Genomic DNA, 144,179 nt, shown 5'->3' on the forward strand with positions numbered 1-144,179 from the left:
ATATTTGAAAGATTTCTCGCTGTCTGCGATAGTTTATGCTGAGAGCCTTTTGATCGGTCTTAGATCTCAGGAAGTTTTTGTGTTCAGTGAGGTTCCTGATCTTTAATCGCATAATAGATGAATCAAGATGTGAAGGATCACGTGTACCAGTGATTCAGCTACTTCAAAAGGATGAACACAACCAATTGGGAAAAGTGCACAGGAATCTCAAGATACCTTCTTAGACGTGCGCAAAAGTCAGCAATTTTCAATTTGCATCATTAAAAAGAAAAGAAGAAAGGACTTGAGCCAGACGCTGGTGGCTCATGCCTGTAATCCTTGCTACTCAGGAGGCTTGAGATCTGAGGACTGTCACGGTTTGAAGCCAGCCAGGGCAGAACAGTCCCCATGAGACTTTTATCTTCAATTAACCACTCAAAAAAAAAAAAGTGGTAGAGTGCTAGCCTTGAGCACAAAGAGGCTCAGGGACAGTGCTCAGGCCCCGAGTTCCAGTCCCTCAACTGATACACACACACACACACACACACACACACACACACACACACACACACAGAAGAGTTGGGAAATTTAAATTCTGCAGAGATTTGCTAAGGTGGTTATAATAAAATATTATGACATGAATGAAAATAGTTCTAAAACGTGCTCAATATTATTTTTAAAATAATTCTTCTGTCTAGATATACCACATTGTTCTTTTCCCAAAATAAATACAATAAGAGGAAAACAATGCCAAACAAAATGACAATGGTTTTCTTCAAATACTATTGGAGATTCATATTGCCTAATTATGAAGACTACCATTTTAATTTTGTATGAAAAATTAAATTGACATGTATGAATTGGTGGAATATATCCTTTGGGTATTTTACCTTTAGGCTAGATTTCACATTTCAAGGTATCTAATCTTCTTTTCCTTGTTTTTACTAAGTGTCTCATTGCTTTAATAGTCATGTCATCTTATTTCGAGTAAAGCTCTTTTTATTGTATGCAGGGGAGGGAGACTACCTCGACTCTATCTCATTCTCCCCACCCACAGTTTTACTACTTGGGTCTTTGACATAAAGAATACCATGTACTATTCTATTGTAGTTATTATTTAAAAAAAATCTTCCAGGGTTACCTAATTTCCTTGAATTTCGCAAGATCTCCTTTATTCATGTAAACTTAGTTTTAGTTTACATTGGAGCCTAATTGTGATGGACAGTTTTCCACCACTGTAACCAAAATACCTGTGACAAGCGGCTTAAAAGCGGAAAGATTTCTTCTGGCTCATTGTGTGGCAGGTTTCAGTCCATGGTCACTTGGTTCCATTGTTTCTGGGCCTCTGGTGAGGCAGAGCTGCTCTCCTCATAGTAGCCAGAAAGCAGAGAGGAGGAGCTAGGAACCCAACACACCCTCCCTTAGCTGCCTCCTCCAACTAAACGCCACCTCCTGAAAGTGCCCAATCCCAGTTCCCAATACCACTGCCCGATGGGAGCAAGCCTTCCACTCAGGAGCTTTTAGGAAACGTTGAAGATCCAATAACCAACATTGACCTCTAGCTTTTACTTACCTTCCATGCAAACTGATCTGTCATGGATATGTCCTGAACTAATTTCCTGTTACTACTCTAACAAATGACCGCAACGACATAAACTTACTGCTGTAGAGTTCTGCAGGGTCAAATTCTGCAGTAGTTCTCCACGAGCCTCCTTTGTGCTGGCTTTTGGAGCAGAAGCCTTGCCATTTCCAGCGTCTGGAAGCTTCCATGTTCTTTGGTCTATGGTGTCTTTGAAGACACCAATGACTGGACACTCCTTACATTCTGTCTTTCTGATATCTCCCTCTTGCACTGATAAGCATATTTGTGATTCTCCATCATCCGGAGTCATCTTTTCATCTCGAGAGTTTTAACCCTATCACATTTGCAAGTTCTTGTTTGCTCCAAGAGGCAACTAAGTCACAGCACCCGAGCAGTAGGATGTGGACATCATCGGGAGCTCATTCTTTTGTCTGCCTAATGTGCCAACAGGGACAAGTCACCCAAATTATAATGTTGGCTATGCCTGCAAGCCTAACTTCTCAAGGAGGCAGAAATGGAGAGGATCGTGGTTCAAGGCCAGCTGGGGCAAAATGTTACACTCCGTCTCAGTCAGTAAGTTAATCATGGCATATCACACTTGGCATCCCAGGTACAATAAAGGAAGGGATGGGGGTGGGGCGGGGAGGGAATCAGTATGTGAGCGATAGCCTTGGGCAAAATGTGAGACTGGGTCTGCAAAATAGCCAAACTTAGAAAGGTCTGGGGTTGGAGCTCAAGTAGCAGAAAAAGAAAAGAAAAGAAGAGAAAAGGAACCTGAAATAAAATGTTAGCCATCTTTTCAATTTGAGTGTTTTTTTTTAATGAGTGAATGTCTATTCTACTATATATTCATAATTAACAATCAAGATAATTAAAAATCGAACATTGTTGAGGCAAGACCAGCTTGACATAGTTATTGAGAAGAATTTTCCCTAACAATTGCAATGCATACTAGAAAGGGAGTGGAAAGTTGTTTGATTTTCATGATGTTTATTATACTTTGTCTCACATAGCATTTAGGTGACTAGTTAGAACTAATATATTTTGTAATTCAAATTGATATCTTCGCTTAAAGAATTAATATTTTCTGATTCAAGAAAGCAGCTGTCTGGCTCGTTGTAGGATTTGTGTATTCACTTGATGATTGGCAGGAAAAAATGCAAAGAACCTATCTATTGAAGGTACTCATCAGACACCGAGGAAATCAACCTAGAAATATCAGCTCTGAGACAAAGACTAGGAACACTGTTCGATTTTAAAGAAAAATATAAAATCTGAAAGCCTTTTGTAGGTAAATATTATCAACTTAAATGAAAAAGTAAACAACCTAAAAAAGGCACAAATCCTGCCTAGCATGTGTGAGGCTGGGTTCTAACCCTAATATCATAAAAGTAAATAAAGCCATAAAAATATACTGTGTATTGAATAGTGTTCCACTGCTCGCTTGCATGCGCTCTCTCGTTGTATTTAATCTATCATTTATCCATCAGTCACCTACAGAAAAATAACAGATGGAAGTAAAGTACATAGTGGTATCAGTCACGTAAGTAACTGAGTCACATAATTAGCTCATCTACTTAAGAGAATAAACTTCATTTTGAGCTGTAAAACAGGACCCAATGATGTGGTATAACTAAGAAACATACCTAAAACAAAATTCAAGAAAGACAGCAAGATAAAAGATGGCAAGAGCTTATGAAACGAATGGAAAGGTAAAAGGAAAAGAAACACTGAAATCATCAAGACTGAGCCTTTTCCTTCCATGTAGTTATTCTTTTGAGGTTGTTCACAGATGTCTTGGGCCACAGATGTCTTGGGTTTGCTTAATGTGAAGAACGCCTATGTCTGGTCCCTAGCATCAAGAAACAACAACGAGGGGCTGGGGATATGGCCTAGTGGCAAGAGTGCTTGCCTCGTATACATGAGGCCCTGGGTTCAATTCCCCAGCACCACATATACAGAAAATGGCCAGAAATGGCGCTGTGGCTCAGGTGGCAGAGTGCTAGCCTTGAGCAAGAAGAAGCCAGGGACAGTGCTCAGGCCCTGAATCCAAGCCCCAGGACTGGCCAAAAAAACCCCCAAAAACAAACAAACAAGAAACAACGACGAATCAACAAAACAATAGATGTCTTGTGGGAGAATGATTCTCTGACCTGTGGTGGACTCAGCCTCCACACTAACTTTCCGAAACCTTATTAGCAAACTCATAGGCCAATGGGGGCACACCTCCATTAAGGAATTTTCTGTGTTTGATGGCTGAAAGAAACCAATTGATCATGAGACATTCCTCCCCTGATAAGAGAGGTCCTTGGAAGATTTATTTACACAGTTACATGGGGAAGGTTTTTTTCTGTGTGTGGGAGTTTTATGGTTAAGATAGTCAACTCAGTGTAAACAAGTAGTTAGGAGATAAATGTAGCCTTGCCTTGACCAATCTAATCCTATAATGTATTGGCAGATGTAACCATGTTTAGATAAGTCTTATCTTATGATGTATATCTTTCTGTTTGAATTTTACTCGACCCTATTCCTAAAACAGTATATAAGTCTAGGCCCTCCTAAAATAAAGTGTCCAGCCCCCTCTAGAGGGGGCACCCCGACAAGTGGCACCCGAACAGGGACCCGATATTTGATCCACAGGAGATCGCAGAACTGTGCTGTGAGCTCTCAAGTAGAGATAAGATATAACGGGGTTATGGGACAAGCTAAATCTACTCCTTTTTCTAATCTTATTCATCACGTGCTAAAATGTAATGGGGCTAAGGTCTCTCATTCACAAATAGAAGAATGCATACAGGTGGTAGTGGAATGTAATCCTTGGTTCCCAGAGGAAGCCTGGGAACGAGTAAAGAATAATGTGGAAAAGGCATATCGTTGTGGTGACAAGGTTCCAGTTCCGTTTTGGTCTGTTTGGGCCCTAACGCTGCAGCTCTGAGTAGGCGGTGTCTCGTGATGCTATCATAACATCAGCTGCTGAGCTAGAGGCTGACATGGAGAAAGCCTTAAATGCCTATAATCTGCCGGAGGAGGTAAAAACTCAGATTGAGGAGGAGCTAGAAGTTAAGGTTACACCTGAGCAATCTCCTGTCAGTTCTGTTAAGGAAAAGTTATCCTCAAATAAACCTTCGGCCTCTACATATGCTCCTTCAGAGGATAACGCTAATTTGGGCAGCTCAGCAACGCAGTCGGAGCACTGCAGATGCTCTTGCGATCTGCCAGGGGCCATCAGGAAGGTGAAAGGAAAACACGAAAGACTGCTGCTGCAGGGCCCGCTTTTCCTTTTTTTTTTTTGGCCAGTCCTGGGCCTTGGACTCAGGGCCTGAGCACTGTCCCTGGCTTCTTTTTGCTCAAGGCTAGCACTCTGCCGCTTGAGCCACAGCGCCGCTTCTGGCCGTTTTCTGTATATGTGGTGCTGGGGAATCGAACCTAGGGCCTCGTGTATCCGAGGCAGGCACTCTTGCCACTAGGCTATATCCCCAGCCCCGCTTTTCCTTTTTTTATTCTGATTCCTATAGTTCTATTTTTCTCCCTCCCTATCCAGCTTCTTCTGTCATTCAACCCCCTCCAGACAGAGGTGTAGCTCAGCCCCCTCGTTGTGAAGGTATTGACCTGACTCACTTAATTTCGGGAAGTTAGTGTTGGGGCTGAGTCCACCACAGGTCAGAGAATCATTCTTTCACAATGTCTTATTTTCCAAACTGGCCAGTAAACATAAACAACTTTTCTATATGTGTGAGACTACATTATTATTTTTATGTGCCAATGGACACCATACGTAGAACAGCTCTCTAGACAGTGATTTTGATTTGTCAGGCATTGTGCTAAAGGGATGTATTTACATTTAGTTATTGAAATTTATAAACCTCATTTAGTACTTGTCTCCACTCCATGGTCACCTGAGTGCTATCATTCCCAGTTTGCTAAAAGGGAAAAGAGGAGTCACAGACTCTCTCTGTCCTCTCTCTGCAGTGCTGAACTTCAAACCCAAGTCCTCGTATATACTAAGTACAATACTGCACTACTGTATTTCTATTTCTTCTTTTGTCTTTGGAAGCACTAGTGATTGAATTCAGGCCACAGGCTTGCTATGCGGGTGTGCTACCCCTTGAACCATTCCTCCAGTTCTTTTTACTTTTATTTTTTCAGGCCCTCCTGAGGCCACAATCCTGCTACCGTATGCCTTCCTTGTAGCTGGAATTATCCATGATTCACCCTGCTCAGGGGGAATCTTTGGTTGAGGCAGGGTCTTGTGAACTTTTTCCCTTCTGTTGATCTTGAACCACAATCCTACCTCTGCCTCCTGACTGGCTAGACCTAATTGGTCATGTCCTACTATACTTAGCCTGTGTTTTGTATTTCTAATTAAGAAAATCTGATGGGCGAAAAAAGGAGTAGTTTATGTTTATTGACCATTCCAATAAAATGAACGAACTGATTCTGTTGCGAGGGAAACCAATCGGGCAGGGAATGACTAAAGCATAACATTACTTACTTGTGGACAGGACCTTGTAAAATGCATATGCCGTAGTAAACCCTGGGTGCATTCAAAGGGCTTGGAGCAAAGGGAAGTTTTTACAGACAAAAATGTACAGGATTGCACCAGATATTTTGAAGCAATAATCCTGGTGGTTATGATGAGTAAGAATGGCATCAATCTGAGGTTGAACCCACAGCTGAGGGGCAGATGACTTGCAGAAGTGTCTTTTTCTTAAGGTTTTGGCAGCTTATGTGCAGGTTTGTGATTCTGGCAGAGTCATTAGTGATTGTTACTACTAGACAACCATAGGTGAGATCCTTCATAAGCTCCTGGCGTGTGTGTGTGTGTGTGTGTGTGTGTGTGTGTGTGTGTGTGTGCTTGAACTCAGGGCCTGGTCCTGTCCCATAGCATTTTTTTTTTGCTCAGGGATGGTACTCTAACACTTGAGCCACAGCTCCACTTCCAGCTTTTTGGTGGTTAATTGGAGAGAAAAGTCTCACAGGCTTTCCTACCTGAGTTGGTTTTCAACCACAGTCCTCAGATCTCAGCCTCCTGAGTAGCTAGGATTACAGTCAAGAGTCACTGGCACTTGGCTGTGATTCTGGTTTTTTTTTTTTTTTTTTTTGCCAGTCCTGGGGCTTGGACTCAGGGCCTGAGCACTGTCCCTGGCTTCTTTTTGCTCAAGGCTAGCACTCTGCCACTTGAGCCACAGCACCGCTTCTGGCCGTTTTCTGTATATGTGGTGCTGGGGAATTGAACCCAGGGCCTCATGTATACAAGGCAAGCACTCTTGCCACTAGGCCATATCCCCAGCCCTTGTGATTCTGTTTTGATTCTGATCTTTTCCACATTTCTTTCCCTCACCACTAATAATTAATATAATTTCTCTTTGACCACAATTCGGTTGACCTTGCCCACAATCAAAACGAGCAGTTGTTGTTGGGAACGAGTCCTGGCCTAATCAAAGGTCATGAGGACAAGCATGAAGCCAAGGAAGCCAGGATTACTGCTGGTTGGAAATGAGGAAGCAGCTCTCTCATTAAAGAAACCCCAGGGACAAGGAGCTCAGGCCTCCTTGCTGTGCAGTCTGGGGAAGGGAGGCTCAGAGAGGAAAGGTGAAGCTCTGCTCTCTGGCCTCCAGGTATACGGGCAGTCTGGAAGATTCTGGTTGCACACAAAACCCAGCTGTGTGACTTGGCAAGGAGCATGGATTTCCACACCTGCGTGGAAATCAGGCTGTGTCTCCAACCTCAAAGATGGCGCTGGCCAGGCCAGCATTTCATTCTTACTGATTTGCTCTCCAACAGCAACGTTTTCCACACTCCAAGAGTTTAGAAGGAAGTTTCTCACGGTGGAGAAAGCAGAAGTCACTCAATGTGGTTTGCTGGGAGGTTGTCTAGATGTGCCTTGACCCGGGCAGGGAACTGTTTCTGGCTGCTTTTGTAAGGGCTGCTGTCTGTGGCTTCTGGGTCAGCTGACTGGAGGCAGGGCAGGTTTTTCCTTCCTCATTCTGGGTTCTCTCAGCGAAGTGTTTGGAAAGAGAATTGTGTGTGTGTGTGTGTGTGTGTGTGTGTGTGTGTGCGCACGCACCCATCCTGGGGCTTGAACTCAGGGCCTGGGCTCTATCCCAGAGCTTTTATTTTGCTCAAAGCTAGTGCTCTACCACTTGAGCCACAGCTGCCCTTCTAGCAGTTTAGAGGTTACGTGGAGCTAAGTGTACTGTTGGCAGTTATTTCTTTATTTTTTCCTCTTTTGGTTTACTCCCCATGGTCAGTGTTTTGGTTTCTGTACCTTTTGTCTTGTATATACGTTTATCTGATTTGGGGAAGGGAAGGGGAATCACAGAAACTGTTGGGGCAAAGGGTGAACCAATGCAACAGTGATACTAGACACGAGGTCGGAAATGAACTTTACAACTCAGGGGAGAAGAGAATGGAGGGAAAGCAGGAGAAAATGAGGGAGTGAGTAGCACTGTTCAAAAAGCAATGTACTCATTGCCTTACTTATGTAACTGTAGCCCCTCTGTACAGCACCTTTACAGTAAAATTAAAAAAAAAAAAGCAGACCAGCAGTCTTGTTGCTTTTCTGGTTAAAAAAAAAAGAGTCTCAAGGACTTTCCTGATTAGGTCTAGCTTTGAAATATGATCCTCAGATCTCAGCCTCCTAAGTAGCTAGGATTTACAGGCGTGAGCCAGCAGCGCCCAACTTGTTTGTGTATTAAAAAAAAATATCACCAGGTACTTTGAAGAACATATTGCATCACTGATAAAAAAGAATAAAAAAATTATTCCTAAATCGAAAAACAAACAAAAAATCCCAACCATTCATAGTATTTGTTTCTAAACAATTTTAGGCCAATTATTCGATCTTTTCATAATATTCATTAATGTAGTGGCTTTTATATAAGATAGAACTAGGGTTTAGATTGGCTTTAGAAGTTGTTGAAAGGCAAAATTAGAATACTTCAGTGTATATCTATAATACATGGATAATACACACACAATGCAGACAGATATAGATGTATTTATATATACATTTCCCTAGCAAGTTGTGGACAGGGAGATATAACAATAGAAGAATCAATGACTGGATAGTATCAGATTACTTAGTTATCTTTTGTGTGTATGTGTGTGTGTATGTGTGTGTGTGTGTGTGTGTGTGTGTGTGTGTTTGTGTGTTAAGGCAGAAAGAAATTTAATATTATCCCCACTGAAAGTGACCTCTGGGAAATCTGGCCATTGTATCTTTCTCTTGGTCTTCCAGAGGGTCAGGTAATAACTTAGTTTCAATTTGATGATGTGAAATTTTAACATGAATAAATCCACCTTGGTTTTCAGTCTGGTATGCTGGGGACAATGGAAAGGTGTGAGCCAAGAGCTATGATGTGGGCTGGGCATGTGGCTTAGTGGTGGAGTGCTTGCCTAGCATGCATGAAATCCTGGGTTCGATTCCACAGTACCACATAACCAGAAAAAAGCTGGAGGTGGTGCTTTGGTGCTGTGGTTCAATTGGTAGAGTGCTAGCCCTGGGCAGGAAGAAGCTCAGAGACAGCACCCCGGCCCTGCGTTCAAGCTCCGGGACTGGCAAAGAAAAAGAGCTATGATGTCCTATAATTTTTGTTGAACAACATAAAGTATTGTGTGATGACACAGGAAGAATGAGACACAGCAAGTGATAGAATGAGAAGAACATCTTCATTCAATGAGAAGCTAAGAAATCAAGGTCAGGCCAAGGGTGTGGCTTAGTGCTAAAGCCCTAGATCAAGCATCTATAAGGTCTTAGGACCTTCATCAAATCACTGTCCCCCTCAAAAAAAAAAAATAAAGAAACCAGTGCCATGAAATTTCTGTTGTTAGATGTAAGTGCCGGACAAAACTGGAGTTATGTCAGTTGCCAGCAGCTCATCCTAGCTACTCAGGAGGCTGAGATCTGAGGACCCTGGTTTGAAACCAGCCCAGGCAGAAAAATCCAATAGAATCTTATCTCCAACAACCAGCAAAAAGCCAGAAGTGAGCCGTGACTCAAGCCGTAGAGCTCCAGCCTTGGGTGGAAAAGCTTAGCGAGAATGAGAGGCCGAGGTCCCCAAAACGGCGTGCGCGTGCGCACACACACACACACACACACACACATACACACACAATGGGGGTTATTTCAAGTAAAGAAGGGGTTAAGACTAGGAATTAGCTACAAAGAGGTTGGAAGGGCTGAAGAGAAGGAGGGAGGAGGGTGGGCTGTGGAGGCTACATGAGTCTACACCTAGCTATGGTTCTAACGGTTGTGCTGGAACAAAAAGTAAAACTGAAATCCCAAGGGGACACAGAGGAATCCAATCATAAGCCTGGGTGTTATGTTGGGTACAAATTCAGAGGCGATGTGGTGTGGCCTGCATTCACCTGAGGTGTTGGCGTTATTCTCAGCTGTCGTGACTTGAGGTAGGACTTCCCACTTAGCACTTGGAATAAGGTAGTAAGAGATCTGCTACCCCAGAGGGACCCAGTTAAGTACAGCCTGCCAAGCCATGACTAGGACCTGGCAGAGACCAGATCCTGGGACCACCACTGTCCTGGTGGGACTGAGGAGTCTGCTGAGAACAGCAAGAAGTAAAGGAGACCCTAATGGGAACAGAGGCTCTTCTCAAAGCCCCCAAAGTTCTAAAGGGGGGCAGTGATGTCCAAGTCATACCTGGACTTAATATCAGGTCTCCTACCTGAGACCCCCCAGGAGCACAGTCTGCGAGCTTGCTGAAGCTCAGGTTCACACATCAAAGTGTTTCCGTCCTCACACAGTGATGTGAAAATGGAATGAAGCAATGCATGTAAGCTCCTAGAAGAGGAGAAGTTTACTCACAGTGACTGCTATAAATAATTGAAAAATACCATTATCAGAGTATCATGATGGGTGAGTCTCCTGTGTCACAGGCAGGGAGATTTTTATTCCTATGTATTTTTCAAAGAGGAGTGTGTGTGTGTGTGTGTGTGTGTGTGTGTGCGCGTGCCAACACCATATTTCACTGAAGGTGTGCTCTAGGTTTCTCTGCTGGAGTCTGGGTTCTTGAGGACATGAAGTTCCCAGGGCGGCCACAAGGCGGCGCAGCGATGCCTTGCCTCTGCAGTGCTGCAAGGTCTCCAGGTTTGGAAACTCAGAAGTTTCTCAGAAACTCTCTTGAGGTTCAGTAGTTTGCATGGAAATGATCAGGAGCACCTTGGTGAAGGGTCAAGGAGGCAAGAATGAACAGGTGTGTGGGCGCAGGTGCGTGATCTGGCACTCAGGAGGCAGAGGCGGGGGGATCTCCAATTGGAGGTCAGTCTGGGCTACACAGTGAAAGCCTGTCTTATAAACAAGCAAGCAAGCAAGCAAACAAACAAAAAGACGAGGGAGTAGAGTCACAGCAGAAGTGAAGTCAGCCACTTCCAATGGCTGCCATTCTTGTCAAGGAGAGTGACTTCAGGATGGAGGGCTTCACTACAGCGTAAAAACAAGAATCCATGTAACACAGGTCTTCCCTCCCACCCTCCCTCCCTCCCTCCCTCCCTCCCTCCCTAGGGAGCTGATCCTCCCACCCTCAGCCTCCTGGTGTCTCAGGATGACAGGCCCGCACTGGGGGGGGGGGGGGGGGCCCGGCTGTGCTTTAAGAAGGGGTCTTGCCAGGTCTTCTAGGATCCTCACAACCTGAGATTCTTGAGCAGCTAGAACGACAGGCATGAGCTACTGGCACGTGGCCAACAACAGCCATTTCCTTAACTCTGTGTGTGCCAGGCACTGAATGATACGGTCCAATGTTACCTAGGAGGAAACTGAGATACAGAGAAATCACTAATTCCCCAAGTTTGTAAAAATGAGAAGCAATGGATCCAGGATACCTTGGCCTAAAAGCCATGGAAATGCTGCCATTTTTCTGTGTGTGTGTGTGTGTGTGTGTGTGTGTGTGTGTGTGTGTGTGTGAATTCAGGGCCTAGGCACTACTGTTCCTAAGCTTTTTGACTTCAGGCTGGCACTCTACCACCTGAGCCACACATACTTCTACTTCTGGCTTTTTTTGGTGGTTAAATGGAGATGGGGGACTCATAGACTTTCCTACCTGGGCTGGCTTTGAATTTTGATCTTCAGATCTCAGCCTCCCGAGTCACTGGGATTACGGTCCCTGGCTTCACTGAAAATTTTTCATTAAAATAGCACCAAAATTGAATAACATTAAATTTTAATCCTCTTTTTTTGCGGGGGGGGGCAGTCCTGGAGCTTGAACTCAGGGCCTGAGCACTGTCCCTGAGCTTCTTTAGCTCAAGTCTACCACTCTACCACTTGAACCACAGCACCACTTCTGGCCTTTTCTGTTTATATGGTACTGAGGAATCAAACCCAGGGCTTCATGCTCACTAGGCAAGCTCTCTACCACTAAGCCACATTCCCAGCCCCTTAACTTATAATCTTACAGGAAAGGACAATATACAAATATCATAACTTCATTTAATTAAGCACAGAGACCATATCAAGAATGAAACAGTCTGGTGAAAGACATATCCAGGTTTGAGTACAGATTTTATAGTCTGCATGCATTACATGGTACATACAAGTCACAAATTCATTACAATTCAAAAATTTCATAACTTATTAGCTGTTATCAAACATGCATCAATAAATTATTCTAAGGTCTCTCCCTCCCTCCCTTCCTTCCTTCCTTCCTTCCTTCCTTCCTTCCTTCCTTCCTTCCTTCCTTCCTTCCTTTCTACCTTTCCTTTCCTTTCCTTTTATCTTTCCTTTTTAAAAGACAGAGTCTGGCTGTATACTCTACCTGCTGCAGCCTCCTGAGTGCTGGGATTACAGGTGTGCTCCATCATGCCTGGCTAAGGTTTTATTCTCAAACCAGTATTTGACAGTAAAATGCCTAAAATTGAAATACAGCTCGTTGGAGATTTTGGTGAAATACAGTTGAATCTCAAAGCAACTGTTATAAAGAGCCAACATACACAAGGCAAGTGAGACATACACAGTGAGACAAGTACAATTATGTTCAATACCAGCTTCCAAGATCGGTGCAGTCACTGTCAATTAAACCATGAGGTCTGGACATGCTTTGCCTAGTTTCCATTTTTGTTTTTGCACCAGTACTGGGGCTTGAACTCAGGCTTCTCATTCATACTTGGCTTTGTTTTTTCTCATCAGGTTGGCATTTTACTACTTGAACAACATTCCCACTTCTGGCTTTTTGGTGGTTATTTGGAGATAAGAAACTCACAGACTTTCTGCCTTGGCTGGCTTCTAACCAATGATCCTCAGATGTAGGTTTCCTGAGTAGCTTGGATTCCAGGCTGAGCCACTAGTGCTTGGCTGGATAGCTTATTCATAGAAACAGAAGAATGATTTCTCAGGACCTTTACAGGAAGAGGGCTGGAAATGGAGTTTTTGGCATAAATATCAGTGCAGAAGCATTGTATATACACTGGAGACCTAAACCATATCCCTATAACCTGGCTCCACAAGTTTATGTCAGAAACTTGATGACATCTTCCCCTTCTAAGTACCTTTCATGAAATCTGTACAGCAGATATTCCTAATTCTTTCTGATGCGGCTCGACTCAATCTAACTGCGCAAATGACTTCCACTGAGCTATACAGCCCAGCCCTGGGGCAACTCCTTGAATTTGCCCTCACTCTTACACTGAATACATTGAGAAACTTTGTAAACAAGCTTTACATCTCATTTACACATACATGTATTAATGGTTAAAAAAAAAAAGAATGGGATCTCCTTTGTGCTAAGGATTGGCACAATTTCTCCTTTTCATAAAGAAAGATAGCATAGATGGCTTACTTTGGTGAAGACATAAGTATTGTTTACATTAAACTTTCCCTTTAGAGAGAATTGCAGATTCTGAGTAGTTGTATGTAATTATAGATTCGCACGCAGTTTTAACAAATCATATAAATAAATCCTGCATACCTTATATCCAGTAACATCTTACTAAAAGCTAGTATAATTTAGTGACTAGGTTTCTCATATTCACTCAGAACATTTCCATCACCACCAAGGACTTTTGTGTTAACATTTCATAGTCCTAGCTACCTCTCTTACACTCCATTTGCCTTCTGCTAACCCCTACTCGATCTTTCATTTTTGTAATTTCTTATTTCAAAATGTGATATAAATGGAGTCACAAAGTGGGTAGACTTTTAGAGTCAGCTTTTGTTGCTCTTCTGAATTCTCTTGACTGTCATTTACTTGGTGCCTATTTTAGTCATTCATTCTTTGTTTCCTTGTGAATCGTATTCCAGGACATGCATATACCACCATTTGTTTTGCCAGCCATCAGACTGAAGGTCATTGGGTTCTTGGGCAGTTTTTGAGTAGTATTTATAATTCATGTACAAGTTTTCTTTTTTGGTAAATGTAAATTTTCATTTCTCTGAGATCAGTGCCCAGATGTGTAATTGCTGCTTAGTCTGGGAGTTGTATGTTTTGATTTTAGGGAAGCCTGTTGAGTGGTTTTCCAGTGTGGCTATTCTATTTTACATTCCCAGCACCATTCTATGACCCCTCCAGGTCCTCTGTGTCCTTGTCCATCTCTGATGATGTCATCATTGGTTTACTTTAGCAGTGTGGGGAGGTAAGTTCCCTAATGAACAACGGTGTGGGATCATTCTTCGTGTCTGTAACTTGCTGTCCATACCTTTTCTGAGATGAGATGGCTTCTTGTGTATTTTGTTTCCTTAGTTGGCATTTCAATAACTGTTCAGCCCTGGTAATCCCCTATATGAATTGAGATGGTCGCTTTTTATCAGATGTGTGGGTTGCTGTCTTTTTATCTTCCTTTTAATACGGTCCTTTGCAGAACAAGCTTTTAAAAAAAATTTATGAGGTGTACCACATTTTCTTCTTACAGAGTCTCTCTGTGCCTTTGGCATCAACTCTAAGAACACATTGCTCAGCCCTTGGTCCTAAAGATTTTCTATGCTTTTATAGTTACATTATATGCTCACACATGACCTCTTCTGCGTTAATGTTTTGGGCAAAGTATGAAGTTCAGTACAGGAATCATTTTATTTCCCTATGGATACCCAATGTCTCTGGAAAATTTATTAAAAACATTATCTTTTTATTATTTCTGTGTTGAATTCCATTTGTAGCTTTAAAAAAATCAGTAAAAGCAGAGAGAGCATGTGTCTGTTTCTAGATTCTGTTTTGTTCCATTGGTTCATGTCTATGACTTCACCAGTAACCCAAGAAGTGAAAATAAAGCATTTATCCAACTTATTTTTTCTTTGACAAGATTGTTTTAGCCATTTTAAACCCTTTAAACATTGAGATATAAGTTTTTCTTTTGCAATGCTAGTCCTAAGGCTTTGTGTATGGTAGACAAATGCTATGCTAGTGAGCCCCCTCCCCCCATCCGGGGATATAACTATTAGAATAAGTTTGTGCATATTTACTAAGCATAATGAATAATTCATGAACAGAATACTGTTCCTCATTTGCTGAAGCCTTTCATTTCTTTTGCCAGAATATTTTTTCCCAGCACATAAATCCTCTATATGCTTTGTTACACTTGTGCCACAAGTATGTAATTTTATTTGTAGTGACTCTAATTGGTATTGCGAGTTTTACTAAAAACACAATAAACATGGCTTCCTTGTGTTCTTTGTTAGTATAATGATTAAAATTTTATTTGGCCTTGCATCCTGAGACCTTGCTGAATTCCATAGTACTAGGGGTTCTTTTTATGTTAAAAAAAAAAAAAGCACATTATTTGGGGGCTGGGATATAGCTCAGTGGCAAAGTGCTTGCCTAGCAAGTGCAGTGTCCTGGGTTTGATCCCCAGTATCAAAAAGGAAAAGACAAAAAAAAAAAAGCGCAACTAAAAACAAAACAAAAAGCACATTATTTGGTATTGTCAAAGTGGGGAATCGTGTCATGTGTAAACAAGGATACTTTTGTTTCTTTCCAATTCCTATGCACTTTTCTTTTTCTTGCCTTATTACAATGGCTAGAACTTGCAGTACAGTCTTAAAACTTTTAATTAGTATAAATGCCTAGAGATTTTTGAGTCATACTTGCCTGAGCAAGGCCTATCACAATCAACCTCATGAGTTTTTTTTTTAACATTATTCTTATTATCTAACATGTTCAGATCCCATTTCTTGTGATTTTGATTAATAGCTGACAACACTCATCAATAATAAATGGAACCTGGTCTTCCACGCCCTTTGAAGCGCCGGGGACCTGAAGTGAGGTAAATGGAACCTGACCGTAAATCAACTTGGCAGAGGGACATTTTATCGGTGGGACAGGAGTAGGAGGCAGAGGTGCTTTCAAAAACATTTGTAATTTCAGGAAGCAGAAGACCCAGCTATATCATACTTGGATTACTGACCCACTGAAACATGGTAGGGGTATTTGTATATTGGTTTGGGTTATTGGAAAGAAAAGGAAAAAGGTTTGAGGTTGACCTATGGGATTCTTCTGACGTGGTTGTTCTTCCAGTTTTCCCTCTTTCTTGTAAGTTGGGGGTAGCAATCATTTTAAATTCTGAAAACATGAAATATCTTCAAAAGGTACTGTAATACTCTTATTATAAGAATTCATATTAGAAACTGCCACTGTCTGAAGCTCTTTGGTGAACTGGCTAAGGACAAATGAAAGAAGGTTGTACATTTCACTCTGTTTTGAATAATAGGCACTTAAAATATGTGCTAACAACTCAAACTATGTCTTACTTTGTTAAACAATAATATAACCATTAATAGAATCATCTATATATATTGAAGAACGTGTATTTTCTACACATGGTGATGTGTTTTTATGTAATACAACATATCTAACCCAGAAGGCTTTCTATCCCTATGGGAACATAGAAAACTTAGATATCACTATATCCTTTATAGATTGAAATGATAAAAGGCCTTAGTTGTACACGTCAGTCCACGTAGGTCTTACAGGTATGCACCAGTATGATCTAGTATCTTGCAAACCCTAGGAACTCCTGTGTATAACTTGTAGAAACATTTTCAACTCCGTAGTTAAGAATCAGATAGTAGGGCTGGGGATATGGCCTAGTGGCAGAGCGCTTGCCTCAAATACATGAAGCCCTGGGTTCAATTCCCCAGCGGCAGTGCAAGTGCTCTGGGAGGCGGGTAACTTTCCGTGTGTTCCACCCTTCACCGCCCGGCCTCCTCCAGTGATACCTGCACATTTCAGGAACCCTTGTCCTGAAACCTGAAGTTCCAAAGTGAGGTGAGGTGGTGGCTTGCTCTTTCTGAGCCTCAGTTTCCTTGCCTACAAGGGGTGACAATGCACGTGTCGCACTGACCGTGTCATGAAGGGCCTCGCCCAGGGCTGGGCGGGGCGGAGGCCCTCAGGGGCTCATGCCTCCCTCCCTCCTTTCCTCCCTCCCTCCTGCTGCGTCTCCCCTTTGCTTTCCCGCTCTTCTCTACAGATGATAGGAGGGGATGCTTCCTAGTTGGGGTGTCACAAGTAATGCATGAAAGGGCAGGGCGATCAGAAATGGGAGCATCTGGGATCTGGGAAGCTTGGTTCCAAAGCTAGCCCATTCTCTCGCTCTTTTTAAAATTTTTTTATTTTTGGTGGCAGACTAGGGCTTGAACTCAGGGCCTTGTCACTGTCCCTTAGCTTTTTTCACCCAAGGTTAGATATCAACCCCTTGAGCCACAGCTCCACTTCCAGCTTTTTGCTGGTAAATTGGAGATAAGAATCTCACGAGCTTTCCTGCCCAGGCTGGCTTCAAACCACGATCCTCTGCTCTCAGCCTCCCGAGTAGCTAGGATTACAGATTTCATATATAAAAACCCCGCGGCTCAGCGCCATTCTCTTCAGCATTCCACCGTCGCGGGCTCGCACAGACTCGGCGTGTGTACAAAATGCTGCCTGGCTCTACCACTGCCCTGTTGCAGCAGAGACAGACGCCGCACGAGGGGTCAGCGCCCGGCAGCAGCTGTGACTCCACGATGCATCTGCCACCTGGTGGCGGGGTGAGAAGCGGCCGCCGGTCCCCGTCGGTGGCCTCATGCGCATTCAGCCCCTGTCTGGCGGCCATGAGACTGCTTTTGGCACGACAGGCAACAGAAATACTGTCACGATACAAAGCGATCCCGTTGTACATCCAGCCTCTTTTTTTTTTTCTTGTAAAGAGTGGAAGAGCAACCGTGGACGCAGAGGGCCAGGTGGAGCACCAGCAAGGCCTTCCACATAGGTGAGTCTGAAAAGAATGCAAGGGACACAGAGATGGTGGATGCCAAGTGCCCTAACCCCAGGGAGCCCGTCCGGTGCTCCTTCTGCCGCAGGATGGCAGGGCAGCGGGGAGCCCTTCCAGGAACAGGCAGCCCTCCTCTCTAGCTGCAGCCCTTGGGGGGGAAAAACAAACCCACTTCCCATTTGAAGTGCAAACGCCATGGACTCTCTTCTCACACCGTCAGGCCTTTCTAGGAGTTGCTTTGAAATATTCCTCCCTTGAAATGTCGGCGACACCTCCATACCATTTCTGAAGCCAGACGTGTTCGATCCTCATCTTCATGAAGAACCATTCGTACTGACGGGGCCACTTGCGCATGCCCGGGTGCCTGCGGGGGACAGAGGGCGTCCACGGTGAGGGGCACGTGTCTGGCAGGATGGCCACGACCCCTCCGGACTCCCACGCTCCTTTGGTTTGAATCCCAGCTCAGTGGCAGGGGAGCCCCGGGGCCCTGGGGCTTGTGGATGCTGCCGTGTGGCCACGCCCACGTTGCTTTGGTCATGGACCAGAGTGGGGAGTCAACACGCAAGGGGACATAAACCACCTGCGCCCAGCAAGGGCACGGGGCGGTGCTGGCTGGAGCCCCAGTTCCACTTCTGGCTTTATGCTGCTTAATGAGTGATAAGAATCGTACAGAGTAGTTTTATGACCGGGCTGGCTTCGAACTGAGATCCTCAGATCTCAGCTGCTGCCTGAGTCGCTAGGATTAGAGGCATGATGAGCCATCAGCACCCAGCTTTTTTTTTTTTTTTTTTTTGGCCAGTCCTGGGCCTTGGAAAAAAAAATATTTGTAGCAAATATAGTATCTGTAACCATTGCAACAGTATGTCCTTAGAACCCACCGCCCCCAGGACATTATTCACCCCATTACCGCCCAAGGGCAGCTCGGGCCCGCTGCTGTCACAGGCACCAAATGGCACAGAGCTCACCTGGGCTGCTTATTGTTATTATTATTATTATTATATATCTTTGGGCAACTCAATTCGATAACCCCTTCACACCTTGAAAACATGGCGTGCTTGGCAAATTCTACTTCTGCTGGAGACACGGCGATCACCCGGCCCGTGAGGGTTAAGCGAGCGCACCGGGGGTCTTCGGGGTCCACGATGTTTTTCCTGCACGAGAAGACAGTTTTCATGTGGTGAAACAAGGAGAGGGCATCAGCCTGAAGTACTGAGCGCTCTGCCACTTTCAGCCACAGCTCCACTTCTGGGGTTTGGGTGGTTGATTGGAGATAAAAGTCTTGTGGACTTTCTGGCCTGGGATGGCTCTGAACCTTGAGCCTCAGTGCTCAGCTTCCTGAATATCTAGGATTACAGCCATGAGCCACTGGCGCTTGGTAGGATGTAGGTTTATGCTAAAAAGACAGCCTGCACTAGGAGGTGAGGTTGTAGCTCACTGGGAGAGCATATGTTTAGCATGTGCAAAGCCCTGGGTTCAGTCTTCAGCACTAAAAGAATAAATAAAAATACAGCCTAGGCCTGGGGATGTGGCTTAGCGGCAGAGTGCTTGCCTAGCATGCATGAAGCCCTGGGTTCAATTACTTAGTGCCACATACACAGAAATAGCCAGAAGTGGTGCTGTGGCTCAAGTGGTAGAGTGCTAGCCTTGAGCAAAAGAACCTCAGGTTCAGTGCCCAGGCCCTGAGTCCAAACCGCAGGACTGGCAAAACAATAAACAAAAACAGCCTACAGAATGGGAGAAGATCTTTGCCAGAAGGATTTAATTACCAGAATATACAAGGAGCTAAAAGACTAAACCTCCAAAGAATCAATAATCAATGAACAAATGCACACAGGAGCTACACAGACAGTTGTCAGAAGTAAACATGGCTAATAAGTACATGAAGAAATGTTCAAGATCCCTGACCATAAAGAAAATGATTGAATTATTTTAAGCAGTATAGTTGAAAGATTTCTGTCCTTTAGTAAATTCCTCTTAAAAATATCTACTTCAGGGCTGGGGATATGGCCTAGTGGCAAGAGTGCCTGCCTCATATACATGAGGCCCTGGGTTCGATTCCCCTGCACCACATATACAGAAAATGACCAGAAGGGGCGCTGTGGCTCAAGTGGCAGAGTGCTAGCCTTGAGCAAAAAGAAGCCAGGGACAGTGCTCAGGCCCTGAGTCCAAGGCCCAGGACTGGCAAAAAAAAAAAAAAAATCTACTTCATCTGAATGTTCAAATTTATTTAGATAAAGTCATTCACAGCCAGGCACCCGTGGTTCACATCAGTAATCCTAGTTACTCAAGAGGCTGAGATCTGGAAGATCAAGATCTGAAGCCAGGGGGCTGGGGATATAGCCTAGTGGCAAGAGTGCCTGCCTCGGATACACGAGGCCCTAGGTTCGATTCCCCAGCACCACATATACAGAAAACGGCCAGAAGCGGCGCTGTGGCTCAAGTGGCAGAGTGCTAGCCTTGAGCGGGAAGAAGCCAGGGACAGTGCTCAGGCCCTGAGTCCAAGGCCCAGGACTGGCCAAAAAAAAAAAAAAGATCTGAAGCCAGCCTAGGCAGAACACTCCCAGAGGCTCCATCTCCAAAATAACCAACAGCAAAAAGCCAGGGGGGAGGTGTGGCTTGAGTGGTAGAGTGCCAGCAAAAGAGTCAAACAAGAGCAAGAGGCACTGGGTTCCATCCCCAGTACCAGCAGTGATTTATAACATTCTTCTACGTCTATGCTCAGGTTTAATGTCTTTTCATTCCTCATTTGTTCCTGCTCTCTGTTTCTTCACCAATTTTGTGAGAAGTTTTCAAGCTATGTGAGTGATGTTCTTCTGTCTATTCTATTTTAGATTAAAAGCCATTATTGACTGTATTTATTTATTTATTTATTGCCCGTCCTGGGGGGCCTCAGAACTGTCCCTGACTTCTTTATGGTCAAGGCTAGCACTCTACCACTTGATCCACAGCACCACTTCCAGCTTTTTCTGTGTATGTGGTGCTGAGGAATCGAACCCAGGGCTTCATGCATGCTAGGCAAGCTCTCTATTACTCAGCCCTTGTATTTAGCTTTATTGTTTCCTTTCCTTTCTTTTTTTTCTAACAAAGACATAATAAATAAGTTTGTTTGTTTTTAATCACACTTTGGGAATAGGTTTTAGCAAATAAAATACATGAGGCTGTCGGGGACTGATGTCTTACACTAGTAGTCCTAGCTACTCAGGAGGATTGTGGTTCCAAGCCAGCCCCAGCAGATAAATCCAAGAGACTCTTATCTCAACCAGCAAAAACCAGAAGTAGAGGTACGGCTCAAATGGTAGAGTGCCTTGGGTGGAAAAAAGCCAAGCAAGAGCGTGGAGTTCTAGCCACATGCCTTCATACACACACACACACACACACACACACACACACACACACACACGCAGGTTTAAAAGTGTTATAATAATAAATGTAAATGTTATAATGATTATATATCATACACACACACTGGTAGGTTTAAAATGTTATAATAATTATATATCATACACACACACACACACACACGTATAGCTGGAACTCTGGGCTAGCACTCTACCACTTGAGCCACAGCTCTACTTCCAGCTTTGTAGCTTTGTGTGGTTAATTGGAGATAAGAGTCTCATGGATTTTCCTGCCTGGGCTGGCTTCAAACCATGATCCTCAGATCTCAGCCTCCTGAATAGCTGGGATTACCAGTATGAGTTACTGGTGCCCAGCTAATTTCCTACTTTTTTCCCTGATCTGATAGCTAAGTGAGCATATTTTGGATTTGGATACTTACTTTGTTAATTTTTTTAAGTGTAAGCATTTAGGACTATACATTTCTCTGTAATGACCACTCTGGCTGTGTGTATCCTTCTAGTATTGATATAATTTTGACTCGGTGTCCTGTTTTCTAATTTCAGTCATGGTTTATTATTTTCACCAGTCTACGTGGCACATGACTGGAAGCTGACCCCTTCTGCTCTGGCCTTGGCACACCTATAGAATCCTCATTGAGTTGGTTCTCCCACCTAGTCAATACAAAATGGCCAATGTGCTAGCTGGCAATCCCATGCTTGTAAGATGTTACAGAAGATTCCTCTCAGCCTGCTGGAGAAAGTGAGATGCTTCCAATGTGTTGAGATGTAACTTAAGTATGAGTTAGAGTCTTTTTTTTTTGGTTAAAGTGGGTGCTTTAACAGGTTCCTGCTTTGGCAGGTAGTCTGGTTTTGGTTGATTGCTTACACTGATAAACTCTTTCAGATTATCCAATTGTGTAAGATCGTGAACCTAGGTTCTGACCAATCAGAACAAAGGGCAGTGAGGGATAAAGCAAAGGCTCCCTGTCCATCCAGGGCAGCCGCTTCCTCGGCTTCCTGTCAGTAGCACACCTTTCTGCAGGAGTAAAATCTTGCCTTGCTGAGTTCCTTTTGAGTTGTATCCTTATTCCTATGGGACACCCCAATATCCCGAGACATTTCCAACAGCTCACAAAAACTCTTCCTGTCTATTACTTCACAGTGAAGTCTTGAGCAAGTTACATTTGTCTAGCAAAGCACATGTTTGCCTTTTAATTAAAGAACTTGTTTTCACTTGCCTGAAAGTTTTCCTTTATTACACACCCCAGTGAATCCTAGCAAGAGAGGGTAACAGTGGCCATGCCCACATATTCTGGTAAATGGCTTCATGTAGGAACACTGTGTTACTTTTGAAAGTTTTATAAGCTGTGTTGCAAAAAAAAAAAATAGTTGCTGAGTTGTGAGTTTGATGAAAGAATGACGAGATGTCATCACAACAGTATAAACATGGAAGCCTCACTGCACTTTGGAGAAAAGACACAAGTACATAGAGAAAACAAGTGATATCAGGAAATAGGAACATAGATTTGAAATCAATGGTCAAGATAGTCATGGGTTTTGCTCTTGACTGCAGGTAAGTACTTCAACCAAGTTACTCTGCAATGAAGTCAGTCAAGTCAGTCATGACAGAATAACCATGCACTTCAGTAGGGGAGGTTTTTGCTTCCCACTGCTGCTGGTTACTCACAATTGAAAGGACATTATATATTTAAAAATGCAAGCCAGGCACTGGTGGCTCATGCCTGTAATCCTAGCTACTCAGGAGACTGAGATCTGAGGACTGAGGCTCGAAGCCAGCCTGGGCCAGAAAGGCCATGAAACTCTGATCTCCAATGAACAAAACCGGAAGTGGCACTGTGACTCAAGTGGTGGAGTGTTAACCTTGAGGGAAAAAAGGTTCAGGGACAGTTCCTAGGCCCTGAGTTCAAGCCCCATGACCAACAAAAAAATTTTTAAAGCAAATACTGTACTTCCCATTTACACAGTAAGAAATCCAGCTAAACGGAGTGTCACTACCTGTGCCAGGCTAGCTAATAATCCCTTAAAGATGTCCACGATCCAATCCATGGTTAATGTGTTACCTTATATGGAAGAGGGAATTAAGACTGGCAACCACCTGAATTTGAATAGGGAGATTATCCTAAATTATCTGGCCAGACCCAATGGAATCAGAAGGTCTTTAAAAGCAGAAGAGTAAAGACAGGGGTGTGTGAGACTCCCAGGAAGACCCCTGGTGGCAGAAGCTACGCTGGAAGGCGACGCCCATCGCCCTGATTCCAGGCTGTGCTCAGCACCTGGTGATGCTCTGGTACCCATTCAGAGCCCCACGCGTTGCCTCTGCTCAGTGTCATGCTCGCCCACGTCCAGGAGCTCCTTCTAACCTTTTGCTTTTCCTACGGCTTTTCCCACATCCTTACGTGATATATGCGATCGCTTCATCTAAGAAAGTCATGGGACTCACACGTTCCATGGATCTGTTCTTGGGAGGGTTGCAGAATGCTGTTAAGTAGAGGAACGACTAGCTATACTCCTTGTATACAGAGAGGTGGATTCAATGATCTGGAGGATTATAGAAGATACAAGACAGTGATTTTCCACTCAAATTGTTTCTGAACAAGATTACCTTCCAAATATTCCTTTAGATCAGCAATCTTTTTTTTTTGCAATAATTTATTTACTATTCACATTTTTACAAGCTATCATTTTAGAAGAGCTTCCGAAGGGATGCAGTTGTTCTAACAAATACACAGCCTTCCAAAATACTTTACATCTAGGTTAGTGTATTTAAAGATTTGTTTTATTTTTGTGATAGTCAATATTAAATATTAAAATATTAATTTAATTTTGTTCAGATTCTTTGAAACAAAGAAAAAACTGATTTGTTTCATTGAGAGACAGAGATTGTATGGCAGTACATTGAACTGTCCACCCTTGTTACTGGTAAAATCATTATCATCATACAAGAGTTTTCAACTCTGAGAGATTTCTTCTCCGTGGAAGGCAAGTGGAAATCTGGGGAGAGTTTTTGGTTGTTACTGAGACCGGGTTGGGAGAGGGGTTCGTGAACCATGCAGCGGATGACCTGCTACAGTGAACTATCTCACAGGGGAGACAAGCACCCAAGGCTTTGTCTCTACCTGATCGATCCATCCATCCATCCATCCATCCATCCAGGTAATAATTCTGTCTATCCACCTATCCTGGCACCAGTGGCAAACATATATATATATACATATATATATATGTATATACATATATGTATTTTTTTTCCTAGCTTCTCAGGAGGTTGAGATCTGAAGATCAAGATTAAAAACTAGCCAGGGGACAAACGACTCCAAAAGCAATACTTGCAAAACCATTTAGTGTAAACCAACTGAACAACTCATGGGGGGAGAGGGAAAGGGGGAGGGGGAGAGGGGAATGAGGGAGGAGGTAACAAACAGTACAAGAAATGTACCCAAGCCTAACATATGAAACTGTAACCTCTCTGTACATCACTTTGACAATAAATAAGAAAAGAAATAAAACTAGCCAGGGCAAGAAAGTCTGGGAGACTCTTATCTCCAAACAAATAAAAAGACAGAAATAGAGCTGTGGATCAAGTAGTAGAGGGCTAGCCTTGAACAAAAAAAAAAAAGCGCAGAGACAAGCACCCAGGCCCCGAGTTCAAACCCCAGAACCAGGAGCAACGGCAGCAAAAGAAAAGAAATGAAGAACAGTGAAAACTGTTTCTTTTGTCATTTTTAAAAATTATTTTAAATTGTTTTTCTGGAAATGAAAGTTTCTTTACCTTGACACCACTCTATTGACATTTGGGGCTAGATATTTGTTTGATGGGGGCTGTTTTGCACATTGGAGAATAATTAGCAGCTTCCCACTCCCACGTCATAAGAGTAAAATGGTTTCTAGACGTTGTCAAATGTCCCCAGCCTCCAGTTTGAATTCCCTGCTGTAGATGCAGATCAGCTGCAGAACAAGTGGAGGGAAGCAGCGAGTTGTCTCTTGGGGTGGCTTCAGACTTAGCACCGCCCCCCCCCCAAAAAAAAACACCTTTGTGATCTGCTACTGCAAGAAAAAGGAGGGGAACAAGATGGCAATAAGGTTTGTTCTCAAGAAAACCAGATAGTATGAAAGGGAGGGAGGGAGACGATCCTGCTTGGGAAATGGAGTGAGGTTATCCAGTCCTACCGAGCACGACTGAGGTCACTTGGGAGGACTTTGCTTTTGGATGAGAGGGGAAGACACAGCCCTAGGCTTTGCCCTGGGCAAAGACGGGCTGTCTGAGCTCTGGAACTGTGCAGGTAGATGCAGGGCTTACATAAACACGACTCCCCTTTGCTTTGCTAGCCTTGCAGACAGCTATAGAAAGAACACACTAAGACTGTCTTTACCGAGGCTGGCTGCTTACACATCCTAGGTTCCAGTTAAACTACAGTATCCAGGACTGACCTTACCATTGTAGACGGGGAAGGAGAAGCCAAGAATCACACCAACATCTTCTGCTCTACCCTCTGTGGAAGTAGCTACCAAGCCCATCTAGTTTATCCTATTTCACTTGTAATAGAATTTTTTTAAAAAACTTTTTTTTTTTTTTTGCAGTATGTATGTGTAATGCCTCATCTAGTCCTCGTTTGTTTTTGTCTGGTTTTTTTTTTTAGCTTCTTGATGCCATTTTCTTGGTTTTGACTTTGGCATTCGTCATAGTCCATTGGCTGTTGATAATAACACAATACCATGGATTGGATGGATTATAAAGAAACAAGGTTATTTTTGCTTTATGGCTCCAGCCCAAGGTTGAGGGCCACATCTGGAGATGGTCTTCTCTCTAGAGACCACAGAGCAAGAGACAGGGAGTGCCCTAGACACTGGATTTTGTAACAGATGTGCTCTTCAGATAACCAGTTAATCACATGAATGAGCTCACCTATTCTGTAAAAAAGGGGGGCATCCCCAATGATCTCTTAAAGGTTCTATCTAGGCCCTACTTCCTAATATCTAATAGTAAGAATTAAAGTTTAACATCAGCTTTCCTGACCACTTTTCTTTCTCTCAAATAGTATTCATCATATCAAGCTCCCAACTCAGTTCAACCCCAGAATCCTTCCTCTGGTTTTATGTGGCCACCATATTTTAGGAGACTGTAAATGCTCAAAGAAACACAAGCACTTCATTTAGAATCCAGGTTAAATCCTACCCTATAACAGATCTCTTTAGGGCATTCGATTGAAATGATCGCTCAACTACAGTTTCACATTCTTTGTGAAATTAGGTGTAAAACCAACAAATATAAATACACCTGTGTTGATACCTTCTAGTTCATTTTAGTTCCTTTGGTCCATGAGGACGCTCTCATGCCAATTTCTGTTAGGGAGGCTCTCCTGGGGGAGAGGGCTTTGTTTGGGTACAGAATGCCCCCTCCATGGTAAAGGCTTGGTCCCCATCCTACTTCATTATGGGGTGGGGGAGGGTGGAACCTTTGAAGATGCTCAGCTTCTGGGGAATATGCACGTGGAGGGATTTAGGACCCCCGCCCTTCCTCATTCTCTGCTTTGCTTCCTGGTAGTGAGGCCAGTGGTTTTCCTCTGGGACACACAATCTCTCCATGTACTTCTTTGCCACAGGCCCAGAAACCTAGGCTCAGGGACTGGACCCTCCAGAACTGGAAGCAAAAAGTGAATCTTTTTTTTTTTCTTTGTACGTTGGTTATCTCAAATATTGTTTGTTATAGTGTCAGGAAGCTGACACAGGAAATCTACAATAGCTTCCTACCTGAACAATTGTAGGGAGGCCTTTCCCGATGACATCCATGCTCTGCCAGTGATATTGCCTATGGCGGGTGGCTTCCTTCTCGGGGGGCTTTCAAACCATCTTTTTCATGTCTGTTCCCGAATCACTGCATAAGTCATTTGTGTCATTCCTCAGACCTTCCCAGCCTCTGATTTTTGTAACTCAGAACAACACTTGTCATTTTGATGACAAATTTTGACAGCCTATTCGACGCCATTTCTATGTTTCAGTTCCATGTTTTTTTATTCATGAATTCCCGAGTTTCTCAGAAGGAAATCTGTATCATTCACAAGTCGGGGACAGACAGATTGAAAGGACAGATTGCTACATTACATTCATTGCTCATCTTGGGCTAGAGTTTTCTTTCACTCCATGTCACCTCTTATTTAGCAGACATTAGCTGGCCTTGCTCAGTAGGACAGGACAGGAAGATGGGGACACAGAGTCATTTCCAGGATGGGAGCGATTCCTTGAGGAGTCCTTACTGAGGGGCAAGTCACCACCCAAATAGGCTTTCCCCTCCTGGCAGCACTGGGGTTGAGCTCAGTACCTATTACTTGCGAGGCAGGCAGGCTCTCCACCACTTAAGCTAAACTAGGTCCTATCATGGCCCCACGAACCTTTTCACTTGCGTTAATCATTTCACTTTGATGTTCTTGGAATACATTAAAATGTACCCTGGCCAGTTGACTATTACATTGCATGTATTTGAGCCATTTTAACTTACGTATTCTAAAACATTTATATTATAAATAAATGCAATCGTGACTCCCCTGAAATACCATAGCATACATTAGTATAAATTAGCATGCTGTGATCTTCATTTGCAAGCGCGTTTAAACTGGCACATTCATTTGTGGTTGGTCGAACCACAGCTTCCCTCAAAGAGGCCCGTGTCCCAACCATTGAGTCCCATGTTACACCTTACATGACAGGTGTGTTGCCAAGTTGTTGTGAAGGGTCTTGAGAAGGGAGGAACCTTCTGGATTATTCCATAGGCCAAATGTAATTGGAAGGATTCTCATAGGGTCGACAGGAGACGAAAGGATTTAAGGGCAACAGAAACAAAAGGTTGAACCAGTGAAAGCACAGGACCCTGAGCCAAGGCATACCAGTGGCCTCTAGATCATGAAAGAAGCAAAGAAGTGAATTCTCCTTTACAGTGTCAGAGCCAAGCAGACTTGCCAAACTTTGGTATATTTGTTGTTTTGTGCCTGTGCTGGAGCTTGAACTGAGGGCCTTCCATTCTTACCCAGACTGTTTTCACATGGCTAGTGATCTACCACTTGAGCCATACTTCCAACCTAGCTTTTTGGCTAGTTAACGGAAGATAGAAGTCTCACGGACTTTTCTGACTAGGCTGACTTCCAGTCTTGACCTTCAGCCCTCAGAGTAGCCAGGATTACAGGCATAAGCCACCAGTGCCTGGCTCACATTGGTTCTATTTAAGCTTTATAAAACTCACTTGGGACTCTGGGCCTCCAGAGCTGTGTAAGAATAAAATGATGTTGCACTAAGCTAAAAGGTCTATGAAAGTTCATTATAGCAGCAACAGAAAAAGAATGTACCAATCCCCAAGGTCCATCCAATAATGCCGTATTTGAGTCAATAAATCTCCAGCCCCATGCTATGCTCAAGGCTCTGCAGGGTTGCTGGGGGCTATGAAAAGCTAGAAAGACAGACTATTGGTCCTCACCGAGTTTGTACTGCAGCAGGAAGGGCAGTCATGGGGAGCTTGCTATATAAATTCCGAATTACTTATTCGCTTGCTGTTATCGCATGGATCTGGCTACGTTCTGAGGGCCCATGAAGGCTGAACTCTGAAAACGAAGTGGGAATTAGACTATGTGGGGACAGGAAAGGCACCAAGACAGAGTGCTCCCTACACTGGTGAATGGGATCCGGACCCTTATAAAAGAGTCCTGGCAGAGGCTCTCACAGCAAGAAGTTGCCTTCTATGAGCCAGATTCTTTCTTCATCTTTATCTCGACAGTGCTTAGCGTAGTTCATAACACAGTACCTGTTCAGTGGGTATTTGGCGAAGTGAATGCTTTGGGGATAGGTTGTCTGCATATATCTGTAGGCACATGTCTAAAGCCAGTTCCTATGGAAATTGCATGCAAATAAGTGATATCCACTTGTGTTTTCATAGATTCTATAGCACCTGAACCAGCTCTTCCCAAACTGTTTCCAGTGTGTGGCTATCTGGAGAGGAGGGGGCGTGTGGGGAGTGACAAGTAGGCGGAGAGCCAGTCATCTGGGAGGGAATCGCAGCCCCACCGGAATCTGAATAGTGAGTTTCTGTGCAAGTCCTTCAGACCTGTGTGCCTCAGCTTCCTTATCTGTTAAGATGGAGCTAACAATAGTAGCTTTCTCATGAGGCTCTCATGAGGATGATGCAAGGAGTTATTTATGTCAGTTGCTTAGTTGGTACAGAAGCGTAATGTACATTATATCATAAATACATCTCTCCCTATACTGAAAAGGCATGTGGAGGCACTGTGGAGGGCACAGCTCTACTCCTGGCTGTCTGGTAATTAACTGGAAATAAAAGTCTCACAGACTTTCCTGCCTGGGCTGGCTTTAAATCTTGATTCTCAGATCTCAGCCTGCTGAATAGCTGGAATGATAGCTACGAACTGCCGGGCACTCGATCTCCATTATTCTTGACACGTGGTCTTGCTTCCTGCCTGTGCTCGTGTCTAGGCACAATCTACCTACGTGAGCTTCGTAGTTCACCGGCCAGCCCCACGGAGCTTTTATTTTTTCCTGCCTGGCTGTGAACTACAATCCCAACTATCTCAGCCTCCCATGTAGCTAGCGTTACAGACATACACTACCGGTACCCAACTTCTGGCAGCTCTTGTCAAACTCTACTGGGGAAAGCTAAGAATAGAGGAACGTTGCAGCAAAGGAGAAGCGGTAGCATGGATTGGCACAGAGGGGAAGTGATTTAGCAGACTTCTATTGCTCTAAAGGGGGAATGAACAAGAATCAGTGAAGAATTGGATTCAGCTCCTGTATCTGCTTAGGTCGAGGCTGGGGCTTTGACATCCATGTCACGTCTCAGGGGAACGCAGATTCCAGACGCAGACTCCCCTTGGCTGCCAGCAGGCAGGCTGTGGGCAGGGCACGCTTCCCGGGTGGGTGCTTGCTTGACGCTCCGCTAGACAGCGGTGAATGGATGCATTGCCTTGCAAACACCTTTCTAGGGGAACCGATCTTTGCTATCAGGTGGGGTTGGGGTTTTCATCTAATATTCCTTATTTCATTCTTATAAACCGATTACAATGGGGGAGGGCAGGGGAGGTCATTGTCCTATACAGAAAGGCTTATCCTGAATCCACAGCAGGGAGGCAAACAACCCCCACTTCCGTCTCGCTTTTCCTGCCCACAACTCAGGGGGCTGCCTGCAGGACGGAGCAGGACCCCAGAGCAGCTGTCCTGGCCCCTTCTGGTGGGAGTCCTGGTGGAGTTACTTCTGCCATGCTTCATTCTGCACCCCTCCTGGCAAGGCCCGCTTTGGCTTCCAGTTCCTGTCTTAGGCGGCCCTGGCTTGCATTCTCTGTCTGGTATCCCATCTTCAGGAACTAGATCCCTTGGCCAAACCTGGAATGGTTGGGTGCTGTCCCTCCCCCACCTCTCCCAACAACACACACCTACAGACCACGTGGTGACTGCAGCCATCAAATGAATGAACAGTTTCCTGGTAAACCGGGTTGCGTAGCAGAGCCCCGCCGCTGTCTGGTGTAGATCTACCCGGTTTGCACTCATTGAGCAGAGTCTCCTTCCACTGCCTCCAGCCTCTGCAAATGTTGGCTTCCGCGGACTTCACTTCTTTATATTCCAAATAACCAGTGACACCACGTAGCAGTCCTCTTCCTGTCCCACTTGAATTCGGACTTCATTTTACAAAGAATTTGAGCCACCCCGGGGGCTAAATTCCAGGTCTTGGCAGGCAACGGTGGAAATGCACTGAAGACCCACTTACTGTCCCCACTGTCTTGGGGACACCCACATGCTCCAACCCCTCATCTCCTAAGTGGCTCTAGTCCTGGGGCTGGGGCAGGGGAAGCCAGGCTGTCCACGGCATCATTATGTCCCTCGGCCCTGCATCATTATGTCCCTCGGCCCTGCCTCCGGGCTGTGGAAAGTCTTCTACTCGATTCCCAATTTGGGGGAGTTTGCACTTTATATGATTCTATGAGGCAGTCCTCGTAGAATAGTCCCCACCCCGACCCCGCCACCTCTCTTTCAGTCCTCAGTTTGAATTTAGGATTTTGCACTTGCTAGGCAGGTGTTTTACCTCTCAAACCATGCCCCCAGCCTATTTTGGCTATGTTACATTTTGAATAAGGTCTTGCTTTTTGCCAGGGCCAACCTGGGCCTCTGTCCTATATTTATTTCCCATGTAGCTGACATGACACACATGCACCACAGTCCTTGGATTTAAAAAGAAAATTGATTGAGAGGAACTCTTGAAAATGTTCACCTCAGTTGGCCTCGAACCATAATTCTCCCAACCTCAGCCTCACTAGTAGCCGAGATTACAGGTGTGTGCCATCATTCCTGGCTATAGTCCACTCCATGTCATCTTGAACTAATCTTTAGCCAAGTGACCAGGCTAATCATTCCAAACTCAAATGAGAGTTGTGCATTTCTCTGTTAAAAACCTTAGCGAGGAAAATTAACAGAATTCTTACTAGAGCTCTGTCTGCCCTTTTCAGAATAGACAACAGTGCCTGCCCTGTGCTAATTGACTCAATATCTTACTTACATCTAGCTTTATCAACTTAACATATATCCCAAAGGCTTGTGGTCAAAACTGTTAGAAATAGTCAGTGGTGGTCCATGCACTTTGTGTGTGTGTGTGTGTGTGTGTGTTTGCGCCATTTGTGGGGCTTGAACTCAGGGCCTAGGAACAGTTTCACAACCTTTTTTGGTTGGGCTGGCTTTGAAACTCCATCCTCAGATCTCAGCCCTCTGAGTAGCTAGGGTTACAGGCAAGAGCCACTGGCGCTCAGCTATTAAATGAATTTTTGATTTACTATTACTTTCAACTTCTAATGGGTTTATTGGGCGGCAATCCCAGTGTAAGTCAACATTATATTTCCATTTTACAGACCTTTAAAGGCAAATAACTCGTTCCCAGTCACACCCGTTGGTTACATGGAAAAATTCTAGCTTATCTGACTCTAGGAATAAAGGACGCCCGTTTACATCCCAAGTTTTCTGTTCTATCCCCCGTCCTACCACCTCTGCCCCGAATTCCCTGGGCCTGCACCTGTGGGGACAAACCCTTGCTTACCTGCAAAACTCTCCCTCCAGCTCCGGCAGCGCCAGCGAAGCCAGTGGGTTCTTCATCAGATCGGCTACCACGGGGTCCTTGGCTGTCATGTAGAAGAACGGAATCCCAGTGCTGTTGCTGAGCGGGCCGTCGCTGACGGCCAGGCAGCTCCCGAAGGGCAGTCCTTGGATCTAGAAAACACCCCAGAGGGCTCTCTCAGTGGGTTCCCACAGCGCAGCCTGGGTATGGAGGGAGGGGCAGGGCACCACAGTAGTTGTGGGGGAGACTATCTCCGAAGGAGAACGCTCAGCAGCAACACTTGGTGTGGAAATCACAAGATTATTTTGGAACTAGCAAAGACACCAATTTTACTGAACTTAATGTTAGGGAGGACAATGGCATTTATTCAACCTTTCCCACACGCATCACCTCCACTGACCTTCCACAAATTTTGGAAACTTTGGGGATAGAATTCTTTATTGTTTGTTTGTTTGTTGGACTCAGGGCCTGAGCGCTGTCCCTGGCTTTTTTCTGTTCAAGGTTAACACTCTGTCACTTGAGCCACAGCGCCACTTCTGGCCTTTTCTATATATGGGTTGCTGAGGAATCGAACCCAGGGCTTCAGGTATACAAGGCAAACGCTCTAGGCCATATTCCCAGACCGGGGACAGAATTCTTTAATGTTCTGCTTGGCCTTTCAACATCCTTTAGTCTCGTGTGTGTGTGTGTGTGTGTGTGTGTGTGTGTGAGTGCATTTTTTGCTCAAGGCTGGCACTCTACAACTTGGGCCACAGCTTCACTTCTGGCTTTTTGGGGGTATGTAATTGAAGATAAGACGCTCATGGACTTTTTTTTTTGCCCTGACTGGCTTTGAACCACAATCCTGAGGTGTTAGCCTCCTGCGAAGCTAGGATTACTAGAGGGAGCCACAGGTATCCAATCTCCTACCATTTCTTTTATTTCTTTTTTATTTTTTTAGCCAGTCCTGGGGCTTGGACTCAGGGCCTGAGCACTGTCCCTGGCTTCTTTTTGCTCAAGGCTAGCACTCTGCCACTTGGGCCACAGCGCCGCTTCTGGCCGTTTTCTGTATATGTGGTGCTGGGGATTTGAACCCATGGCCTCATGTATACGAGGCAGGCACTCTTGCCACTAGGCCATATCCCCAGCCCTCCTACCATTTCTTTTAGGACTATGCTTTCTCATTTATTTATTATATCTTAACTGTAATCAACATAATTTTCCCAAACACTACGGGTACAACTTCCCCATCTTCCGTGAGTATCCTTCTCACAAAGCGCACCCCACTGTTACTTAGCTCAGAATTCAGGGGCAGTCTTTCAAGTGTGGCATGACCTTGGTGTGTCCCATTGTGAAACCAAGGACTTCATTCTGTTAATGAGATAACCGGTCAGGGAGCCCTCCAAAAGGGTAATAATATCATTCACAGACTCACGCTTTGCATGGCTTCCGAGTTGATTGAGCCAGTGCCTGGCAAGAGTGAAATGATCTTGAATGGATGGGTACAAGACAGTTCATTGTCCGGGAAGATCTGTTTTAAACTTAGATTAGCTTTATATTTAAGCTTCCTATTTCCTTAAAGCGTGTCTTAAGAGTGTAAGACACAATAAAAAAAACACATGGTTGCTGTGAATATCCAACCGGCTTAGAACTGACACAAAGAGGTGACCACGGCCACTGCTGCCACCATTGGAGTAAAGTGGTCATTTCCACAATTTGGTTAGAAAAAAAAAAGAAAAAAGAAAAAGGACCTCCCAAACCACTAAAGTAGCCAGGCCCCGGTGGCTCAGGCCTGCAATCCTAGCTACTCAGGAGGGTGGGATCTGAGGATCATGGGTTCAAAGGCAGCCCGAGCTGCAAATTCCCTGAGGCCCTGATCTTCACTGAACCAAAAGGGAAGGGGGTGAGTTAGCAGTGGAGCTGTGGCTCAAGTGGTAGAGCACGAGCCCTGAGCACTGGGTCCCTGAGTACTGGTGTGTACACACACACACACACACACACACACACACGCACACACCTGCCAAGCTAACATTTCCTTTTCTAGATGGAGAGGAACCAGCCACTGGGCCACAGCCCGGAGCTTGAGCTAAACCCCCGGCCCCTGATGGGGGGGTGGCGAGTCCCTGTCCGTCCCGGCTGGAGGGGGGGAGCGGGCAGGAGCCGGGCTGGGCTCATCCACGGTTCCGACGGCGACCGCAGGCTCCGGGCGCCCCTCCGGTCGGCCACACGCTGGGGATCTGGGCTTCCATGGGCCCCGTCCCCGGGCAGGGCCGCCCCCCGCCCCCCCCCCGGCTCCCCCAGGTCCCGAGCGCTCGGCCCGGTTCCGCGGTTTGCCCGGCGCCTGCGGCCCAGCCGAGCCCTCGGGGGGCGGGGGAGGGGCGGGCCTGCGGGGTTCGCCCGCCGCCCTCCCGGGCGCGCCCCCTCCCGGGCGGGCCGCGGGGAGGCGCGCCCGCGCCCCGCCCCCGCAGCGCCCGCCCGCCCCCGGGCCCCCGGCGCGCCCGCCCCGCCCCGCCCCGCTCACCTTCCCCAGGGCGGACGCGGTGGCCAGGCAGCCCCCGGCGCTGGCGTGGGCCAGGGAGCGCGCGGTGGCGGCGGCGGCGGCGGCGGCGGCGCGGGCCGCGGGGCCGCCCCCCTCCCGGCGGTAGGAGAACATGCCGCGGGGCGCGGGCGGCGGCCGGGCGCGGGCGGCGGCCGCCCCGGCCCCCCCGGCTCCGGGCGCGTCCTCCTCGTGCGCCGCGGCCGGGAAGCCCCGCTGCCACAGGCTGCCCGAGTCCTCCAGCAGCGCGGGCAGCGCGTCCTCCGCCGAGGCGCTGTGCAGCTCCTCGTCCGCCTCGTCGCTCACGGCCCAGGACACCGGGCTCACCAGCACGTAGCCGGCGGCCGGGGGCGGCCGCAGCAGGAGCCCGCCGCACAGCAGCGCGCACAGCCCGGGCCCGAGCCCGAGCCCGAGCCCGGGCCGCCGCGGACGCCCGCCGCCGCGCGCCGACATCGTGCGAGTGGGGCGCCGGGGGCTGCGGGCGCCGCGAGCCCCGAGCCGGCGGCGGGCGCGCGGGCGGGCGGGCCGGGGGGGGGGGGGGGGCGGGGAGGGAGCCCCGGCAGCGCCTCCTGGCGGCCGAGCGCGGCGGGCCGGGCTCCCACCCACCCCACCGACAGAAGTAAATGGACGTTGCCCTCGTGCACCATCCACCAGAATCGCGTTATTCACGTCTGGGCCAGAGCGAGGGGAGGGCGGGAGAGGTCGGCAGCCGGGGGAGAGGAGAAAGGGCAGGGTGGGGAAAGAGGGGCTCCAGCGGGGTGAGCCCCCCCAAAGCTTCAAGGGCTTGCCCCTGGTTGGCTGGGGCCTTGGTGTGGGGGTTACAGAGGGTCTTTCAGGGTGGGGCCCCATGACTGAGTCCTGGTGGCTGTGTAAACACACACACACACACACACACGCGCACACACACACGCACACACACCCCTATCCCTCTTCAGTGATGACCTGGACCTTCCCCCCACTCTTGTCAGCAAGAAGCCTCCACCAGGTCACCAGGTCCGGTCCCTGCATCTTCCACCCCCGGCCTGGAGAGCCACAGTCCACCTCTTCTCTCCTCCAGAGGCTGGGGGCGAGGCTGGGGGGACGCCCCCGGCCTCTGCTGTGGTGCTTCTGGCTATGGAACACGGACTCACACATGTCGCGACTGGAAACCCTTTCTGTTTTTTTTTTTTCTTTCATGGACATTTGGGTCATTTCCAGTAAGGTGTGTTTCATAGATGCCAAAATCATTTCAAATCAATGACAGGTTCTTCTGCTTAGGACACCCCTGGATGTAGGTCCCTCAGGAACATTTCTACTGGAGATGTTCTACCCCCAATGAGTCCTAGTTCACATTTGTTCTGGATGAAAATATCTTGAAATAGGACTTTTTTTTTTAAAAAAACAGTGTTTTGACACATGATCACGAAGTGCTAACCGAAGCCATTGTCGCTCCATTTTCTCCCATCTCCTCGTCTTCCCTCTTCATCTTCTTAAGCGTTCACAAGCCTGCTTTCCAGATGCCTACTGTGTGTGTGTGTGTGTGACAGTACTGAGGTTTGAACTCAGGGCTTTGTGTGTTTACTCAACTTCCTTGCTGGTTGTCACTCTACTACTTGAGCTATGCCTCCAGCCTAGCTTTTTGCTAGTTATTTTGGAGACCATCTCAAGGAATTTTTTTTTTTTTTTTGCCCAGGATACCCTTGAACTGTGATCTTCTGAATCTCAGCCAGGTTTACAGGCATGAGCCACCAGTACCCGGCTTAGATACCTACTTCCTAGTCATTAGTATCAGAGCTCTCCAACTCCTTCCCCTCCCCCTCATTACCCTCCCCCTCCCCCTCCCCTTCCCTCCTCCTCCCCCTCCTCCTCCTCTTCCTCCTCCTCCTCCTCCAAACTGGGATTTGAACTCAGGGCCTAGTACTTGCTGTACCATCCTAGCCATATTTCCAGACCTTTCCCACTGTAGTTATTTTTCTGGTATAGAGTTTCATTTTTGCCTGGGGTTGTAATCCTCTTACCTCTGTTGGTGGAATTACAGACGTGCAGTACCACAGCCATCTTATTGGTTGAGATGGAATCTCATAACTTTCATACACCTCCACTCCTGCCCTGACTGGTGATTCTCCAATCTCTACCTTCTGAGTACTTGGGATTATTGAGATGACGTTTTATTTTTTTAGTACTTTCACTGTTTAGGTCTTATGCTTATGTCTTCAATCTACTTTGGATTAACTTTTGTGTATAAGATAAAGATACGATGTCGTTATTTTATATGAGATATTCAATTATTGAAACAGTTGGAGAGACCTTACCTATTGTACTGTTTCAGCATACTTGCTGAAGATTACTTGACATACATGTGGATTTATGTCCTTTCAAAAGCCAACTTAACTTTGTTGATATTTTTCTATTCACTATTTTGTTTCCACTCTAATCTTTTTATTCCTGTCTTTCTACTAATTTTGGGCTTATGTTGCTCTTCTTTTGCCAATTCCCAGAGTTGTTAACATTCTTTTTAAATGTGAATATTTGATGCTATAAATTTCCTTCTTATTACTGCTTTTGCTGCACCTATTTAGTATGCTATGTTTCCTTCTTGTTTATCTCAGTGTATTTTCTAATTTCTCTTTTGGTTTTTCACTGTCCAAGAATGTTTAATTTCCATGTTCTTTAAATTTTTCTAGTTTTCCTTCTGCTATTTATTTCTAGTTTTATCACACTGTGGTCAGAAAGGCATGTAGTATTATTTCAGCTTTCTTAATTTGTTAAATCTTGGTTTTTTTCTGACTTAACATCTGTCACATTCTAGAAAACATTCTGTGTTAGCTTGAGAAGTTTGTATAGATCACGTTTGCATAGACTCTTCTACATATGTCTGATAAGTCCACTTGATGTATAATGTTGTTCAAGCAAGTCCTCTGTTACCTTATTGATCTAAATGAATGATATAACTATTATTCCAAGTGGGGTATTGCAGACTCCTACTATTACTGTGCTGTGGTTTCCTTCTCTTTAGGTTCCTTCTACCACACAAGGTCTTGCCCGTGCTCTGCTTGTTCTCTATTACTAAGCCATACTGCTAGACCCTCTCCCTGGTTTCATCAATGTTTGTTCCTTATGGTCAGATTCTCTGATATTGAGTGTATTCTATATTCCTGGCTAATTAATCCTTTCGGCATAATATGATGTTCTTTGTCTCTAACATTTTTTAACCCCAAATCTATTTTGTCTCCTATAATATGGTCTGTTCTGGGCTACTATTTGTATAGATTATCTCTCTATGTATTTCACATATTTTTCCATATTCTTAGTCTATTTGTGTTCTTAAGTCTAAAGTGAATATTTTGTAGGCAGTCTAGTTGTATTTCCTTCCATAAATCCATACATTTACCAATGTGTCTTGTTGCTGAGTTTAAGCCATTAACATCTAAAGTAATTACTATTGGTAAATGACTGACTTTTGCTATTTTTGTGTGTATGTGTCTTACAACTTTTTGTTCCACTTTTCCTCTTCTGTTGTCCTCTTTTATGTTCCATTAATTTGTGGGGTGTATGTGTTGATATACTTTGATTTCTTTCTTATTTTCTCGTGTATCTTCAGTAGGTACTTTCTTTGAGGTTATCTTGAAGCTTATATAAAACACTTAATAGTTGTAAAAATATATTTGAAACAAGTGACAATTTGGCTTTGAATTCACAAATCCTACTCCTTTGCTCCCTCTGACCTTAAGTTATTGGTATCATAAATGACGTCCCTTTGTGTTGTATATTCATTAACCTGATTTATTGTTATGGTGATTTATTGTACCTTTGTCTTTCAACTTAGATACCGTAATTGAAGGCGATTCATGCACTGTATAAGTATCACAGTAGTCTACATTTATCTATAGGTTCATCTTCGCGAGCAAACCTTTCACACCTTCCAATGACATCCTGTAGAGTTCTGATGTCTTTTGGTTTGGCCTGAAGACCATCTGGATTTGCTTGTCAGGCGAGCATGATGGTAAAGAGCTCCTTTTATTTCAGCTTTTGTTTATCTGAGGAAATGGTCGTCCCCTTCATTTTCCAAGGACAATTTTGTCAGAGTCTTCTTTTGGCAGCTTTTCCTCTCAGTATTTTGAATATATAATCCCTCTCCCTTCTTGCTTGAAAAGCATCTGCGGAGAATCTGCTGTGGAACTCCCCCTCAGAAACCATGAGTCACTTTTTACTTAATTATTTAGCTAATTAGTTAATTTTACTCCTCTCAAAATTCTCTTTGACTTTTGGAAGTTTGATTATAATGGGTCTTGGAGCTGATTTCCTTAGGTTCCTGATAGTTGGAGGTCATTTGAATTCTTGTATCAAGACGTCATCCATTTTCGTTCCCAGCTTTGGGAAGCTTCCAGGCATTATTTCTTCAAATAAGCTTTGCGCCTCTCCTCTCTCTTCTTTCTGGGCTCTCATAGTGCATCACACATGCTGCATTTATTGAAACCCTTGACCCTTAGCATTTCTCCTGGACTTTTCTTTTTCTCAGTTGACTAGTTAATTTCAAATGATCTGTCTTCAAGCTTGATGATTCTGTCTTGTGCTCAGTCAAATCTGCTGTTGAATTGCTCTCTTGAAAATTTCAATTTAGTTATGTTTTTCAGCTTCAAATGTCTGTTTGGGTTTCTCTTTCGTATTTCTATTTCTTTGCTGAAATGGGATAAATTTTACACAACATTGTTTCTTCTATTCGGTGTACAAAAGTGTTTGACTTAGATAAAATTTCTGTTATATCAACATACTAAGGTTCTTGCTATTATAATTATTGCAAGTCATGCATCTGATAAGGGATTTATATCCCAGAATATGCAAGGATTGTTTATAATTCAATAAAAAGGAAATAAAGAACCCAGTGTTAAATAGGCAAAGAGTTTGAATAGATGTTAGTCCAAAGAAGATACACAAATGACCAATAAGCACATGAGAAAGGTATCAACATTCAGTCATTAGAGAAATGCAAGTCAAAGCCACAGTGAGAAGCTATTTTGCATTCACTGGGATGGCTACAATAAAAAAGGCAGGTGGTATAAAATGGTGCAGCCACTCTAGGAAGGTAGATAGCAGAAAGACAGAAAGAAACATAGGTCCATGCAAAACTTGCGTACCGTTGTTCCCAGTAGCCCCAAAGTGGAAACCATGTAAACATCCTAAATGACGAATGAAAAAGTAAAATGTGGTACATCCATACCATGAGTTTATTTGCCAATATAATGTTGTGTTCACTAGAAGGGAAGGAGAATGGTTGACATTTGGAGTTTCTTTTCATGGTAATAAAAATTAAAAAGTGATGGTTGCACCTAAATATCCAAAATATTATATATATGTAGGGCAGTCATGGGGCTTGAACTCAGGGCCTAGGCTCCGTACCTGAGCTCTTTTGCTCAAGGCTGAGCGACAGCATCACTTCCAGTTTTCTGGTGGTTAATTGGAGATAAGAATTTCATGGACTTTCCCTTTTGTGCTGGCTTTGAACCATGATCCTCAGTTCTCAGTCTCCTGAGTAGCGAGGATTACAAGCATGAGCCACTGGTGCCCAGCTTCTAAAAATATTTTAAGTATCCTAAAAATCACTGATTATATGTGTTAAATGTAGGAAATGTTATGAAAATAATATTATATGTTAATTGTTTTAGGCCAGATACTAGTGGCTCACACTGTAATCCTAGCTACTCGGAAGGGTGTAGTCTGGAGGATCAAGGTTTGTGGCTAGTGTGGGCAGAAAAGCTTGCTAGACAGTTTCTTCAAAATAGCTAGAAAAAAAGGCTGAAGGTATGGTTCAAGTGGTAGAGTACCAGCTGAGCAAATGCAAGTGTTATAAAAACATAAAGTTTTAAAAAGTGTACTCTGGGATAAGATTTGTGCACAATTTTTTCAGGACAACTTTCTATCTACTCTGATTTCCTCAATAGCTTCTTTTTTTGTTTTTGTTTTTGGTATTTATTTATTTATTTATTTATTGTCAAAGTGATGTACAGAGAGGTTACAGTTTCATATGTTAGGCCTTGGGTACATTTCTTGTACTGTTTGTTACCTCCTACCTCATTCCCCCCTCCCCCTCCCCCCTTCCCTCTCCCCCCCCATGAGTTGTTCAGTTGGTTTACACCAAATGGTTTTGCAAGTACTGCTTTTGTAGTCGTTTGTCTTTTTATCCTTTGTCTCTCGCTTTTGATATTCCCTTTCACTTCCAGTTCTAATGCCAGTATATACAGTTTCCAATGTATTCAGATAAGATACAGTGACAGTGCGGGCACAACCACAGGAAGGGGATACAAGAGGATCATCAACGATAGAAGCTACGGTTTCACATGGCATGTTGAAAGTGATTACAACAGTGATATAACAGTCATGTCCATAACATGGAGTTCATTTCACTTAGCATCATCTTATGTGTTCATAAGGGCATAGTTATTGGGCTTTTGTGATCCTCTGCTGTGACTAGCCTAAACCTGTGCTAATTATTCCCTATGAGGGAGACCATAGAGTCCATGTTTCTTTAGGTCTGGCTCACTTCACTTAGTATAATTTTTTCCAAGTCTTCTTCTGGGAGATAAATGAAATTTTGCCCCTGGATTTCTCCTAGTATGTGGAACTCTTTGGTTGTTCCCATTCATGGTGGGGAGGACCTGGCCTCTGATTCCCTACATGGGTGGCATATCGAGACTGCCCTCTTCACTCGAAGGTCGTCAATATGAAAGCTCAAGTTTGTGTGCACTGCCGAAAGCAGCATTCAGCGGTTCCTGGTATAGCCCTTCTGTCTTAGATTGATACCTGCATTATTTTTTGTTGTCTCCATGTCCTCATTCCTTTAAGAAGATATTGTGTGTATGTAGAACACATTTTCTTGTTCCTTTCATCCACTGTGGGGCATCTGGATTGTTTCCATACCTTGTCTATGGTGAACAGTGCAGCAATGAACATGGTTGTACAGTGGCTTTCCTATGTCCTAACTTGTAATCTTTTGATTCAATGCCCAAGAGTGGTGTCACTGAGCCACGAGGTAGTTTCATGTTTATTATTCATCCACTAGAAAAATAATGACATTGCATCATTTGCAAAGAATTGGATGGACCTGGGAAAAATTATGGTAAGTGAAATCAGGCCCAGAGAGACAAAGGACACATGTTTTCTCTCAGATGTGGAAGTTAGACCTAATTTATAAATACATAAATAAACATACACAGGGTCATAGGCACATGTGCACAAACACATCAACCTAAGTATGCTACATCCAGGTGAGAATTCAATGGTGTAACTCCCTAGAACAATGAATTCCCAATCTAACAAAAGGAAAACCAGGAAAATGGTACTTGGAGTGTGTGGCAGGAAGGTCAAAAGGAGCAGAGATGAATTGGGGTTGGGGGGGAAGAATATTCAATGCATATCCCATAAAACCAGGAAACGTGAGGGAATGGGAGGGTCTGGAAGAGATAGGGGAGCACGATGAAAAGGGTTGATGTCGATCAAGATGTGCTACACTCATAAACTGACATGTTGAATTTTAACTCCTTTGTACAACTACTAAAAGGTAATAAAAACATAATTTTACGAAGAAGACAGGTGTGTGTTTCTCTGTTTTGGCACAGTGCATTGAGTTGTTTACAGCTGATGAATTGGTTTGAATAGTTTGTCCTATATCTAGAAACAAATATTTAAAAAAAAAATCCTCGAATCACTTTAAATTCATGCCTATTGAAAGGGGCCTGGGCATGCCTAGCGGGGCCATCACACTTCCCTGATTCATCCGCCTACACCCCCAGAACTAGGACGCATTTCCTTTCTCTCACCATCTTCAGTTGTCCCTTCAAATTTACCCCTGCCAGAGGCCTTGCTCACGCCTTGTGGAGGAAGCGACATGGGGTCCTGAGCCCTGTAGCACTTCGTTATTTTCATCCTGTAACCTTCGTTATTATCACTGTGTAAGGTATTTTGCTTTCTTTTGTTGTTGTTGGCCTTTTCCTACCGGGAACATGAACTCCATAGGGCTTGGATTTGCTATTTTGCTCCTATATAATCCCTGGTATTTAGAGTCCATGGTGAGAAAAATAAACATATGACAATGATTTAATTTTGAAACACATCTACATTTTAGACCAAATATCTCCTTTTTGCAAAATTTGTCTGCTGCCAGAATGCTAGTGGGCTTGCAACTCAATTTCATGAGTGAAAATTTATGATCTCAGATGGATGTTCTATGTGGGTGTAGCTATTATTACCCTGAGGAGAAATGCCACATGGCTCCCTGTGGAAGCACCATATTGATGATAGTGATAGACTGAGGATATTGTTGTCTGTATGGGATCTCATTATGATTCCTATTTTAAGTGATTGTTTCAAAAACAGTCTTGTTGGTGTGCATGCCTGAGAAGCCAAAGTCTGTGCTTTATGCTGAGGTCAGTGGCTAGGAAGTCAGAGCTGTCGACATGCTACACCTGGTGATACTGAGTGTGGAGGTTCTTCAGGTAGCGAAGGTCTCCTTGCTGCCGATGACCTTGAGCAGGTCACTTCTACTAGACACTTTCCTCTAGCACAGAACCATGGGGAAAAAATGACCCAGAGATTGTTTTGCATGAGCTGAACTTAATAAAGTATATGGTGGTGTGGCTTGATGAATAGTCCCGCTGTCCTCTTACCTCCAGTCCACTTCCTATGCCCACACCTGTTAGTGCTTCCCATGGCAGACTGGGAGCCCACTGGAATGACTTGCTTGGGCCTGTGGCTTGCTCTTTGCTGCGGCCTGTTAGCATGAGAACTTGCCCAGTCCAGCCTGCTGGATGGGGTGTGGAAGCTACACGAAGGGCAGTTCAGGGGTGTGGAAGCTACACGAAGGGCAGTTCAGTGATTCCACTCAAGGGCATCCTGTACAAGCCAGCCTGCAGGTGACCTGTCAGTTCTGTGACTAAGAAAGCCTGGTTGAGATTTGGCAAATCCAAGCACTGGTGGACTGATGAGGGATAAGGGGCTGCTTTTTGGTCCTTGAGGATTGGTTTGTGATATTGTGATAGTAAACCAATCTACAGTACAAGCAGAAAACAATCTTTGCAATCTCTCTCTCTCTCTCTCTCTCTCTCTCTCTCTCTCTCTCTCTCTCTCTCTCTCTGCCTGTGTGGATCCAAATTCCTGCATGGAAAATGTGAAGCTGAGAAAACCCCTCACCCTTTATCCACACTATTTTTATACATAACATATACAGTAAATAATAGTAAAATCAGTGTACATGAACATACTACACTGTCTACCCCGCAGACCAAGAACTAGAACCCCATGGGAATCCTTGTTACAGAGTTAATAGAGTTGCTGATTGGGTGTTCATTTTTGTGGTGCTGAGGATCAAACCCAGCACCTTGCACGTGCTAACCATGCAATCTACCACTGAGCTAAACCCCAGCCTTCCGATGGAATTTGATCCCACTCTTTGGCTTGATTAAAACATCCTTTCCCTATGTGGCTATTTATGATATAGCCTGCTTATTCCTCATTTCAGTGACCCCAAACCCAACCCACCATGACAAAATCCTGCTGGTCAACATCAGAGTCATGTGAACGACTCACACTTTCCTTAGACAGTAAGTGGGGCAGGTCTGCAGTCTGTAGGCCACAATGGAAGCTCAGTCCCACAGGCTCCTTTCTGTATCTCACTTGAGCTCTCTCCCCTCCCCTCCCCCCCCTCCCCTCCCCTCCCCTCCCCTTCCCTTCCCTTCCCCTCCCTTCCCCTCCCTTCCCCTCCCTCCCTTCCCTCCCTTCCTTCCTTCTTCCCTCTTTCCTTTCTTCCTTTCTTTCTCTTCCCCTCTCCTCCCCTCCTTCTCTTGTGTCCCCTCCTCTCCTCTTCCTTTTTTTCCCCCCTTTGTCTTATTTTGAGACACTGTCTTTCTGTGTAGTCCTCTATGTGGCCTGGAACTCAGGACCTTCCTGCATCAGCTTCTGAGTGCTGGGATTACAGCTATGCATGCCTATGTCCCGCTTAAGTAAGACGAATAGTTCCTTAGTCATAAAGGTGGATGTATATGGTCCCTAAGTTTCTTTAATATTTCTAAGCATCTAGGGGAATTAAATTCATTTTGTAGGTGACAATAACTCATTTTATATGCGACGCTCGATGAAATTTAGTTCATTTCATATGTAATGTCAGGACAATAAATATTCTCTGTTCTTTCCATTTATAGAAGAAATTACCTTAAACATAAATTTTTAAATTTCTTTTAAAGACCATAATCAGTTACATTAAAAATGGAATTGGCGTAATGATGATCTATTTTTAGTTTCGATGTTTTTAGAGTTTTGCTTTAAAAGACAGAAATAAGAAGACGTTCAGGGCAGGACATCAGCGTTTGCTGGGGCTGTCTTTTATCATCTAAACTTCAGCTTCTCTTTAAAACCAAGTTGGTGAACACTAGGTGTTTAGTGTGCCAGCAAGTGAGCGTCACGGGGGCATGGAGCCTTTTCGTGTTTCCCACTGCGTCAGACGATCTTTCTACAAATGCTAGTGGATTGTTTCCCAATCATTGCCAAGATGGAGAAAAGTTACCTGATATTCTTCAAACATTTTCTCTGAGGACAACCATATCTTCCTCCCAATGAGCTTTCTCAAGTTCTCTTTGATTACATCCCCCAATAGAAATATCCAGAAAGACTCAGAAGAAAAGCCACAGAGGCAAAAAAAAAATTTGTTTTCCAAATTAGTTTATAGTTTGATCAAAACAAACTCTTGAACAACAACAAAAAACTCACTTCATTATATCTATTATATACACAAAATCTTTCCCATTCACACAAAAGCATGAGTATTTCATACGTTTTTAAGAATCTAAGTCTGTTTCTTTGTGTCTATTCAAACAGACCGTCTTGCGGATTGGCATTGCTTCCTGGCAAATAGGTATCGTCGGAGCTTGGAGTCACATCAGATACCTGAACCACAAATCTCTGCCCATCTCTGAGGGTGATCAGGGCTTCTTGCCCCACGGGAAGGCTGAGCTTGGCCATGGCATCAGTGGCGCTGTCTCTCAACAGTACTTGGATGAGCTGCCAGGAGAAAAGGTTTAAAAGGAAAAAAGAAAAAAAGAAACCCACACATTATATAGAATTCCCTGTGACAGCAAACGACCATTAAAAATTCACCTGCTACATCCTTTCTGCCACCCAGAGACCCAAACAGGAAGTTTGTGCATGAATCCCCGTGGGGGAGGTTCCTGATTTCTCAGAGCAAAGCTCCCCATCTAGTGAGGGTTTCACGGAAGGATTCTCAGCCCAGAGATTATGAGAGAAGAGAGGGAGGCTGGGGAGTCGTGGGATCCCTTTAAGAAAGGTAGCTGTGTGTGTGTGTGTGTGTGTGTGTGTGTGTGTGTGTGTGTGTGTGTGTGTGTCTGCAGCCATCTTGGAGAAACATATTGGACTCCTACAGACAGAGTGGGGCACAGAGACCCGTGAGCCCCTGGAAGGAGCCTGTGGACTGTCCTGTGTGCGGTGGTCTTGTGTGGATGCCATCCCCGTGACTGGCTGTCTTCCAGAGGAACACCAGTCGCTGCACTCTGTGTCAGTCCTCGGAGCTGACATGGCCCATCCCTCCACCAGCCATCCCATATGCCCTGAGATGGGACTGGCTTTGACAACAGTCGCCTAATACCAGCCGAATGAACGCTAGGCTAGATGCTAACGGGTTCCAGTTCTGATTTAGCTCAGGAGCCACGGGTCGCTTAGCCTTCGTGAGCAAGGCCTCCTCCCATCAGAGGGGCGAGATACCCGGCCATGACCCCATAGCTCGGGGGAAACAGGAAGACGTGCCGAGCGTTGCACACAATTACTGTAGTGCAGACAGAAAGGAATTTTCTGATAACATATTCTGACCAAGATGTGGATGATAATGTTGGATGCAAGATTCATTTAAAATGTGTGTTTCTCTTCCTCCAAATTCAACAGTAACAATGCATGTACAGTGGGAAGCTGTTTTCTCTTGTCTCTGGGGCGGGGGGATGATGGATGGGTGACATTGGTCAAGATGCACTGTACACATAAATTGACGTGTAGAATTGAAACCCCTCTGTGTAACTACTTGAAGATAATATGAAAAAAATTAAAACCCCCATGGTCTTCACTTTTACCCGAGGGATGGAATGTCTCTCTCTCTCTCTCTCATAGTTTCTCTGTCTCTGTCTCTTATCATCTCTCCTTCTCTTTCTCACTTTTTTTCCTACCACCTCTTTTCTCTGCCCTAACCCTAAGCACATGGCCTAAAGTAAAAGACATGTTATCATCATTTAAAGGAATATTCATTATTTAATATCATTAAAAGTTATTTTAGTCATGTGGGCACTGGTGGCTCAGACCTGTCATCCTAGCTACTCAGGAGGCTGAGATCTGAGGATCACAGTTCAAAGCCAGCCCGGTGGGAAAGTCTGAAAGACTTGTATCTCCAATAAACTACCAAAGAGCTGGAAATGGAGCAGTGGTTCAAGTGGAAGAGCGCTACAGCACCCAGGCCTTGACTTCAAGCCCCAGGACTGGCAACAACAATATATTTTTTTTTAATTAAAAATTGTTAGTCTGGGCTGGGGATATGGCCTAGTGGCAAGAGCGCTTGCCTCGTATACATGAAGCCCTGGGTTCGATTCCCCAGTACCACATATACAGAAAATGGCCAGAGGTGGCGCTGTGGCTCAAGTGGCAGAGTGCTAGCCTTGAGCAAGAAGAAGCCAGGGACAGTGCTCAGGCCCTGAGTCCAAGGCCCAGGACTGGCCAAAAAAAAAAAAAAAAAAAAAAAAAAATGTTAGTCTTAGATGCGCCTTGGTAGCTTTCTGTTTTGAGCACTGCCGGAGGGACGGATGGAAGTGACATCTGGACTTGGCTGGTATTGTAGGCACGGGGCAGTGGGGCTGGCGCGGGCGTGCAGCGTGGGGGTGATTCATGGCCCCAAAGGCAGGCGGGGCGCGGAGGGGGTGTGGTTTTGAGGCTGCTGCTGAGCACAGAGCACACAGTCACTAATGAAGGCAATGAAAATTAGACAAGCGGAACTTTTTGGTGTGAGCTCGTTTAAGTCATTATAGCTAAGTCAGCAGGCGTGAAGGAACAGACGTGGGTTTAATTAATCTCTAATGTATATTACCTTGGATGATCTGTCACTCCTCTGCTTGTATTGCTTTATTATGTGGTTCAATTAAGCATTTAATATTTCCTCTATTGTTTCCACCAATTATATATAAGGCAGCTCTCCGTGTGATGGACTTCAGAGGAGCTAAGGGACTGGTGTGGGGGGAGGGGGACAGTGGTAAGGGAAAAGGCTGAGATTGGGAGCTTCATATGGTAAGACATTTTCTGTGCATTTTACGTGTGTGTGTGTGTGGGGGGGGCTTGAACTCAAGAAGCTGTCCTTTAGCTTTTTGCTCGAAGCTGACACTCTACCACTTGAGTCACAGATCCATTTCTGAATTTTTGAAAGTTCATTGGAGATAAGAGTTTCACAGACTTTCCTCCCCGGGCTGGCTTAGAACCTCAATCCTTATATCTCAGCCTCCTGAGTAGCTAGGATTATAGGCATGAGCTGTCTGATAAGTGCCCAGCTCAATGAACTGACTTTTAACCTCTAAACAGTCCTATAGAATTAGATACCATTATTCTCGTGACTTAAACAACTTGCCCAGAGTTCTAAGCAAATAGATGGAGGAGCTGCAATTTGAACCCAGCAAGTTGCCAAACTTAAAACTAGTTTTAATTGGCTCTCAAGTCACTGGCTTTGGAATTACAGCACATAGTGGGCTATTCTCTGGAAGGAGAGAAGATGCTAGGAAAGACTTGAAAGGATATGTATGGGGTGTGAATCAATGATCTACTTATGAAGGAAACCTTGGAACAGTTTCATAATCCCACTGTGAGCCTCAGTTCTGCTAGCCATGAAATGGGGTGATGACAACCCCTTTCTCTCTCTGAGGGAAATGGTGCATGTAAGTAGACTGTCTACACCTGCTTCTACCCACCTTCTTACCATGGCTGAAGAGATCAAGATTAACTCCTGGCTGCTTTTCTGACTAAGGAGTGGACAAATATTGACAAAGATTCTCTGCTCAACCACACTTTAGTCAGGTTTTGGAACCTTCTAGACCCATCTGTTCATTTTCTTAGGAAATCTGGTGTTAGTAAAGAGCCCTGTTGAGGGAGTTCAGTAAGAACTCCTCACATTGGATGTCTAGTCAGTCACTGTAGCTAATCAGTTCCTCCCACCCTCCCGAGGAGATATCTATCTGGCCACCCTGGCTTGTCTTTCTTGAGAATCTTGTCAGGCTGGTTTAGCCAGAATGCTCCTGATTCCTGACCTTTCCTTTTGACCTCTCTTAGCTCACTTTCCTATGCACGATTCAGAGTTGAGCCTAATCCATGTCCTCCACAGCAAGAGCCTGGATGGATGGAGGGTCCCTGTGCCCGACATGATGGTCTTATATAAAGTCTGCCTTCACTTTTTTTTTCACCCTCGCTTAACTTTTTTTAGAGCACCAAGGCTTTACTACATGAGCCACAGCTCTACTTCTGGCTTCTCTCTCTGTCTCTCTCTCTCTCTCTCTCTCTCTGTGCTCTTTTCTCTTTTGTTTTTGGGAGATAAGAGTCTCATAGACTCTTCTTTCCCAGCTTGGCTTTGGACCATGGTTCTCAGCGCGCAGCCTCCTGAGTCGCTAGGAGCACAGGTGGGAGTCACCGCACTCAGCTTCCCTCATTGCGTGTTAACTGGGGTCACGGAGTGATTCTTTTTCCTTAACAACTTGTCATGCTGTAGTCCACACTCTTGCCCCAGGCAGTGAGCGAGGAAACTGTTCACTGAGAGTTGAGCACTAGGGCCAGCCATGAAAGCAAGTCCTCTCAGGTGAGCTGTCCCTGGCCAGCTCTCAAAGGGCTCTGTACCAGGCCTGAGTCTGTGGTCCAGCATGACAGGAAGAAAGGACAGTTGTTACCCCAACCCAGCCTGGCCAACAGGTCCCTTCTACAGATGAAGCTGAGCATCTTCCGTGCCCACAGCTCTGACCACTGATTCCCGGAACGTCCTATTCCCCACTGGAGGCCTGAGTCCCACTGGTACATCGGGTCCCTGACTTTCATTAGTATTTCAGCAGTTGATTTCTCATGCCTGCTTTGTACACCTGCAGAAGGAGATCTCCTTTACAAACACCCAGGGCAACAGGATGTACCTTTGGCATTTCTGTGGCAGCATTACTACCTTTCCCCCTGCCACAAGGCTTTCCACTATCCCTCCCTGGTCTGAGTCCATCTACACTTTTGTCCTGGTAGTCTAAATTCTAAAACAAACCAAAACAAAAAAAGCTCCACCTAAATGGTACAGATAGATGTTAGCGGTTAAGTTTGTCTTCGGATAGAACAGATTTGCAGAACCCAGAGCAGTTGGTGAACGTCAGGAGATATGTCTGTGTATCACTGTAGTATACACTGGGTTGACTGGCCATGCCACCTCTAGCAAAATGGCCTCAAGTAAAGAGGATTCTAGAATCCCTCATAGCTGTTGGAGCCACACGATCTTGATGGATTTCCAAAGCTTCCTGTAGTTTTCTTCTTCCCCTTCAAACAGCTCTGTGTGTGTGCGGTGCGGGTTGGGAAGGAGGGAAGGAGGGAAGGAGGGGAAGGAGGGAGGGCCTTGCTGTCTCTACCTTGTTGCCTGTGGCAGTGTCCACCAGGAAGCCCAGGACCTGGAGAGACATGCTGCTCACAGCCACGGGACTGTGGCTGGGGCTCATGTGTTTCAGGGTCACCCTCGGTGGTTCCCCATTCAGGCTCGCACACTCCTGAGTCGTTGGAGGATATAGAAGGCGGTAAAAGGATTGGTCCGGCTGGGCAAGAGACGGGTCATCTGACAGGAAGTCCTTGAGACTCCCCAGCTCCTCCTCTTCCTCCTCCTCTTCCTCCTCCTCCTCCATGCAGGACTGAATGACGTGAATCACGTATTCCAAGAACAGCAAGTGAAACAGATGCCAGGACCCTGCGTTCCAACAACAATCGGAAGTGAGTACACGCGATGCCGAGCGGAAGGCAACGTAACAGGGACTTCAACTGTGGTTTGGTTTTCCTTCCTTCCTTCCTTCCTTCCTTCCTTCCTTCCTTCCTTCCTTCCTTCCTTCCTTCCTTCCTTCCTTCCTTCCTTCTTTCCTTCCTTCCTCACTCAAAAAGCCCTGATTCCTTACTTTGGACCACAAATAAGCTAAAAAGGAGGATGAAGGCTTGCATCTCAGCCTCCATACCTTTTCTCTAATCCCCTCTCTCTACGGTCACTTTTTTGTTTTTGCACCTTGGACCTTGGACTCCTGGGAGGTCAGGACTGATCTATCTATAACATGCTTACAAGGGGGAGGACACAGCTCCTAAGGAAAGGAACGTCAAGCCTTCTCAAGCCAGGGCACCCACCATTCAGGACATGGAGATTTGTTTGTCCTGACCAGCCATGACAGGGATCAACAACTTCTCTGGAACCTTCTTAAAAGAAGGACAAAAATAATGATCCACAGGCCATGTTTTGATCCAGTCATTGTGCATCCCTTACGCTCTCCCTCCACATTCTGTGTCTGTTTAAACCTAAAGCCTATGTCCACATCACAAAGATGGCTGAAGATTAGACTAAGGCGTCCTTGCCTCTTCCTCTGGCATGGCCGGACCATGTCATCAATCTTCCTCTGCCCCGCACCACTGTCCCGCTCTTTGCTTGTGGTGTTGAGCAAGTGGCCAGACTTCACACGTGGAATCCCAGACCTAAAACTCCAGTTACACCAACAGGCAAATCACGATAAAACTAACTCCTCTGTGACTTCTACCTCCTTAGCACTGCAGTGTCATTCCTTCAGCTGACCTAAGGGGAGGGACGGGTGAGTGTCGGGGCAAGCATTGCTCTTGCAGATGCACACTCCACGGAACCCCTGGCTTTGTGAACAGCTTGTGAACAGAAACGACAGAGAGCTAAAGAGCCTGCTCCAGTGAAGGATGGGAACTTTGTAGAAACAAGAGTCTCCTTAATGTTTGCCTAAGGAACAGGAATAGATTTAGCCTACTGCAATCTGTGTGTGTGTGTGTGTGTGTGTGTGTGTGTGTCTTTCTGTCTGTCTGTCCTGGGCAAAAGAAGCTCAGGGATAGCACCCAAGCCCTGAGTCAAAGAAAGGGACCAAAGAAGAAATCAAGGTGCTAAACACAGAGGCAGTGAATAGGGTGATATTACCTTAAAAACACACAAACTGCACTGTCCTCTGGGCAGTGAATAATTGTATCCACTTGACACAAGTAATTTGCATTTTCATAAACAAGAATCATTTGTATCGTTACCTGCTTGCTCTGACAATAGTAAAATAACTCACAGACCAAAGAAAAGTAGTGCTATATCCAGAGCATGTGCTCAAACCTTTTCAACTGATATTATCACTTTCTTTTTCTTTTTGCTGGTCCTGAGGCTTGAACTCGGGGCCGGGGTGCTGTCCCTGAGCTCCTTTTGCTCAAGGCTAGTGCTCTTCCACTTGAGCCGCAGCGCCCCTCCCCAGTTTATTGGAGATAAGAGTCTCATGGACTTTCCTGCCTGGGCTGGCTTCAGACCGCGATCCTCACATCTCAGCCTCCTGAGTAGCTGAGATTACAGGCGTGAGCCACCAGTGCAGCTTCAACTGACTTTCATCTACTTCAAATAATCTTTCTGACCATTTGAAGGCTTTCATGATTTTCTCCTAGCCACTGTTTACTATTGCGTGACAGACACCTGGCCTGGAGGCCTCCTGATTAACAATGCCCAGATCATTTAACCTGTGAGAACCACAGTCTTGAGAAAGAGGTATATCACTGTGACTCCTTTGAGAGAAGGGAAAACGGGAAAGGCATAGACAGCCACAGGGCTGGCTTTTCTTCTGGGATTTCTTGTGAACTTGTCTCTATGCTCTAGACAGGCATCAGCACCAAACAGACTCAGTGTGGACTAAGTTAAAGGGGAGGACATCTTTAAAGGAAAGGCCGCATTACAAATGGGTGTCACGTGGTTACGTACAGTGTCAACCCTCAAAAGAGCTCCAACAAGTCTTGTCTTCTTCATCTTCCTCTGTCTAATAGCAGTGAGGGCCTGGCAGCCCTCTGGGGCAAGGACCACTGGTTCGGACTGGTGTTTAAACATGGGCAAGGAGACTGTCTTTCTTCTGCTAGCAGTCCAGTGCCCAGAAAGGTGCTAGGGCACCCTAGGGGGAAAGAGAACTCCCTTCTGAATACAAGGTTCATCTCAGCAAATTGTACATGCTTCCTTTCCTGCAACCCTTTCTATGCCACGCCTTTGGTAAAGACATGGCTTTCCTCCACAGAGGATGACCCATATGCTGCACAAAATTTGAAATGCCACGTGTGGTGGGATGCTTCACTCTTTCCAGCAGCGGCAAGCAATGGCGACTTTATTAATGGTCATTTTGGGGAAGTTAAATATGCGTCCTCCAAGGAATAAGTATTTTTTTTTTCTCTACCTCCGTTGTCTCTCTTGGTACTTTTCTGTAAAGGACGCCATGTTTATAATTTCATAAGGGTAGGCTTCCGGTGGGTCCAACTCCGTTGGGATGAGAAAGTACCACACAGTCCATTTGCTGGGGACCATCTCTTTGCCCTTAATACAAAAATGACTACAGTATTCTGTATCTAAGTTGCACCTTACACAAAAAAAGATTAAAAGAGGCTGGGTATGGCTGGCTTGTGCCTTTAACTACCTATTCAGGAGGCTGTGATATGAGGATTGTGGTTCAAAGCCAGCCTGGGCTGGAAAGTCTGTAAGACCCTTATCTCCACTTAATCACACCGAAAAAAAGGTAGAAGTTGAGGTGTGCTTTAAATGGCAGAGCACTAACCTTGTGCTTAAAAAGCCAAGGCACAGTGCCTAGGCCCTGAGTTCAAATCACAGTACTAATAAAAACAAACAAACCAGCAAAAAAGATTAAAAGCAATCTTCAAAGTAATAGGCCAAATACTTGTGCTACAGTAAGTTTATGTATTTTTTTTTTTATTATTTTGGGGGTGTTAGGGATGGAATTCAGGGCCTTGTCCCTTCTAGACAAGCCCCCGCCCCTGTGATATCTCCCTTCCCTGCCCTGCAGTAACAGACTTAAAAGGCAGACCATAAACCATCTTGGCATTCTTTGACTTACCAAAGCTGTCTTTGTGACAGAGGGTCATGGCTTTGCTCACGGCAGTGAGGATGAAGTTCCATCTCAGCTGGAAGCCTGCAGCCAGTTTCATAAACTCCTCTTTGCTTCTGCTTGGCTATTACATTTTTTTGTGTGTGTGAGACAAAAATACTAGGGTTTACTATCAAACCAAGAAGAATAGTGTGTTTCATATACAAGCACTTGTCACCCATAGACATTTTTAAAAGGCCGGAGGAGAGAGGCTAAGAGTAAGAATGGAGTCAGAGCCAACAGGGACCAATTTCTAGTCTTGCCATAGAGTCTCAGAGGCTGCTCTTGCCGCCTGGCGGGTTACTAAGAGCAGGGCAAATGCTTGACATTGAAAGAGAAAATCAGTTAGGAGCCAGGCCCTTAGACAGCACTTTGGCCTAGCAGTCCAAAACCAAATACAGAGAGATACGGTTTGGGAAGATCTTGCCTCTGCCCCTCTCTAGCCTCTTCTAGCTCTGATAGCTATCTCTTGATCCTGGGGAAAGGGTTTACAGGAGGGACTTGTCCTGATCAATAAAGTGTTACCTACTTAGAATAGGGGCAACTGATCAGAGCACAGTGCAGGATACAAGAACCCTTGGAGACACAGCCACCCGAAGAAGACAGGATGGATGACAGGCAGAGCAGTGACTTGGAGCTAGGTAATTCTAAATAAAGGTTTTTACCCTCATCTTCCATTGGACTTGGCTTCATTCATGATTTTCAGAGAGACACAGAGCTGAGAAGAAATCGCAGTGCTGGCTGGGGTGTTCCAGCACTGGCCAGCCTGGTCTACTGCTGAGCTGTACCCCTAAAAAGACATTGCCGGCTCTATAGAGGGCAGTGACCCCTGTGGTCTTTGCTGATGGCGGAGCCAAAAGGGCTGTGTGGGCTCTGCCCACTGAGAGAAATGGCAGAACATTCCGTATCAGCACCGCGAATTCCATTTTGCATCCATCTCCTCTGATCTGAGCCATTTTTTCTTGCAATGACCTTAGGTACCGGAAATTACAGACCTTCTGATAAACATCTCGTGGAAGAGTAGAGACTGCCCCCAGAACCACTTTCTTATCACTGATAAGGTCCTGCCTGACCAGTCCCGACACAGTGATCACCCAGCCCATGATGTGACCAAGAGTGAATAACTGTATGCTTCCCGGCTCCCAGCCCCCGTGTTCCTTCTCTATTATAATCTGGGAACCAACATCATTCCCTAGAAGAGAGGCTACTTCCCTTGCCTTTCCAGTGTGGCCGCACTGATTCGGCTCCTATCCTGCTTTCCACCATTACCTTCGCTTCTGGAGCACTTGGTCACACACGGTTTTTTGGGTGCCCTAGTCCCCTGTGACTCAGGCAATGTGCTCTGCCTCCTGAAGAGATGGTTCCAGTCCAGAACATTCGAAATACGCAGAGAGAAGCAGGGAGATGGGAAATTGCCCTACTCCCACCCCACCCCCAATCTCCATACAACTTTAAAAATGAGGTCACTTTGTAAGTGACCTCATTGTATTGAATACAATTTGCAAGAGGCTATTGATTTGGACTAAATTTCTGTATTGGACCCTAACAGACTCAAACAAAATGGAGTCACTAATGCTAATTTTTATGTAACCAAACTGAAACCAGGTTGTTTAGCTGGCACTTTTTTTTCAGAAATCAGGAGGGTGGGGGAGACAGAGGCAGACAGACAGAGAGACAAAACAAACACAGAGACACAAAGAGAGACAAAGAAAAAGAGTGAAAGACACACAGAGGCCTTAAAACAGAGACATACATGTAAAGACAGAGAGACAGACAGAGATAAAGAGACAGACTGAACAGCCCGATTCCCAGGCTGACCAGCTTATGATCAGATGATAAGGAAGCCCCCACTGCTTCAATCTTTATAAACAGTTACAGCCTGGATATGAAGTGTCCCCTCTCCCCCTAAGGCTTCTATATTGAAGGCTTGGTCCCAGCATGTGGTACTTATCTTGGAAGGTTCTGGAAACTATAGTCCTTGGGGGTTGTATCTTGTCCCATGCTATGTTCTATCCCTTTTCCTCATTTCCTGTCTTCCAGAAGGGCAGTCATCTTTGCCACCGGTCCCTGTCGCCAGGCTGCTCTGCCTCACTCTGGACTCAGAGTCAATGGAACCAAGGTCTATGGACTGAAACCTCTGAAACACGAAGTATCATAATCCAACAGAACCCTTCCTCCCTCGACTTGTTTTGTTCCAGAATAGGGCAGCTCAGCATTCAGGCTGTGGCACAATTATGATTATCTTCTTTTACCAAGATCATACTAAGAACTGACAGCAAAATGCAGAGCAGAAAGATGTGAGAAGTTGCTGTTTGATCAGAACAGAAACACATTTAAAATTGTGGACAAGGAGGGCCCTGGTGCCAAAGAGGCTTGTTTGGTTTTTGTTGGCAGTAGTCCTGGAGTTTGATTTGAGGGCCTCACATGTGCTAGGGTGGCATCCCACCACTTGAGCCTCACATCCAATTTCAGCTTTTTTTTCACCCGGAACTAGCCCTCAGATCTCAGCCTTCTGGGAAGCTAGGGTTATGGTACCTACCTCTTCCCCTAAGGGGTGTGTGTGTGTGTGTGTGTGTGTGTGTGTGTGTGTGTGTGTGTGTGTGTTTCCCAGATATTTTATTACAATAAGGAAGAGAAGCTGTCCAACACATAAAGTAACCTTGAAATGACCAATATTCCCTGTTTCTGTTTTCTTCAACTTGTCTATGAATGTTGGTTCAGCTAGGCACCAATGGTGGGGTTACAGTTTCATATGTAAGGCAGTGAGTACATTTCTTATCAAACTTGTTACCTCCTCTTTTGTTTTTCTCCCCCACCGCCGGTTCCCTCCCCACCCTCTCCCGAGTTGTACAGTTAGCTTACAGCATATTGTCTTGTAAGTATTGCTGTTGAATTGCTTTGTCTTTTACCTTTTGTCTTTCCATTTTGGTTACCTCATGTCTTTCAGGAAGTGATGAAGGGGTTGGCTGGAAATGATGGCATACTTTATAGTCTTGACATACTAAAGGGCTGCCCTAAACTCTGGAAGCATGTGAACACCTCCAGTGCTACCACTGGCACCACCAGTGCCAGACATGGGATGCTTAGGAGAAGCTGTCCCTGTTGGTGATCAATGGACTGAGGTAGGGGTTGGGTTGGGAGATGACAAGACTCCCAAAACAACAGGGAAACTTCCTGGGCAATGAGAATTCTCTGCACATATGTTTGAACATCAATCATAAATATCATTCCAAATTCTCCTAACACAATTCTATCGTGTGGCACTTGTTCATCCTCTGAGGAATTATTCTTGGATGCAAATGGTATGAGATCAGAACAGTTGTATGCAACCAATTTGGATATTTCTTTCTGCTAGCAAACCGCCAGGTGCTAAGAACTGAAGCTGTGAATCAGTGCATTTTTAACAGTCTGAGCATTTCGTTGACAATAGATTTTGTGTGTGTGTGTGTGTGTGTGTGTGTGTGTCTTTATCGGAAAAGCTATTTTTACAAAAACAAGCCCTACAAAGGCATGCACATAGAAAAGCACACCTTTGTCTAACTTGTTTTGTGAGTGAAGGCTGCCGTTATGAAGGAGACTTGGGAAACACATAAGTCATGGTTTATAACACAGGATGAGCCTGTAAGGCTGACTAGAAGCTGAATCACTATTCATGATCTCAATGTGTTTATCCTGGTTGAAGGTGTGAGTGAATATCCAAAACAAGGAACCCACATTGAAAGTTTCTCTCAGGGACGAGGTCTAAGCCTTCTGCTACTAAGTGAATGCACCGCCACACACATCACTGCTGTTGTTTCAAATAAGCATTGCCTGAGATCAGTGAAAAGGAATAAGCACCATACAGAATCTGGAATGATTACCTCTCAAGATGAAAAGGATGGAAAGAGACACTTGCAAGGATTAGAAATGGCTTTCTAAGTGATCCAAAAATTCGTATGGATTAATAAAAGATGCAGCATAGCAAAACTAATCCATAGAAGGTTGTGTTGCAGGAACTGTGTGGGAGGAATATCAATACCAAACTTCAAACTCGATTACAAAATCATAGTAATAAAAACAGCTTGGTGCTGGTACAAAAACAGGCCCGAGGACCAACAGAACAGAATAAAAGACCCAGATATGAAGCCACAAACCTATAGCCACCTAATATTTGATAAGGGAACCAAACAGGTTGAAAGAAAGACAGCCTCTTCAAGAAATGGTGCTGGAAAAACTGGCTATCCACATACAGAAAACTTAAACTAGATCCTTATATCACTCTGTACCTGAATCAATTCAAAATGGATCAAAGACCTCAAGATACCATGGAAATAGTACAGGAAGGGATAGGGCTCCTAGGCAGGCATTGAAACTTCCCAAGTAAAGATCTAGAAATCACAACAAAGCAAAGAAAGACTGGATAAATGGGACTGCATCAAACTGAAGAGTTTCTGCATGGCAAAGGACATAGCTAGCAGGATAAATAGAAAGCTCACAGAATGAGAAAAGATTTTTTTTTTTTTTGGCCAGTCCTGGGCCTTGGACTCAGGGCCTGAGCACTGTCCCTGGCTTCTTCCCGCTCAAGGCTAGCACTCTGCCATTTGAGCCACAGCGCCGCTTCTGGCCGTTTTCTGTATATGTGGTGCTGGGGAATCAAACCTAGGGCCTCGTGTATCCGAGGCAGGCACTCTTGCCACTAGGCTATATCCCCAGCCCAGAGAAGATTTTTTTAACAGCTACACAACATCAGACAAGGGATATTTAAAATATACTCAGAACTCAAAAAATTACCCCCCATAAGACCTCAAAGAAACAACAACCCAATTTATAAATGAGCTAAAGACTTAAAGAGAGACTTCTCAGAAGAAGAAGTAAGAATGATCAATACACACATGAAGAAATGCTCAACATAAGAAATGCAAATAAAAAAAACACTGAGATTCCACCTCACCCCAGTTAGAATGGCCATTATCAAGAAACCTAACAGTAACAGATGATGGCAGGGAGGTGGCCAAAAGGGAATGCTACTACACTGTTGGTGGGAATGTAAACTTGTTTAGCCACTCTAGAAAGCAGTATGGACGTTCCTCAAATGACTAAACATAGAGCTTCCCTATGAGCCAGAAATTCCACTCATGGGCATCTATCCAATAGACCACAAACAAAGCCAAACTAAAGCTACCAGCACAACCATGTTCATTGCAGCAATATCATTTTACAATAGCCAAGACAGGGTATCAAATGAAATGCCCTTCAGTGGATGAAAAGACCAAGAAAATGTGGTACATATACACAATGGAATTTTGGTCATTCATCAGAAAGAATGATATTGTACCATTTGTAAGGAAATGGAAAAATTATATTAAACAAATTAAGCTAGACCCAAAGAAACATAGGTTGCATGGTTTCTCTCACTTGTGGTAGCTAGGTAGAATGGGTCTATAAATCTATAAGTAAACACACTGAATGGTAAAAAAAAAAATACACTGGGGAAATGATAAATTAAATAGGCATTCAATAACACCAAAGGAGGATATTCTTAGACAAACACAAAGATGCGATACCTATGTGCATCTGATCATATAAAATAATATTGAAATAAACTCCAGGAAATGGGAACAAGTTTCTTTGTTGTTGTTTTTGTTTTCTTTTCCTTTTGTCTTGTTAGCTCATTTTTTTTCTGTCTTGTGGGGGGTGGTAAGGGAGACACAAAAATGGAGGTACAAAGGGTGAACAAATGCAGCAGTAGGACTCACTAGACACTATGTTGCAAATGAATTATACAACTTGTGGGTAGGGACAGGAGGGAGAAACTGGGAGAGAGAAAGGGAAGGGGTGACATCCTTCAAAAAGAAATGTGTTAATATACTTGACAAAACAAAGGAACCCACAGGAATTAGGATCATGTCTCAGGTACTTACCTACTTGGATTAATTAAAGAACTGAATTTTTTCAATTGACTTTTTGTTTTTTCATATGTATTATACCATGAATACTTTTGTTTTTAAGTAAATACAGAAGAAATGTGTGCCTTGGGTCTTGGCACTGAGTGTGTGTTCCTCCTTTTCTAAATAGACACTCCATTTCTCGTGTGCTGACTTCTGTGCACGTGTAGCTCCTGAACCGCTGTGCTCCCTCTCTCAGCTCATGTTAGTCCTACAAATCCCTCTCCTCTCAGTTCAAGACTCCTACTCACTTTGGCCTTAGGGAGAATAAAGTCATAGGAGGCCCAAGAGCCTGAGAGGTGTGTGTGTGTGTGTGTGTGTGTGTGTGTGTGTGTGTGTGTGTGTCCCTGTGTGCGCAAGCTGCCTTGCTTCCATCTAAGCTTTTGTTCGTAGTCCCGGCCTCCTTGCCACTAGGGGCGCACTGGAGCAGGCTCTCTCATGGCAGTCACAGCAACTCAAGGTTGACTGTCATGCAGATGGGGGCAGCCAGGCCAACACGCCCACATCCACAAGCAAGTCCTCTCTGAGGGTTCTGTTTGTTTGATTTGTCCCCCGCCTTGTCCTGGAGATCAGACGCAGGGTCTCACACATGTCGGGCGTGTTATTTCTACCGTTGACCTACGCAGGCCCAGCCCATCGCTGAATTTCGGAAACCCTTTGTTAGGACATGTTTGTAAACTACCCAGATGAACATTATTCTTCCAAACAACAAATGTCTCCTGCTTCTCCACTGTCCCACCAGGTTGCCCATACCCTCACCATAATATGTTGTCACACACACACACACACACACGTGTGCACGTGCACACACAGAGGTAAGACGTGGCCCTCTCCCATTCTCTGCCTTGTCAAAGAACTGAGGCCACTTTCCTGGCCTCGAACCGGCCCCAACGCACTGCTGCTAGCGGACCTGGAGGGCGTTTCTCCCATGGCCCCCGATGGGAGCGGTAGCGTGAGGGGCTCCTCAGGCCTGGCACTCGTGCTGCACCCCCAGAGGGAGCGCCAAGGCTGGCCTCGCCACCCGTGCGGTCATCTGGTTCACCGTGACGGGCACCTGAGTCAGGTCGTGGCACCTGAGGCTATTCTTCAGAACTATAATTTGGGGTGATAGATGTCTACTTATTTTTTCTTGTTAAAACAAACCCAACACACCACAGTTCTGTACCTGGAAGACAAATGTCTGGAGACTGGAAGAGACACAATTCAGGAACACACTCAGGTCTGTCGATGTGCCCAGCAGAGAAATTAAACCACTCAGGCCTATGGACACAAAACAAACAAAAGCAGATCGCGGGCGCCCTTGCAGAATTTCCGCAGAGAAAACCCTGTCCTCCGTGACGTCTGAGTTGAAAGGGCTGCTCAGGGCCCCCCCTCGTTTGGAGGAGCAGGGCTGGGCTGTCGGATGGCACGCAGCCCTCTGAGGTCGTGGAGCCTGGAGCCATTTGGTGATGCCTCTGCCACTTGTTGAAAGGGGGAGACGTGTTTCGAAACCTCAGTCCACCTTGTAATTACACGGAGCTGGTCTTCAGATGAGCTCACCGCAGAACTCAGACGTGACTTCACCTATCCTTGACATTGTTCACCAAGGGCTGGCTCGGGAATGCCACTGGAGTGACGGGGACATCAAAGCAGCAAGGGCCTCTTGCCTGAGGTTGCACACTCGAGTCAGGAGGCGCCCAAGTCATGGTGTGTGACGTCAGGTCTGGGCTCCTCTACCTGCCCGGGTAGCATGGAGCAAGGGCAGCCCAGCCTCTGGCGTCCCTGCCTTTCTAGGCGCTACTGCAAACAAAGTAGCTCAGAACAGCAGTGGGCAGCCGTGACCCTAAGCTGCGCTTCCCGCCTGGTTCGCTGGACTGTTAGCAGAGGCCTGCCCGGTAGCAGCAGTGACTGGGGCCAGTGTGCACCCTCCTGGATGGACATCTCTGGGGGACACAGGCTGCCGGCCTATGAGCAGTCTGGGGGGCCCCCTGACAATTTGGGGCATCCTAGGATTTATGGGGTAGCCAGTGCTCTGGAAAGGGGATCTTTTGGGCCTCTGTGACCCTGGAGCTCTGAAGCCTGTTGGGTTAGTGTTATCTTTTCTTTCTGAGATGGAGGGAAGAGGAGCACTGTAGGAGAGGACCTAGATTAGGGCAGGGGACATAAACAAGGCACGTAAGGTGGAAGCTAGCTGGCAGGAATCTGTACTCAAAGTATAGATTCATTTCCGTTTTATTTTCTGACCATATTGGATTTTGAACTTGGGGCCTTGAGCTCCCTCTGACTTGTCTGCTCTGTTGGCATACTACCATTTGGACCGTGGTTCCAGTTCTGCCTTTTGCTGGGGATGGAGCCTTATGGACTTTTCTGCTTGGGCTGGTTCTGAATTGTGATCTGTGATCTGTGGATTTCAGTCTTCTGACTATCCGCGATCACAGGCTTCTGTAGTTTGAGTCACTGGTACCATGGTACCATGGTCAACCCTACTGCAAGATAGAAGCAAATGGAGTTTTATGAGTGTGACTATGTGGTACTGACCCCACACGGTATGCATCTGGTAATGAAGGATTCACGTGTGCTGGAGGGCTCAAGATGGACACAGTTGACACCCCAAAGGAGCTCACAGGGACGGGGCAGGCAGCATTGCACACATGGAATCAACTGGAAAAGGTTACCCCCCTGGAGAGAGAAGCTACGAACTATCCTAGCAGGGAGTACTCAGTAGACACAAATGGAGAGACTGACAGCCAGAACTTCCTGTAACTGTCTTCAGAGAACCTAGAGCTTGGCCCATAATAAAATATGGAGGAGTCGGAACCATTCATAGCCCATAGTGAGAATCGAGGCTGCTAGCAGAGGTGACAGTGAGATCCGGCGAGGGCTGTGTGTGTGTGTGTGTGTGTGTGTGTGTGTGTGTGTGTGTCGCATTCTAAGCTGGCCACGCAGGACGGGACACTTTGAACCATGCTTGTTCAAAACAGATACAGAAATGAAATTCCTTCCTAAGGGAGATAGCCCGGAAAGAAACACGACGCAGCGCTGAACACTCAGTATGGAGCCCCTCTCTGCTTACGTACGCTCAGCAAGGGTGTTGGCCCTGATGCCCCTGACGCTTGGGGAGGGTGTGGAAACACAGCCACAGCGTTCCCGAGCATGTCCAGCGCCCCCTTCAGGTGAACGTATGGAAGAGCATGTCCAGCAACACACTCAAGTGCCAAATGGTTCTCCGTGAAGGAGAAATTCCTAGCGATGGCCGTGCTAGTCCTTCAGAATCACGCCACACTCCCATAACGCCCCCTCCCCCAGGAAGCGTACATTTCATCTCCGTGTAGCTCTCCCGGTTCTCCGTGTCATTCTGGTCCTCCACCAGGACTTTCTTAGAAATATCCAAAGCACCTTGGCTGATGACGGCGAACAGATCTGACTTCAGGATCCGGACTCTCCTGTTATTTTTCAACACCATCCTCATGGTCTAAAGATAACAAGGAAGCCAAAACCTTCATCACCCTGTGTCATTTTACTTTTATCTAGCCTCCCTCCACATCACCAAGGCTTTGTTGTTGAGGAGGAAGAAACCCAGGAGTGTGTGTACTATCTTGTGAACATTGAATCATGCATACTACTTTACATGGAATCTTCCTGTTCCCTCCTCCCCTCCCCTCCCCCTGCACCCAACATATTTGTCTATAGTCGGCACATCCTTCCATATACTTTAAAACATATTTGGATGGTGTATAACACCTAATACAATGTAAGTGCCATGTACATAGTTACACAATATTATTAGGAAAGTATCTGCACATGCTCAGTAGAGACACAACTTTGAAAGGCCTTTGTGTGTATTTCTGCTACAGGGGGCTTGAACTCAGGGCCTCATGCTCTCACTTGACTTCTTAGCTCATAGCTAGTGCTCTACCACTTCAGCCACGTCACCAACCTAACCTTTTTGTTAGTTAATTGGAGGTAAAATCTCTCAAGACTTTTCTGCCTAGGTTGGCTTCGAACCCTGCTCCTCCAAGGTCTCAGCCTCATGAGTAGCTAAGATTGCAGTCATGAGCCACCAGTGCCCATTTTATCGTAGGCCTTTGAATACTTCAAACCCAAGATGGACTGGAGATTTGGGTGCAGGGCCCTTTGAACCCATCTTTGGCCCTTCTCTACCTACTACTCCTTCGCACTAAGGCACGAGAAGGCCAGAGCTGAGGAAACTGGCAGTCCAGAGGGCCACACTCGGCGGGGAGGGCTGCTTCTCTCTTTCCTATCTTCTGTGGGTCCTTTGCTTCTGACACTGGCTGGCCCAGGTCAGCCCATGACCCCGTGGGACTCCTCTTGCATCTCTACAAGCAGGAGGCACTAGCTTCCTCTGCTGTGCACGGGGGGCCGAGGCGGTTGCAGCCTCTCCATTCAGGGAGCACCATGGGGCTCCCGGGCACCGGCGGCCAGCGTCCCCTTCCCGGCTGCCCTCTGCCCTGCGCGGTAGGAGCTGCCTCCTTCAGGCAGCGACCACGGCTCGCAGGGAGACCTGTGGCTTCCGGTCTACGCTCCAGCAAACTCCTTCCTTTCAACCCACCTTGGCCATGTTGGAAAGGTAGGTCTTTCTTCGTAGTCTTTTCACAAACACCGTGACTTCTGTTAAGAAGACCCAGGGCCATTATTCATGTCAGGTGCATGGGCTCCTCCAGGGGATAGAGGGGAGGGGAGGAGAGAAGTAGGGAAGGGAGGGGAGGGGCCCAGGGCAGAGCAGGAATCCCAGCTTCCCCTCTGCCGGCCCCTCCCACAGGGCTGACATTCCTCCAGCAACTCAAGTGCCAGGAACAGTGCAACCCCAGCACTGAGCAGGCATGGCCCTGGGAGGGGAGGCTTGGGCCGGGTAATTAGGTCATGGGGGTGGGGCCCTCCTCCCCTCTCCTCCACTGTGTGAGGGCAAAGCATAAAGGCAGCCATGGAGGCACTTGGAAGCAGCCCTCCCTAGATTCTGAGTCCGCCAGGGCCTTGATGTTGACTTTCAGTCTCTAGAACGGTGGGAGCCAAGTGTCTTGTTTATAAAGACACCTAGCATGGGGCATTTTTGTTGTCGGTCCCTAAGCTGACACAAACCGGGGCTCCAAGGAGATTAGGACCTCGCCCATCTCTTCAGAAAATGATCAAAGGAAAGGGTGACAGGAGAGCCGATGGAGAGGAGGACCATTCCTCTTGCGTGCATTCACTTATCCCTTTGGATAAATGACTCTCACATGCCGTTGGCTCCGTGAATGTTCACTGATGAGATGGCGGGAGAAGGTGGGGTTCCAAGAAAGGAGATTCTCCTGGTTTTATTAGGTACTGGTCAGGGAAGGCTTCCCGGAGGCGGTGAGAGTTGATCTCCATAGGAGTTAGTCAAGGAACCGGGAGACGGGAGTGGCAGAACAGTGCAGAGTGTAACAGAACAAGGACCTTTTGGGGGACTGCTGGTCTGTGTGTGTTGGTGTTGGGGAGCCCACCCTCCTGGGTAGTGGGGGTACCTACGGCGGTGGAGGCAGAGGTTAAGCAGAATGGATGGGCTCAGCTGGGCACGGGGCCATGATCAAATCATAGTTTTAGGACAATCACTAGGAAAGGAGGGCGTGTGGCCGAGGGGCTTGGGAGACCGGAGGCGAGAGCACCAGGCAGGAAGTGGGGGAGAGCAAGAGGAAGAGGGAGAAGGAGGGGGACTCCTGCTTCTCTCGCTGTTCCTCCACTGTGATGGAGGAAAGGGGCCCAGACTTCCCCCGGGGGTGAGGCGTGGGGGGGAAATGAGCCGGGACCCTATTCTGCATGCACGCCCCCAAGACAGGGCCTTAGGAAACAACGGCAAACCAACTGGAGCTCAGAAGCGTGGGGAGAGAGAGCGCCGGCCTGAACTAGCCGGAGGAGGGAGGGCAGAAGTTGGGGGAGGCCACAGGCCAGGGCGGGGAGAGGCGCCAGGGAGAAAGCGGCCCCCGCCCCTCTGGACCCGGAGTCACCGCAGCACGACAGGACGGCCAACACCCGACTTCCAGGCTGGTTTCGTGCTGGCGTGGAATTCTCCACCTTACCCGACGTGCTCTTGTTTCTCCTGGATGCCTACCTTTGAGTTTGCAGATCTGCAAGAGGGCTGGAAAACCTTGCAGAGCATCAAGAAGCCAGAGCTTCAGTTTCTTACTAAATAGGCGCACAGATTTCAGGTACTGAATAGAAACATCTTCCAGAAAGTCATGAAGGAGAATGTTTTCAATTCCCTGCAATGACAGCGTCCAAAACCCTGTGACTTTCTCTACTGCAGGGGGTCTCGAATTACCAGGGACTGAACTCACCGGGACCCCAGAAACAGGACAGGTCATGGCGGGGCCTCAGGGACCACCCCGCCCTCCCTGGGGGGTGGGGTTGGGTGGGGGAGGCCATTGCCTCCTTGATAGCAGGTGCTGTCAGACTGCTGTAGCCAGTACGTATGTCGGTCGGAGTATGGATATGGAGTCTTCTGGGGGTGGCACTGGGGCTGGCACTCTACCACAGGGCTGTATCTCCAGCCTCTGAACTAATTAGGGGAAACAGCAACTCCATGCTGCCCTGTATTAGGTGGATCAAACCAGACATTTCAGCACAGACCCCACCTGCATTTTCTACGGTGGGGTCAGGAAATTAGCAGCAGGGGCAGCAGCTCACACTCGGAACCCTGTGATCAGGGACATCGCAGCTCCAGGTCAGCCTGAAATCCGGTGCTTCCAAGGGACGTTCCTGTAGTGGTTCTGAGGTTTGAACTCAGGGCCTCGTGCTCTTTAGACGCAGGTGCTTTTCTGCTGAGCTACTCTTCTACCCCCTGTTTTGCACTGGTTATTTTGGGGGTAGGGTCTCACTTTTCTCCTGGGCATACACCTGGACGGTGGGTCTTCTAGTTTATGCTTGGTTGGGAGGCATGCGCCACTATGTCCAGGTATTGGTTGAGAAAGTGTCTCACAAACCTTTTAACTGGGTGGATCTCTAAATACATCCTCCTGATCTCAACTTTCCAAACATTAAGGTGAGCTATTACAGCTGAGTCAGCACACCCTGCTTGGCTTTTTCTTTGTCAGTCATGGGGCTTGAACTCAGGGCCTGGCAGCTGTCCCTGAGCTCTTTCTCTCAAGGCTAGTGCTCTACCACTTTGAGCCACAGCACCACTTCCAGTCTTTGAGTGGTTAATTGGAGATCAGAGTCTCACGAACTTTTCTGCTCAGGCTGGCTTTGAACCTCCATCCTCAGCTCTCAGCCTCCTGAGTATCTAGGATTGCAAGCAGGAGCCACGAGCCATCGGCACCGGACGCGGCCTTTTCTTTACAGGAGGAAATTCAGAAAGCAGGGCTGAGTTAGGCAGAGATGGAAGGGCTCAAGCCGTCACCTCACTGCAGGCGGGGGCTGCAGTTCTAACACAGACACGCTCACTTTCCACCCAGCATACAAGGCCGAGTCCCGGATGTCTCCCTACCTTGTACAGCTGCACATCGTAGCATCTCAAGAGCTGGCGCACATCAGGGAGTGTCATGAGCATGATTGTGTCTGGCCGCAGAGATTTCCAGAAGGATGTAAGCAAGCTCTCCACCTAATGCCAAAGAACACAGCGCCCGAGGCTTATTTTGTATTTTGTAAGACTAATTCCCGGTCTTGACTTCATTAGTCCCAAAGGTCAATGGATCAATTCCTTTTTAAAGCTGGATTTATTTTTGTTTATGCGGCACCAAGGAATCGAACTCAGGGCCTTGTGCATGCTAGGCAAGCACTCTACCAACTAAGCCAATTCCCAACCGAACAGATCAATTATTATCCTGAAGACTAATGGGATGAATGGGAAGTTTTGCTTTAGCTTTTCCAAGGTAAATATTTAAAATATCCTCCCTCCCTCCCTCCCTCCCTTCCCTTCCTTTTCTTTTTATGTCAGGCTTGAGGCTTGAACTCAGGGCCTGGATGCTGTCTCTGAGCTCTTTTTTTTTTTTCCCCAAGGCTAGTGCTCTACCACTTCGCTTTTTGGTGGTTAACTGTAGGTAAGAGTCTCATGGACTTTCCTGTCTGGGCTGGCTTTGAAAGATGATTCTCAGATCTCAGCCTCCTGAGTAGCTAGAATTATAGGCACAAACTCACTTGTGCCAACCTTCTTTCCTTCCTTCCTTCCTTCCTTCCTTCCTTCCTTCCTTCCTTCCTTCCTTCCTTCCTTCCTTCCTTCCTTCCTGCCTTTCCTCTTCCATTCTTTCTGTGTCAGTACAGGGGCTTGAACTCTGGGCCTTGGTACTGTCCCTGGCTTCTTTTTGCTCAAGGCTAGCACTCTACCACTTGAGCCACAGAGCCATGTTGGGCTTTTTCTGTGTATGTGGTGCTGAGGAATCAAACCCAGGACTTCAAGCATGCTAGGCAAGCACTCTACCACTAAGCCACATGCCCAGCCCGCTTAGTTGGCACGCTACCCCCAAGGCTGGCACACTACCACTGGAGCTGTTGTGTGATTAATTGGATGTGAGTCTCAGGGACTTTCATGCCTAGGCTGGCTTTGAACCTCAATTTTTTTCTAACAACCGGTCAAAGCCTGCCTGCCAGTTAGTTCCATGAGAGAACATAGACCTTATTTTCTTCAGGAGGTTTTCTATTTCTGACCACAAGGGGGCTCTAGTTGATTATACTAAGGGTAACAATTAGCCCACAGGGGCCTAGTCAAGAGTTGAGAGTAAATGCTCATTGACTATCTGACCACCTTGATCATTTGCCACCCCAGAAGGAGGTGTGCCCGTTTAACTGTCGAAAGCTCTCCACTGGACGGAAGGTTGGAAGCACCTAGGACCGGGGAACCCAAGGGGGCGGGGCACTGTGATGCCCAGGTGAGACAGACACCAACAACACAAACTCAGCTCTGCTAGAACCCTGCTACCTATCTATCCTGCTTCCAGCCCTCTGCAGGGGCAGAACCTGCCATGCGCACATCAAAGCCTCATTCTTTCTCGCTTGGCACCCAGCAAGAAAATGGCTCTTTGGCAACAATGAAAATCTGAGGCGAATATTACTATCCATAAGCTACGCAAACTCAGCTGGAGGTAGGATGTAAAACAAATGGGCCAGATTTGTATTGAAAGCATAAGGTCAACCGTGTGAGGTACATTGGAGACTTTCCGAGTAATTAAACTGAGTATCAGCACCACCTTCAAGAACTTGCTCACTACCAGCGAGTTGCGCTGTCGTGCAATGGAGTGGCACTAGACCTTCCTCAGCGTGGTCTCAGCAAGGGTGACCGTGGGACTCACAGAGGCTTGTCATCTACAGATGGAAACCTACCCTCTCGAATTCTTGGATCCTCACATTGTGTAAAATGTCTTGACAGTAGTTACAATATTCGTCCGCAAGCAAGAACATCTAGGAACGACACGGGAAATGAGGTCTGCTTTTACCAGTGACCAAGAATGCATCCACCCGCCAAGACCTTGCTACAGGCTATCAGAGACCATTTGTATTGCAATTTTTCTAAAATTATTTTATTCTATTAATTGTGCCAGTCCTGGGGTTTGAACTAAGGGCCTGGAATCTGTCCTTGAGATTTATCACTCAACTAAGATCTAGCACTCTACCACTAGATCCACAGCTCCATTTCTAGCTTTTTTGGTAGTTAATTGGAGAAAAAAGTCTCATGGACTTTCTTGCCCAAGCTGGCTTCGAACCATAATCCCCAGATCGCTGTTTCCCGAGCACCTAGGATTACAGGTGTGACCCACTGGCTATTTTATTTATTTTAGTTTATTTTTGTGCTGGTACTTGGGCTTAAACTCGGGCCCTCACATTCTCCCTTGGCTTTTTTGCTCAAGGCTGGCATTCTACCACTTGAGCCCGACTCTACTTCCAGCATTGTTGCTGGTTTCCTGGAGATCAAAGTCTCATGGACTTTCCTGCCTGGGCTGGCTTTGCCCGCAGTCCTCAGATCTCGGGCTCCCGAGTAGTTAGGATTACAGGTGTGAGCTAATAGCACTTGGCAATTTTGATACAACAGTAGTGGGCTCTTACTTGGGCCTCACTGGGTTTTAGTTCCCCTCAGAAAGGTACACCATATTGGCGTTTAGTTCACGTGGCTCTCATTTTGATGTCTTAACTTGCAAATTTACAAAGGCCATCAACTTTTGATACCTAACTTCCTAAACCCTAATTCACCTCACCACAATTTCCCAGTCCCAGTTTCTCGAAAATCTACCCCAGAGGTGTGGGGCAGACCTGAATTTCCTGACTTCCACCAAGTTCCAAAAGGAACCATGGGTCTTGTGGCTCTGAGAAGATGCAAGTATTATCCCAGGAGGCTCAGCAAGGACCACGGGCAAAACAAGGATTCACTGCCTGCTGAGCTTAGGCGCCCCCCCCCCCCCTCCATGGCCTACCACTGGATAGGAATATTTCTTCGCCAGTTCTTGTTCCCAAAATGGACATCTTCTGAATTCCAGCTGAGGAGGTTCTACTGGACCTGTCTGTATTGCAGCATGATTTTCACACTAGAAATCATTTACACAAGGGATGATTGTTACTTTAAAAGAAACTGCATTTTCTATACTAAACGTGGATACTGTAAGTTCAAAGAGCATTCTCTCTTAAGCACACTTCTGAAGGTGTTATTGGTTCTTGAGACTTCCCCCCCACTCCATTCCAAAGAGAGTTAACCTTTTTCTATAATTCTAATAAGCTAACAAGGGAGAGGCAGGGTTTAATATATTACCCAAACATATCACTATGGGAGTCACGTGGTGGGATCAAGTGATATTATTATCTATGGCTAAGTTAATGTCCCTGATATATCTGTCCACTATCCATATGATTGTTGCTCCTGAAAACAAAACTGTATCCTGGATTATCATGCATCCTTATAAAGATGGCTAGCTATATCAGAAACTCCAGGGCCACAGCCAGCAAGGAAATGAAGGAGACATGTTTTCCTTTACAGGAACTAGTTACAGCATGGGAAAGAAGGAAAAAGAGATTCTGCCGAGAACACACACAACATTCCCTCCTGTGTATCCTCTCTCCGTCCTCTCAAAGAGGGGGAGCAGAGCAGCTCCTGATTTGAAGAAAGGATGTCGGTTTTACTTGAAATGATTTCTATCCAGGTGCCTGTGTCTCACATCTGTAATCCTAGCTACTTAGGAGGCTGCGAGCTAAGGATCTTGATTTGAAGCCACTCTGGACAGAAAAGTAGAGGAGATTCTTATTTCTAATGAATCAGCATGAAGCTGGAGTGGCGCTGTGGCTCAAGTGGTAGAGTGCTAGCCTTGAGGGAAATAGCCCAGGGACAGTGCCCAAGCCCTAAGTTCAAACCCAGTATCCGCACACAGAGGGACTATAACACAGAGGACAGTAAAAGCCAATGATCCAGGGATATTCCTGGACTACGGAATAGTTTGTTTTCTAATGGAGTGGCATGAACTAATTCCTACAAATTGGACATTGAAGTGCAAAGCCCACTGTGATGAAGTGTGGTCTGCTCTGTTCCGACAATGCCAAGGCGGGCACCGAACCCCCGGCTTTCTCAGTTCTCGTGGATGCAGTGAAGCTCAGCTCCTCTTTCCTAGACGCCCTGTGCCTCTGTGGGTTTCCGTGTGTCCTGACTGCATGCCGTACGCTTCCGGGCAGGGCAGCTGCTCTACAGCCGTGCTCAGTGCCCGAGAGGAGCAGAGCCAGGCTGCTCTCACCGCACCGGACCCCACGCCACTTCCGCTGCAACTCCGAGTGCGCTGCAAGCAACGCCTTCTGACTGGAAAAATGCATATCACACACAGCATAGCAATGTCACACTGAAACTCCTCCCCGGGATACTTTTAGGGGAGAGCAGGGGTGTCCAGTCTAAATGCACACTTGGGGAGAAGCACAGAACCCGATGGCTCCAGGGCTCGACAGCGTGGCACGCTGGCTGCCCTGGGAGTGGTCTGGCCATGGCTCTTCTCTCTGGCACAGGGTGGTGCAGGCACCAGGCGGGCTGATCATCGGGAAGGAGAGGCCTGCTCCCCAGAGCTGGCAGGCCTGACCCTGAGTGCTTGTGTCAGCCAGAGCCTGCGGGGCCTCCCAGTGTGGATTCTGAGCTAGCCCCTCCTACTCCCAACCCCAGTGTGGCCCTGGGGGGGGGGGGAGGCGGGGTGGCAGGGGGGCAGAGCCTCTGCCTGCTGCTGGGTGATGGTTTCTGAAGGCACACATAACCAGATGGCTCCGAGCTACTGAGGTTGGAGTCCCTGCAGGAGGTGCTGGGCAGGAGAGGGGATTCCGGAAGCACCCCGAGTGTTTCCTGTGCTGGAGACCCAACTCAGCAAAGGGGCAAAGGAAAAGGGGAGGGATTCCGTTTAGAGGTTCCAGGGATACTGGCTACAGTTTGGGTCAAGAGATACAAAAATATGTTAAAAAAGATCATCCTTTATTCAATCTTCCGTGAGCATGTGTGCTATAGATTGGTGTTAAATGGACCAATGGATCATGGACCAAATCCCCCCAATGGCGAGCCTTTTCTCCTCACGAGGATTTTTGTTGTTGGTGGTGGTGGTCGTGGGGCTTGAACTCAGGGCCTGGGCACTATCCCTGAGCTTTTCTTTACCATTTTGAACCACAGCTCCATTTCCAGTTTTTTGTTTTTTTTTTTAAATGGAGAGAAGAGATGCAGAGACTTTCCTGTTTGGCTGGCTTTGAACCCCATTCTCAACTCTCAGCCTCCTGAGTAGCTAGGATTAGATTTGTAAGCCATCAGCATGGGGCCCATTGTTAACATTTTGATACAGACTAACACAAGACATTATAGATCAGCCCTGAGGATAAAGTGGGAGACAGCTTCCTACAGTCTCTGCTCCTCTAGCCTCCATCTGTCTCTCCTGTGTTACTCCATCAGTCACCCTGGATATCCTGATGTGGTTTTATTTTCCCTTCCTCTTTTTCTTTTTTTCCCTTCCTGTATCCTGGGGCACACTGTTTCTAGAATTACGTCCCCCAGATCGAAAATACCCAGCCACGCTCCTTTGCAAGATGCCTTGAGGATGTCCAACAGTCTTTTGGCTGACATCCCAATTCCTCAGTCTGGCGTCAATAACCCCTCCACCATCTGGACCTCACCTCTTCTTTCCCCTCCAAGCCTGAAGCCTCTCACCTCCTCCCACCAGCTCCTCGCCGCCTCCACCGCGTCACCTCAGCTTGAACAGAAGTTCTGCCTCAAGGTGAAAGAAGCCCAATGGTGCCGCCCAGGATCAGCTCAAGGACAGACAGTACAGCTGGCAGATTCATGGCCCACAAGGGATCCACAAAGGAATCCTTCAGGCCTGGAACTGTGTTATCTTACATGGCCTGAGGGACTTTGCAGAAGGGAGTTAAAGCCCTTGGGATGGAGAGACAGAGGTCGTTGGAAGCACAAGATCTTTCTCGGCTGCGGAGCACCAGAGGGACGGCAGCATGACAAGGATTCCTTCCACCTTTGCTGGCTTTAAAGACGGAGCTAGGTGCCGTGAACCAAGAAGTGTGGGTGGCCTCTAGAAGCTAGGAAGTGCAAGAGACAGCCTCGCCTCTACAGCCTGAAGACCCCTTGAGCTTCAAGGACTGGTGTGGGGCTCATGATCCACAGAACTGCCGGATAAGCAATTTGTATTATTGTTGTGTGTGTGTGTGTGTGTGTGTGTGTGTGTGTGTGTGTGTGTGTTGCGCATGTGCACGTGTGAGCGCATGCATGTGTCAGTACTGGGGCTTGAACTCAAGGCCTTGTGCTCTTGCTGAGCTATTTTGCTCAAAGCTGGTGCTTTCCCAATTGAGCCACACCTCCACTTTAGGCTTTCTGCTGGTTAGGAGCTAAGAGTCTCATAGCGTCTGCCCAGGTTGGCTTCAAACCTCAGTCATCAGATCTCAGCCTCCTGAGTAGCTAGAAGTACAGTCAGGAGCCACTGGTGCCAAGCACCTGGTGTTATTTTAAGCCACTGGATTTGTGCTAATTTGTTACAGCCGAGGGAGGAAATAAAGACAGGTGGTCTCTTCTGTAAAGTCCTCACGAATGACTCTAGCCCACCGCCACCTCCTCTCTGCCTTTCCATTCCCCAAATCACCCACCAATCCTGGCACGGTGGTCTCAAGGTCAGGAGGATGGAGTCCTGGTGGGACCAGTGCCCTTGTAAGGGAAGAGCAGAGGCCAGAGGAAGCTAGGAGGCCTAAGGACACAACATCAGGTTGGCCATCTGCCACCCACAAGAGGATCTCACTAGAACCCAGCCATGCTGACTCCCTGGCCTCCAACTCCAGCCCCGAGAGCCAGGAGGAACAAATTGTTGTATAACCTTATAAGTGATTAGTCATATAGATTTTGTTACAATAGTTCATCATAGTACCTTGAACTAAGACAGTGTCTCAGTACTGTCATATTGTCTTGGCCAATAAAGTAAAATTCATAGATTAGCTATTCATCACCCCACTATCCTAATTCTAAGAGTAATATAATATATGTAATAAGCATATAAGAGATTACTCTTACTTTACTTGTGCTGTACTTAAGTAATATACTGTAATATAGAGACATTTTCAGGCAAATTTATTGCTAACAACCTGTACATCTTTGTTCATGTGTGTACTAGCCCCAGGTCTTGAACTCAGGACCTGGGTGCTGTTCCTGAGTTTTTTTTTTTTTTTTGCTGTTCCTGAGTTTTTTCAAGGCTAAGGTTCTACTTATTTGAGCCATAGCTCTACTTCCAGCTTTTGGGTATTAGAGATGAGTCTCTCCGCCTTTCCTACCCTGGATGGTTTTGAACCGTGATTCTCAGATCTCAGCCTCCTGAGTAGCTAGGATTATGGGCTTGAGCCACCTGTACTGGCTTTCCTTTCAATTATAGCTCAAAAAATACCGCTAAGCAGCAAATGTGCAGCTAAGTGGGGTGTTCCCAAGGGCAGGGGCTCCATCTGTTCGTGCATACTGATTGGCCATAGTGGAAATTCAACAACCACAGCTGGTGGGTGACTGGTTAGGCCTTATCCACACAAGGACACACATAGAAAAACAGTGGCATCTACTTAAGGAATGATGGAGCATTGCTGGGCTGATAGTAGTTCTGTTTTACTCAATACTCACTGTTTCTTCTTGTTGGATTATGCTGTTATAATCAGGAGAGTTTTCAAAGGCAACCATGTCTCTGGTGTGGAAAAACAAAGAGGAGAGAAGTCATTTTAGCAAGATACCTATCTCTAAGCACAAAAATGAAAATTCTTTTGCAGCAAGATTTATTTGGAGTGTAACATTTAATTCAAGATCTTCCTCCAATTGTCTATCTAGAAATGGTGATTATCATGTGCTTGGGTTTTTTATTTTGATTAAAAAATTAATTAGCTTATTTTTATTGTAAAGGTGATGTACAGAGGGGTTACAGTTATATAAGTCAGTTATAAGTTATGTAAGTCTTTTTGAACACTGTACCCCCTTCCTCATCTTCTCTCAGTCTTTTCCTACCTGACTCCCTGACCCCCCCCCAAGTTGTATAATTTGTTTTCAACATAGTGTCTAGTGTCACTGTTGCATTTGTTCACCCTTTATCTTATTATTTCTGTGCTCCCTCTTATCCTCCCCCAAATAGATAAACTTACATACAAGAAAAAAAGGAACAGAAATAAAAAACAACAACAAAGGAGAAATAAAAACTAAGACAAGACAATAAGCAAAATAACAAAAAACCTTGTTTCCATTTCTTGGAAGTTCATTTTGATAAACATAATTTTATATGATCATATGCACAAAGCTATTAAGCCTTTGTGGTACTCCCCTAAGAACAGCCTCCTTTGGTCTCACTGTGTGAATGTTTGCAGTCCTGTTTGTCATGACCAAGTATAATTTTTTTAATCTTTTACTTTCCATTGTGCTTACTTGTAGATTTATAGGCACCTTCTAGTTACTATTACATTCTAGTTACAAATGAGGGAAACCATGCAACTTATGTTTCTCTGGGTTTGACTTACTTCACTTAATGTATTTTTTTTTACAAGTCTTTCCATTTCCTTACAAATGGCATAATATCATTCTTTCTGATGGATGAGTAGAATTCCACTGTGTATATAAACCACAGTTTCTTGATCCACTTTTCCACTGAGGGTCATCTGGATTGATTCCATATCTTAGCTATGGTAAATAATGCTGCAAGGATCATGGTTGTGCTGGTAGCTTTAGGGTGGCCTTGTTTGTGGTCTATTGGATAAATGCCCATGAGTGGAATTTCTGGGTCATAGGGAAGCTCTATGTTTAGTCTTTTAAGGAACCTCCATTCTGCATTCTAGAGTGGCTGAACAAGTTTACATTCCCACCAACAGTGTAGTAGCATTCCCTTTTGGCCACCTCCCTGCCATCATCTGTTATGGTTAGTTTTCTTGATAATGGCCATTCTAACTGGGGTGAGGTAGAAGCTCAATGTTGTTTATATTTGCATTTCTTTGGTGGCCAGAGATGTTGAGCATTTCTTCATGTGTGACCATTCTTACTTCTTCTGAGAAGTCTCTCTTTAAGTCTTTAGCCCATTTATTAATTGGGTTGTTGTTTCTTTGAGGGCTTATGGGGGGGGGGCTTAATTTTTTTGAACTCTAAGTAAATTTTAGATATGAGGCTCTTGTCTGATTTATAGCTAGTAAAAATATTCTCTCTTTCTGTGGGCTTTCAGTTTATCTTGTAGCTATGTCCTTTGCCATGCAGAAACTCTTCAATTTGATGAAGTCACATTTCCTCAGTCTTTGATTTACTGTGATTCTAGATCTTTTCCTGGGATGTTTCAACTCATGCCTAGGAGCCCTAGTGCTTCCCCTATCTCTTCCTGCAATAATTTCATAATGTTCATCCTTACTTTGAGGTCTGATCCATTTAGAGTTGATTTTGGCTATATATGTGATATATAAGGCTCTAGATTCAATTTTCTGCATGTGTGTAGCCAATCCTTCCAGTACCATTTGTTAAAGAAGCTGTCTTTCTTCCATCCTGTGTATTTTGCTCCCTTATCAAATACTAGGTGGTTATAGGTCTGCAGGTTCATTTCTTGGACTTATATTCCATTGGTCCTCAGGCCTATTTCTGTGCCAGTACTAAGCTGTTTTTTTATTACTATAGCTTTGTTATCAAATTTGAAGTTTGATATTGATATTCCTCTAGCACCATTCTTCCTGCTAAGGATTGTTTTTGCTATTTGAGGTCTTCTACTATTTCATATGAAATTTTGGATTGCTTGCTCTATATCACTGAAAAATGTTGTTGGGATTTTGATGGGTATTACATTGAACTTGTAGATAGCTTCGGGCAATATTGTCATTTCACAATGTTATTAATCCTTCTACTCCAGAAGCATGAAAGGTTTTTCCATTTTCTTAAATCTGCTTTAATTTCTTTTTACAGATTTTCAAAGTTTTTATCGCAGAGGTCCTTTTTACATCTTTGGTTAATTCCTATTTTTTTTTGAGGCTATTACAAATGGAGTTGCTTTCCCGATTTCAGTCTCACTCTTCTCATTGTTGGCATACAGAAAAGCTACTGATTGTTGTGGGTTAATTTTATACCCTGCTACTTTACCAAAGTTTAGGATCAGCTCAAGTAACTTGGAGAGGAATCTATAGGGTTCTTTATATACAGGATCATGTCATCTGCAAACAGGGAGAGTTTTACTTCTTTCCCTATTTGGATTTGGAGTTTTGGGTTTTTTTTTCACAAACTATTTTTGTAACTGGGACAGCCCTGCATTTGTTTGATGGGTATGATATCATCATGGCTTCAATATGCTCCAGTGAGAAAAGAAAAATTGCCATGAAAGTGAAATCTTACTATTTCCTGACTGCAGAACTTTTCAAATGATCAATCCAGAAATAAAAATACCCTCTGAGTCAATGGGTTTGGCAGAGCTCCTTCACAGAGCAAGACATTGGTAATTAACAATAGACATGGAAATGTCAGTTGCTACAATGGAAACATGTAAGAGAACAGATCCAATCCCTTTCATGTGGTGTGATACGTTTTTTCCTTTAACTAAGGCACATGAGAAACCAAGGCCTCCCACTCACACTAGGGGGCACATCTTCTCTGGGTACAAGAGGAGTGGGTGTATCTTCTTCCCAGTTTCCCAACAGCCCGGGGCTATGGTTAAGCTAAGGACAGGTGTGTTTTTGTTCATCCCATGTCCACACTCACAAGTGGACATGTGAGCCCTACCTGAGCACAGAGAGAAGAAGGCAGCAATTGGCCCTCTGCCCTGGACACCAGGCATCGATTGGCAGGACAAAGGGCCTATGAGATGAGGAGAAGTAGACGACACATGGATGATAGTGGCCTGAATTCCACACAGGAAAAGCCTGCATGGCTGCCCACTAGAACACGCCGTTTTCATCATAAGCTACACCATACACAGCTCTCGTTATCCCTGCTTTTGTGTGTGTGCCCATACTGGGACTTGAATTCAGGGCCTGAGTGCTGTCCCTTACAGTTTTTTGGTTCAGGGCTGGACCTCTTGAGCCACAGTTTCACTTTTTCACTTTCTGGTTGATTGGAGATAATAGTCTGGACTTTCCTGTCTGGGCTAGCTCTGAACAGTGATCTTCAGGTCTAAATAGATGGGATTACAGGTATAAACCTCTGGCACTCTCTCTCTCTATATATATATTTACATACATATACATGTATATACACACACACACATATGTGTGTGTGTGTTGTTGTTGCTGTTGTGCCAATCCTGGGGCTTGAATTCAGAGCCTGGGTGCTATCCTTGAGCTTTTTCACAGCTCTATTTCTGGCTTTTAGTGGTTAATTAGAGAGTCTGGTGGACATTCCTGCCCAGGTTGGCTTAAACCATAATTTTCAGATCTCAGCCTCTTGAATAGATAATTGCAAGCATGAACTGCCAGTGTCCTGTAGCTTCTTCATATTTTGATATGAGTTGTTATCAAAACATAAATTTTACTTTATTTATCTTTACGTGGTTGTACAAAGGGGTTTCAATTCAACACATCAATTTATGAGTACAATCCATTTTGTTTATTTGTTTTGTTTTTGTTGCCAGTCCTGGGGCTTGGACTCAGGGCCTGAGCACTATCCCTGGCTTCTTTTTGCTCAAGGCTAGCACTCTACCTCTTGAGCCACAGCACCACTTCCAGCTTTTTTCTATATATGTGGTGCTAAGGAATCGAACTCAGGGCTTCATGTATATGAGGCGAGCACTTTACCACTAGGCCACATTCCCAGCCCCGAGTACAATCCATTTTGATCAATGTCATTCCTTCTATCTTTCTCCCCAATTTCTTCCAACCCTACCTATCCCCTCAAGCTACCTGATTACTCTTTCACATCTGTACATTAAGTATTATGACTGTATTCACCCACCCTTCCTCTGTCTATTCATTTGCCTAAATTTTACATTCCAATGGAAAGGGACTCATCGGTTCACTCAGTCCCAGGGATAGATGCACAAATCCCACAGACAGGATGATGAACAATACTTGAATGTTCTGACCATTCTGTGATGTGACGTGTGGTGGATTGATTCATTCCTTTCTCTCCCACTTCATATATTAAAACCCTCACTCGAATGTGTCTGTTTGGAGACAGAATTTCTAAGGAGATAATTCAAATTAAGTGAGGGCATAAGAGTGGGGTCCTAATTTCTAGCCTGAAGGCTAGGAGTCCCTGGGGTGGAGGGACTTGCTGGGACTGGCTGGACTTAAGATAGATGCTACCGTGACTCTCAGAAAGCCTTCGGATCCCATTTGCTGAAGGACACACCTACCAGTGCCCTAACAGTTACAAGTATTATGATAATCACTGGAAGGAGAAAAAAAGTGATACTTGAATTCCAGGGACATCTCCACTCATGCTCATAAAAAGACATGCGTGTTCCTGTCCTGCCTCTCATTTTTAGCCCTACATCTATAATCTCCCAACTCCCAGTGAGTCAAGAAGTTCATTTGAGTCCATCCCCAGTTTCTCTTATTCCATCTGTTTTATTTTCTTTCTTGTAACAGGCTTGGAACACAGCTCTTGATGTTTTTCATGACTGGTGCTCTACCACTTAAGCCATGCTTTTAGCCTGGATTTTCTGATTTTTTGGAGATATTTTTTCCTGCCCAGGCTGGCTTCAAACTTTGATCCTCTAGGTCTCAGCCTCCTAGCAGCTAGTATTGTAGGAAAAAGCCTATAATCCTAGTGCCCAGCCTATATATGTTCTTAGTCAAAAATGAAATTATCCTTTGCTATTCAAAAAGAGAGGGGGGGGGGCGTGCTTTCATCCAACAGAATCACCTTGCAATGCACGCACAGAGGAAAGCCATGTGAAGTCACAGGAAAACCAAAGTGAATGAGCCAGGCACTGGTGGCTCATGCCTGTCATCCTAGCTACTCAGGAGGCTGAGCTCTGAAGGTTGGGGTTCAAAGCCAGTCCAGATAGGAAGTTCTGTGAGACTGCTATCGTTAGTTAACCACTAACAAATTGGAAGCAGAGCTGTGGCTCAAGTAGTAGGGCACTAACTTTGAGGAATACAAGCTCAGGGACAGCACTCAGGCCCTAAGTTCAAGCCCTAGGACTCCCTCATCCACAAAAAAGGCTAACTAAGCAAGGAAGGCATTTTCCCAAGTAGATTTTATACACAGTCACTTCTGGAACATCAGATCAACACAAACAACAAATCATAAATGAATAGGAATTGAACCCAGAATAAAGTAAGACAGAAGAATATATTAGAAATGAAAATTCATTAAACAGAAAGACTAAAAGGGAACGTAACCAGAAATAAATGCTCGTCGGCCTTTAGAGATGCTTTCAAAGTCGCTTAGGAGAGTTTCTTCAGCTAAATTGGAAAACGTGCCATTTCTCCACAATTCCATTGTGTCAACATGCTATTCCTAGTATGCACTCCATGGAAAATGAATGCAAGACCAGAGTAGGAATACACACAGTGCCTTTTATCAGTGAATGCAGTCATCCAGCCATCTACCCAAGCATCCGTCCACCCACCCTCCGAACCCTTCATCCGCACACTCATCTATGCCTTCATACATAATCCACTGACTTTTTTGCCTGCCCATTTCTCAGTCATTTATCTTCCTTCGTGTTAGTTAGCCTGATACGACTGCTATTTATCAGAACCACACACTTGGATAGCACTTAGGAAACTCTATTGAAACTAACAGTAATCTTCCTGGGATAGTCCTCTGGACACTGAGAACAAGAATCCCGAAGCTAGAAGCCTGGTGCAGACTACAGAGAATGCCAAGGAGACCCATCAGCCTTGTCACTCACCCCTCCACCCCTGAGTCTCATAGCTCTGGAGAGATGAGCAATACCGGTTGTGGCTGAGTCATCGTCTCAAGTATTCTGACTTTTTCTATGAAATCCCCCAATTCCTGCCATGTGGTTAATACTAACATATATGAGCTTAATTCATCAGCATTTAAGAGGAGAGGAGTATTCCCTTCCATGGCTTTATAAGGAAGACTTAGGGTACTGCATGCTGTATAGAGGTCCATGTGTAAAAGAAACCCTCACCCGGGGAGATACTCTACCTGTTAATAATAATTGGGGTCTTTTATTCATTGAAACAATGACAGTGGGAAAGGAAAAAACATTTCAATCACGTCAAGAGATTCCATCATGGATGGCAAATCTCCCTCTCTACCTGACCGGCAGACAGCTCGCTTGTCCAAAGGAACGGCTATTATCCCTTCCTCCCTCCCTCCTTGAGGAGACTAGCTCAAGCCGCTGCCAGTGGCTCACACCCTAGCTTCTCAGGAGGCTGAGAGCTGATCAGCATCGCCCAAAGCCAGACAGGCCAGGGAGACTCTTATCTCCAATTAGCCAGCAGAGGCCAGATGGAGGGATGGGAGACTGCCAACCTTTTGAACCAAGAGGCTGAAAGGAGAGTGCTCTGGCCCTGAGTTCAAACACTGGTGTGTATGTACACACACACACACACACACACACACACACACACACACACACACAGAGTGGACTTAGCCACTGCAGACTTTGTACTTGAACCTGGCAGACAAGTCTAGGATGGGCTGACCCCACACACTGGGGCGGTGTCCCTAGGGGGAGGCCTAGCCAGGGTGAGCGCAGAGCGGGCCTGAGGAGCAAAGCTCCAGGGCGGCGGCCGGGGTGGGCACGTGTGTCTCTGGGCTCCCGGCCTCCAGCGGCCCTGACTCAGGCCTGTGGGGCTGTGAGGAGGCTGGGATCAAAAGCACAGTCACTGCGATGAAACCACACACCACCACACACCAGGCAGCGCCAGGCCGGGCCTTGCCGGGAAGGAAGGGCTCCTGTCCCAGAAGACGCCTTCCCCGGCCTGCTCGCCGAGGCCGCTCTGAGCATTGCCCTGCTTTCCAGTCACTAAAGCAAAACCCGAGCCAAACCCGAACCACGCGAGCCAACAGAACCGAGGGCCGTGGCGCAGGAGGGACCCGAGGCAGACCGGGGCCGCTGGGGTCTTCTGCGGACAGAAGGCTGAGGTCTCCCCAGGGGAGGGGAGGGAAGACCGTGGGGTTTTTCTTTTCATTTTATTTCTTGTTCTGGTACTGGGACTTGAACTCAGAGTTTAGGTGCTGTCCCTTAGCTTTTCCACACGTGAGCCACAGCTTCACCTCCAGATTGTATGTATGCGTGTGTGTATGTGTATGTATGTATGCATGTGCACGTGTGCATGTATGTATGTGCATGTGTGTATGTATGTGTGTATATGTGCATGTATGTGTATGTGTATGTATGTATGTGTGTATGTGTGCACGTATGTATGTGTATGTGTGCATGTATGTGTGTGTATGTGTGTATGTATGTGTGTGTGCATGTATGTATGTATGTATGTGTGCGTGTATGTGTGCATGCATGTGTGTATGTGTGCATGTGTGCATGCATGTATGTGTGTATGTGTGTGTGTATGTATGTGTGTATGTATGATGTGTGGTTAATTGGAGACAGCTTTCCTGTCTGGGCCGCAGTCCTCAGAGCTCAGCCTCCTGAGGAGGTAGATGGAATCACAGCGTGCTCAGCTAAGAGTATCCATTGTCCACCCCCTGTGAAGGGAAGGGATGGGATTGCATGACCCAGAGATCCTCTCCAGAACCTTCACTACCACAGGGCTCCGAGGCTCTTCCAGGCTCCGCCGTGCAGTGCTCTCCGTCTGGGCTTCTCAGGAGCGGCGGCCGGGGAAGCCTGGCTTCGGTAGAAACCAGCAGCTGACTCGTTCCGCTCCACACAGTGCAGCCCTCGTGTGAGATCCCAGTTACCTCACTCCAAAGCCAATTGGCCAGAACGGGCCATAAAGAGGACCGAGACACAATTCTGTCCTATACAACTCATCTGGAAAAGGAAAATTCCCACCAAGTCTTTTCCGTGTAGTGTTAGTTAAACACACTCTTTTCGGCCTTTTGCTTCAGTGTAAGTACAATCCACATTCTCAGGTTTTGACATCACTGGTCATTAATCCAGACTTTCATTTACATCATTCTGGCATGGCAATCTGCTCTCACAAATCACTCTAATGGCAGGCAGGGAAACAACTTGAAGCAATTACAAAGGTAAGAGGAGAAAAATGTAATAAACCCTGATTCATGTACCATACTTGCCTAGTGAAGGTTCCCAGAGCAGCGGCGTTCTGCCCCCGCACCCACACAGCTTTTTAAGGGCATAGGAAATAATTGCTTGCATTTTGATTAGAACCTATGTGAATGTATGTGTGTGCGCGCGTGCACACACACACACACACGCATGTTGAGGCTTTAACTCATAGTCTGGGTGCTATCCCTTAGCTGTTTCACTCAAGGTTGCTGCTCTACTACTCGATCCACAATTCCACTTCCAACTTTTTGCTGGCTACTTGGAGACAATAGTCCCATGGACTTTCCTGTATGGACTGGCTTCCGACCTTGATCCTCAGATCCCAGCCTCCCGAGTAGCTAGGATGACAGATGTGAGCCACTGGTGCCGGCATCTTCATAAACATCTTAATATACAAAGCCAGAATAGTAAACAGATATATAATTCGTACAAGGGCGTATGACACTAGTGACTGCAAGTTTTTATGTGATTACTCCATTACCATGGATGTCTAACGTCTAGCAAGCAGCTTACTCAACGCTGAGTGCTGGGCTTCATTGACCCTGATCCGCCAAGCAACCTGTCTGGAAGGCAGACAAGATCTGTTCTCCCATTTTAAACACGAGGCAAAACCAAGAGACTGGAGCTAGAGGCCCGGACCTCCTTCAGAGCCCACCAGGATTCAGCCTTCCTCTTTAAGAGCGCGCATGAATCTGGCAGGAAAACCATCATACAGGGACTGGGAGGTAGCCCCATGCTAGAGCACTGACCCAGCTTGCACGAGGCCCTGCAGCACACATATACTAGTAAGTGTGTATGTGCGCATGCGTGTGCACACACATATACCCACAGCATACAGCACACATATGTATTTTAAAGCTCAGAATGGACAAGGACAGCGTTACTTTTCAAATGTGACTCTCCGGCCTGGTGGCCGAGTCATTGCTGCATTGGGGGTTGTTGCTCATCTGCCGCTTAACTGTTTCCTGGCGCATGAGGTTTTATGAACAGCTCAAGTGCAAAACGATGACCTAGTGGGGAACCTCTACGTGTGGAGGAGAAACCCAGCCGCCAGGGGTGGGTGGGTGGACGCTGGTGGTCGTGGTGGTGAAGTCTCCCTGGCAGAGAGCAAAGAATACATTGCATTGGCAAGAGGCAAGTAGCCTCCTCAGAGCAAATGCTTTTTGAGCTTGGGACTGTGCTGGGGCCTAGGAGTGGTGCTTGCCTTCCAAGCCTTTGCACGACAAGGGCGTGGCTGCGGCGGAATTTGCAACATGTATGTTTTTTCAAGCTGCTGGAGAACAAGCAGGTAATACACACATATATTTTATAACTGTAACAAGTTCCAACCAGCCTCGGAAACCATAGGGTGGACAAGGCCAACAGCGGGCTGCAACTTGGTCCCCTCATTAGTACAGAAGAGCTAGGCCCCAGAGGCTCATTGCGGGCCTGGCCCTGGGGGCCCTGGGCCCCTCCCAGCCCTTTCTGCTAGGCTGGTTGCTCACAGTGCAGGAAAGAGGCTCCTGTGTGTGGGGGGGGAGGCCCATTAGGGGAACCCCTGGGGTCTGGCACCCTCCGGTTGTGGTGCTCACATTGCCAGGCTGCCAGGTGGCTCTCCAGGAACCCACTTTTCCCAGGGGCGGTGCTGGAAGATTCCTGCGCCTTTCCTGTTTTGTGCGTGGAGCCAGCTGCGGACCCCGGGTCCATGCGAAGCGGATGCAGCCCTGATCATGGGCTGGCAGAGGAACAAAGAGCCAGAACAAAGGCTGTGCCTGGAAGCACAGTGGTGGATGCATTCTCAGGTCCTTTAATATGCTAGGCTCTGTGTGTGTGTGTGTGTGTGTGTGTGTGTGTGTGTGTGTGTGTGTGAGAGAAGTGAGGGGAGGGCCAGAGTTAGTTTCCCTAGATCCTGAAGGACACTTGAGGCTGTACAAATGGTATCAGAATTCATATTAGGTAGGATAAGGATTCATCTAGCTGAAAACGGATTAAAAGAAGTTTTCCTCAACTCCTTTTCTAGGATCTGGCACTTAGTTGCAGCTCCCTGAGGAGCTCCATTAATAAGAAGCTCCAGAGTAGTTCCAAGGCACTCAGAACGGTAAGGTCAGACTAGCTTGAGCCCAAGAATTTAAAGTGAGCCTTGATACCCTGAGAGATAGGCAGAGATAGAAAAACAGAAAAATTGACTTAAAAGCAGCAGGCAGGCTGGAGAAAGATGGCGCCGAGACAATAGGGAGGCACCCCGACTCGCACCAACTGAATAGCGAGCTGGGAACTCCAACACCCAACACTCCACCAAGAACCCAGCAAAACCAGCATCCAGAAGCAGTGGAGAAACGCAGGAAAACAAAAAGGAGCAAAAAAGAAGAACCGAAAACCTACACGGAGCCGGAGATTAATCGGGGCACCCTCCCCCCACCAGCCGGCCCTGGCCCAAACAGGGTCAGGCTGGGAAAGGGAAACCCGGCGATCGGCAGACAGGTTGCCAGGAGCACAGAATCCATATAGCGGGAGACCCCACGGACACAAAGCAGGGTGCGGACCAAGAGACACCCGGCAGCGACGAGAAGTTCGGGTCCACACCAGATTCGGACAAGGGAACCCAGCGCGGCAGAAAGAGGGAACGGGGGAGCCACCACGACACTTCGCCAACCCCTGAAGGGCCAACGGCGGTGCGGGACACACACACAAAGCAGCAAAAGTGAGTCCCCCATAATCCCTTCCCCCAACGGGAGACCCAAGCCCGACAAAGACGATATATCTCCCTCCCTCCCCCTCCCCACTCCCGTGGGAACAAAGATTCCCCAAATCAGGCGGGAAGCTCCCAGCAGGCACTGGGAAGCCAGTCTAGCAGGGGAAGGGCGGAACAGCCCCAAGCCCCCAAAGGTTCCTGAACTGGCAGAACCGGCCCCGTCCCCTTCCCAACAGGGGCCAGGGACGGCCGGCAGGGCAAGCCCCACCCGAGGCGCCTAGACCTTGCGGACTCTTACAACTAAAATCACAGGCGCTGGTGGGCAATACCAGCCCAGCAGGGTCACCTGAGCCTGATCTCGTTCCCCCTCCTCGAAGCGGAGGCGAGGTCTGAGGGTGCCAAGCCACACCCGGACAGTCGATCCCACTGGGCCCCACACATACTGCTTCCCCCACCCAACGGACTCGCGGGAGGGCGCAAGCACAACCCAACAACCCAGGGCTCGCTCTGGGAGGCAGACCCCACTTAAGTGCCTGTTGTAGGGGACTCACAGTGCACAGGAGGGCGGGGCCCCGGCGAAAGGGCCCGCTCTGATAGGCGTGCCCTGCACTGGTGGGCGGGGCCACAGCGACAGCACCTGCTGACGCAGACACGCCTACACAGAAGGGAGGGAAGATCTACACAGACTTCCAGATGCGCAAATCACAAAGAAACATAACTCAGTTCATCAAAGGACAAGCCAACTCGCCAGCTCCAAAAAGCAGCACGACTGGAGAGGAGATGGAGAATAAAAAAGCAAATGAGGACATGTTAACAGGAATGATCGAAACCGTCAGAAATGAAATCAGAAAACAATTCCAGGAGTTTAGAGCGGAAATCTGGAAGGACACCCAGGAAGCCAAGAAAGAAATGGAAGCAAAACTGGATACAATGCAAGCCTCGTTTAAAGAAATGGAAGCAAAAATGGATACAATGCAAGCCGCCTTTAAAGAAAATCTCCACACCCTGAGAATTGAAATGCATGAAAAAATAGATTTAAAATACAACTCTTTAAAGGAAGAAATTTCCACGATCAGAGCTGATATGACAACCATGAATAGCTCTCTGACATCCATAAACTCCGCAATTGAAACCATAACACAAAGAGTGGACCATATGGAATCCAGAATCTCTCGCCTGGACGATGAAGCAGCTGACAACAACCAGAAAATGACCACACTCCAAGAAAAGGTGAAGCTTCAGGGAAGATTACTCCAGGAACTAATGGACAAAGACAAGAGATATAATCTGCGTATAATTGGAATAGAAGAAGGAGCCGAATATCAGAGCAGAGGGCTTAATCATGTTCTCAATAAAGTTATTGCAGAAAACTTCCCCAATCTCACAGGGGACCCCATCCAGGTAACCGAAGCCTATAGGACACCTGGCAGGCCAGACCCCAGGAAAACCACCCCAAGGCACATAATATTCAAGACTACAGACCTCAAGATTAAAGAGCAAATTCTGAATTCAGCCAAAGCGAAGAAGGAAACTTTTTTCAATGGGAAGAGGATTCGAATAACATCCGACTTATCCACACAAACTTACCAAGCTCGAAGTGAGTGGAAGAACACCATCCAAGTACTTCAGAATAACAATTTACAACCTCGGATCAAATATCCAGCGAAACTGGAGTTCACATTCGAAGGGAGAACCAGATCTTTCCACACCAAAGAGGAGCTAAAGGAGTATGTGAATAAAAAACCAGCCCTACAGCGAATATTAAGAGGGGAAGCCCACCCAACAGAGATCGTAAAAGACACACAGACAGATTCAGAAAGAAACTTCAATAGCCAAAGTCCAGCAGAAACACAAGCTCACTAAAGACAAGAAGAAAAAAAAAAAAAAAACAACAGGAAAAAACAGCCCAACAAGAAAATGGAAGGAGAAAAAACACCCTTATCCTTGATCTCTTTAAATATAAATGGCTTAAACTCCCCGATCAAGAGGAGCAGACTGGCAGAATGGATCCGCAAGCAAAAAGTTGACATCTGTTGTCTACAAGAGACCCACCTTACAGCAAGGGACAAAAACAGGCTTCGAATGAAAGGATGGAGCAAGATCTACCAAGCAAATGCACCCACCAAAACGGCAGGTGTAGCCATCCTGATCTCAGACAAGCTGGATTTCTCTTTAAAGTCCACTCAAAAAGACAAAGAAGGACACTACATATTGATACAAGGAAAAATCCAGAATCAAGACATCACGGTGATAAATGTATACTCACCGAACAAAAGAGGCCCGACATATGTCAAGCAAATTCTCACAGAATTACAGAGCAAGATAGATGCAAACACAATCATAGTGGGTGACTTTAATACTCCTCTCTCTCCAAGAGACAGATCCAACACCCAGAGGATTAGTAAGGGAGCTGAGGACCTAAATAACACCATTGCCCAAATGGATCTAACAGACCTATATAGAACCTTCCACCCTACAGAGACCCAATACACCTTCTTTTCAGCAGCCCATGGATCATATTCCAAAATAGACCACGTCATAGCCCACACAAAGAACCTCAGCAAATACAAAAGAATTGACATCATCCCATGTATTATATCTGATCACAGTGGATTAAAGGTAACCCTCAACAACAAAGGATACCACAGAGCCTATACACACTCTTGGAGGCTAAACCCCACGCTGCTATCCAACACTTGGGCCACAGATCAAATTAAAGATGAAATCAACGAATTCATAAGCCACAATGACAAAGAAAACACATCACAAAGAAACCTATGGGACACAGCTAAGGCAGTACTGAGGGGCAAGATCATTGCACTCAGTACCCACATTAAAAGAATGGAAGCAGAGCAGGTGAATACCCTCACGATGAAACTAAAACAACTGGAGAAACAAGAAATGACAGAATCTAAAATGACTAGGAGGGGAGAGATTACAAAGATTAAAGAAGAGATAAATCTGATTGAAAATAGAAAGACCATTCAACAAATAAATAAGACTAAAAGCTGGTTCTTTGAGAAAATAAACAAAATTGACAGACCCCTTGCAAGACTCACAAAAAAAAGAAGAGAAGAGACTCATATTCGTAAAATCAGGGACTCCACAGGAAAAATTACAACAAATACACACGATATTCAAACAATCATAAGGAGCTATTTCCAAAACCTCTACTCAACAAAAAACAATAATTTTACAGAAATGGATCAATTCTTAGAGAAGTACAAACTGCCCAAACTGAACCAAGAAGAAATAAATCAACTAAATAAACCAATAACTTACGGTGAGATACAGGAGGTAATCAAGAACCTCCCTACTAAGAAAAGCCCAGGCCCAGATGGATTCACCAATGAATTCTACAAAACCTTTAGTGAGGAGCTAATTCCAATACTCCTCAAACTCTTCCGCGAAATAGAAACGGAGGGAAAAATCCCGAACTCATTCTACGAAGCTAATATCATACTCATCCCCAAACCAGGCAAAGATCCAACAAAAAAAGAGAACTACAGACCAATATCACTAATGAACACAGATGCAAAGCTCCTCAATAAAATATTAGCTAACAGGATCCAGAAAGTGATCAAGAATATCATACATCATGACCAAGTAGGCTTCATCCCTCAGTCACAAGGATGGTTCAACATCCGTAAATCAATCAATGTAATTCACCACATAAACAGAACTAAAATCAAGAATCACATTGTTATCTCAGTCGATGCCCAAAAAGCCTTTGACAAAATACAACATCCATACCTATTAAAAGCTTTGGAGAGAACAGGAATAGATGGAACATTCCTCAAAACAATAAAAGCCATATACAACAGACCAACTGCTAATATCATATTAAATGGAGAGAAACTTAAATCATTCCCCCTAAACACAGGAACAAGACAAGGATGCCCACTCTCCCCACTTCTGTTCAACATAGTACTGGAATCCCTAGCCATAGCAATAAGGCAAGAGGAGGACATCAAAGGGATCCACATCGGCAAGGAAGAAATCAAGTTATCCCTATTCGCAGACGACATGATCTTATATCTCAAGGACCCAAAAAACTCAGTACCCAAACTCCTACATCTAATAAACCAATTTGGCAAAGTAGCAGGATACAAAATCAACCCACAAAAGTCAGCAGCTTTTCTGTACACCAGCAATAGACAAACAGAAAAGGAAATTATGGAAACGATTCCATTTACAGTAGCCAAAAAAAGAATAAAGTACCTAGGGATCAACTTAACCAAGGACGTGACGGACCTATTCAATGAAAACTACAAAAATCTAATAAGGGAAATCAAAGAAGACACAAGGAGATGGAAAGACCTCCCATGCTCATGGGTAGGCAGAATCAATATAGTGAAAATGGCCATACTGCCCAAATTGTTATACAAATTCAATGCAATACCTATCAAAATCCCAGCCACATTCTTCACTGAAATAGAGAAACCAATCCATAAATTCATATGGAACAGCAAAAAACCTAGAATAGCCAAAGCAATTCTAGGCAAAAAACATAGTGCAGGAGGTATCACCATACCAGACTTCAAGCTCTACTACAAGGCCATCATAACAAAAACAGCATGGTATTGGTATAAAAACAGATCGGAAGACCAGTGGATTAGAATTGAAGACCCAGAAATAAAACCGCACTCTTACAGCCAACTGATATTCGACAAAGGAGCTAAAGACATACAATGGAATAAACATAGCCTCTTCAACTACTGGTGCTGGGAGAACTGGGCAGCCATATGCAGAAAACTCAAAGTAGACCCAAGCCTATCACCATGCACCAAGATCAACTCAAAATGGATCAAGGACCTCAACATCAGACCTGAATCCTTGAAACTACTGAAGGACAGAGTAGGAAAGACACTAGAACTTATAGGCACAGGAAGGAACTTCCTGAATAGAGTCCCAGGCGCACAACAAATAGGGGAAAGACTCAACAAATGGGACTACTACAAATTAAAAAGTTTCTGCACAGCTAAGGTCATAGCCACCAAAATAGAAAGACAGCCAACGATATGGGAAAGGATATTTACCAGCACAGCAACAGACAAAGGCCTGATATCTGTCATCTACAGAGAACTCAAAAAACTAAGCCCCTCCAAGCCCAATAAACCTATTAGGAAATGGGCAAAAGAGCTAAAGAGAGACTTCACAAGAGAAGATATAAAAATGGCAAAGAAACACATGAGGAAATGCTCAACATCCCTGCTAGTAAAGGAAATGCAAATAAAAACAACCCTGAGATACCACCTCACCCCAGTTAGAATGGCCTATACTCTGAACTCAGGAAACAACAAATGCTGGAGGGGCTGTGGGGAAAGAGGAACCCTTCTCCATTGTTGGTGGGAGTGCAAATTAGTACAGCCACTTTGGAGAACAGTATGGAGGTTTCTCAAAAAGCTCAATATAGACCTACCCTATGACCCAGCCATACCACTCCTAGGCATCTATCCTAAACAGCAAAACCCAAGATATCAAAAGGACATTTGTACTTCCATGTTTATCGCAGCACAATTCACAATAGCCAAAATTTGGAAACAACCCAGATGCCCCTCCACAGATGAATGGATCCAAAAAATATGGTACTTATACACAATGGAATACTACATAGCGATTAGGAATGGTGAAATATTGTTATTTGCAGGGAAATGGTCAGAACTCGAACAAATAATGTTGAGTGAGACAAGCCTAGAACACAGAAAACAAAGGGGCATGATCTCCCTGATATATGACTGTTAACAAAGGGAGATGGAGAGACAGTAGAGACCAAGTCTGTGAACACTGTATATGTGCTTGATACATTGTATACTGCATATGGGTCTACCTGACCTAGACAAGGGATGGGAAAACAGGTTGTAAGATATCACAAGAAATGTACACAATGCCCTACTATGTAACTGCACCCTCTTTGCACAGCACCTTGTAAAAAAAAAAAAATTTATGTTCAATTGATAATAAAAAAAAAAATTTAAAAAAAAAAAAAAAAAAAAAAAAAAGAAGTTTTCCTTACACGTGTTAACCAGAGATTTATCTTAGAACGAGGTAGAGAATACAAATGAGTGGAGCTGTTTCTATATATGTGACACACACACACACACACACAGAGCAACAAAGGATTCTGGTTTCCTAACGTGGCCCAGCTCCTCAGGGACTTTCTGGGTTGGCAGTGACACCCGGGGCCCAGTCTCCACGTAGATAGATGCCCGCTAAAGAGGGGGGCTGGGTGCTTCCAAGTCCCCCTCCACCCGGCGGGGGTGGGTGGTGGCAGAGTCTGCACTGGGTGAGAGGTCTTTCTTGTACCATGCACCCAGCACATCTACAGTCATTTTCACTAGCACCCCTCCCCCCAAAAATGATAGGCTTAATTAACTTTCCTTTGACAATAAAACCAGAGTCCCTCCTCTGGCTAGGGCAGATGCTGCCTTGACTCACGGTGCCCTGTCTGTGACACTGGGGATGTGTGTGTGTGTGTGTGTGTGTATGTGTGTGTGTGTGTGTGTGTGTGTGTGTGTGTGTCTCCCTGGGGACAGCCACTTCCTGAGGTTAAGCAGATGGCCACATCCGGTCCTGATTCCTGGCCTGTGGCCTTGAATGTGCGGGGCAATGTTCTAACAGTGAGATGTGCCCCAGCCCAAGACACTTTGCTCTTAATCCTCTTACAATCAAAGTCCTATTCCTCCCTTCGGCGGCTCTCCGCGGGAGGGTTTATGTAAGTTAATGGTCATTGTTGCACACATAGAGAAACTCTTGTTTCAGTAAGGTGAACAACTTTGGGGACTCTCCAAAGTGTCCCAAAGTGTACATGACATGTCAAGTCCTGGCTAGGAAAATTCCCCTCTTAGGTGAAGCAGGGTGTGTGTATGTGACATATATATATATATATATATATATATATATATATGTATATATATATACACACACACACACACACACACACATATATATATATATATGGGTGTGGAGAGAGAGACAGAGACACAAGAGATGAGAGAAAGAGTGAGGAGAGGGAGAGGAGGGGGAGTGGGGAGGGAGAGAGGAAGAGGCGGGGCAGGGGAGGGGGAGGGGGAGGGGGTGATGGCTTCCAGGTGTGTGTGTGGGGGGGCTGGCTCTCGCTGTCTCCCCCATGGAGCCCTGCAGTGGGTCTGTTAAAGATGGAGGGGAAGCCATTTCACCTCTCACCCAGAAGCACATGCAGCTCCAGCTGAGAGGAGAGGGACCAGGCTTGGGCTTGCAGGTGTGCAGAGAAAACATGCAAAGTGCCAAGGGGGTGAGGAGACATCCCGGGGCCTACTGTGGCTTTCCCCTGGGTTATGGAGTTAGGCTCTGTATTCTTTTTAATTGAAGTACTTTCCTGAGGTCATTATAGATTTATATGCTGTTGTAAGAAATAATTGAGAGCAATCAGACCCTGTTATACTCTACTCAGTTTCCCCCAGGGGTAAGAGGTTGTAAAAACGAAGTAGAGTCATTCCTTGCTATCCAGAGGCCTCTCCTTCCCCGTAACTCCAAGTTCCTCGTAGAAAATGCCATCCTGTTTGCCTAGACACCACATGTGCCGCTTCTGGACTTACGTCAGCTCGAGAGGTGCCTAATACAATGGAATGTGGTGTGAAACGTTGCTATGCCAAACTTTTGGGGAATAATGATGAGAAAAACAATGTATATGTTCAGTACAGACAGAATTCGTGTTCCCATTCATGGCAGGTCAACTCAGAGGGTTGGGAATCTGTGTGTTCCTAGGGCTGGCTGTGCAATGTCATGAATGTTAACACTGATGTTGATACGATCCATGATCTGTCTTGAATTCCTAAGGTTTACTTAAATTCACTTTTACACGTGTTCCTCTCTGTGTCTATTTTTATGCCATTTTATTTCACTTTATTTCTTGTACCCGTCCTGGGGCTTGAATTCAGGGCCTAGGCACTGTCCTTGGGCTTTTGTGCTCAAGGCTAACTGCTCTACCATTTGAGCCATGGCTCTACTTTGGTATTTTTTGTTGTTGTAGTTAATTGGAGACAACGGTCACAAGCCAGGCACTGGTGGCTCACACCTGTAATCCAAGCTACTCAGGAGGCTGAGATCTGAGGATGGAGGTTCGAAACCAGCCTGGCTGTGACACTTTTTTATCTCCAGTTAGCCACCAGAAAACCAGAAATGGTTCTGTGGCTCAAAGTGCTAGCCTTGAGTTCAAAAGAGTTCAGGGGCAGTGCTCAGCCCCCACGTTCAAGCCCTACAACTGAAAACAAAAAGTGTCTCAAGGGCTTTCCTGCCTGGCTTTGAACCTTGGTCCTCACATCTCAGCCTCCTGAGTAGTTAGGATTACAGGTGTGAGCCGTTCACACCTGGCTATTTTTAGGCAATTTTATACTCCGTTCTGTACTACAGACAAAGCCCTTCCCCAGGCAAACTCACAAGATGTAGATGGAAGAAGAACAACACGTGCAAGGAAATGGTGTGCAAACCACTCAGCCATCCACGGACGAGTGGGCAGAATACAGCTGACACAATGCTTCAGTCAACAGTACAAACGTGGGGACCCCTCCCTTGCACAAGCATCCTCGGTGTAGTTCTTTCTCGCCACACCCACCTCCAGATTCTCCCACCCTCAAGGCCCTGACTTCCAGCAGTCACTAATCTAGCCCTCCTTTCAAACATTTTATTTCCGTTCATGATGGTTCGTTCATGCCTACAATTCCAGCATTTGGGAGGTTGAGTGCAATGGTGTCAGTCCAGTGCCAGCTTAGTCTCTACAGAGTCACAAGTCAGCCTGAGCTACATACTAAGACCCCAGTCCCATAAAACAAACCAGGAAAACACCAACCTAACCGTAATTGACCGTAAAAGACTAATTCATAGATGGAACCATAGGTGGCATATAATCTTTGGGGACGGAAGTTATTTTTCTTTAATAAAACTTCCTGGATATTCTTCCAAGCTCTTGTGTCATGATTTGCTCCTTTTTATTGCCGAATAGTATTCTCTGGCATGGATGTATCACTATTTGCGGTACCTAGCCTAACTGAGTTAGTTTTCCTTCTACAGATTTTTCATTTGCTGTCAAGCCTAAGAAACTCATGCCTACCCCGATGGCCCAATGATTTGATTCTATTTTGTTAAGTTTAATTATTTATGCATCCATCTACCTATCTACCTACCTACCTGCCATCTATCTATCTAGCATTTATTTATTTGTCAAGTCTTGCTATCATGCCCAGGCTGGTCCTGAACTTCTGGACTTAAGCAGTCCTCCCATTTTAGCCTCTCAAGTAGCTGGACCACAGGTGAGCTGCACTTTAGTCCCAACTAGCTTCATTCTTCTATTTCCAATTGAAGATTCTGGCCTGTGAGATCATTTTCGTGTTAGTGGTGAAGTTTGGGTTAGGGTAAAGTGCTGTGTGTGTGTTTTGTTTTGTTTTGCATAGGTCGCTCACTGGTCCAGCACTCTTCGTTAAAAGGCCATTCTCCCATTGAATTGCTTTGGTACTGTGAGTGTGTTTAATGGGATCCAGTTCTAGCTTCTCCTCTCTGTTCCGTTGACTTGTGAGTCCATGCTGACTTTGACTTCATGTGGTCTTGATTGCTGTAGCTGCACAGTGTACCTTAGTGCCAGTCAGAGCCCTTCCTCCCGTTTTATTCTTCTTTGTTCAGGTTTGCTCCTTTCTCAGTCCTCTTTTGCTATGTTTTTTTTTTTTTTCCTGGAAAAGTTCTCAAATTTGCAAGGGGAGGGGAGATGCTATCCTTAAAACGTGATCCTCCTACTTAGGCCTCAAAGTTTTTGGGGGGCTAACCCTAAACTGTGATCTTCCTCCTTATGCTTCCTACATAGCTAGGACCACACTCCGCTTATTTTGTTGAGAAATGGAAGTCTTACTTTTTGCCCAGCTAGCCTTGAACTTGAACTATATCCTCCCGATCTCTCCCTCTTGAGTTGCTGGGATTATAGGTAGAAGCTACCATGCTTAGATCCATAAAGCTTTTAAAATAAGCTTTTCTGTCCCTTGAGATTTTTTTTTAACAACCCCAGTAAGAACTGATATGCCATAGAATTTATTGATTTAAAGAGATGCTTTAAATATGTTCACAGGTTTATGCAACCATGCAGGAAAGAGATAAGGCAGTAGGCCTGAGAAAGTTGTTGGGAAGCCTTCCTGCAAGGTTATCTCTTGGCTGGTGTCTGGGTTTGCTTCTGGAGGTTTCCAAGTGGTCCAGTGTGCCTAGACTGCACTGGATCAGTTTGCGCTGGCCTGTGTTTTCCTTGCGGTGTCTATCATTTCAGCATGCGGTGGGCAGAGGCCCTTTATGCGACTAGCACTGGCTAAGAACTCTGGATGGCATCTCTAAGGGGCTTCCCTGGGAAGAATCATCACTCACTGGCTACTGCAGTCTCCTGAGGACCCTCACGTGAGGGACAGAGCATAGGTGGTCTCACACAGCTCCTCCACGATCTCTCTCAACCGGGACTACCAATCTCCTCTATGTCACTGACATGCATCTCAGCCACAAGTACAAGGATATGCCAAGTCCTGGGGGGCGGGGGAGGGTCGCATGTTTCCTACTAGATCTGCAAAGCTGGAAATGGCCTTTGGGATTCACAGCCCAGTGGTGGCAGTGACAAGATTTGCTACAGTAGCCCCCCAACTCATTAAAATAAGGCAGGGACATTATTTGGGAGGAAAAAGGAGATGGAAGTAGGTTTTTAGGAGTGTACACGTTTAGAATGCATATTCCTCTTTTTTACTCCAACTTGAAAGGAGGTAAGGTCTATTTTGGCTCATGGTTTCAGAGGTTTCAATCCCTGGTAACTTGGTCCCTTTTGTTTTGGGTTGCTTTGGGTGTGTGGAAGCTCAGTACCTCATGGCAGCAGCATGTGGAAGATACCTGTTCACCTCACAGGTAGGTGAGAAACAGGTGTGCAAGACACAGAGAGAAAGGAAGGGGCTGGGCTCCCATTAGCCCCTTCAAGGTCATGTCCTCAGTGACCTGACTTCCTCCCACTAGGTCCTGTCCCTAAAGCTTCCATTACCTCCCAATAGCTCTGCAGGTGGTTAACCAAGCCTTTAATAATATGTGGGCTTTTGGAATATGTGGCCTTTTGTGTGTGGCTTATTTTGTTGGGTAGTGTGTGTGTGTGTGTGTGTGTGTGTATGTACGAACGCATGTGTGCGTTTCAGTCCTGGGGCTTGAACACAGGGCCTGGGTGCTGCCCTTGAGCTTTTGTGCTCAAAGCTAGCCCTCTACCACTTGAGTCACAGCTCCACTTTTGGCTTTTTTGTTTTTTGGCAGTTAATTGGAGATTAGAGTCTCACAGACTTTCCTTCCTGGGCTGGCCTCAAACCACAGTCCTCAGATCTCAGCCTCCTAAATAGCTAGGATTACAGGCATGAGCCATCAGCTTCTGGCTGATAGTTTAACAACTATGTAATGCCTCTCTTTGTCCCTGGTACCTTCCTTCCTTCTGAAGTCTATTGGATTAGATGTGAAGGCAAACCTTTCTGCCTTTCTGGAATAATAATTGCCTATATTTTCATGCCTATATTTCACCTGCCTATGTAATCAACTTCAAAGTGAGGTTCTTGTCAACAGTACATACTTGAGTCACTGTCTTTCTTCTTAAATCTGCTCTGCCAATATTCCATTTCGATGGATGTACACTGAAGGATTGACCCCCACCCTGTTTTCCCAGGTGCGTACAGGTACTGGGCAAGCCACCAAAACTAAGTGCAGACTGCCTGACACGGCCGGGGCACTCCGACCTGGGCCTGGTTGTAAACAATCCATTGTGGGCCTGGCTGGTAAGGCTCCCAGGCAGAGCAGGGAGCTCAGGAAAAGGTTAAGAGGTTGGCAAACTAAAAATTGTATCCTGTGAAGGTCACACCATCTAGGCAAGACAGATGTAGAGCTGCTTGAACATTAAAAAGGCTTGAGACCTTGGCTAAGGGAATACTTACCCTACCTTCTGTCTACACCTGCAACCCCCCCCATACTAAACTTGATCAGACCCTATAAAAAGCTTGACTCCAGGTCCTCCCCCCCCCAATCTCCAAACCCAAGAGGAGGTTTTGTCTCTCACTGGTAATAAGGGGTCCTAGTCTGTTGAGATCCAGTCCAGAGTATTCCTTGCCTTTTTCCTAACATATTTACATAATTCCTAACATATTTACATAATCCGCAATGAAGGCCATTGTTGGCAATTCAGCCATTTCCTTGGGTTCTCACCAATTTGTTTTTGTTTTCTCTTGGTTTTTGCCTCTTGAGAGTTAAACAGCTTCTGGGATTCCATTTCGATTACAGTGTTTTGGCTTCATTTCTATTTTTTTTTTTTTGGTAGGGGTTGACTATGACAATCGTCACACGTGATGTTACGGCCTGTTGTTACTGGAGTCTCACCTTTCCATCTCATGGGAAAGGTGGAACTCTTTGAAATTTAGGTCCCTTTACTTCTCCCTTCTTAAAATAGCATTGTCTTGAGTATGGGATATGATTTTTTTTTGTTTCAGTCATGAAATATGATTTATAAAATTCATGAGGAAAAGGGAGTCTACTCTGTATTTCTGTTCTTTTTGTTGTTTGTCCTTTCCTAATGCTCCAAGATTCCTTCCCTGTCACTTCCTTTCTCTTTGAAGGGCTTTTGTTAGGCCATCGTTAAGGGTCCTCAAGTCTTTGCCTTTGCCTTCACCTGAGAATGTCTTCATTCTCCCTTCCTTTCTCACCGTTGGTGCCAGAAGTTGTGACTTGCCTAAGACCATGTGGCTTTTAGTGGTAGAACCAGGCAGTTGGCCTACACACACAGTTGTTTCTGATCTTATCCCCATGTAGGATGGCCACCTCTCTGGGAGAATTAAAATATTTCAGTTAAAAAAAACCCAATAGGAGTCTGGGAATGTGGTTTAGTGGTAGAGTGCTTGCCTAGCATGCACGAAGCCCTGGATTCGATTCCTCAGCATCACATAAACAGAAAGATCCAGAAGTGGTGCTGTGGCTCAAGTGGTGGAGTGCTAGTCTTGAGCAAAAGAAGCTCAGGGACAGTGCCTAGGCCCTGAGTTCAAGCCCCAGGACTAGAAAAAAAAAAAGTCCATTGGGCCATTTCCTCCAGAGCTTCAGCAAATTCCTCCGAATTCTCTAGTCCTCATCTTCCTTGTTCTGGCTCCTCCCATTCTTTGGCTTACCCACCAAGCTCCACCCTTACCTTCCTGGCTATTGTTTAAACTTATCCCGGCTTCAGGCCCTTTGCACATTCTCTCTTTGCTGCCTGGAATGCTGTTTACAGATCTCCCCGTGACTGACTTTTTAATTCACATTTCTGTCCACCCGACATTGTCCCGTGATAAGGGAAGGAAGCCTTTTCATGATTCCACGGTAGCGTCTCCTGCTTGCATCCCGCTGTGTTCCTTTCCTATTGTCTTTCCTCATAACTAAAGGTTCCTAGGATGAGAGGCCTTGTTTGTCCTTTTCAAGCTTTGCCACAGGTAGCTACAACAAGCCTGATTTACAGTAGGAACTCAAGTATTCGTTGAAGGAACAACTAAATGAATGGGGAGATGAATTAGAGCTTCTGATCCTTGAAAACCACAGAGATGACTGTTTCATTTTGAGATCTAATTTTTAAGAGGAACTTGTCAACACAGGTCCTTAGATAAAAGGTCATATAATAAAACAGATAACGCTTTCATCAATGTCGTTCATTGTTGATTATCAGCAACAGGGCACCATTTAATGTATTTTTACCTTCTAAAATATATCTTACTCTTTCTTAAAAGATATGACTTGGGTGGAGAATAACCTTTCATTCTTGGTACATGTTTAGTACAAATGGAGTGATGGTAGCTCTAACTACCCAGCACACGCTATGAAGTTGTTCGCTCTGTGGACACAGAACTCTCCAATACATTGGGCCAACTGTAATCTCAGCGTCATATGGTGAAGGCTTAAAGAAAATATCAGGAATCCCAGGCTACAAGTCTGGAGAACCCAAAGGAAGAATCAGTAAGGCTGTGTCACCTAAGGAAGTCAAGGACAGCTTTAGATGATACTTCATACAGATGTGTGTGTGTGTGTGTGTGTGTGTGTGTGTGTGTGAGAGAGAGAGAGAGAGAGAGAGTGCTGGTACTGGGGCTTGAATTCAGAGCCTCATGTTCTCATTTTGCTTTTTCTCTCAAAGCTGGAGCTCTACCTCTTGAGCCACGGCGTCACTTCCAGATTCTTGCTGGTTAATTGGAGATAATATCTCATGAACTTTTCTTCTCAGCCTAACTTCAAACAGGGATCCTAAGAGCTCAGCCTCCCGGGATGGTAAGGTTATAGGCATGAGCCACTGGTGCCTAGCTCACTTCATACAGCTTCTGTCTGCCAGTATCCTAAGTAGAAGTAAGTCATGAGGCAGAGGCAATTTGAGGGGAGGTTATAACGTATAAGTTTAGATTTCCCCAAATTTAGGGGTGAGGTTGAGTGGGTCATCTAAACAGAATGTCCCGTGAAGAATCGGAGAGGCATTCCTAGGGAGTGGGAGGGGGGAGGCCCAGTGAGGGAGGCAATGCAGGTGTGCTAGAGCCAGGAGGTGCGCAGGAATGGGGATTACCCAGAGCAGACCGTGGGAAATGCCGTGGGAAAGGAAGCCGGGAAGCCAGAAGGGGGAGTCCTATTGTACACCTGTCATCCCAGTAAAGATGGGAAGCCTAAAAGCAGGTGACCTATAGCTCAGGCAAAACCATCCTAGGTGGGAAGTAAGATTCCTTGTTAAAAATAACCAGAAACAAAAAGCAGGCCTGGAGAGGTGGCTCAAGTGGTAGGGTGCCATCCAACCTTGCAGGGACATGGCCTTGAACTAACAACTAAAATTAAGAACAAAAAAGAAAAGTATCCACAGAAATGAACTGGAAATGGATTTCTCTGGCCAATAACATGGCCAGAGACTGACAAATGGGTTGATCAACGGTGTGTTACTGTGATGGGTGTGTTTTCATCTTTAAGAAAAGCTTAACGTAGGACAGCAGTGGCCCGCACCTATGATCCTAGCTACTCAGGAGGCTGAGGTCTGAGGACCACAGTTCAAAGCCAGCCCAGGCAGGAAAGTCTGTGAGACTCTTATCCCCAATTAACCACCAAAATGCCAGAAGTAGAGCTGCAGTTCAAATGGTAAGAGTGCCAGCTTTGAGTGAGGGACAGTACCCAGGCCTTGAGTTCAAGTCCCAGCACCAGCACCAAGAAAAGTATGAATAAACAAATAAATAACTTAAGACCATAAAAAAAAAAAAAACACGGGGCTGGGGATATGGCCTAGTGGCAAGAGTGCTTGCCTCATATACATGAGGCCCTAGGTTCAATTCCCCAGCACCACATATACAGAAAATGGCCAGAAGTGGCGCTGTGGCTCAAGTGGCAGAGTGCTAGCCTTGAGCAAGAAGAAGCCAGGGACAGTGCTCAGGCCCAGAGTCCAAGCCCCAGGACTGGCCAAAAAAAAAAACAAACAGGGAAGCCTGGTGGATACAATAAAGTATGAATGACTCTTATAGTAACTACATTTGTACCCAAGTGACAGACACTCACCTGTGACAGCCTTTTTTACCTAGTAGGTAACAGTACTGGGTGTAGAAGAAAGAACTTTTCTTGATGTAGAGTCCATCATAATGATACCTGAAGATGGAAAGTAGACTTTACTACTTGAACTACAGCACCGCTTTTGGTTTTTATAGTAGTTAATTGGAAATGAATCTCATGATGTTTCCTCCCTGGGTTGGCTTTGAACCATGGTCCTCTGATCTCAGCCTCCTGAGTAGCTAGGATTACAAGTGTGAGCCATTAGTACCTTATTATTTTACTATCTTTCAGTAGCTGTACAAAGGGGTTTTCAGCCAACATGTGTTTATGTGTGTGTATGTATGTGTGTGTGACATTTTCTTGGTCCATTTGTCCACTGAAGGGCATCTGGCTGTTTCCATCATTTGGCTATGGTGAATAGTGCAGCAATGAACATGGTTGTACAAGGGTCTTAACTGTATACACTGTAGATTGTAAGTCGGAGTCTACTACCAAACTAGCAATGTGGGGTCCAGCACTCTTACCATGCTGGGGAGCAGCCATGGGCTGGAGCTCCAAGATAGCCTGTTTTTGGAGTGAAGGGAAACAGGACAAGCCACCTCCAGAAACAAGGGTTGGCTCAGGTGTATTCAGTGCATTTTCCGCTCACTGTGACTTTCTCAGGACATAACTGAGTCAAAGGACTTCCTACATGGCTGACAGCCTGAGCTTGCGGGTCCCCCCCCCCACCCCCCCCCGCTGCTCTCTCAGTCTCCACACTGTCACCTTCTCGGTGCTACCGCCACTGGAATCGGCGGTTCTCTCTTTTCTGCAGCCCAGGCCCCTGCAGACTCCAGACACTGCAGAAACCCATCCAGGCTCACAATAAAATGGTAATTTTTTTTTCAACTTCATGACTGCCCTGGGTTACATGCAGTAAATTTTGTTTTTAGGTTCCTTCTGAGGTGGCTGGCCCTTTCTTCAATTTTCCCATCTTGATTTAAAACAACCAGCCAATGACAATAATAGCGGAGTGACAATTATAATAACAATGTGCCTGATAATGCTGGAGTTTTCCTTCTTGTGAAAACTATAACTGTAGGTGCTAGTAGTTCAGATTCATTGAGTGAATCCTTATAAATTTTCACTCAAGGAATCTGTTATCCCGTGCACTGACTTAAATATCTCCATAATTAGATAGCCACATGTCCAAATATCTAAAACATTGAACCCAAATATACATATACAAATAAATATTCATATATGGAATATATACATATTAAAGAAATTCCTAACACATCAGAGACCAGTGTTTGCATCTCGTATTGCCGGAAAGGTTTTCAGCAGGAAGATTTAACTTGAATTCTGAGCTCTGTTTAGTTGGAGTTGCTATGTGTAGCTTGCTTTGTGCTGCATAGCTTGTCACTTGTTTTCTGACTTTCCACTCCCTCATTTTTAACCCCTAAAATAAAGGTAACGAGCTTACCTGGTGCTTCCCTTGGTGCCCAGCCTCCGGGTGCCCAGGTCAGGAAAAACCAAGTGCACCAGCTGAAAGAGGAAGCCAGATTTAAAGACGTCATGAGGAAAGAAAGAAAGAAACGCTCAGTTTCTTAGCTTACCATGTGTAAACTGTATTTCCTCTTTACTGAGGGCAAAGAAAATAAATGTAAGCAAAGGTTGTAAAAGAAAAAAAAATCTGACCACTTTACAATGAAAGATGCCACTCAGAGAAAACTGCCATTTAAATCTCACCATCAGAGCTCGCTAAGGCCCCAGGTTCAGTGCTCCAAGCTCTGGGTTTGATCCCTAAGAACAAACACAAAATTAAAAAGTTGTTGGGTGCCGGTGGCTCTGCCTATCATCTTGGCTACTCAGGAGGTCAAAATCCAGAGGACTGAATGTTGAAGTCACTCCTGGCAGGAAAGCTGCAAGGCTCCCTCTTCAATTAACCAGCAAAATACTGGAGTGAAGAGATGGCTCGAGTAGTAGAGCACCAACCTAGAAAGCAAGTCCAACTCCAGTACTGGAACTACAGTTACCTCAACCTCATTTGGTCTAGTATTTTTGAATGTCTCAACATGTATATGCATTCTGTGGTATTGTATAGCTGGCATGCCTGCCGCCCTGCAGTGTACCACAACAATTTCCTGCTGCCGTTAAGAACACACCCCGGGAACAGGCTAAGAGTTGCATCACAATCCATCCTATCAGCTGCTGTAGTTTTACTGTTTTCTTCTTTTTATTTTCCCCTGAGGTAATGACCCTATTTATTGTCATTATTCATTTATTTCCTTAATATTTATTACTACTCAGGTTGTGTAAGGGAATGCTATTGAAGTGCTGCAGTGCATAGCTCCTTCTGATGTATCATCTCAGCTCCCAGTTAGTTTGACATGACTTGCATTGGAGGGCACTGATATTATGCCGGGGGCCACAGAGGTCTCAGCAGAGCTTAATGGTAGGTATGGGAACAGACACGCACCTGTTGAATGTGAAGATCTGGGATGGCTGTGAAATTGCAATTAGAAAATACATAGTAGATTTCACCCCACCCATTAGACACTGAGATTTCACCTCATCCCAGTTAGACTGGCCATCAACAAACAAACAACAACAAAAGCTGGCGAGGGTGTGGCCAAAAGAGAACTCGTACATGGTTGGTGGGAGTGTAAACTTGTTCAGCTACACTGGAAAAAAGCATGGAGGTTCCTGAAAAATCTAAACACAGAGCTTCCCAGTGACCCCCAAATCCCAGCCCTGGGCATTTATTTAATAGAACATAAACAAGGTTACAGTAAAGGCACCAGCATAATCAAATTCGTTGCAGCACTATTCACCATAGCCAAAATATGGAATCAGCCCAGATGACCCTGGATGGATGAATGGATTAAGAAAATGTGATACACACACACACACACACACACACACACACACACACAGAGGAAATGTTCTCATTTATTAGAAATAATATTGTACCTTTTCTAAGAAGTGGAAAGACTTGGACAATTATATCAAATAAAATAAGCCAGATCCAGACAAAGGTTGTATTATTTCCTTCATTTGTAGTAGATAGAAGGTACCAATAAATCTATAAGTACTGTACTGTACTGGGCTGTACTGTACACAAATGGTTATAAGAGATTAAGTGACATATAATAGACTCTAAGGAGAGCTCAAATAGTATAATCTTTTAGAAAGACTAGGTCAAAGGCCAAGAAAATCAATACCAAGAGGAGGGTAGGATACATCCAAGAAGGGGGTCGAGCCAGGGGAAAGAAGTAGACAAATGAAGTGGGGGGAGGTGGGAATGTAGTCAAGAACTCATTGTATATACCACAAAATTGAGAAATAAAGGGGTGGGTTGAAGGGGTGACACTGACCAAGACGCGTTATATTCATAAACTGCTTTGTTATATGCTGTCTCCTTTGTACAATTATTTAAATATAATTTAAAAATCTTAAAAAGAGCAAATAGACAGTAGGAAAGCCATCATGTTAGTGGTGTCAAGAAATGAGTTTTCCTTTGTTCCTCCCTCCCTCCCCCTCTTTCTCCCTCCCTCCTTTCCTCTCTTTCTCTCCTTTTTTTTTTTCCTTTTGTGTGAGTACTCTGGATCAAACTCAGGAACTTGTGCTCTTGCTTGGCTTTTTCACCAAGGCTGGCTCTCTACCACCTGAGCCATCTCTCCAATTCCAGAATCTGTGCTGGTTAACTGGAGAAATGAATCGGTTGCATTTGTCTCCTCGGGCTATCTCTGAATGACAGCTCTCAGCCTCCTGCGCCGCTACAATCGCAGCCACTAGCACCAGGCTGACTGTACATTTTCTGCATTACCACTCAGCCCCACTTTGGTTTGATTTCATGTTCCATCCTTCCTTATTTTCCTAGGAGCCCCCAAGAGAAAGATTTGACAAAACATGAAATGTCCTGGCTTCTTCCTCCACAGGAAGCCCAGGGGCAGAGGAGGCAGATCAAAGAGGCAGGCTGGCAACTTTCACACAACTCAACTGTGCAGTCATGAATGAAAACAAACAGGGTCTTTCTCTGAGAGAGAACCAAAGTGCACAGATGAGAAATAAATGATAGAAAACAAAAGCCAGAGACAGACAAGGGTTGTTGTACAACTAAAAGCCAGAAAGCTCCTCTTTTTAACAAAGCCTTGTTAAATGGCATTTCTTTTGACTTGAGAAAAGTCTTCCTATGTACCTACGTGCACAATAAGCATGCAAATGATGAGAACCTCCAGAGATGACTGGGAATCAGGCAGCAGGCTCAGGGGAGGAAGTGGTCTGCTAGTTTGAAAGGAGTAGCTCCTGGACATGGCCTGCTTGCCTGGCTTAACTCAGGTCCCTGTCTATCCCAAGTTCATCTTAAGAGCAGGCACAGGATAGATTCTAACGAAAACACAAACCCTCTGCGGGAGCTGGTGGCTCATGTCTGTAATCATAGCTGCTCCGGAGGCTGGGGTCCAGAAGAGCGTGGTTCAAGGGCAGACTGGAAAGAAAAGTCGAGGGATGGCCTAGGACTCCTATGGGTGCTGGCCAGGGAGTTTGGTGGCCAAGAAGACAAAGGCTACCGCTAGGATGGAACTGGCACACCCGTACTCTCTTTCAGCCAAGAATGGCGGAGATCTGAGGACCACAGTTCAAAGCCATCTGGGGCAGCCAGATCTGCTTCGCATCTCCAACGAACCGTCCAAATGCCAGAAGTGGAGCTGTGACTCAAGTGGCTGTGTGCCAGCCTTGAGCGAAAATGCTAAGGGACAGTGCCCAGGCTCTCAGTTCAAGCCCCAGTACCAGCCAAGGAGAATACAAATACATAAAGAAGAAAAGAGCACAACGTGAGTAAACACTTTGCAGCCTCTCTCGCCTCCTTCCCCTGGGGACTAGAGAAAATCCAACTAACTCATGGCATGCAGTACTGGGGGTGTGTGTGTGTGTGCAAAGAATGCACACGTGAGCTAGCTTTCTCTCGCGGAGACCCAACATGGCACACACACACCGTAAGGGGAGGACTTAGTTTGGCTCACGGCTTCGGAGGGTGCTGTCCACGGACTATTAGCTCCATGAGCTCCAGCACTACATCCTGGTGGCAGAGTGGGGGGGAAAGGAGCACCTTGAAGTTCATGGCAGACAGGAAGCAGAGAGCAAGGTAGGGACGAGGGACTTCTCCAACCAGTCTCCATCTCCGGAACTTTCCAGAACCTCACTCGACGTGGGGACTAAGCATCCAGCCTCACATGAGCCTCTGGGGAACTTTCCCTACTGGCTCCCTAACAAGTTCCCAAGCCTAGTTCTCTGCGGCCACCAAGCTGGAGGAGATGCAGACATGGTTTCCATGTCTTTGTTTGTTTATTTGGCAGTGCTGGGGTTTGAACTCAGGCCGCGTGCTTCCAGGCAGATGTTCTACCACGTGAACCCACCCTCAGCCCTTGTAGTGTTACTTACTTTCCAGGTTGGGTGTTGTGTGTTTGCCCAGGGCTAACTTGGAACCTGGATCCTCTTACTTCTGCCTCCCACCTGCTGGGATTACAGTAGGGAAATGATGCACCTGGCTGGAGAAGGACTCTACTGTAAATCAAGGTCAAGGTCTTGATATGATCTGGGACTGGATCAGTTAGAGTGACATCACCCAATTAGACGTTGGGAAGGAGGTGGGGGCAGGGAGCCTGCGTCTGACGACCAGCAGGTCCAAAGCAACATGGGAAATGAAATGGATGCCCGTGCTTATCCCTGGCTCGTGTATGTACGAGCGTGCCCACACGTGTGTCAGTGAACCCCACACGTGTGGCTCTGTCTTCCACAGGGAGGCTATCACCACAAGTGTTGTTTTTCTGTCTTGGACACTCCTCTTTCCAGCGCAAGAACATACTCTTCTTCCAGTCAGAAAAGCATTCGTCAGTGTTATTCTAGCAGAGGAAGTGCGCGTGGGGAAACCCCGTAGCCCATGCAGTTCATCATCTGCGGTGAGGACCGAGCGTGGTCACTCCTGCGTGTCACAAAGCGCCACACAGCCACATCTGCACAGGAATTCCCAGCCTCAGCGCCTTCCCGGGGGAGGAGGGAGGAAGTGCGAATTGGGTGTTTTGTTGTTTCTCTTGTAAACAGGGATCACGTCCGCTTCCCCTCCCTTCTCCACGCCCGCCCGTCGCAGGCCTAGCCGCCCAGGGCACCCTCCCAGGATCCGGTCCGCCAACTGGCAAGTTCTCTAGGCACACTTCCAGCCGGAGCTTCGAGTTAGGACCCCGGCATCTTGTCTTGAGAAGACATGGAAGGAAAGCCTTTTGCAACCTTCGAAAAGGAAGTTAAGGACCAGCTTGGAGCCCTACCAAGTCCCGCTGAAATCACCCCCCCTCCCTCCCCCCCATGACAGTGGCAGGTGGGTGGATAAGAAAAGGCTGTTGTCTCGGGCTGCCCAGAGCTCCCCGAAAGCTTTGATGAGGTTTCCTGGGATTCCAGAATGATGAAATGGCCACACGTGGGCAAGATGGCGTGGTGGGGAGTGGGGACGGGGAATTCCCTGCTGGCTGGAAAACCTTACTGAGAGTCAACTCGCGAGATGAAGAGATAACGACATCTGCCCAAACAGCCCGAGACCAGATGACCCACCTGGGGTTTCAAAAGACAAGACGGCGACCAGTACAACTACAGGTCAAATTCAAGGAGAGATGAACACAAAGAGGAATCACAAAGGAAGAGCCACTACTGACTTAAAAATAGTTAATGCCTGATGGTATCAACCTGACAACAGCCGGTCTTCTTTATTTACATAGAATTTCTTTGGGTAGTCTCACTGATTTCCCTCCAAAGGAGATCTTTCAGAGTCAGTGAGTTCTTTAAATACAGTTGAATTGTGGGAAACAGCAGCGGTTGGGAGCCACTGGAGGGGTTCAGAGCTTGTGTGGCACTGAGTTTGGAGTTTCTAGGCAAGAGTGAGTGGCCCAGCCAACCTGACTCTTTAGGGAGTGTTGGGAGTTGCCATGGAAACAGTTCCTTGGGTGTAGTTCTTCATGTTTCCTGGCTCCTGCCATGAAATATGGCCAAAGGAAAGTGGCTTTTCGCTGGCGGCTGAAAAGGCTACGGACCAGTAGGTTGGCTTCCCATAGCATAGCTACTGTACCCATGGATACCCCATGAGAGCCAAGTGCACTTCAAGCACTTCCCAATCAGTCAGGCACCACATGATAATGCTTCTGTCAGGCAACACCAGAACACATATTCAACAGTGGTCCTGGCTGGGGATATGGCCTAGTGGCAAGAGTGCTTGCCTTGTATACATGAAGCCCTAGGCTCGATTCCCCAGCACCACATATATAGAAAACGGCCAGAAGCGACGCTGTGGCTCAAGTGGCAGAGTGCTAGCCTTGAGCAAAAAGAAGCCAGGGACAGTGCTCAGGCCCTGAGTTCAAGGCCCAGGACTGGCAAAAAAAAAACCCCAAACCCACAACCCCCCCCCCCAAAAAAAAACAACAACAAACAAACAGTGGTCCTGTGAGACTGTATCCTTAGTCTGTGTGATGTTGGAAGATGATGGAATTGCCTTACCAGATAGTATCTCTATCTCCCCATCACTGACACAGGGCAGTGCCCAGCTTTCCTTACTCGGGGCATGGAACAGTGTTAATAGTGCTAATCGTGCTAACGTACCTTTCCAAACGTTGCTGGGTTGACCTGGTCCTGAGCATTCTGCCCACAGGTCTCCATGTAAATCTCATACATGAGACAGCGAGGCACACTGGACCCTTCACAAGCACAGAAATTGTCCATCAACCTTCAGAGAGAGAGAGAGGACCAGAAGAGGCAGTTGGCATATGACAATCAGAACTGGGGGCCAGTGGCTCACACCTGAAACCCCAGCTGCTCGGGAGACTGAGAGCTGACAATCACAGTTCAAAGCTACTTGGGGCAGACTTTTACCTCCAATACATCAGCAAAAAGCCAAAGTGGGTCAGGTCGTAGAGCTCCTTCAGCCTTGAACCAAAAAGCCAAGCAAGAGTGCAAAGCCCTGAGTTCAAGCCTCAAGTAGTGGTACCAACAACATCAACGAAAAGAGTAATGATCAGACATTTGTGTGGGATCCAACTAACTGAAATTTTAGTACTGTGTAATATTACTATTGAATGGAAGGAACCCTAGAAAAGGCTTATGACCAGCACTGATAATATGCCCTTTTGTCCTTGAGCCAGAAGTGTTTCAGATTTTGGATTAAAAAAACTGCATATATGTGTAATGAGATGTCTTGGAGATTAAGTCTAAACACAAAAATCATCTGTGTTAAGCTGGTCATGCCTGCTAAGTTAAGTGGATTGTGCCTGTAATCCTAGCAACTCATGAGGCTAAGATGTGATGATCCTGGCTCAAAGCCAGCCAGAGTAGACAAATCTTGAGACACTCTTATCACTAATTAGCCAGTAAAAACTCTGGAAGTGGCCAGGCACCGAAGGCTCATGCCTGTAATTCTAGCAACTCAGAAGGCTGAGATCTGAAGATCATGGTTTGAAGCCAATTAGTCAAGAAAGCCCCTGAGACTCTTATCTCCAATTAATTAATCACTAAAAAAAAACAGCTGGAAATGGAGCTTTGGTTCTAATGGTGGAGCATTAGCCTGGAGCCAAACAGTTTAGAGATAGCACCCAGGCCCTGAGTACAAGCCCCAGGACCAATACACACACGCACAAGAAAAAAAAAGTGTGGTATGGCTTGAGTAGTAGTGCCAGCCTTGAGCAAAAAAGAATATTGATTATTACTAGTAAGGATATTTATTATTGGTGTTTAGTCATCCATATGGTAAGGTTTGAGTTTTGCTTATTTGGGGATGGGGTGTATAATGGAAACAGAAGTGACTGAACTCAGTACACACTAGCTACAGTGAAGATATCTTTTACATAACTTTGGAGATGTATTTTTGTGTGTGTGCGCGCGCGCACATGCACGTGCCTATGTGTGTATTAGAGATCCATCTTAGAGCCTTGCACAAGTTAGACAAGTTTATTATCAAGTGAACTGATCTCTAATAAGCCACATTAGAGATGTTGTAAACTATCCAGGAGGATGTGTGCAAATGATCTGCAAACACAATACCATTTTACAGCAGAGACTTGGACACTGTGGATTTTTCTAACATTAGATAAAAAAGAAGAAAATCAATCCTCTGAGGATACTCAGGAATTGCACTAAAAAAAAACAGTCCAGAATATTTCTTTTTTTTTTAAGCAAAGAGGAATTTTTAAGCAGGGCAGTTACATACACTGCATCATAATATACAGCCTAGTTTCTGGGATGGGGCATACTGAGGTCCATATTTAGCTTCCTGAAGAACTACAAAGCACAGTCACGATTGTAACCTCACTGGCTCCCAAGAAACAGAGAAAAATGAACATGAAAACATGACGGCTCTCTAGCCCAGTACTGGTCTCCGAGGGTAAATAATTACTCACAGGCTGGGTGGCTCACAACAAGAGCAATTTACCCTCTCGTGGTCAGTCTGGACACGGAGCATCTGAAATCTGTGTTAGTAGGTGGTTCCTTGCAGAGGCTCTGAGGGAGAACCAGCCCTTGCTTCTCTGGCTTCTAGTGACTTCTGGAAATTCTCCATGTTTCCTGGTTTGTAGGTATAATGCTGTCTCTCCATTTCTTCCCTGATCTTGTGTGTCTATGCCTCAGTGTCTTTTCTTTTTCGTTTTTTTTTTTCTTTCATTTCCTTTTCTTTTCTGTCTTTCTTTTTTCTTTTGCCTATCCTGGGGCCTGAACTTGGGGCCTTGGTACTGTCCCTGGCTTCTTTTTGCTCATGGCTAGCACTCTACCACTTGAGCCACAGAGCCACTTCTGGCTTTTTCTGTGTATGTGGTGCTGAGGAATCGAACCCAGGGCTTCATGCATGCTAGCCAAGTACTTCACTGCTAAGCCACCTCCCCAGCCTTCTTTCATTTCTTTTTTTTTTTTTTTTTTTGCCAGTCCTGGGCCTTGGACTCAGGGCCTGAGCACTGTCCCTGGCTTCTTCCCGCTCAAGGCTAGCACTCTGCCACTTGAGCCACGGCGCCACTTCTGGCCATTTTCTGTATATGTGGTGCTGGGGAATCGAACCTAGGGCCTCGTGTATCCGAGGCAGGCACTCTTGCCACTAGGCCATATCCCCAGCCCCTCTTTCATTTCTTTTTGTGCCAGTCCTGGGTTTGAACTCAGGGCCTTGTTTCTGTCCTTTGGCGTTTTAGCTGAAGGCTGGCATTCTACCATTTGAGCCACAGCTCCATTTCTGGGTCTATGGTTGGAGACTTTTCTGCTTGGACTGGATTTGAACCTCACCCCAAAGATCTCAGTTTCCTTGAGAATTACAGGCATGAACCATGGTTTTACATAGATAAATTTTGTGTTTTAGACTTGGGTCTTATCCTCAAGACATCTCATTACATAAATGTAAACTTTTTTTGTTGTAGTTGTTGGTCATGGGGCTTGAACTTAGGACCTGGGTGCTGTCCCTGAGCTCTTTTGCTGAATGAAGGCTAGTGATCTACTACTTTGAGCCACAGAGCCACTTCTAGTTTCCTGTTGGTTAACTGAAGATAAGATTCTCACAGACTTTCCTGCCTGGGCTGGCTTTGATCCATAATCCTCATATCTCAGCCCTCTGAGTAGCTAGGATTACAGGCATGAGCTGCTAGCTCCTGGCTTATGCAAACTTTATTTATTTGTTTATTTATATCTTCAGGACTGTTCTTTATCTGATTTAAAAGTGCACACGCATGGGGAAATCACAAGTATTTACTAGAAAATTCCTACATGCCTAATGTTTTCTTTTCTTAAAAAAAAATTATTGTAGGTCTGGGAATATGGCCTAGTGGCAAGAGTGCTTGCCTCATATGCACGAAGCTCTGGGTTCGATTCCCCAGCACCACATATACAGAAAATGGCCAGAAGGGGCGCTGTGGCTCAAGTGGCAGAGTGCTAGCCTTGAGCAAAAAGAAGCCAGGGACAGTGCTCAGGCCCTGAGTTCAAGGCCCAGGACTGGCAAATAAATAAAATAAAATAAGATCATGTAAAAAAATTGTAAAGGTGATGTACAGAGGGGTTACAGTTACATAAGGTACTGAGTACATTTCTTTTCCAACAGTGTTACCCCTCCCTCGTTTGCTCCCCCTTCTCCCTGATCCCCCCATTCCCAAGTTGTGAAGTTAGTTTCCAACATAGTGTCCAGTGAGTATCACTGTTGCATTGGTTCATCCTTTGTCTCACCGTTTCTGTGATTCCCCTTCTCTTCCCTAAATCAGATAAATTTATATACAAGACAAAGGGTACAGAATTAAAAAAACAACAACAACAGTGACAAGAGGGAATAAACCAAAAGCAAAAAAAAAGAAAGACAAAAGAAATAACTGACAACAGTACACTGAATAAACCTGGTTTCCATTTCTTGGAGTTCATTTCGATAGGCATGATTTTACATGACCACGTGCACATAGCTATTGAGCTATTGTGATCCTCTGTTAAGAGTATCCTAGAGAAGTTCTAGTTATTACAAATGAAGGAAACCATGCAGCCTGTGTTTCTCTGGGTCTGACTTGCTTCACTCAGTATAATTTTTTCCAAGTCTTTCCATCTCCTTAGGAATGGGGTAATGCCATTCTTTCTGATGGAAGCATGGGATTCCATTGCCTATATACACCATAGAAAAAAGTGGGTCCTATCTTACATGAAAGAAGAAAAAAAAATCTCTGCCCTTTATCTGAGAGCACAAGAAAAGACGACCACAGACTTTGCCAATTTTCCCTCCAAGTCCTGTGCTGCTGCTTTGACCCTGGCTGTTCCAAGTTATCCCTCCCTCTGCCCAGGCCAATAGATTGGTCACCAGCCAATATACCTCACCTGGACAAACAGGTGAGGGTCCCACTAGGGTCCCACTTTGGCTGTAGCCCAAACATTGCTTCTGCCATTAGCATCCATAACCTGGAGCAATCAGTCCTCTGTGATTCCCTGGAGTCCTGTGATCAGCCCTGGCGTAGGAGACACGCCCAGCTAATCCTACATGTAGCTAGCACACAGAAGCTTTCATGACTACTATAGCTTCTATATCTCCTACCAACCTGCATGACAGAAGCCACAACGGTGCAGGTGTCGGGAGGGTGATCTCTCTGAGCACGTTCTGAAGGTGAGTGTGACCGCCACTTCATGGAGATCCCAAGAAAGGCTGAATGGGGGTGGGGGGGGGGTATGCAGGCAGAGCTACTGAGGGTGATATTGGTGAAAGCTTTTATGCTGTGCCACCAATTTGCCATTAGGGTTGCACCTAAGGTTGGAAGCCAGGCCTTCCCCTGGCAAGGCCTCTGGTCTGCCCTCAGAGGGTTGTTTTCCAGTGTTCTGCTTCCTGAGATCTGGCTGCTTCCCCGCCCGCTCTGCAGAATTTCCTGCCTGTGAGACAGAGCCTTCTATCAATTCCATTCCTACCCTGGCCAGCTCCCCAGAAGGCTCTCCTGGGAGAATCTATCCTGTGTATGCCTGACAACCGCACTGATGTGTCTAGACAGGTGTGGACCTAACCGATGACTGACAGGAGACAAAACAATGAAGCAATGCTACCTAACAGGTGTTCGGTGCACATCCACATGGCAATTGCCGAAGGCCCTCTGTGGGAGGCCCAGGGACACTCCTGAGCTGTCTCCCATGGTCCCCAGGCCTTGCCCACGGCTCTTCCTCCCTCAGGGTAGCTGGGTCTTTACAGACATCCTGTAACAGCCCTCAGGACTCCAGGGTTCAGGGTCGGTCGGTGGCAAGGCTTAGGAACTGTGTGTTGAATGCCAGTGTTAACCCTAGCAGTGCTAATGATCTGTGAACTGGGTCTAGGTCCACAGCCGCCTCCTTCCTCCCATCAGCTCCAGGAAGCCCAGCTCAGAGGCCTGTTGAGTGAGGAACTGGCACGGTGGGCCCTCCATGGAGCTCGCTGCTGACATGGCCCACGCTCTGAATCACCTCAGGAAGCGAGGGCCACCGTCCTATAGTTCCCAAGCCACCTAAGGAGGATGTCCAACCTTATCTTCTTTTCCCTCCCCTTCCCCTTCTCCCCTTCTCTCCTCTGCCGCCCTTCCTGGGGCCGCGGGGGCCGGGGTTCGAACCGCTCCCGTCCACACTTGCCCAGCGGGCACGTTTCCACGCGCCTGCCGTTCAACCTCTCCCTCTGGATCTCATGTGAAGAGCAGACACCCCCTTGCCTGCGGGCGGCCCAGGGGAGCCCAGGGGAGCCGCCCCATCTCCAAGCCCTGCTGGGGCCGGGCCCAGATTGTTTCCTGTGGGAAGTGGGAGCCACAGGAAACCCGGGCAGATGGGCCCTTGAACACTGTGTGTGCGTGTGTGTGCGTGTGTGTGCGTGTGCGCGCGTGTGCGTGAGTGTGCGCTCCCATCCAGCAGCGCAGGCCAGCATTTCCAGGCTCCAGTCTGGGGGTGATGGGGGTGACCTGGGTTCCACCTGTCTCCGTGGAACCCAGTGGGTCCTTCCCGGCCCTGGGCGGCGGCCGGGAGACCCCCCCCCCCCCCGCCCCGCCGGGGCCGCCGCTGGGGGAGCCCGGCCTCCCTCCCGCCTCCGCTCACCACCGGACGATGTCGCCGTGCACGTCCCGGCTGCCCGCGCCCGACACGGAGGCCGGCACCCCCTCCGCCATGGCTGGGACCCGGGCCGCACCCGGCGGCGGGCAGCGCGGGGGGCCGCACCCGTCCTCCTGCAGCCGCTCCTCCGTGTTTACTTTAGAGTGGGGCGCGCGGGGGCGGGCGCGGGGGGCCGGGGCGCGGGGGGACGGCGCGGGGGGCGCGGGGGGACGGCGCGGGGGGCGCGGGGGGACGGCGCGGGGGGCGCGGGGGGACGGCGCGGGGGGGCGCGGGGGGGGCGCGGGGGGCGCGGGGGGACGGCGCGGGGGGACGCGGGGGGCCGGGGCGCGGGGGGGCCGGGGCGCGTGGGACGGGGCGCAGGGGACGCGGGGGGCCGGGGCGCGGGGGGCCGGGGCGCGGGGGACGCGGGGGGACGCGGGGGGCCGGGGCGCGGGGGGGCCGGGGCGCGTGGGACGGGGCGCAGGGGACGCGGGGGGCCGGGGCGCGGGGGGCCGGGGCGCGGGGGACGCGGGGGGCCGGGGCGCGGGGGCCGGGGCGCGTGGGACGGGGCGCGGGGGACGCGGGGGAACGGGGCGCGGGGTCCAGGGCGCGGGGGGCCGGGGCGCGGGGGGCCGGGGCGGGGCGCGGGGGACGCGAGGACACAAAGTCTGCCGAGGAGCCAGCCAGCCCCGAGCCGTGGGGCGCCCGCCCCCTGCCCCCCCACCCCCCGCGCTGGCCGTGGTGTACCCCTGCAGGAAGCCGGCGCCGGTGGCTCACGCCTGGAGTCCTAGCTACTCGAGGTTCGAAGGCAGCCCTGGGGCGCAAAGTCCATGAGACTCCCCGGTGAATCACCCAGCAGCCCCAAGTGGTTCCGAGTGGCAGAGCAGCCGCTAGCGTTGAGGGTTCAAACCCCAGCGTAGGACAGAAGAAAGGAACCGCGAGCTGGGCCCCGCAGCCGCGCTGGCGCGGGGCGCTCCCGCATGGTCAGGGCGCTGCGGATCGGATCCCCCCGCAGCAGAGATCACAAGGCACCACGCGAGGAGGAAGCTCCACCCGGGAGAAGAGCGTGCACAGGCGCGGATAGGGCCCGCGGCCAGGTCTCAGGTGGTCAGTAGAGTTAATGACCAGGTCCCTGGAGCTGACCCGGAGTGGCGCTGGCTGGTCCTCGGGGCCTGAGGTTGGGAGAATTTCCAGGGTCCGGGCAAGTTGGGGGACCTGTCCATATCAAGTCATTGGGGGGTGGGGTGGGGATCTGCTGCTCTTTCTTAGCTTCTCAGCCCAGTGTTTGTGTTGGGGCCTGGCTGCATTGAACAAGTGTTATAGTGGGGTCCTCCCCTCAAAGACCAGGAGCTGACAGACGCCCTCACTTAGGGCCTGTCAGGAGAGCCTCAGTTGGCTCCTTCTAGGACAGGAGGCCAAGGAGGTGGGAAAGCATCAAGTTGGGGAGCCGGTCTCAAGCACAGCCTGGAGGTTGCTTGGCTGGAGTTTGCTGAATGAAGACCAGCGGGAGGAGAGAAGGAAGAGGAGATGAAGTACGGCGAAGGCCTCATCAAGCCTGTAGCTTCTCTGGTTGTATCTGCAAGAGGGAAAGGGCACGGGATGTGTGCTTTTGCCCAGAGTGCTAAGTTCTGGGCCTCCTGAAGTGGGTAGCGGAGTCCTGCCCAGGGAGCCAGGAGGCGTGGCTGCTCCCCGATTCTCATGGTTGTTGCCCAGCTCCCTTCCACCCAGAGAACACCCCAACACGCTCACGCATGTCTCGCCAGTCAGAGTATCTCAGTGTGTTGCCATTTTAGCCGTTTTCGGTTCCAGACGCTTCTTCTGCATGCTTGCTAAGCCTCATTTGCCTTGGGACAGAACTTGGAACTACCAGGAGCATGACCCTCTCTGTGACTACTGGCTGTCTCTTTGCTAGTTCCTGCATCAAAATGGTAGAAACCAACATCTCTTGGTTGTGACCCAGAGCTTTCGAGGCGTGCTGGTTAGAGGGCTCTAAAAATGAGGCCATGTGTGGATTTCACACCTTTCCCTGAAGGGCCATTTAATTCCATCTACGGCAGGTGCCGCTGATGTCCCTAATTGAACCTGCCATATTATCAGTTCAGACTCTCGAGCAGTTAAGTGCTAATACAATGACACTCATAGCAGATTTATTTTCAGCTCCTGCCTTCCTAATTTGCTAACAATACAAAGGACATTTACCTCTGCATGTGATTATTTTCCTGGCAACATGATTATAGCTTTCATTTGAGGTGAGCATAGAGGCACACAGATCATAAGTAGAATTAAGTGTGCAATCCATTTTTTACTTCAGAAGATGTTTAATCACAACTCACAACCAAGCTTTGAGGTATTAAACAGCCTGACCTGTGTGTATGGGTACCTGAAAAAGACCAGTTTCCATCTAATTCCAGGCTCACAATCTTTACTCTAATACTGTATACCACTGGAAAGAAAATACATCTTAAAGTTTATATCAAGTAGAATTCCAGAACCGCTGGGAATGTGGCTTAGCGGTAGAGTGCTTGCCTAGCATGCACGGAGCCCTGGGTTCGATTCCTCAGCACCACATAAACAGAAAAAGCCGGAAAGTGCTCATGCCCTGAGTCCAAGCCCCAGGACTGGCAAAAAAAAAAAAAAAAATTCCAGTACCTTATTTTATGTCTTATGCATGCACACAAAGCCTTTTCTCCCTCAGCTGAAAAATAATTCTCTTTTAGCTAAACAGTGACTTCTTTTGCCTTCCTATACATAATTGGTCTCTAGATTATCTAATTAGTCTCAATCCACCTTCTAAGAGGGCACCAGCTGTGCCTTTCATTGCACAAAACCATTGCTGATGATCTGGGCAGCTTAATTTCACCCAGTTCTTTCAGTTATTCACGTTCTGTGGATGGCCCCAGGTGTCTTCAGGCAATCACTGTGTTTTTAAACGAAGCTCACGAGCATGTGCAATGCATGGGGTCAGACATGCACCGCGTAGCTGGCAGCGGCCAGGGCAGGGCTGGGGAAGAGCAATCGGCTGTGCGCTCCACCTGAGCCAGGGAGAGACTGCGGCTCCGCACCCGCAAGCCGTGGGGACTCCAAATTATCCTCCAGCAACACAATCCCAACGGAGAGACTGCAGATCCCTACTCTACGTTTGCATTCAACTTGGAGAACCTCAGTCATGCCCTAGTTGAGGTCAATAGGAACACTCCATTCCATGGGAAAGTATGCGGGCTGGGGATATGGCCTAGTGGCAAGAGTGCTTGCCTCATATACATGAAGTCCTGGGTTCGATTCCCCAGCACCACATATATAAAAAAAATGGCCAGAAGTGGCGCTGTGGCTCAAGTGGCAGAGTGCTAGCCTTGAGCAAAAAGAAGCCAAGGCCCAGGACTGGCAAAAAACAAAACAAAACAAAAACAATTCCATGGGAAAGTGTGCAAGAAGAAATCCTAACTGCATATCAAGCATCTCCATCTCTGTCATTTCCTTCCTTCCTTCTTTCCTCCTTCCCTCCCTCCCTCCCTCTTTTCTCCCTCTCTCCTCCTTCCTCTCCTTCCTTTTCCCCTTCCACTCCCCCTTTTCCTCCTCCTCCTCCTCCTCCTCCTTCTCCCTCTCCCTCCTCCTCCTCCTCCTCCTCCTCCTCCTCCTTCTTCTTTTTGTCTTTGGACTCAGAGGCTTGCCTGGTTGCTTAGGCTGGACTGGAGTGATCCGCCCACCTCAGGCCCCTAGATCTGACATCTATGATTTGGGCACCACAGAGACTGCCCTGCGGTTGTAACTTTTTCCTCGCCCTGGCTATCCCCTCCCGCTCTTAGTCTGAAAAAGGTCTCTTGGGAAGCTGTTCACACTGGAGTAATGGCATTGTTTTCAGAGGAGCTGGGAGAATGTGTGGAATGAAAGGAATAGCTTTCCTGGTTACAGGATACTTGCAAATTACAATGTGTAGACAGACATTTGAACTCTATTGTTAATAGTGGGATTTTTTTTTTCTAGAAGTCAGAAGACTAAGCAAAAGCAAATTGAAATGGGTTCTTTTCCTACATTGGGTTAGGAGAAACTTAATGGGCTGTCTTATTACAGCTGTCATGCTAGGGAGACTGGCCACTGGGTGCTTTTCCAAATCATAATGACATGCAAAATCACCCATCTTACTCAACTTTATTAAACATTTTTTTTCAAAAGAATAGTAAAAGGTACACTAAAGCAACAACTTTGGATTTGTGCAAATGTTATTTGAAAGGTTTTTACATGTAGGAAGGATTTTTTTTTTAAAGCAGTTCTTAAATGGTAGCATTGGCTGCCTTTTGGGTATGACAAATCTTCCTCATTCTTTATGGTTTATGTTATTCTTTGGCTAAACACATAGTCAAACAGCTGCTCTTTCCCACTCTTCTGCATGGAATTACTTCCTGGTAGTGTACCCACCATAAAATGATTTTCACTAAAGTATAAAGGCTTTTTTGTTAGTTTTTGTACCAGTACTGATGCTGGAACTCATGGCTTAGACACTCTCCCTGGGCTTATTTGCTCAAAGCCGGTGCTCTACCACTTGAACACAGCTCCACTTCTGGTTTTGTTTTGTTTTGTTTTTGCTTTTGTTTTTAGTGGATAATTGGAGATAATAGTCTCACAGACGTTCCTGCCCAGGCTGGCTTCAAACTGAGATCCGCAGATGTCAGCCTCCTGAGTAGTTAGGATGACAGGCCTGAGCCACTGGCATCTAAAGGACAACAGGCCACCTTTTTACCTTTCCATCAGTCATGTGACTCTTGCTAATTGCCAGTTGGAATTCCCCAGCTGAAACAAGCAAGCAGAAAGCTGTATGTAGAACATCTGCCTGTGAGTTTTGCTGGCCATAAAACATAAACACAATACAATGTCTAAATAAACACAACCCAGTGTCTAAAGATTATTACAACAAAGCTTGCTTTATGAGAAGTGTATCCTCAGAAAAGCCCCACAAACATGAAGACCCAACAAAACCATCAGAGATGCAAATACAGGTTGAACATCCATTAACTTAAACGCTTAGAACCATGCTTGAGATTTGGGAACATTTTCATAGACATTGTAAGATACCTTGGGACTAGGAGTAAGTCTAACACAAAATTCATTTATGTTTCAAATACATAAACAAATTCACCCAACTCGAAGTTAATTCATACAATATTTTGCATGGTGTCAAGGTATGAAATTTTCTGCTTGTGGCTCCATGTCACAAAAATCTGCTAATAAGTTTGGATTTTTTGTTTTACTTTGGTTTGGTTGAACCCAGGGCTTGGGAGCTATCCCTGCTCTTTTTTGCTCAAGGCTAACACTCTACCGCTTTGAGCCACAGCTCCACTTCCGGTTTTCTGGTGGTTCGTTGGAGATTGGAGATCACAGACTTTCCTGCCCTGGCTGGCTTCGCACGGCGATCCTCAGATCCCAGTGTACGGAGTAGCTAGACTTCCAGGCGTGAGCCACCGGCAACCAGCGAGCTTGGCTTTCGTGGTGATTCGGACTTCAGATGTTTGTAGTAAGAAGGCTTGACCGGTATGGTCACGACTGTCTTGTTTGCACATGCCGGTTTCTCATGCCACCGCTGGACCAGAATCCTGCACCCTTGCCCGGGGCATTGCTACCACACACCCCGCTGAGCAGCCGGAGTCTCCCTCTCCATCAGCCTCGGTGGAAACACAGACCTCTTCTCAGGGGGGGCTTCTGGGAGAAGGAGGCTGCTTCCAGGCCCACTTGGGGCTGACCTTTCCGGAGGACACTTGGTGCCCCCTGGCTAAGCCGTGTGGAGGGGAGCAGAAGTCACTCACCAAAATTCAGGGAGCAGGCAGCCTGCGTGCTAGGGGCCCTCAGTAAAGACACGTGGCTGTGGTCCCTCTCCTCGTATCCAGGGTAACCACGGTCTTTCCTGGCGACAGGTGAATGGATGAATGAATGAACGAAATCTCCAGAGCTCAGACACACATTCAACGACAGCTAGAGGTTCAGGAGGTCACATGACTGAGGCGCAGAAGGGAGTACACAGACAGACCTCCGGGGTTCGCGAATCTCCAGCCATTGTAATTCCATCAACTTCACATTGAAAATACGTGCAAAAGAATTAAAACAAGCCAGGCACTGGTGGCTCACACCTGCCATCCTAGCTGCTCAGGAGGCTGAGATCTGAGGATCATGGTTTGAAGCCAGAGTGGGCAGCAAAGTCCTATCTTCAATTCAAAGCCAGAAGCGGAGCTGTGATGCAAGTGGTAGAGTACTAGCCTTGAGCAAAGAAGCTCAGGGACAATGCCCAGGCCCTGAGTTCAGGACCCAGGACTGCCAATAAATAAACAAATGAATAAACAGAAAAATAAATAACACAATAAAAGACCTCAGCAAAAAACCAAAACAAAACAGGAAAACAACTCTTCACGTAGCACCTATATTAAGAAAGAGAATTAGGGCAGGGAGTTATGAAGTGCCGGGATGGTACAGGAAGGGTCTATGCAGATGGCCGCGGGCAGCTGTGGAGGATGATGTATACAGGATTCCTGGAATCTCCTCCCACCCAGGAAGCCGCTCTACTCCCCCATGCACACTGGGGCCATCCAGCCCAGGGCGGGAAATCCTGCTTACCACGCAGGCTGGGCACGTCCCAGAGGACTGAGTGGATCACCGCATTGGGCTAATGAGATTAGAGCACAATTTAGCTCTTCTTACCCTTGCACCCCAGAGCACAGCACACGTACACACACATACCAGACCAGCACCTCCTAAATACCCCATGCGAGTCTGTGAATCCACTAAAGAACACTCCTTTTGAAGAGCCAGACTTTGAAGTCAGGCCCCACTTTACCACGCAAACCCCACTTTACCACGTGAACCTGAGATAAGCAGGCCCTGTGAGCAGACCCAGGGCAAGCTTATTAGGGCCCAGCTGGTCGAGAACTCTAACCGCTGGGAATGCTTAACTCTAACTGCCCCCAGAATGCCTTGAGCCCTGAGCCAATCAGATTTGTACCCGTGTTCTAATCTTGCTTGCTTGAACCCCAGATGGCTGTAACTTTGTTTTTTTGTCTTGCTTGAACACCTGATGGCTGTAACTTTGTTTTTTGTCTTACTTGAACATCTGATTGTTGTAACTTTGTCTTTTGCCTTTATAAGCCCTGTGCAATCGCAGCTTGGGGCTCCCTCCTAACCTCCACTGTGTCGGTGGGTAGGACAAGGCCCAAGTTGCAGCCCGCCTGAATAAAGCCTTGCTTTTGCATTTTGGAATGTCTGAATCTCGGTGGTCTTCGTGGTGGTTGTTTCATGACTTGGCATAACACTTTCACAGGGAGGAAGGGGAGACTTCAGGAGAATGGAAGTCACTTGCAGAGATTTGGTAAGAAGTCATCTTGCCAGTAAGTGACAGTACACCGTGTCACTATAGTCTCAGGCCTGCCTAGACCTCCCTTTTTAGCATGTAGAATATCCTAAATAGCGTGTAACAAATAGTATAATTAGCACCAGTGTTTTGTTAGCATAACACTTTTAGGACTATGGCAATTTGGTGTTCCGCTTTCTACACACCCTCATTTTTTTTTTCCTTTTCAGAAATTTCCAAATATTTTTCTCTCTGGCTTGGTGATTCACAATGCATAATTACCTTAAAGGATCTGAGAAGCCTGTTTATTTTGCTTAGTGTCTCCAAGTTTAATTGTCTCTAGAACCGTGCAGTGTGTTTTTGCATAGCACTAATGATCACTTGTAAGTATACTGAAGGCAACAGCAATTCCATGGATCCTAGCTTAGGAAAACGTGGTGTGAGCTATATCACAGGAGAAATCAGATTTTTTTTTTTTTTTGCTGGTAGCTTTTATAAAAAAAATTTTATTTATTAATTTTTTTGACAAGGTGTTGTGCAAAAGGGGTATAGTTACATAATAGGGCAGTGTGTACATTTCTTGTGATATCTTACACCCTCGTTTTTCTTTCCCTTCCCTAGATCAGGTAGGCATATATACAATACCCAGTGTACCAAAAACATATACAGTAGCCACGTGGCATATGCCAAAGGAAATTCACCTAGAACTTTAAATGTAACGTCAACAACAGAGTTTGCTCATCTTTGTCTTATATGATCATACATACATAGCTGTTGAGCTATTGTGATCCATTGAGAGGTCTATTCTAGACCTTTTTATGTTTAGTAGTTGGTTTTAGTTACGTAATGTAAGGTCGCTGACCCAAACCTGTGGAAATACCATTTGACAAGAAGTTTTTTGTTTCGCAGACCTGGTCTCTACTGTCTCCCCCCCCCACACACACCTTAACAGTCATATATCAAGGAGACCATGCCCCTTTGTTTTCTGTGTTCTAGGCTTGTCTCACGTAACATTATTTGTTCACGTTCTGACCATTTCCCTGCGAATACCAATATTTTATCATTTCTAATCGCTATGTAGTATTCCGTTGTGTACAGGTACCACATTTTTTGGATCCACTCATCTGTGGAGGGGCATCTGGGAGAAGTCAGATTTTGTGAGCTGTCCTGGACATGTAGGTTGTCATTAGAGAAGAGAGACCAAAAACAGGACACTTAGTGCCTGATGTGGCTCAAATGAATCCTTTCTAAAATGCGTCCCCATCGTGGCGGTATGAAGAGGAGAGGCTTTGCCGGAAGCAGGAAAGTCATAGAAGGATAGAAGGGACTGGAGAGATTAGCGGAGCCCCCCCCCCCCCTTTGCTCTCCCCCCTTCTGTCCCTAGCTCTCAGGGTGAAAAGCAAGTCAACGAAGCTTTAGCACCGTGCCCCCTCCTGTCCCTCCTGCCTTCAAGGTGCCGTGGTAGAAGTGGGGAGCAGGCCCTCCGCAGACACCACGCCTGCTAACTAATATATATATACCGTGATGCTCAATTGACCAGCCTCAGAACTGCGAGAAACAAATTGATACTGTGTGTAACATACCCAGTCTTTCGTTATAGCAGCAGAAGCAGGCAGTCTCAGGCTTCCTTCGGCCCACTGTCTTCCCCCTGGTCTATCTCTCCATTCCCTGTCACCCCGCCTGCCGCTAGCTTCCCCGCGGGAGGAGCAGCCTCTCTGGCTATGGCTGCAGAAACACTGCGGCCCTTGGGACTCCAGGTAAAGGTCTGGACCCAACCTCCTTTCCACAGTTGTCAGATACGGATTGGTTTTCTCCAGGGAGGGGTCACATCCAAAGTTAACCACCCATTATTTGGCCATGGTTTTCCACATTGGGAATTCTGACGTGATGGTTTTCCTTGGATGGTCAGGGCCCTGTCAAACATGGTGAACTTGGTACATGCGTAGCTATGCAGGAGTTCCTTGGTCTGCAAGTTTTATTTATTTATTTTTTTTAAGAATCAAAAGCATGACCATAACCTTACAAAAAAGATGAGTATAACTGCTCAGGAAATGTACTGAGTCATAAAATACTGGCTCCCAGACTCATGCTTTTACTTATCTATCCGCCATTGCACAACCAGCCACTCCTGCCTCTTGACCCAAGCGAAGCTCAGCAAAAGACTGTACGCATCCTCCTCCTAAGCCCTCAGGCCCGCCTTCCTGGGTAGTGGTCCCCAGGGCTCTGAGATTCTGGAGTTCACCCCCTCACTTTCATTTTTCTCCATGCGTCTAATCTTTGCTTTCCATCATTCACCATTCAGAGGCTGGGAGGAACTTCAGGAAGATCAGTAGGATGATAGTGAAAGCATTGGTGTTTCTTAATGTGGTTGTTGTTACCATTATATCAACTTTACTCACAAAACCCATCAGCCATGGGAAAGGCTGGAGTCTCATTCAACATGTGTGAGGCCCTGAGTTCCATTCCCAGTGCAAACAAGCAAACAAAACCCCAGCAGACAGACAAACAGGAGCCCGTTGAACAGTTTTGTGTAGATAGTTTTGGTTGCTGTCGGTGTTTTTTTTTTTTTTTGGCCAGTCCTGGGGCTTGGACTCAGGGCCTGAGCACTGTCCCTGGCTTCTTCCCGCTCAAGGCTAGCACTCTGCCACTTGAGCCACAGCGCCACTTCTGGCCGTTTTCTGTATATGTGGTGCTGGGGAATCGAATCCAGGGCCTCATGTACAGGAGGCGAGCACTCTTGCCACTAGGCCATATCCCCAGTCCCCCTGTTGGTGGTTTTGAGATAGACTCTTACTATGTAGCTCTGGCTGCCTTTAAATATGAGACCCTGCACTGGGATTACACTTGTGCATTACCATACCTGACTCAAAATACGTTATTTTATAAACAGAATCCTTAAGAATTTTAGCATGACAATGGACATTGATGAAAAAAAAAATCCAACCCACCCAAGGGCAGTGGGGGGAGGGAAGAAATGAGAGAAAAATAGGGAACAGATGATACTTAGGAAAATGGAGGATGGAAAAGGAATAGGCCAGATTCGGTCAACAGGTGAGGATTGTTTACTGAGGAACAGTGAGGGGCCCAGACCTTGCCACAGGTTTGGAGGTTGTGTCCGGGGTGAATTTGGGACCAGGCTTATATGAGGACTGAGCAAGGAGGCAGAGGTTAATGAAGGAGCCACTAGGTCTAGGAAGTTGGCCTACAGTGGATTGTTTACAGCTGGGCCTAGGCGAATTGCCCTGCCTGCCTATCAAAGCAAGGTCACATATACCTGAGGTTTTGCCTGGTGTCTGTGTGAGCCCAGGGCAGTGGAGTGGGGGTCAATCCTTCATATTCCATCTTTGGATACATAGGAAGAATGGGCTTAGAGGGGAAAGGCCAGTCTATATAGGATCTTTGGATACATAAAAAGAATGTGTTGAGAGGGGAGCAACATGGAGTTGTGACAACAAAGCAGATTCCCATCAATGCTAAGTGAAAGGGAGAAAAATGTACATATCACTGGACCTGGAAGAAATTGTTTTATGGTCAGTGTTCATCGAGTTCATAAGCTTTGTAGATTAGAATGACGATGTCCATCACTGGGAAGGCTAAGCTGTGTACTGTGAAATTTATGTAGTTACTTGATCTCAATAAAGGAAAAAAAAAATTTCAGCATGGCTGGGCGCCATGGCATCTGCCATCCTAACTACTCAGGAAACTGAGATCTGAAGATCCTGGTTCAAATCCAGCCTGAGGAAGATACATCCAAAAGACGCAGCTCCATTAACTAGCAAAAAGCTGGACGTGGAGTTATGGCTCAAGTAGTAGAGTACCAGCCTTGGGCAAAAAAGTTAAGCAAGAGTGCAAGGCCTTAAGTTCAAGCCCCAGTAATGTTCACACACATACACACACACACACACACACACACACACACACACAATTTCAGCACTTCTCTGAAGATTATGTAATGGCAACTGCAACTAAATCTGTGACTATCCGTCTCAATTTCCGGTATTTCCCACATGTCTATCACCTCTACATGCTTAGTTTACCAAAAATGAGAAGGGGCATGGCCTTGGGTCTGCGCGATTCTTTTCTCTCAGGTGTGGGTTTATAGTTTCAAGTATTCATACAGAAATCATTTATGTTTCAGCAACTGTTTCTCTGGCCTCTTGTCTCTCCCCTCTGGGCCTCCTCAAACCAGAAAACTTACATTCCTTGAGAGGCTGCAGACTTTGCAGCCACAGCTTCCTCTTCTGTCTGGAATCTTCTTTTCCTGGACAGTTGCTGTCCGGCTTACATGATCCTAACCACCCTGTGTCTCCAGGCTCTCTCTTCCCACGCCCGTGGGAGTGGCGGTTCCCTGAGCCCTTCCTCCTCCAACCTGGGACTCCATCTGGCAGAGCTTTGCTCAGGGCTGTGCTTGACCGTCCTTCCTCCACAAAGTGGGTTCCTCACGGTGACAACCCCTAGCACAGTGCTGGCAGATACTGGGAGGTGTCAAAAAATACTTGTTGAACGACTGAAAAGAAAAAGGAAAACTCTTGGACAAAGGGGGTAACGGAAACTGGAGTACCGTGCTTCTGGAAGGCATAATTTCTTGCACTTTTTGTTTTCGCATATTGGTTCTGCTTTGAGAAGTGGGGGTGGGGTGGTGTTTGGATTCACTTAGGAGCCATCACTTCAGCTTCCTGACTTTGTTGACTCTGTCACATCAGGTCGCCTCTTATAAAGAGGCCTGTGGCACTTGATTTCCTGTGTAAGGAAGAAAAACAAAACAAAACAAAAGCCTCAATTTATCACAATGCCCAGCACAGGAAAGCTTAAACAATGGCTCCCAAACTCAGCTCTCCTGTTGCTAAAAACTATTTGTCTTACATAAGGAGGAGAGTTCCTCAAATCCAACCAAGGCCTTTCTTCATCCTGACCAGATCAGCTTTGGGTAATAAAGGAATGGATATCTCCACGAAGTCAAGGGGTCCTGTTGGCTTTTGGGAATCACAGGTTCAGTTGGGACCAGGGATGGGGAGCCTCCCACTGGCGGGCGGGGGGGGGGGGGGGATCTATTTCATTTGGGAGCTGGGATGGAACACTAGTTGTGAGTCACACGGTGTTGTTGAACAATACACACATTGGAAAACACAGTGTGAAGTCATCCCCTGTTTTGGAGGAATCTGGAAGTGTAAGTCCCACAGATTGTCATCCCCTGCCTTTCCTTGATAACTGCCAGTATGGAGCCCCGACCTGAACTCCAGTTTCAGCAACCACCTACATGCTGTCTGCTAGACACTTCCCTTCTCAGCCAGCCTCTGACTCACGAGAAACTTGGAAAGCGTGGCTGTCTCTTTTGCCTACTTAATGTTCTTTCGTTCCATTAAAAAAAACTCGTAGTAGTATGGAAGCAATATCTTTGCTTCTATGTTAAGAATTATTCTAGAGACTATAAATCTTTATCAGTATATTTTTAGGCAATCAAGACCCTTAGAGATGCTTCATTCAATTTACCTTTCTACTCAGTTATATGTGTCATTTATTTTGATCCCATCTTCCTTTTTCATCACTTGTGGGGCTTGAACTCAAGGCCTGGGCGCCATCCCTGAGCTCTTTTGCTCAGTGCTACTGCTCTACCACTTTGAGCCATAGCTCCACATCTGGTTTTCTGGTGGCTAGCTGGAGATAAGATTCTCACAGACCTTTCCTTCGTGGGCTGGCTTTGAACTGGTATTCCCATAGCTCAACCTCTTGAGTAGCTACGATTATCAATGTGAGCCATCAGCGCCCAGCTTGGATCCCATCTTTTTATTCCAGCTCCAGTATCAACAAAATGTATTTTTCACTTGACTTAAATGCTCCATTTGCTTTCAATTTTTGTTACTGTTCTTCTTTTATCATGGTATTCCATGTTACTTAATTCTTCTACCTGAAAATTAGAATTTTCTGTTTGACAATCTGCTCTTGGAAAACTCCATTTTTGTTTCTAAGCATGTCTTTAGTTTGTCCATTTCCTTGGCACATCCTGACACTGGTTTAAGAATTCTTGGCTGCATTTGCTGCCTTCAGCACATTGACAACCTTATACCACTGTTTTCTGTCTTCCATTATTGTCACTGAAGAGTCAGTTGTTAAACCACTCGTTCCTTTAGAGATAAGCTCTTGGGTTTACAAGGCAGATGGCTCTACCACTTGAACCAGGATTTCTTGAATACAGAGTTTACAATCTTATACCACTTATTAAAAATTGTCAGCCATTATTATCAAATATCTATTCTATCTCACCCTCTCTCTACTCAACTTTTAGAAATGTTATTAAATAGATATTAGATTGTCACTCTACTTTTAAGTTTTGAAATTTCCATGTATTTTTTTCTTCTTAATCCATTGATTAATTTAATCCATTGATTTGTAATTTCAATCATTGTATTTTTCATTTCTTCAAGTTCTACTTGGTTATTTCTCCATGTCTGCGACGTCATATTTCATTGTTCTTTATTTCCTATAGACATGAACATTATACCATTTTAGGGTTTTCCTTTTTATAAAAATTTGCCAACTATTGTTGTTTATATTCTGTATCATTTAACTAAGTACCTAAAGTGGTTGTAGTCCAGTTTCCCTTATCTGTCATTTCACTGGATTTTAAAAGGTGTCTCGCTGCCTTGAATGTCTGTTTGCTTTGACTACAAGGTGGCCTTTGTCCTTCAACTCTACCTTTGGAGTTTTATTTCTCTTACAGTACAGATATTTTCTTCTGGAGGGAATTTGTGCTAATTGTCTCCAGCAGCCTTAGAATATTATTAATGCCGGGAAATTTGAACTAACTTCTAGTTTGAACTAACGTCTAGGCTTGAGGGCTTTTTTGACCACCCAGGAGATCTGGTTTTAGTCTACAAATCCACATGAAAGATGCCTTATGCTTTGGCTCTGTATGGGAGATTTTATTTCCCATGTACCCCTCAGCACTGATTTTTTTCCTTCAAGTTTTTCTGATGAAATTTTAGTTAAGGACTAGCCTTTCTTTGGTCCCATCTTATGGATGGAGAGTTTCCCATAAGACCAACTCCACTCTGGTCATAATCTGAGTGTGGATGCTTTTTGCCATTTTCTATGAGACAAGAAAAATCTAAGCTTAATCTTGGCCTGATTGCCACGTGTCCTGGGTACAGGTATCAGAACTCCCCTTACCTATGTAGGTTTGTATGTAGAATTTTAGCTTGCTAGGTCTTTATTGTTTGGTCACTTTTGTGATACTTTTAATACATTTTGAAAAATATGTCTTACATTATTTTTACATTACATTATCAAGAGGGCCATTTTGAGTAACCTTACCTACTGTATTAACAGAAGCTCCTCCTTCATTTTCCAAAGCAGGTTTTCACTAATACAGGGACACACATTCAGGCATCAACTCCCACAGAGTATTTCGGGACTATGCCAGCTTTTCTTTTTTTTTTTTTTTTGTTTTTGGCCAGTCCTGGGGCTTGGACTCAGGGCCTGAGCACTGTCCCTGGCTTCTTTTTGCTCAAGGCTAGCACTCAGCCACTTGAGCCACAGCGCCACTTCTGGCCATTTTCTGTATATGTGGTGCTGGGGAATTGAACCCAGGGTTTCATGTATACGAGGCAAGCACTCTTGCCACTAGGCCATATCCCCAGCCCTATGCCAGCTTTTCTTATGTGTACTTCCAAGTCCAGCATATGTGGCCTTCAAGAGCTGCCCATGGTACCACCAAAGCTTGTATACAAGGCATGCTGCCATCATTGGACTTAACACATTCTTTTCTAATCACTTTTTGACTTCCTACGAAGGGTTATGCAGCTACAGAAGGTACATTACATATAAAATGTAGCTTCACAAATGGGTACAAAACAGGAGTTGGCAAACTTTTTCTATAAAAGGCCATGTGATAAGTCTTTGCATTCTATACAATTCTGTCACAGTAGTATGAAGGAAGCCATATATACTATGTAAACAAATGAATGTAATTTTGATCCAATAAAACTTTATTTACAAAAACAAATGGTAGGCAAATGAAAAATAGAAACCAAGGCAAATAGGAAAGAAGGTAGTAATGGCATTGATTGTACTTCAAATGTCAGTAAACGGGATTTTGCTATGTTTATTTATCTTTTACAAATGCTATGTAATCATTGTTATAATCATTATTATAAACATTATTGATTGTGAGATAAATAATGCTATTGGTTCCAGGTGATATAACAGTCACTGGATGAACTACATTAGATTTATAAGGATACTGGTGGCCTAACAGAGCCTTACCTTCAGGCATCATTGAGAACAGAGGTCAGAATTTGGCACTTGGCCACAAGGTGATGGTGACCACAGTACTTAATGTGAGTTTCCCAGCCTCCATCATAGAGAAAATGAGGACCGCCTCTCATCAGGGCTGTGTGTAGTGACAGGCAGCGAGGCAGTGACAGGGATCTGTCTTAGGCAGGTGCTCAATGCTTGGGGCCTAAAGCAATAAATTCAAATACAATGCAGCAGGCTGTATCTCTCTCAGACAGCGGATAGCCCATACCTTCCAGGCACAGATATTTGAAGTACTTATTGGTGTGTGTGTACGTGTGTGTGCATGCGTGCGTGTGCCAGTCCTGGGGATTGAGCTCAGTGTCTGGATGCTATACCTGACCTTTTTTTTTTTTTTTTTTTCTCAGTGCTGGTGCTTTTACAATTTGACCCACAGATCCACTTCTGGCTTTTTTGATGGTTCATTGGAGAGGGGAGTCTCCCCGGCTTTCCCGCCTGGGCTGGCTGTAAACCGTGATCCTCAGATCTTAGCTTCTTGAGTTGAGTAGCAGCTAGGATTACAGATGTGAGGCACTGGTGCCCAGCCTAATTAGTTTTTTGTTTTTTATTAATGTATGCTAGTACTGCAGCTTGAACTCACAAGCTCACACTTTTCTTGGCTTTTTCACTTGAGGCTAGTGTTCTACATTTGAGCCACACCTACAATTCCAACTTTTTGCTAGTTACTTTAGGAAAAAGAGTCTCATGGGCTTGTCTTCCTGGGCTGTCTTTGAACCATGATCTTCAGATCTCAGCCTCTGAGTATCTAAGACTACAAGTGTGACCCCCAAGGTCCAGCTTGTATTTAGCACTGTTTTCCTCTGGGAAATTAAAGAAAGTAAGTGGTAATTTCTTTGCTTATTCACTTGAGTCTGTAGTCTTCCAACTGGCTCCTACTTTCCTTGGACCCATCAACAACCTGGCCTGATGTAGTACCTATTAACTATTCATTCATTCATTCATTCATTCATTGTCTTCATTACAGATAAAAGTTTAAATTGCTTATTTAATTGAACAACGATTTATTACTTAATTATTCCAAATGGCCTCATGCCATTTGGCCTAAGAGCTTCCTTTATTGGCTCTCAGTGCTTTGATTAAGCCAATAGGTGGTTTTTCTAACTGAAAATTACCTAAGGCTTTATCTAGATAAATGTGACTATCTACCCCTTCTCCTACTGTGAAGGTAGGGTCTGTTATTATTTTTTATCTTTGATGAATGGGAGAGATTTAATCCATCTTTCTGGAATTGAGTAATAGGCCAGGCCTTGCAGGGAATAAGTGTGAGATTTCTCAGTGGTAAGATTAGGATGTGTTTGCAGATGCACTGCAAAGAGCTTACACTAGTTTTCATGTGTGCTAACAACACTGAGTGAGGCTTTTCCAGAATATTCAATGGCACACTTCCCTGCCAAGCATCCCCCAGTGGTATGACAAACTAACTCCTCTCCCAAAGCTTCGTCAGCCTCGAAACACCTCTGTTTCTTCTGCTGCCGATTCCCACTTAGTCTGAAAAGCCAGCCAGCACTTGGGCTCCTCAGTGGTAGAAATCTCTCATCTCCCTTTGATCTAAGACAACACACCAAGAAGAAAGGAGAATTGACTGGTATGGATCAAGTGCCATAGGGCACTCTAGCTGGCATCCAGATTAAAAACAAAAAGTAATGATGAAAATACTGACTCACAACCTTACTTAAGAGATAGCAAGAGAATTAACCACAGCACATTTGGAAATTAGTATGTAATGAGTACGAAACTGGGAAGAATCAGGGAGATAAGCTCATTGGGTGTCTTTATGTGGATTGTTTGACTTGTGTCTCACTGTGTAGCCAGGCTGGTTTCCAACTGGCGATCTTTCTGCCTCCTCCTCCTCCTCCTGAGGGCTGGAGGTGGATTCCACTGGAGCAGCACTTGCCTAGCATATGTGAGACCATGGTTAAAACTAGCACTGCCAAAAATAAAAGAGAGAGAGAGAGAGAATTTATTTAGTCAAATTGGGTGCCAGTAGTTCATACCTATGAGCACTAGCTACTCAGGAGACGGAAAACAGAGGATCAAGGTTTGAAGCCAACCCAGGCAGGAAAGTCTGAGAGACTCCATCTCCAAAAGAACACTAGCCCCAAACTAGGCTGAAGGTATGATTTAAGTAGTGGAGTGCCAGCTGAGTAAGCAAGCTGAGTTAGCACAAGGACGAGGTCAAGGTAAGAGTATGCATACACACACACACACACACATTCACACATATGCACACACACAGCATGCCTGGACTTAAATCATATTCATTTTTGTTTTTTGAGGGGTGGGGGGCTTGAACTCAGAGCCTTGGCTGTCATTGAGCTTTTTTTGTGCAAGGCTAGTACTCTCACTGGAGCCATAGCTCCATTTTCGGAATTCTTTTGATGCTTAATTGGAGATAAGAGTTTCATGGATTTTCCTGACGGGGCTGGCTTTGAACCAGACTCTTCAGATCTCAGCCTCCTGAATAGCTAGGATTACAAGAGTGAGCCATCGGTGCGAGTTTTTAGGGGTGCTATAACAAAGCACCACAGACAGGATGGCTTCAACCACAGAGTTTATTTCCTTAGAGTTCTGAAGACTGGGAGTGCAAAGTCTGAGTGTAGGCAGTGTTGGTTCCTTCTGAGGCCTCTGCTCTTGGCTTGTAGATGGAGGTCTTCCCCGTCTATCTGCCAGGGTCTTCCTTCTGCGTGTGTGTGTATGTGTGTGGTATGTGTGTATGTGTGGTGTGTGTGGTGTGTGTGGTACATCATCTGTGTGGTATGTGTGTGCTGTGTGTGGTACATGTGGTGCATGTGTGTGTGGTGTGTGTGGTGTGTGTGTGTGGTGTGTGTGGTATGTGTGGGTGGGGTGTTTATGTGGTATGTGTGTGGTGTGTGTGGTTGTGTATGTGGTATGCACGTGTTGTGTGTGGTGTGTGTGGTATGTGGTGTGTGTGGTATGTATGTGCATGTGTGTGTTGTGTGTGGTGTGTGTATGTGTGTGCACGCACACACGCATGTGTGTCCTAATCTCTCCTGACGAGGATATTGGATCGGTGGTATTGGGTTAAGGTCCTCCCTCATGACTTCATGTTAACTTAGTTACTCCTGTGAAGATCTGAGTGCAGGGGCTGGAGGTGTAGTACAGTGACAATCTGTGAGCAACAGCATCAGACCTTGAGTTCAAGTCTGGGCTCTGCGGGGGGAGGGGCGGGGGAGTCAAAATGGATTTGAGGAACTGGACGCTAGGGTTTCAGGATATGAATTCGGGGAAAGGAATGGACAAATTCAGTCCCTAAAACTAAGTCGCTAGTGGAATTAGCTAGTGTGCTCACAGGGAAGGAAAGCCCTGGAATACTGAGAGCAACATATTGTTTTGCAACCAGGTTGAAACCATTTGCAAATCTACTGAACAAAAATCCAAAATTAAGAATCTAGGTTACAATCAGTAACATACAAAAACATTAATTTCCTAAAGAATCACAGCAAACCTGCTAACCCATGCATCAGGATCTATGCCTAGCACAGTGGCTCAAGACGGCAACCCCAGCCATTTGGGAAGCAGAGGTTGGGGAATCACCGTTTGAGACTGAGATATTTCAACAAGTTTTGGGTTTGTTTGTTTTTTCTCCTAGGAGACATCGTTTCAACCAGTGGCTGGAGCGGTGCATGCCGGTCATCTCTAGTGACGTGAGGAGGCATGAGTAGGAGAATGGACGCCCAGGTTGATTTGGGCATCAAGTGAGACGTTGCTGGAAAATAACCAGAGCAAAAAAAGGAGGTAAGGGCAGGGCTTCAGGGGCAGCACCTGCCTAGCAAGCTTGAGATCTGCCTTCAATCCCCAGTACTTCCAAGAAAAAAAAAATCGAGGGAAGCCTGAGTTAACACAGTAAATTCAGCATGAATGACACAGTGAGACTCTGCCTCAAAACAAAAAACCAAGGGCTGGGAATGTAGCTCAGTGGCAATGCGCTTGCCTAGCACGTGCCAAGCCCTGGGTTCAACCCGAGCACCAAGGATAAAAAGAGATGAGTGACAAAGCGTGTTCTTCATTACGAAATTAAGAAGCATATAGTATATACCGGAGAAATCTTGAATTCTATTCAGTGGGCTTCTTTCAGATGAGACTACTGCAAACGCCCTTTAATAAAGACGAAACCATTTCACTGCCTCTGTCAATTTATATATTAAGTGAAAACGAAGTGTAGTGATTGGGAGGCCCTGAGTTCAACCCCTAGTACTAGGGAAAAAAAAAAATCCAAAGTCCTACAAAACTCCCAACAAATTAAAAAAGTATTCACAGGTTCAAATTAAACATTGCATTGTATAAAAATGGATTCAAGAACTAATATTAGCGGTTTCCATAGATAGTTACATTTACCTTAACAAGAACTCCTTTCATGCAAAAATACACTTAATATAAACGATTCTGTCTTTTATGGCAGATCCAGCTCAATCTGGCTCCTTACCACTTTCTTAACTACTAGCATTGTGCTAGCTTATACTTTTTTTTTTAGTTTTTAGTTAACATTTATTTCTAATACGAGGGGCTTTCATTGTGCTATTTCTACACATGTACACCGTGTGCTTTAAACAAATTCATTCCCTCTACCATTGCTCCCTACTTTCCTCCCCAACCCCCTTTCAAACAGCATTTGGTGGGATGCATTATGTCGTATTCAGATATATCAAGGTAATAGGTGTAATACAAACAGTTCCTCTTTACCTGTTAAAGTCATTGTCATGCTACCTGAAAGTTTTCCAGAAGCCTCCAGAGCTCAGCCACCTCCAAGTTCCCCAAGTTATGTCAAATCAATGAAGCAATCTTACTTTTCTTGGTGATACACAAAAGGAAAATATTCTTGTTTTAAAACTGGCATCCAGGACTGTGATAATTCCATAGAAGTGGAAGTGGGCCTTGCACTTGGAGCAAGTTCATCCCTTCTATGTAAAGGGAAAATATTCTACCAGAGAGCAAAAAATAAAATTCTACAAAGTTCACTCCATAAGTGAGTAGTTTTCTGGAAGTTGAAATCATTGCGGTAAAGAGCACATTTCAATTTCCAACAGATATTGTCAAATGCTCCATTCAAAGGTTATTCCAACTTTCTCTGCAGCATCGTTGCTTCAAATGTCTGTCCACATATATCCCCAGATCCTGGTAACATGAAGTAATTTGAGGGTTTTTTTTTTACATATGTATGTGTGCATGTATGTATTTGTGCATGCATGTATTTATACAGGTACTGGGGCTTGAACTCAGGACCTCATTTTCTCACTTGGTTTTTTTGTTTAAGACTAGTGCTCTACTGCTTCAGCTTCCCCTTCACTTCCAGCTTTTTGCTAGTTGATTGGAGACCACAGTCTCAAAGATTTATCTGCCAGGCAGAGCTGGCTTCAAACTGTGACCCTCAGATTCCTTGAGAGTAACTAGGATGACAGGCCTGAGCCTCCCTGCCTGACTGGGCTTGTTCTTAAAGAACACATTCGATGTTGCTGATCAGTGAGTTTTTCTTTCTGCTTTAGCTGTTATTGTATGATCCTGAATAAAGTGATCTTTTTTTACATGCTTCATGGCTTTCAAAATTTCTTGTGTGAGTTGAACATTTTTATCATTTTTCATTAGGATGTTTTTCCCTTATTGATTCATAACATCCCTTTCTATAGTATGGACTGTAATTTGTACGTTAGCCATTTTAATTAGATATTCTGTAACTATTCCCTTGCTTTATCTTTGATGGACCATTTTACTTTACTATTTGGCTGAAGTTTTGCTACGTATAAGTCCATATTTCACATATAGTTATGATTTCACATAAACTGTCTGATCCTAAAATCAGGCTAAATTAATTATTTTAAAAATAATTATTTATAAGATTGGAATCTATGTTTCATCCTTGTTTATATTCTGGAATTCGAATGATTATTTATAGTAATAAACTTAGGTATACAAAAGAAAATCAGTTACATAGGAATAAATAATGTCTAGTAGGAATTTTTTTTATCAGAGGAACAAAAAACACTGAATAGTTTCCAAGGATATACTTTAAGGAGAAGTTGAAACAAATTTTTTTTTTGTTTTTGTTTTTTTTTTTGGCCAGTCCTGGGCCTTGGACTCAGGGCCTGAGCACTGTCCCTGGCTTCTTCCCGCTCAAGGCTAGCACTCTGCCACTTGAGCCACAGCGCCGCTTCTGGCCGTTTTCTGTATATGTGGTGCTGGGGAATCGAACCTAGGGCCTCGTGTGTCCGAGGCAGGCACTCTTGCCACTAGGCTATATTCCCAGCCCCAAATTTTTTAAAAAATTGAAATTCTGCCAGGTACCAGTGGTACATGCCTAAAACTACCTAGCTATGCAGGAGGCTAAGTTTTAAGTTTGCAGTTCAAAGCCAGCCCATGAGGCTTTTATCTCCAATTAATTACCCAAACCACAGAAGTGGGGATGTGGCTCAAGTGATAGAATACTAGCCTAGAATGAAAATGCTCAGGGACAGTGCCCAGCCCCTGAGTTCAAGCCACAGGCCCTCACCAAAAAAAGAAGAAGAAGAAAAAAAAGAACAAAGAAGAAAAAGAAGGCGTTCTTGGAAAATCAATGGTTTGAGAAAGTAGGTTAATTTTGTTTAACAAATGCATGAAGCTCTTTGCTAATGTGGCAGGCTCGGGGGATTCCAGGAAGTGAGATCCAGCCAGAAGAACAAAGCTCAAGTATTTTGTCAGGAAGAGAAATAAAAACTTTCAAAGGATCATTTCAGCAACTTCCCCGCTATTTTCCAGGAGATCACTTACAACCGCAGATCTGCAGCTGTGACCAGAAAAATGATGTGGGTTCCTCTAGCATGAGATGGAAAGACAAAGGGCATCTCTGAGTTCACACAAATCCACGTTTATAGCCAAGAATAATTGAAGAGATACTTCAGCTGTTAAAAGTTGAGCAATCCAGCTTTAAAACGAGTGTGAAATGGAGGGTGAGTCTGTAGTGTTATTAAAAAGAAATTCAAGCCGGTGCTGGTGGCTTACAGCTGAAATCCTAGCCACTCACAAGGATGAAATCTGAGGATTGAGGTTCAAAGCCGGCCCAGGCAGAGAAGTCTGTGAGAGTCTCATGTCCAGTTAACCATTGAAAAGCTGAAAGTGGAACTGTGACGGATGTGGTAGAGGACCAGCCTGGAGTGAACCAGCTAAGGGAGAGTTCCCTATCCCTGAGTTCAAGCCCTAACACCGGCACAAAACAAATTAAAATACTAAACTTCAGCAGATATGAAACAAAAGCACCTACTCACTATTCTTGTCGTATTTTCCAACACCCGCTACTATGCTCACTCTATGACGGGGATTCAAGTGCTGTCTCCAGCTCTTTTCCATCGTTTTCATCTCAGAAATTCAAGCTAGAAAACTTGGAGTTATCTTGGATTTTTCTCGTCTTTCCTTGTCTTTTATCCAAATGATGGATGGATAGATGGCTTTCTGAAGGCCTCTCCCACCCCTTGGTGAAAGCCAGCTGTTCCTCAGACTGTGATTCACATGGAAAAGTGTTTTCCATGGTGTGAGCTTAGTATTCTGATTTATATTTATTGGTCTGTGTCCATCACTGGCACATAATAGATTGTCACATTTTCTGGAGTTAAAGTTAGACTCGGGCAGGCCAGTCCCCCGTTGGATGCATTTTGTACAGCAAAAATTAGTCCGGCTCCTATTTTATCATTGCTGCTCCTTAATCCTCAAAAATTCCATTGCTTCAATTTTTATGATGATTCTTCTCTGGCCTGAGATTCATGGAGCTTTTTGCAGCTGTTGTTTAACAGCCTACAAAATGCTCAAGTATGTCTCCTCCGTCTTGAATTCGCCTCTGTAATTGAACAGGCCACTGTGCTCACCGTTTATTACCAAAGCAAAAGCCACTCCTCCTTCCAGGCATTTTGTGACCTATGGGAGCAAGATTTCTGAAAGCCATTCCCATGCACCTGCGGGTGATGAAATGAGAACAGACATATTTTAGAGAAAACAAACTTTTTTGGATGTTGGTATCAGGGCTTAAACTTGGGGCGTGAGCACTGTCCGTTAGCATTTATCGCTCGTGGCTAGTGTTCTACCACTTGAGCCACAGTTCTATTTCTGGCTTTCTGTTGGTTAATTGGAAAAAAAAAGAGTCTCACAGACTTTTCTGTCTGGACTGGCTTTGAACTGTGATCCTCAGATCTCAGACTCTTTAGTAGCTAGGATGACAGTCATGAGCCACAGGTACCCAGCCCCAATACGTGAACTTCAAGGGCATCTCCAAACCAGAGCAGCACCCGAGAGAACAAAACTAGGCAGCCACTGATAACTTGTTCAGGCACCGACTGGTATCACGACCTCAACATACCTGTTCCTCGTTAGTCATGATATTTCCCCTAAACTCCCCACCATGTGCCCGGGTCGTCGCTGAGAGTGAGGTCCAGATAAGGAAGGGAATAGAGTAAGAGCTACAGAAAAGAACCTCCATTCACTTCACCTTTGTCTGTGATTCATTCATTGTTCAGGACTTAGGCAATGTCCACAAGACACCACAGGCTCTGTGAGAGCCACAGCCCTGCTAAAGTGGGGGCCGGAAGCTTAGGTGGACGTAACGATGGGGAAACCCCAGGAGGAGTGCTTTGGGAAAGGAGTGCTTTATTAGGATTACACTTGCCTGGGGCCGAGCAAACAGATGCAATTCCCCCCCTAGTCTCTTCACTAAGAGAATTTGCTCTTTGCTTGTTCAGTGTCCAGGGTTCTGCTTGCACACACACACCACCACACACACACACCCTTAGAGAAGGGACTGCTGTCTTGTGCTAGTGCCCAGGCTTTCTGCGGCACAGTGCGGAGTCGGGTAAGGGAGGGAAGGGGACGCCTCGGGGGTGGGCTCCAGTATTCCCTTTATGGGTGGCTGAGTGATGAACGCATTCATCCTCCCCTCTGGGGCTGGGTGAGCAGGTTTGGGATGGGAGGGAATCCGAGAGGACAGGAGCGGCTGTGGGGGAGCTGAGGCCCGCCGAGAGCACAGGCATTTGCCTAGAAATGTGGAGCTGGTATCTGGTGTCTCACCTTCCTGCCCTGTCTGGTGACGTGCTCTGCGAGTCATGGGATGTGGTCCATGGCTCCCGACCAGCTCAGAAACAGACAGGAGAGGCCAGCTGTCTTCCATGAAGCCAGGCCCCGGACAGATTCACAAGCGTGCAGAACAGTCCTACAATTGTCTTTGTAATACAGCTTCTCTCTCCCTCCCCCCACCATAAAAGCATGCCCCTCATCTCAACGGGTAGATTTAATAGTAATGTGAATCAGCAAAGATAATTTTTAAAAACCCTCAGTTCTAAAGGACTAAATGCCAACAGGTAGAAGGTACAAAACTATCAATAGGTAGCATGACCAAACAGGTTCGTAACTTTTTCACACTTTTTGAAAGATCCACATTAAAAACTAGGCCATAGGAGTTCTTAATTCTCTGGGCTCAGGCATGGGAACTTCAAACTCCAAAGTGTGTGTGTGTGTGTGTGTGTGTGTGTGTGTGTGTGTGTGTGTGTCTGGGTCTGGGTGGGAGGGGAGTTGTAGTATTGTCTATTTTTATTACTGCCATTTTCTCTGGTGTATTAGCTTTCCGTTGCTATAGTGAGTACTGAGATAACCCACTCATGAAGTGGAAGTAGTGATTTTGGCTCACGGCTCATGCCTGGGCTGGGCACATTGCTTTTGGCCTGTGGTAGCATGTCATGGTAGAAGTATGTGTGGGAGAAGAAAACTACTTCCCTTCTAGCCAGGGAGTGAAAGACAGGGAGAGGGCCCACAGCCTCATCTGCGAATATGGCCCAATGACCAGAAGACCTCTCGTTAGGCCCCACCTCTTCAGATTTACCGTCTTCCAAGAGCACCCAGCTGGGGACCAGGCTTTGAACAGAGTGGCCTTTGGATCATTGCAGATGCAGATGATAGCATTTAGAGGTCCACGGGGGATCGATTGCAGGATGCCCAAGGGCAGCAAAAGCCTCAAATCTTTATATCTAATAGTATCTTACTTTAAATAACCCGTGCCATTCTCTCATATACATGAACACATCTCTAGAACATATGTACCTTACTGTACAATGTAAATGCTAGGTAAGTAGTTATGTTGTACTTCTTATGGACTGAAGATGAAGAAAAATTCTGTACGTGTTCAGTACCAATGAGATGTTTCCAAGTTCTTCTTTATGTTTGTTTGGTTGACTCTGCACAGAGGGAACTTGTAAACACAACAAGCTGAATTCCTACTATTATTAGAATGGTGATCCCTAAAAAGCTATGCTTACTCTGGAAAACCAAAGGTTTCAGTCACTATCTGCATTTTTATATGTTACCAGAACAGGTTGCTACCATTGTTTCTGGAATACCTAAGAACCTGACTTTTTGGTTTTGTTTCTGAGCAGTACTGAGGTTTGCACTTGGGGCTTCCTGCACCAGGCAGGTGCTCTCTTCTTGTCAGCCCCGGCCCCTGGCCAAGCTCTAGTTATTTTGAGATTAGGGACTCACTTTTTTTGCTTGGGCTGGCTTGAACCTCAATCCTCTCTCACTTTATGCTTCCCAACATAGCACAAACGAAAGACATGCACCACCAAGCCCAGCTTCTTCAATGGAGAGGGGATCTCATGAATTTTTTTTTTTCTCTGCCTGGCCTCAAATCTCATTCCTCCCATTCTCCACCTTCTAAGTAGCTAGGATTACAGATATAAGCCACTGGCACCCAGCCTATCACTTAAGTTTTTAAAAGTCTTTAAAGAAATACATATATATTTTAAAAATTATCTTTAAGTAGTTGTACAAAGAGGTTTTGATTCAACGCTTCGGTTTATAAGTGCAATACACCTTGATGAATGTCACTCTTCCGTCATTCTCCCGTCTCTCCCCACCCCCGTTCATTCGCTCAAGTTACATGGTTCCATCTTAACATGTGTATATCAAGTATTATCTATGACTGTATTTGTCCATCTTTCTTCTCTCCATTCATTTGCACCCCCCTCCCCATTCCAGTTCTCCTGGCTTTCATTTTGTTAAACTATTATAAGTCAGTTGTTCAAAGGCTCAGAGACAAAGAGCACGTGTTTCCTTTCAGATGTGAAAGCTAGATCTAACTTATAAGCATATGCATGGTAATATACATATATACACAAACACATGGACTATCACTTAAATGTTAACAAAGGTATTTTTTTTTTCAAAACAGGAGTCCTAGAATATGGTCTGATATAAAAATGCTTTCCAAGAACCGTTGGAGTCACAATCATAGATATGGGAATAAAGGATTTTGTCAGCAATGCTTACTTCTGCACGGGAGGCTGTGTCAAGACTCTGGCAAGCTAGTGCCCAGAGCAGACATGCTGCTCCGCTATGGACTCCCAATGCAGCAGGCCCCGCCCCTCTGCTCAGATTGGTTGAGTTCAGGGTCACAATCTTCTTGGGGTTGGCTAGTTTAAATAGGGTAAAAGGTATTTATATAAGGTGATTTTGAAATAAGGTTAACATAAGAAATCTCAAAATATACCCACACCTTCTACTATTTCTTGAGCAGTCTGGGGCATGTCATAATCCCATCTTGAAAAGGAAGCAGTTTAAGACAAAGCCTTACATTTTACAAATCTTTTCTCATCCCAAAGCAGCTCCTCTTTCCCTTCACAAGAGCCAAACCAGATGACCAAAGCAGGAGCTTTTAAGCAATATGTGTCAATAGAAAAGACAGCTTTTTTTTCTTTTTTCACAAGTCTCACAAGACTCACAGGTTTACAGATTGGAGAAATACCTCTGTATACTGAATTGGTACTCTCTTCAGTTATATACAGCTAATGAACCACTACAGCTCCTTGAAGATGAATTGGGACGTTCGTACCCCTAATGTGGCCGCTCTCGCCATGGCCATGTGCTGTATGAGGCTTGACCAGCCTGCCCCAGCCCCTCTTGTCCCTCTGGGGCTTTGTTCAAAGCAAGTATGGCTGAGTGTGGCAGGCGATTTAGGGAAACCCATCAAGGAAGAATGAGCGCAGGACTGGAAACTTGGAGTATGAGATCTCCAAGGTCCTTTCCAGACCCATAGCCCTCAACGAAATGGCACCTCCTTCACAAAGTCAGAAGTCTTCCCTCCGCACAAAGCCATGGAAAGTGCTACGGTTGAATGGTTGTACCTTCGCAACCTCGACAGCTCCCATGTTGAAGCCCTAGCCCCCAGCTGGATGGTTTCACTAGGCCATGGGGTTGGTGTCCTCAGTAGAAGAGGAAGAGGCCTGAGCTCAGTTTCTTCGTGTAGGACACAGTGGGAAGACACCTGTCTGGGACGCAGAAAGAGAAACTCCATAGGAACCAAGTAAGCAGCACCTTGACCTTGGACTTCTATCCTCTAGAACTGCGAAGCACAAGCCTAGACATGTGGGCTGTGTCATTCTGTGAGTGCAGATCCAGGCAGGTGGCAACTTTGGTAAAAGTGCCATTCGGTCAACTAGGTGATTGATTCGACGCGACTTGGCAGCTTTTGCCGGGGACTGGGTTCTGGGCATTGCCTAAGTTGTACCAGAAAACGTGTAGAAGACTTGGCACGATTTTGCTCTGCACACTGTCAGCCTGACTGTAATAATGAGGTCTCTGTCTCTGTTCTCTCCTTTTGTCCGCTTGATCTTTCCTAGAGTACGAACCTCAGCAAGAAAACGTGTAGAAGACTTGGCACGATTTTGCTCTGCACACTGTCAGCCTGACTGTAATAATGAGGTCTCTGTCTCTGTTCTCTCCTTTTGTCCGCTTGATCTTTCCTAGAGTACGAACCTCAGCAAGAAAGCCGAGTGAGAGCTCTCAGGTTCTCGAAGTTCAAACCCTAGTACTATAACACGCGTGCACACACACACGCGCACACACACAAACAGGGCACTAATCCATCTTTTTTTGTACTAGAAATGTATTTATTGTACTAGTTATTTATTTTATATTTTATGCTTCACTGTTACAATTATACAATGTTTAATAAATGGGAATTTTACTACTTTTTTGACTGTCATCATCATCATTTCTGTTTCAGGGACTGAAAACCTTTTCGTTTACCTGGTGTGAGGGCCAACATTCTGGATACGAAATACACGAGGCCTCAGCCATCATTTGGATATAAAGTCTGTCCTCATGCATGGTTTTGTTTCCTATAGTCTAGTACCCATGATCACCCACAGTAAAAAAATTAATTAAGTGGAAAATTCAAGAAGTAAACATCTAATGAATTTTAAATTGTCTGCCGTTCTAATGAGCGTGATGATATCCGGAAGGTTGCTGCTCCACGCCTACCCCCCCGGCCCCCCCAAAAGTGAATTGGAATTTGGTCTACCAAATCTACATGGTATACAGAACCCTCCTGTTAGTCTCTTCGTCGTCATCAATGATCAGAACAACTGTTGCAGTACTCTCGAGCTTGGAGATAGAGTTTAGTATTATTTATGGTTTCAGGCCTCCTCCT

General features: G+C 45.9%; 2 protein-coding genes across 4 annotated transcripts; both read right to left on the bottom strand.

Moving 5' to 3' along the window:
* Positions 1-17,843: 17,843 nt before the first annotated feature.
* Positions 17,844-35,162, bottom strand: Creg2 (cellular repressor of E1A stimulated genes 2). The gene is made up of 4 exons (XM_048353517.1): positions 34,695-35,162; positions 32,177-32,346; positions 18,781-18,894; positions 17,844-18,107 (listed from the first exon to the last, which is right to left on the bottom strand). Exons 1-4 carry the CDS (start codon positions 35,160-35,162, stop codon positions 17,960-17,962), a joined length of 900 nt encoding a protein of 299 aa, XP_048209474.1. The 3' UTR covers positions 17,844-17,959.
* A 10,325-nt stretch (positions 35,163-45,487) lies between these two features.
* On the bottom strand, positions 45,488-115,166 carry Rfx8 (regulatory factor X8). 3 transcript variants are annotated; one of them, XM_048353535.1, is made up of 16 exons: positions 115,096-115,166; positions 109,168-109,291; positions 103,010-103,071; positions 101,554-101,640; positions 84,937-84,939; positions 74,843-74,903; positions 70,155-70,265; positions 69,070-69,147; positions 67,241-67,354; positions 65,867-66,017; positions 64,352-64,410; positions 63,097-63,253; positions 60,968-61,062; positions 53,849-53,963; positions 50,354-50,682; positions 45,488-45,734 (listed from the first exon to the last, which is right to left on the bottom strand). In XM_048353535.1, the coding sequence occupies exons 1-16, from the start codon at positions 115,164-115,166 to the stop codon at positions 45,540-45,542; spliced, it is 1,812 nt and encodes a 603-aa protein (XP_048209492.1). In that variant the 3' UTR covers positions 45,488-45,539. The 3 variants fall into 3 exon arrangements, with proteins under 3 accessions (XP_048209492.1, XP_048209494.1, XP_048209495.1); XM_048353537.1 differs by lacking the exons at positions 74,843-74,903; positions 84,937-84,939; positions 101,554-101,640; positions 103,010-103,071; positions 115,096-115,166 and having other exon boundaries at positions 69,094-69,147; positions 109,168-109,239; XM_048353538.1 differs by lacking the exons at positions 64,352-64,410; positions 67,241-67,354; positions 69,070-69,147; ... (5 more) ...; positions 109,168-109,291; positions 115,096-115,166 and having other exon boundaries at positions 65,867-65,914.
* Between the last annotated feature and the right edge of the window lie 29,013 nt (positions 115,167-144,179).

Source organism: Perognathus longimembris, chromosome 8, assembly GCF_023159225.1.
Source record: "Perognathus longimembris pacificus isolate PPM17 chromosome 8, ASM2315922v1, whole genome shotgun sequence".
In the NCBI taxonomy this organism is placed as follows: Eukaryota; Metazoa; Chordata; class Mammalia; order Rodentia; family Heteromyidae; genus Perognathus; species Perognathus longimembris.

Bases quoted from the DNA above. Each gene is read 5' to 3' on its own strand.
- Rfx8 (XM_048353535.1), bottom strand. From the start codon at position 115,166: ATGGCGGAGGGGGTGCCGGCCTCCGTGTCGGGCGCGGGCAGCCGGGAC. The intron at 67,355-69,069 runs GTAGGTTTCCAT...CTTTGGCATTAG, and splicing joins GGATCCAAGAATTCGAGAGG to GTGGAGAGCTTGCTTACATC. The intron at 45,735-50,353 runs GTAGAGACAGCA...TTCTCCTGGCAG, and splicing joins ACACTGCCACAGGCAACAAG to CTCATCCAAGTACTGTTGAG.
- Creg2 (XM_048353517.1), bottom strand. From the start codon at position 35,162: ATGTCGGCGCGCGGCGGCGGGCGTCCGCGGCGGCCCGGGCTCGGGCTC. The intron at 32,347-34,694 runs GTGAGCGGGGCG...GGTGTTTTCTAG, and splicing joins CCGCGTCCGCCCTGGGGAAG to ATCCAAGGACTGCCCTTCGG. The intron at 18,895-32,176 runs GTAAGCAAGGGT...CTTCTCGTGCAG, and splicing joins CTGGAGGGAGAGTTTTGCAG to GAAAAACATCGTGGACCCCG.